The 144,179-nt window shown below is 38.1% G+C and overlaps 9 protein-coding genes across 9 annotated transcripts; 5 read left to right on the top strand and 4 right to left on the bottom strand.

Annotated features, from left to right (window-relative positions):
• Positions 1-28,141: 28,141 nt before the first annotated feature.
• On the bottom strand, positions 28,142-42,472 carry LOC131434059 (uncharacterized). Its single transcript, XM_058600711.1, has 3 exons — positions 40,740-42,472; positions 28,473-28,847; positions 28,142-28,408 (listed from the first exon to the last, which is right to left on the bottom strand). Exons 1-3 carry the CDS (start codon positions 42,254-42,256, stop codon positions 28,372-28,374), a joined length of 1,929 nt encoding a protein of 642 aa, XP_058456694.1. The 5' UTR covers positions 42,257-42,472; the 3' UTR covers positions 28,142-28,371.
• Positions 42,473-49,642: 7,170 nt separating this feature from the next.
• LOC131431084 (NPC intracellular cholesterol transporter 2-like) lies at positions 49,643-50,344 on the bottom strand. The gene is made up of 2 exons (XM_058596608.1): positions 50,234-50,344; positions 49,643-50,174 (listed from the first exon to the last, which is right to left on the bottom strand). The coding sequence occupies exons 1-2, from the start codon at positions 50,304-50,306 to the stop codon at positions 49,786-49,788; spliced, it is 462 nt and encodes a 153-aa protein (XP_058452591.1). The 5' UTR covers positions 50,307-50,344; the 3' UTR covers positions 49,643-49,785.
• Positions 50,345-77,484: 27,140 nt separating this feature from the next.
• On the bottom strand, positions 77,485-78,517 carry LOC131431027 (protein trunk). The gene has a single exon (XM_058596479.1). The coding sequence runs from the start codon at positions 78,423-78,425 to the stop codon at positions 77,667-77,669; it is 759 nt and encodes a 252-aa protein (XP_058452462.1). The 5' UTR covers positions 78,426-78,517; the 3' UTR covers positions 77,485-77,666.
• Positions 78,518-106,996: 28,479 nt separating this feature from the next.
• On the bottom strand, positions 106,997-107,629 carry LOC131430976 (uncharacterized). The gene is made up of 2 exons (XM_058596343.1): positions 107,516-107,629; positions 106,997-107,442 (listed from the first exon to the last, which is right to left on the bottom strand). Exons 1-2 carry the CDS (start codon positions 107,580-107,582, stop codon positions 107,042-107,044), a joined length of 468 nt encoding a protein of 155 aa, XP_058452326.1. The 5' UTR covers positions 107,583-107,629; the 3' UTR covers positions 106,997-107,041.
• Positions 107,630-108,005: 376 nt separating this feature from the next.
• Positions 108,006-108,686, top strand: LOC131430912 (uncharacterized). Its single transcript, XM_058596228.1, has 2 exons — positions 108,006-108,120; positions 108,181-108,686. Exons 1-2 carry the CDS (start codon positions 108,054-108,056, stop codon positions 108,558-108,560), a joined length of 447 nt encoding a protein of 148 aa, XP_058452211.1. The 5' UTR covers positions 108,006-108,053; the 3' UTR covers positions 108,561-108,686.
• A 7,014-nt stretch (positions 108,687-115,700) lies between these two features.
• LOC131430839 (uncharacterized) lies at positions 115,701-116,350 on the top strand. Its single transcript, XM_058596101.1, has 2 exons — positions 115,701-115,785; positions 115,853-116,350. Exons 1-2 carry the CDS (start codon positions 115,719-115,721, stop codon positions 116,227-116,229), a joined length of 444 nt encoding a protein of 147 aa, XP_058452084.1. The 5' UTR covers positions 115,701-115,718; the 3' UTR covers positions 116,230-116,350.
• An 8,265-nt stretch (positions 116,351-124,615) lies between these two features.
• LOC131434054 (NPC intracellular cholesterol transporter 2-like) lies at positions 124,616-125,261 on the top strand. Its single transcript, XM_058600705.1, has 2 exons — positions 124,616-124,748; positions 124,819-125,261. The coding sequence occupies exons 1-2, from the start codon at positions 124,679-124,681 to the stop codon at positions 125,202-125,204; spliced, it is 456 nt and encodes a 151-aa protein (XP_058456688.1). The 5' UTR covers positions 124,616-124,678; the 3' UTR covers positions 125,205-125,261.
• A 4,166-nt stretch (positions 125,262-129,427) lies between these two features.
• Positions 129,428-130,084, top strand: LOC131430752 (uncharacterized). The gene is made up of 2 exons (XM_058595988.1): positions 129,428-129,569; positions 129,639-130,084. Exons 1-2 carry the CDS (start codon positions 129,500-129,502, stop codon positions 130,022-130,024), a joined length of 456 nt encoding a protein of 151 aa, XP_058451971.1. The 5' UTR covers positions 129,428-129,499; the 3' UTR covers positions 130,025-130,084.
• A 7,951-nt stretch (positions 130,085-138,035) lies between these two features.
• Positions 138,036-138,683, top strand: LOC131430677 (NPC intracellular cholesterol transporter 2-like). Its single transcript, XM_058595865.1, has 2 exons — positions 138,036-138,169; positions 138,245-138,683. Exons 1-2 carry the CDS (start codon positions 138,097-138,099, stop codon positions 138,637-138,639), a joined length of 468 nt encoding a protein of 155 aa, XP_058451848.1. The 5' UTR covers positions 138,036-138,096; the 3' UTR covers positions 138,640-138,683.
• The last annotated feature ends 5,496 nt before the right edge of the window (positions 138,684-144,179 follow it).

Below are 144,179 nucleotides of genomic sequence, written 5' to 3'. Positions count from 1 at the left end.
TAAGGTTTGAGCAGGTCCCACAATTCATCATTATTCCGTTTGTTTATAAGCTAACATTGCAGATTACAGATTATAAATTTTCAATTATTTAACTATATAAGCCAATGTGATCCCTGCTTATCCATCGCCCAAGTAACAGATTTTGGTTGCGGTGACTTAATTGCAACAAACAAGATGTTTTTCAGTTGCAAGTTATTGTAACGAATTGGGACAAAAAGTGTTCGAATTCAAAAAGAAGCAGCACACTTTTGACAGCTACTACCGGTTTGAAATCTGGGAAGTGTCATTCGGAATAGCCATCAATCTTTGAGACCTGTAATCTATGAACAGTTGCCATTGCCATTTTGTTTTCGGCAAACACTGTTTGGCTTAAGCAATGTTACGTACTCATCAAACAATAACTGTGGAACCGGAGGCCGTATTCGGATAAATTTTAACAATATCTGATTCGGTACAATGAGACAGTTTTTTAATTCTAGATTGTATGACAGCTATCGAATTTGAAGATTATGGAAGATATAAAAACGTGTTTTATTCAACTAGCAGTCAATATTCGTTTCTCTCTCTCTCTCTCTCTCTCTCTCTCAAAATTTGAGTTTAGAAAGAATAACACATGGATCAATAAGTCCCGAGACTAACAATGGAAACAACATTTTTTTGCAAAATTTTTTTTTATTCATCAACCTTTTAACGTAAAACAATGGTTCCAACGTATTTCCAATTTTTCTATCCATGTTTATAAAAAAATTTATCTTTCGCTTCATAATAAGCTTCAGTTTCAGCGATGACCTCCTCATTTGAGCCAAATCTTTTTCCCTGGAGCATTTTTTTAAGATCAGCAAAGAGCCAGTAGTCACTGGGGGCTAAATCTGGGAGTATGGGGGGTGGGAAAGCAGATCAAAGCCCAATTCGTTCAATTTCGCCATTGTTTTCATCGACTTGTGACAGGCTGTTTTTGTTCCATCGAAAGCAATCGCAACACCCACTTGGAAAAAACCTTTTTCATGCTCAATTTTTCATGAAGGATAGTAAATACACTTCCATATGATATCTGTGTCATCTCAGCAATCTCACGGAGCTTCACTTTACGATCTTTCATAATAATTTTTGTCACTTCACTCACATTTTCCGGTGTAACGGCTTCCACAGGTCTACCCGAGCGTTCCGCGTCATTTGTGTCGGTACGACCACGTTTAAACTCGGCGAACCACCGACAAATCGTTGCTTTTGATGGACAAGAGTCCGGGTAACATTTTTCAATCCATTGTTCCGCTTGCACGGTGTTTTTACCCATTAAAAAACAATGTTTTATCAAAACACGAAACTCGTTTTTTTCCATTTTTTAAACAAACTACAAAACGACTTTGCTCCAACCTCGATAACTCAGCTGATTCTGGTCGGATCGACTTAAAATTTTGACCCGTTTCAAACAAAGGAGAGTACTCTAGAAAGACGTGGTTAGTGGTTTACTACGAGCGCCATCTCTGCTTTAGTCTCGGGACTTGTTGATCCATCCATTTATTTGATTGAATAAATTATCGTCAATTCAAAACCACACCAGAAACAGGACACCAAGCCGAAACAGTTGATCTCCATTTGAAGGATTCAAAATATGTTTTGCATTTCATAGGAGTTATTACATATAAACCAATTCGCACCCTCTCATTTTGCTTCTAACGCAGAATAGCCCCTTTCTATTGACCACACACGGGGAGGCATACGATAGGAACTTGTGAGTTCTGGTGTGAGTTATCTCACCTTTTGACGATCATTTTCATGTTAGAAAATTATGTTACCAAAAAGGAACCGTGCCAAAAACAAATTGAGCCAAAAGACCATGCTGAAGAGTATTGTTAAAAACACTTACTATTGGAATATGGCGGAAAAATCGTCTACACATAAATATAGTTGACCCGCAGGTTTCGCTGCTGAACATACCGTAGGCCATTCTCTCTTCCGGTATTCTTGCTACATGTCCAGCCAACTGTAGTCTGCCGTGTTTTACGAGCCTTCCAATGTCCGCATCTTTGTATACTTGGTACGGCTCATGATTCATGCGTCGGCACCATTCTCCATTCTCTTCTTTACCGCCGAGCGTAGGACTTTTCTCTCAAATAAAGGGTGATTTTTTAAGAGCTTGAGAACTTTTTTAAACAATAAAACGCATAAAATTTGCAAAATCTCATCGGTTCTTTATTTTAAACGTTAGATTGGTACATGACATTTACTTTTTGAAGATAATTTCATTTGCCACAACGTCGAATTTTCAGTGAATGGGCCCTAGAAAAGTTGGCAGAAAATCCGCTTTTTTATCGACAAATTTTGTTCAGCGATGAGGCTCATTTCTGGTTGAATGGCTACGTAAATAAGCAAAATTGCCGCATTTGGAGTGAAGAGCAACCAGAAGCCGTTCAAGAACTGCCCATGCATCCCGAAAAATGCACTGTTTGGTGTGGTTTGTACGCTGGTGGAATCATTGGACCGTATTTTTTCAAAGATGCTGTTGGACGCAACGTTACAGTGAATGGCGATCGCTATCGTTCGATGCTAACAAACTTTTTGTTGCCAAAAATGGAAGAACTGAACTTGGTTGACATGTGGTTTCAACAAGATGGCGCTACATGCCACACAGCTCGCGATTCTATGGCCATTTTGAGGGAAAACTTCGGAGAACAATTCATCTCAAGAAATGGACCGGTAAGTTGGCCACCAAGATCATGCGATTTGACGCCTTTAGACTATTTTTTGTGGGGCTACGTCAAGTCTAAAGTCTACAGAAATAAGCCAGTAACTATTCCAGCTTTGGAAGACAACATTTCCGAAGAAATTCGGGCTATTCCGGCCGAAATGCTCGAAAAAGTTGCCCAAAATTGGACTTTCCGAATGGACCACCTAAGACGCAGCCGCGGTCAACATTTAAATGAAATTATCTTCAAAAAGTAAATGTCATGTACCAATCTAACGTTTAAAATAAAGAACCGATGAGATTTTGCAAATTTTATGCGTTTTATTGTTTAAAAAAGTTCTCAAGCTCTTAAAAAATCACCCTTTATAATATCATTATCGCATGTCACTAGTGATCCAAGATATAGCACCCCAGCAATCTCCACATCAAGTCCTACACCGTTTGGGCTGCCTCGTTCTCCACCAACCACCATGTACTTAGTCTGGGTAGAGTTTACCTTCAATCCTATTCTCGCAGCTGCTTTCTTGAAGGGCACGCACAAAAACCTCTTCCACTGCTCTACGATCCACACCAATAATATCAGTGTCATCTGCAAATCCAACGATCCAATCGCCGAATCTTCGGATGACACCTTCGAACGCTACATTGAACAACAAATTTGAGAGCGCGTCGCCCTGCTTCAATCCATCTAACGTCACGAAAGCATCGGATGTCGTACCAGCTATCTTGACGCTTGATTCCGATCCATCGAGCGTCGCACGAATCAGTCTAATTAGATGAGGCAAGGTGAACATCAGGTCCGTCGTTGAACGTGGTTGCCTTTTAATTTGAGATTTGAATTTGTAAACAATGCCGGTAAATTAACAATTTCCCTGTTTTATGCAACTTCGCTCTGGGTACGGTTTTGAATTTTAAACCGAAAGTCGGATCCGAATAAGAATCAGTAGCAATCTAATGTGCCATATAAAGACATCTCGTTTGAATTACAGTTCGTGAAAATCGATTAAACCACCTACGAGAAAACTGAGTGCACATTTCTTCATTAATTTGCTCATATTAGTTTGTAACTCCGGAACCGGAAGTCGGACTATGGAACTTCAATATCGAATATATTCAATATTCGAATCTATGTTTGTGACAATCGGTTCTACCATCTCTGATTTGACTTCTGGTATTTGACAGTCAGATCAAATACCAAGTTCATTTCCAGCCGGAAGTTTTCTGCGTTGTGTATCATAACGTCCACAGTAGTTGGGTAGGCGGAGCGATTTTCGCCGGATTGGAGAAGGTTGCGGACGGATTTATAACTGTCTCCGGAAGCTTATGACCCCAGTTTTTGGATTTCATTATTTTCATTTTATCAGTCATAATTTCAGACCGTCTTTTTTTTTTTGGATAATGCAGAAAAGTTCTGAATTAAGCGTGTTTTCTTGCGGCGTATGTGGACAACACTATGATTTTTTTAAGAGGTAACTTTTCAAGTCGTTTCTAGTTCTGGTTTTACTTCTTGTGTGAGAGACAAAAACGGAAGAAGTTTATTTGAGGTCAAAAAGTTTATTTGCGACACCCAAGCGACGACTTTTCACAGGGGAAATTTCAACAAAAAAATAAGTTTTTGTAATAAAGATGTACATGACTGTGTTTATTACATTTGTTAGTATTTGGTTCTAGGATTATAATAATAACTAAGCGATATCTAGATCTGGATTATGTTCCTGAACACTGGATTAGAATATTGAACTATCGAACAAGGTTTCTGGATCAGAACACTGAAGAGATTCTTTATCCGAATAGGGATTCTTAACTTGAAGCAGAATTCAGTACTTACATTCGGAACGTGGATCTGGATTCTAGACCTGGAGTAAGATTGTGAATCCTGAACTCCTGACAGAGACCTTAACCTAAATTCTGAACCTGAATTTTGCGCCAGAATTCTGTTTTCTAAACTTCTGACATAGTTTCCGAAACTAAACTTTGAACCTAATTTGCACTTGAACTGTGAGCCGGAATTGGATACTGGGCCTGAGTTCTCTAGGATTCCTCAGTTCTTAACTTGAACATAATTATTGACAGAGATTCTAAACCTAGACCAGGATTTTGAACCACGACCCTGGAGTTGGATATCAAACAAGGTTTCTGGATCTAAATACTAAGTTTTTGAACCAGAATTCTGACAGAGATTCTGAGCCTGAGGCAGAAATCTACACTTGGATACTGAGCATGGATTTGGATTCTAGACCTGAATCTGATTTCTTGACTTGAACTCTCGATGAAGGTTTCGGGTCTTAATCTGGAGCAGGATTCTGAAGCTGGATTCAGGATTCCAAAAAAGATTTTTACTCAAAAAATTTGACAGGGATACTGAGAATGCACTAGAATCGTGAACCTGAAACTGTATTCAGAAGCATAACTCAGGACTTGGATTCTGGGCCAAAATTTTGAAGTATGATTAGGAACCTGATTTCTGAATCTGACTTCTGAACCTGCATTATGACCTTGGATCCTGATTCTGTATTCTGAAACTGACACAGAATGCTTTATTTGGATTCTGAATCTTGATCTGGATTCTGTACATGGATTCTGAGCCAAGATCTGAATTCCATTCCAGGATTCCGTTCTATAATTGGAACTCAGAACCTGGACCTGAATTGAGTAACTTGACCTAACCTCTAAACATGAATTTGTGATCTAAGTGCAATCCTGAACCTAAAATCTGGACTTCGAATTTCGACTGGAATTTTTAGTCTGGATACATTTTTGAATTTTACTGATTTGTTGATTCTTTTCGGTGAGAATTCTTGACTTTTCGGGTAATCTTGAGCTACTCCAGCATCCCGGAGCCGCGCGATGTTAAACTGCGACGTTCGGTTTCGACGTTTGGTAGCCACCGTCGAAAGTTTTGAGCGCATGCATACAGCAACAAAGTAGTGGTCCGAAACTATCTTCGCACTGCGGTGCAGGTGCGAACATTGTGGATGTCCAAGAAAAATTTTCCGTCGATCAAAACGTGGTCGATTTGGTTTTCGGTCTGTTGGTCAGATGAATATCTTTGCGGGGAAAGGTGCTTCTGACTACCATTTTTCGAGAGGCCGCAAAGTTGACACATCGTTGGCCGTTGTTATTCGATGCAGCATGCAGGCTGTTCGGCCCGAATACCGGTCGGTACATTGCCTCCCTTCCTACCTTGGTTTTCATGTCACCGATGACAAGTTTTACGTCTCTGCGTGGGCAGCCGTCATAGGCTTGTTCCAGCTGCACGTAGAACGCTTCTTTCTCGTCATCGGGTCTCCCTTTGTGTGGGCAGTGCACGTTAATGATGCTGTAATTAAAAAAACGGCCTTTAATTCTCAACTTACACATCCTAGCGTTGATCGGCTGCCACCCAATCACTCGCTGACGCATCTTGCCCAGCACTATAAAGCCAGTTCCCAGCTCGTTCGTTATGCCACAGCTTTGGTAGAAGATAGCCGCTCAATGTCCGCTTTTTAACACCTTCTGTCCCGTCCAATAAAGCTCCTGCAGCGCTACGACGTCGAAGTTGCGAAGATTTAGTTCGTCGTATATTATCCTGTCGCAGCCGGCGAAATCCAACGACTTGCAGTTCCATGTTCCCAATCGTAGTTCTTATTTCGTCGCGTGGGTCTATGCCGATTGTTCCGGGTCGTATTTCCTCCTGTATTATTTGTAATGATTATTTCACGGGCGGCTCATTAGGCCTACGCCAACCCCCTGTCTCGCCGGAGGATCATCGTGCTTGCTCTGTTTAACGTCCCAACTAGCACTAGGACGATCCCGTTGGTGGGGATGCCACCTTGGATTTGACTGGACGGGATGCAGCATTTCATACTCAGCCGCTGGATACCAGAACAGACGCCCACCGGGGTTAGCTACCCGATCTTTCCTATGGTTGCTCGTACCCCAGCCGGCATCGTGGGGAGGTAGGGTAGGGAGCCACACTGGGACCTGAATTACGCATTGTCTAGTCAAATACCAACCAGGATCAGCTCCTGGCAGAGTTTTAAAACCTGAAACTAGATCCTGAACCTTGACTCTTCACCGGAATTCTGGACCTTGTTTCAGAACATAGACCTGGCTTCTTGAGCGGAAATCGGGATCCGAATCTGCATTTTGGACTTAAGTTACAGACCTGAACTCCTGACAGGAATACACAGGTTTTCGTTTGGTTTGGACATAAGTTCTGAACCGAGACCTAGATTTTGGGTCTGAATTCGTCATTTTTGCTTCTGATAGATTGGAATGGAATTGTTTATCGCAATGATATATTACCCACATGTCTATATTAATTTGTCGTGAATACATTTTACTCTGGGCCTTCCTCAAAAAGTTATTTTGAGTATCGAAGCCTACTATTTGCGACTCATTGCCCACCTGTTAACAATTTTGGGTTTACTACCCACTGACAATGAGCTAATGCCCACTAGTGGGCTGCAGAGACCAGTTTGGAAATCACTGATTTAGAAACTTTCGTGACAGATTTGTATGACTTGATTTGAAGCGGTTTAATGGATTTGTCACGGTTAACTTGATTCGAAAACATTACTTCAAAAGATTACTTCTTTATATCCTTATATTACATTTTGGTGGGGAAAGGGTTCCAATCAGCTTTTTACAGCCCTGTCCAAAATGTATTGCCCTCCCCGTTAATTTGTATCAGGCCGAATTAGCGCATGCGCGCCATATAAACGCCTCTTTCAATATGAGGAAATTACATTGTTACCCAGCAGTTTCTATTATTTCTTCATGTTGGTTGTCTTACCTTTGTTCATAGTTTGTATTCTGTTTTCCCTTATTCCAGTGTTCTATTCAGCTGTGATTCGTGTCTTTTGTTGTCATTTTTCACTCCGTACTTTTGCTGGCATGTTATGTTGCTTCCAATATTCCTTTCTAATTCTTTCAGCATTTTCGTATTTCTTGTTCCTCATCCAGTCATCCGTTTCCAAAAAAAAAAAAAAAAAAAAAAAAAAGAAAAAAAATTAGTGTTTCATTGATCTTTGTAGGGCAGCTCATCATGGTTTGACGGATAAGAACTGAGGACATGCGTTTTTATTTAAATGATAATAACACTTGGGTTTAATAGTATTGCTACAGCATGTTCACATTTCGTTATCTTCGGTTGATTCTTGACAGTATATTACCATCCGCTCAGGCACTTTTGAACATCTGGTACACTGACTCGCAATCGAAATGTGTCATAACCAATTTGATACAACACACCCGAGGGAACGGTATAATGTATGTTGTACACACAAAAACACTTACATACACACAGGCACATACGCATACACACATGCATACATACCTACATGTATTCCACAAGCAAGCATCACAACATTGAGTTACTATTTCTATTCTAATAGATTCTAACTAAAATTTGTGTGCCAATAGTCATCTCATTAGTAGAGTCACCATGTTATTTTACCGATTACTCGACTTTCAATAAATTTATTGAGATAAAATCGAATGCAAAATCTTTGCCTCGTCTGTAAGAAGCAATGGAACATAAAAGTAGTTCAGAAATGATTCAATACTGCTGTTTTAACGAACAAAAAAAAAAAGGTCCAGATTTCATGTTATTCTTGAAATTAATCTATCAAACAGAGATAACAGATCTCACTCTAACTAATGGTTTTCGTACATGAAATGACTAATGGATTTGAGATGAATGGGGGTACCGTTACCCAATTTCTATCTCTTCTATTGGTCGATCGTTAGTCCTGAGCTGAAACGGTGGCCTTTATTACCGTTCTTGCATGCACTCACTCTTACATTTCATTCACACATCATCTCACCCATCAGGTCCCAAACGATACATCCTCACAATATAAACTGGATGAACATCGTTTGACAGCTATCAGTGGTTTGCTCATTGGTTCGGTCATTATTATTTTATTATATTCTACAATATTCTATTTCATTCCACAGTATTCCATGGTACACAAACCACCAATAAACGTCAAAGATGGATTCGATTTACCGTTCATTTATTGTCATCGTGTGAAACCCAATTGGGATACGTTTACTCTACTTAATTTTCACTTCACACTGGTAATAAGGGCCGGTAGTATGAAAATAAAACATAAAAAAGAGCTCAGTTAAGCCCTACCGGCCTCTCCAACCCCGGGTGTTGGAGCGTAATGCAATCAACATCTTATTCAAGTCGTTCCATATATTATTCATTTAATTCAATTATGAAACTAAAAACTGTAACGCATATCTTTATCAAATTGTAACGCTAATTGATTGTATGTGATGATGTTTGCAATACCGTCAAGCCCACCAACCAAAGGGAGGGATTACTTCAAAAGATTACGCTTCAAAATGACGACAGGATCATGCATACAAACAATTTGGTGGTTCGTAAATTGATTCAGTTCTAGAATGTGTTATAAAGTTCATGCTAGATACTTCTTTTTCATAAGCAACTAAAGGGTGATTTTTTAAGAGCTTGAGAACTTTTTTAAACAATAAAACGCATAAAATTTGCAAAATCTCATCGGTTCTTTATTTTAAACGTTAGATTGGTACATGACATTTACTTTTTGAAGATAATTTCATTTAAATGTTGACCGCGGCTGCGTCTTAGGTGGTCCATTCGGAAAGTCCAATTTTGGGCAACTTTTTCGAGCATTTCGGCCGGAATAGCCCGAATTTCTTCGGAAATGTTGTCTTCCAAAGCTGGAATAGTTACTGGCTTATTTCTGTAGACTTTAGACTTGACGTAGCCCCACAAAAAATAGTCTAAAGGCGTCAAATCGCATGATCTTGGTGGCCAACTTACCGGTCCATTTCTTGAGATGAATTGTTCTCCGAAGTTTTCCCTCAAAATGGCCATAGAATCGCGAGCTGTGTGGCATGTAGCGCCATCTTGTTGAAACCACATGTCTACCAAGTTCAGTTCTTCCATTTTTGGCAACAAAAAGTTTGTTAGCATCGAACGATAGCGATCGCCATTCACTGTAACGTTGCGTCCAACAGCATCTTTGAAAAAATACGGTCCAATGATTCCACCAGCGTACAAACCACACCAAACAGTGCATTTTTCGGGATGCATGGGCAGTTCTTGAACGGCTTCTGGTTGCTCTTCACTCCAAATGCGGCAATTTTGCTTATTTACGTAGCCATTCAACCAGAAATGAGCCTCATCGCTGAACAAAATTTGTCGATAAAAAAGCGGATTTTCCGAATGGACCACCTAAGACGCAGCCGCGGTCAACATTTAAATGAAATTATCTTCAAAAAGTAAATGTCATGTACCAATCTAACGTTTAAAATAAAGAACCGATGAGATTTTGCAAATTTTATGCGTTTTATTGTTTAAAAAAGTTCTCAAGCTCTTAAAAAATCACCCTTTATTATTAAACCAAAACATAATCATGTAACATAATGGAAATCTTTCTTTAAAGGTTCACATATAAGGAATCTAGAGGAAGTGTAATAAATACAATAAATCGTTATGCAGTACCAATTTGATCAAGTTATTCTCCTACCAGAAATAAAAAAAAGATTCTGTAAGTTATATTAAGGCGGTTTTCTATTCTTTCTACAATAAAAATCACGAATACGCTGTTTGTGTCTAGAATTGATGTTTCAAGTGTTTTAATTTCAAAGATATTTTCCAAAACTTTAGAATATAAAATTTTCTACAAAACCATAAAAATAGAATCAATTATGAAAGAATCTAACTGTCAATTTCACTCCTTCACAATCATTCTGAGCGCTTAATCCAGAATATATTTTTCAGAATTTGTATTAGACATCGCCCAAAAGTTCTGTAGTGATGCGTTTTGTTTTCTAATATATTATACAGAGAAACATGCTAACAAAGCGAAATTTCAATTTGCATCTTAGGCTTGAGATTTTTTGTTTAACTTTTCAGAAAAAAAATCAAAGGGCTTGGCAATCTACCGGTAATTTTTCTTTATCTTCTGTTGACCGGCTCGCATTTTTACGTCGTAGTAGGCTGTACTCACCTGTGAGCTCCCGTCACCGTCGCCTTCGTTTGCTGTCAAAACGAGCAAATTGGTGGAAGATGTCAAAATACCACAACGAAATTGACGAAATTGTTGTGCAATCGGAAACAAAAACAATCAAGCGATGACGATGATGATGATGCCGTTCGATTTGGTTTTTCCACCTTTCGCAACCTACGCACCATCTCTCTGTCTGTCCCAGCGGTGTCGAGTGTCTGTGATGATGGGATCGAAATGAATAGCAACCTCAAATGAATAATTTAACTCACCTTTAAACTTTTGATGGAATGCGTCATCATCGCTCATTATCATTGTGCTGTGTGCCAACGTCACCGTCATCGCCGAATGATTGATTCTCGGGAATGTCAGGAAAACCTAGCGAAAACAGACCGACCGACTGTTATCGTCATCCACCCGCACTGATCATCGAAGCGCTCACTAGCAAAAGTTATGAGTAACCCACAGGCACTCACACCGGGAATCGACCGGTTTTCGAAGAGTGCTTTTTCAAGGGCGCTCCGAGAAACTCTCAATCCTCTCCTACAGGATAGGCACAAATCTTCACCAGGTTTTAAGTGTGTGTGTGTGTGCGTGCGGGAGTGAGTGACTGGTTCCGGCTCTCAGGGAGAGTATCGAGATATGGGTAAAAACCAAATGGCGCATGCGCGGTTCCATTGCATCCCCAAAGATCCCACAGTTTCCTACCTTGCAGCTATAACCCAAATAAACATGTGCAAGTCAAGACCACTCTGACGGTGGAACGTGGTTTGCTCATTCGGGATATTTCGAGGAACCTCTTGGCAATGAGAAACAAAAACTTGCCACTCTCACTGCAATCGAAGATCCCCAACGAGTGAGTGCCCGAGAAAAGTGCACATCGCGAGGTTGTGGTGGAATTTGCCTTGTTTGTGTTGTTCGGTTGGTAGTGGTGACCTTGGCCTCTAGATTTTTGAGTCACGGTTTAGGAATCAACTGGAAGCACAAATAGATGGTTGCTTTTGTTGCCATACAAAACACCGACCGGAAATTTCTTCGGAACTCAAAATTTATTAAAAACGGAACATTAAAGGAAATGACAATTTGCTTGAAAGGAGATTACGTATTATTTCCCTTGACACGATTAATTTGATTACTGTGAAATGGTACACTCTTAATAGAAAATACGGACAGATTTGCCATTTAAGATCCGCTCCCGTTCGTCTCATGACGAACGTGTGTCGGCGGATGTGCGTCATGTGATGATGATCACGATAACGCAACTGCATCCACACAGCAGCAGCTATAATGCAATTATGACATCTCCAGTTGTCAGATTCAGCATGCGGTGAAGGTTGTTTTACTTAACCAGTTCGGAGCCGCCGACGATATAAGAGAAAAAAAGGAAAAAAAAAACGCTGCATACAAGGCCGCAGTACAGGTGCTATTTTCAGCTCAATTTCACAGTAAATGGATTGACGGGGAAGAATGGTTGCAAGAAAACCGGGGGAATCGCGCTTGCCGTGTACGTGTATGTAAGTATCTCTGCTGTGTCCTTCATCCTAGCCTACTGCAGTGACCTTGCCCACACTGTAAGGTAACGCCTTTGCTATTTTATTTCGGTTGGTTGCTTGGATCGATAAAAATTGTAATGCCATGCATATCAAGGGTAGTCAGTCGCAATGTAAACGACTACTAACAAATATATCAACAGTGCTGGGAAGTGCATCTTTTGAGATCTTCCAAGTGAACCAGAACTACTGTGGGGGTGTTCGGCACTCACTGTTTCTGGATGCTCATGAACCGGTGTTGGGAGAAATTGAGCTTTTTCGAATACGGAATGGATTTCGTATGACAGTTTCAGAGCTTACGCTGAGAAAAAGTTTACGTTTCAAACTTTAGTTAGTGGAATAAAATCACTTCACCAAGGCCATCTATGTCGAATCTTTAGTACTATTTGAAGCATAATTTGGGTTGTTCACTTTTTCATGTATAACGTAAATTTTCTGTTAGTTCAATCCAAAATGCATGTTCTATTAATTTAATTGTACATTTTGAGTCATCTTAAAACTAATTGAAGTTACCTAATTAGGTTGCTTTTGTTCGAGATTTTCGCCTCTTTCGGTACAACATGGACCCCTTTCGCTTTATACCATTCCAAGAGCGTCTTTGGCGTAGTGACAAGATGCCAAATCGGTCCAGAATAACGAAGAAGCGTCATGACTGCGCAGGAATGGTAACAATCGCTTCTTTAGGCATTCTTCACGGTATATTTCCTTGTTTACCGTTTCGGTAGTGATGTAGCTTTGGTTCGCTCGACCACAGTTGCATAATGCCTGCCAAACCAAATATTTTTTGGGAAAAACTTGGCAATTTTATTCGACCTGAAATGCTCATCCATGCCCTTCCATTGCATGGCAGGATAAAAATACATTCCGGGAGCTGCTTAAAGTCTAGTAAGTCAACTTTCATCGTCCATTATCAAGCGGGATAAATTCAAATTTTCAAATATTCGCGATACAACTCGAGAGCCTGGGTTTTAACCAGCACGTTCTGTTTATCATTACAAGGTGCATATGAGGATTTATATGATGATATTTTTAGATATTGTTCTACTAATAAATCATCCATTTCAAGCCATTGTTCATTGTGAAATACTTTGGATTCTGAAATGAAACGAAGGTTACCAGGTTACGAAGGCTCTCTGACTTTGACTCTGACACAGCTGGTAAATTTTACCACGAGCAAAATTTCGGACAAATCAATTGCCTTTTGTATGGTGAACGGTGCATAAAGTAGATCTGCCGCTTGCTTGTGTGCCCTTCGCTACAGCACTAAGTACCGCAGCGAGTGTAAATCGCGGTGCCCATACTGAAGTTGGACGTTGTGTGTAGTGATTGATCGATTGTATAAAATCAAATTAAAAATTATGAGAAAATCGAATAAACTCAGTGCGGATACTGAAGCAATTTTGGTGGAGGATTTTCTTTTTATGTGATTCCGTTTTGCGAACTGAGCAGTTCTAACAGCTACAAAAAAAATTAGCATGCAGAATTTTGACGTTAGTAAGTAATTTTCAGAATTGCATTTTCAGCAAAAGAAACTTAGGATTTGTCTTTTTCAGTGAAAGAAATTGTCATACTATGATTTGGGATCATTTATCGTTTTTAGAAATGCCTTAATTTAGAATTTTCTCTTAGAAAGAAGAAGACTGTTCGATGCATTTTTCTCGAACGCAAAGCAACTGAATGGTTGTCAGTTGCACTTAAAGAATAATTCTAATAGTACTTTGGGGAACGATTATAGCTCTTAGAAGGACCGAATAATTGATTTGTTTTCGTCGTTCAGCTTTCAGTGTATTATTCTCGAATGCGAACGACCAGCAGCTGAATGATGACGCAATCGCTCTTTGAAGCGAAACTCACACTGCGAACGTCCCACAGCAGAACTGCTCACAGTGCGGTTTGATTCAATACCGAAGCAATTTGTTGTGAAGGACTTTCTTTTTACGAGATTTCGTTTGCACATTTTGCAAAAAAACAAGATTTTTCGTTTGCACGTTTTGCAAAAAAAAAAATCAAAATGCTCTATGGGAATCATTTCTAGCTTCCAGTAGGGCAAAACGATATGAAACATCGCTCGAAACTTTTTTGTTGAATGCGAAGCAGTCAAATACTGACTTTATTCGCACTCGTTTGGCGCGAATTTTGCAAAAAGTGCACAAAACTAATCAAATTATTCTAGATTTGCATTATACTGATCGATTTTTAGCTCCGATTTGCAAAATCTGCTTTCTTTAGCTTTTCAGATAACATTTGGAGCCATTAGAAGGGCTGATTTAGTATGCTGTTCCCCATCGTTGTCCACTTTCCGGTGCATTTTGTTCCAATGCAAACAACCAGCAGCAGGATGACGCAATCGTTCTTCTTCGAAGAGAAACTGGCTCTGAGAACGTCTCACAAAATGATTCAATACTAAACTGAACTCATGATATTTAAACTAGAACTGAGCTCTGGACCTAAACCAAGTGGAATGATGCACTTGCTTTACTTCCTGGTAAGTGAACTTCGCAGACTAGAATGAACGAAATATATCAAGTGATTAACCTTTTATACAGGGTGATTTTTTAAGAGCTTGAGAACTTTTTTAAACAATAAAACGCATAAAATTTGCAAAATCTCATCGGTTCTTTATTTTAAACGTTAGATTGGTACATGACATTTACTTTTTGAAGATAATTTCATTTAAATGTTGACCGCGGCTGCGTCTTAGGTGGTCCATTCGGAAAATCCGCTTTTTTATCGACAAATTTTGTTCAGCGATGAGGCTCATTTCTGGTTGAATGGCTACGTAAATAAGCAAAATTGCCGCATTTGGAGTGAAGAGCAACCAGAAGCCGTTCAAGAACTGCCCATGCATCCCGAAAAATGCACTGTTTGGTGTGGTTTGTACGCTGGTGGAATCATTGGACCGTATTTTTTCAAAGATGCTGTTGGACGCAACGTTACAGTGAATGGCGATCGCTATCGTTCGATGCTAACAAACTTTTTGTTGCCAAAAATGGAAGAACTGAACTTGGTTGACATGTGGTTTCAACAAGATGGCGCTACATGCCACACAGCTCGCGATTCTATGGCCATTTTGAGGGAAAACTTCGGAGAACAATTCATCTCAAGAAATGGACCGGTAAGTTGGCCACCAAGATCATGCGATTTGACGCCTTTAGACTATTTTTTGTGGGGCTACGTCAAGTCTAAAGTCTACAGAAATAAGCCAGTAACTATTCCAGCTTTGGAAGACAACATTTCCGAAGAAATTCGGGCTATTCCGGCCGAAATGCTCGAAAAAGTTGCCCAAAATTGGACTTTCCGAATGGACCACCTAAGACGCAGCCGCGGTCAACATTTAAATGAAATTATCTTCAAAAAGTAAATGTCATGTACCAATCTAACGTTTAAAATAAAGAACCGATGAGATTTTGCAAATTTTATGCGTTTTATTGTTTAAAAAAGTTCTCAAGCTCTTAAAAAATCACCCTATACCAAAACAAGAGATATCACTGTCAGAAGAGAACTTTTCACAAACAAAATTGCTTCCGAATTTAGTCAATCCGCACTGTGAGCAGTTCGGTTACGGGACAATTTTAACAGTGACATCCAGTTTCTGATGCTTTGCACTTAAAATAAATGCACTGAACAAAACTGAAACGCCGGATATATAATATTACGACATGATTATTGATATAATAAATAGTTCTTGTCAGTAACTATCTCCTATCCGGGGAAATTGTTTTACCATTTAAACTACCCTGTATGTTTTTACTTTTCTTTACGTTTCGTCTTAGACTCGTCGGTGCAGAGCAGTTTAAATTGACCTGCTTAGTGCAAACTTAAAAAATTCAATTTGATCCGCCAAGCAGACGTAAAGTTAGTGCTATTTGCAAAACATTTTTTCAATTAGCACCGAAGTGCCATTTTTTCTGACGTGCCGAACGAAAACGTCTTTTTCGGCTAATACAGGCCGATTCAGGTATGGTCATTTAGGGGTTATCCTAAGTTTGTGCTTTGGGCACATACCCTGCATGTGAAAACCCTTGAAGAGACAGCACAATTCACAAGAAGAACCGAGCATGCTGCGCTTTACTTGGCCACCACAGCATTCAATTATGGTCCTGTCATCCAACAGAAACCACAACACACATCGCATCGCAAGTGTAACTTCACTCTCTACTTTGTTGTCTTACGCTGCTTTTGAGATTTTGTTTTAGTCTCGTTTCTGCTGCTTATGGGGGTACATCAGCGTCATCATCTAATTTAATGATTTGTATTAGTTTTAGTCTTAGTCGAGGATCTGTGACAGATAGTCACATTCGTTCAGGATCTTGGGTTTTTTCTTGACAAACAACTGAATTACAAGCAGCATCTTTCGTTAATTGTACTGTTGAAAAGACATAAAATCGAAACTCTGGAACTGAATTCTAATTCTGGAATCTGGAACCAAATTTTTGGAGCTGGTTTCTTGACTAGATTTCCGAACTGAATTTAGGTTCTTGATTTATGTTCGGAGTTCGAATCCAAAACTCTTGATTTAGGATTTCAGAATCAGAATACATGAACAAAATCCAGGATGTCAACTTAAGATCTGGATTATGAAACCAATTGTTAGATATGAAGTCCGAGTCTGAATTTTGGACTTTTAAACCCGAATTTCAAAAATCCAAGTCCAGAATTCACACTTGCAGCATGCTGGCATTAAATTCGGGACTTGAATTCTGAAACTAGAATTTGGAACTGAATTAAGTTTCTTTATTCAAGTTCAGAAAAGCAACTTCAGAAGTCAGTTCTAGAACTGAATTCGGAATCTGAAATTGGGATCGGTTTCAGAATTCTAAAACTAATTTCATGAATTGAATTCTTGTTTTGGATTCCGAAACTTAGTTCTCGACTTCTGTTCTAGCTCCTGAATCCTGTTCCACAATTAAGGTTTCGATGTAAACAAATAAGGAACGGCAGAAAATACTCAGCAGTTGTAAACATCGGATGAATACCGCAAATCGGTTCTTTTTAGACTGAATAAAATATTCCCAAAGGATTTATGATAGTTTTATTCGTATTCACGTCATCCAGTTATTTCTGTTACATTATCTACCATCTCTTTTACACTCACGGAATTGCGTTCAAGCATATGACTGATTGTAGAAAGCATCCAAAACATTCTACTATTTGAAACGACCTGTTTTGAATTCAGAATACTTCATTACGTAAAACGATGTTTAACTTCTACCTGCCACCAATTCTGAATGTTTTCCTGTGTCCTTATTCTACATACAGTCCAATTTAACCCTCCCCCAAACCGATGACATATTTATGAACAAAACGTGCAATTTCGCGCAGTTCTCAAAGTTCCATGAACTGACGACGACGACGACGACGACGACAACGATGATAACGCTCCTCCACTACTACACCCCGGAACTGTCACGGGCAAGTCCCTCACTGCAATTATCTTCAAATGAATGGTGAATTTTACGCTCATTGAACGACTGTTTGATTAAATTAGCCAACTTCAACGGTGGCCGAACAACGGCGCCAATGTTTCAAGCCAATTTACTGCGATGCAACATGCAACTCCTCATCGTCCGGACCAAAAAAGATTCGAAAGTGAGGTTATGCTGTTTAGCTTTCCCGGCTGGCTAAGGCACTGCCGGATGAATGAATGAAAAGTGAGGAAAAATTAAATTATAATGAACTTTTGTACTTCCACAGCGTCGGGGCTAAGATTTCCGACCAACTATTTGCCTTATGGGTGCTTGAAGACGACTTTATCGGATGAAGCAAAAACTAAAAACGAAAGGAGGAAAACAGTATCGAAGGTAATAGCACTTAATTAAATGTGATTTTAATAACAGCACTTCACAACTCTCCGAACCGCCCGCATACGAAATTGAGCTATATCCCGTAACTGACCTGTCCTTTAATTGTTTTGACGTTAGTTGTAATTATCTTATCCGCGTCAATCGAGTTCGAGTGCGTTTTTTTCGTCCCTATTGTGTTTGCTTTGTATAAAAAAATCGTCCTGCGGTTGGGAAAGTAATTCAAAGAAAAATAGAAATTGTTGATCAGAGTAAAAATTCGAACCCAAGTCGATTTTCAGTTCAATGTCGTTGAGTGACACAGCAAATAAACCGGTTTCCAGCGAAGTTTAGGGGTTGTGCACGACATAACTAGGAAATCATGGCCTACTACGGTATTCATTACAATAACAATAACAACCCTTTCTGATTATGTGTTGAAGTTAATCGGAGAAAAACTAACAAAAATGGCTCATTGTTTATTGATTTTGAACTGTTTCGTCAACCGGTTGTTGGTTATTGTTTTTCACTCACATGATTGACATTGTCGCAATGCCGTACCGTTCCCCGGTTAAAAAGGTGAAGCAGTCGCTGTCAAGTCGCCGCTGGGAATCGGATTCGCATTTGCCATTTGGTTGCGGTATTATGAATTGAATTATTTATGGGCGGAAATGTGATGGTCTGTTAAGGCTTTTGATATTTTTTTTTGTTTGTTCGTGTTTTCAGGGATTTTCAATTGCTAGAATCCTCGAGGGCGGGGTTGCGGCTGTCGTGTTTTACTCTAATGGCTCTATTCGTTCGATTCATAACGAACTATTAACGAGTTTGACCACGTAATACTAGTACAAGGGAAAGTTAGAGTACCAGCCGAAGCAAATGAGATATTCGAGTTGAATATCAGGGTGATTATGGGCCGCAACCCATTGTAAATCATAGAACCAGAACAGGTCAACTAGAATACACAAGATTTCATAACACGTAGGCTAACGTCTCCCTATTTCATCTGAGCTTCTATTTCCGTCTCATAACTTTGAACATGAATCATATCTTTCAACGTACCTGAACCAAACTGTGAAATGTTTTGAAATGTTTATTGACACTTTCCCATTGAAAAAAATAGTTTTAAATCCTTCAGCAATCTTTTTTTCCATCGAAAAATTAATTCACTTTCCAATTTAGGAAACATTTTCGTCTCAAGTTTTACAGTTCGTCATGATTCTGAATATTTACCGATTGATTCGTCTCCAAACTGGATCACTATTTCACATAATTACACCACTATTCAATGTTGGATGACTTCATAATTAGCTTCGCTTTGTTTTCATTTCATCTCGTATCACAAGGTTGCCAAGCTTTCACATAATTTTGAGAAAAACTTTTTTTGTGCTTTTAATTAACATCAACAAGTTTTTTTCGGTATCCATTAGTTTATTTATATAATAGATATTTTGAAAATTCAATAAAACTGTTTTTGGCTTCGAATATAACTAAAAAATGCTTGTTTAATACTAAGGAGAATCATTATGGCAAATCTGGTAGCAACGAATTCTGCGCCAAATCGTCCATAAATGGCAAAAATCTGGCACATTATTCGATTTGAATGATCGGTATGGCAAATAAAGTATTTTTCATTACACTAGACATTTTTTTTCACTGATGACTACTTTTTGAAAAGGGCGTATGTTAAGCAACGTTATTTTTGAACAATTTTAATACGAAACCTATAGCTTCTGAGAAAATTGAATTTCAAAAAATATACACTGAATAAAAATCATCCGATTTTTCAAAACATCAAAAATTAAATTATTTTTTCAAAAATCTTAGTTATTCCATCGTAAGATTTTGTTCATATCATGTCAGTATTACAAAAACATTAAAATTTTGCGATGAACAACCCATACTAAATTATAAAAAATGCGTATTCTCATGAAATATCTATTTTATAGATATTGTTTTTCATATATCTCAAAAATGGCTGCATTTAGGAAGTAGCTCTTTACCAACTTTTCCATTGAGTGGAGCTTGGAGAATAATGTTTGATTGATCGGACACATTTATTCATATATAAACATTGATTTCGAAGACCAACAAAAAGATTTGACATGAAAAAAAAAATCTTACTAAGAATTAAAAAAAATTTTTTTTTCATATTTTGAAAAATCGGTGAATTTTTTTCCGTGTAAATTTTGTCGAAAGTTCAACTGATTGCTTACAACTTTTTCTTAGACACAGTTTTTGTAGAAGCTATAGATTTCGAGTAATAATTGTTTAAAAATAATATTGCCTAAAACACATACGCCCTTTTCAAAAATTAGTCTTGTGAGTGAAAAAATGTCTAGACCATTGAAAAATACTTTATTAGTCATACCGATCACATACGCAAAGTTTCATGCAAATCGAAGAGGGTCGCGCCAAAAGCCAGCTGATTCCGCATGGAATTGCTCAAATATGTCAACATATTTTTATATTCATGAAAGGCCAAGAGGAAACAAAAACGACCCAATAATTTTTATAAGCCAAATTTTTTTTTTAATTTATTACGTCGGATTATAGATAGAAATAATTTGTTTAATTTTACTTTATTTACCTTGAAGTAAAAACCAGTCACTCAAACAGGAACATTAATTGCGTTCGTTTTCTTCATCTTCCTTTCGGATACCAGCCATTTATCGCATTTTAAACTATTTTCAAATGGGTAAGTTCACACCACGCTCTAATTTAATCCATTTAATCGGAATATGCTGAGAGATCATTCCTCATTGTTTCACTAACACTAGCACAGAACGCCTCAGCTCACTGCGATGGAAAAGCTCTTCTTCGATTTCATGGAATCATGAGTGAAACCGACGGCACTCAGATGCACTCTCTTCTTCGTCAACCGAACGAACGTGATTAAACATGTTGCGCGTACAAAATGGTGTTCCGCATTTTCCATGCAAGAACTTATTTTTGGCATTAAAAATGCCTTACTCTTCACTATATGGGGCCGGGTGTCAATTAAAAGTTTCAAAAATAGTCGCGTAACCTTTTTGTGTCATAATTTTGAACGTTAATAACTCGGTCATTTGTTGATGGATTGTAATAGTTTAACAACCAATCGATTCGGAAACTTTTAACTTAAACATATATGACAACGTCGTTTTAGTATTTCAATAGCATACTATTGAAAAAATGGTTAGAATCGAACTATGTTTTCATCTACCAATCCCAGTTGTACAAAATGACGTCAACTTCTTGTTCGGCATAGGAGGCTTTGCGTCATGCATAGAAAACACCGTATCGTTATGAGTAGTATTAAGAGAAATCTATAAATATATGCTGCACAATATTTCTTTGCCTAGTTGATGTTTGACTGCGAATGAAACAAGTAGCTCGTCCAGTGAGCTGATGACTGGATTGTATATGCGTTCACTTGCTGGATTGTCGCTTTTGCATTATGTGTTGGTGAAATTTTCTGTTGTCTGCTGTTCGCTTGAGTGTCTTATATATCATCTAGCTATTGAAGAACCGAATCAGTGTGGTTACCGATTCTCATGTATCTCATGTATTTAGCAAATTTTTGGTCGATTTTGCCATTAAAAATGCCTTACACTTCACTTCCCGAGGCTGGGTGTCAATTTAATACATGCAAAACTAATCGCGTAACATTTTTCTGTCATAATTTTGAACGCTTATAACTCAGTCATTTGTTGATGGATTTATATAATTCAACAAACAATCGATTCGGAATCATTTAACTTAAACTTATGAGACAACGTCATGTGAATATTTCAATTGCATACCATTGAAAAATTGGTTTGAATTGAGTATTTTATTTTGGTTCTCTGGTAACTATCGGGCCAATTTAAAATTATCGGCGATAGTTTTTTCGGATCTAATTTGCAGCGCTTGTTCCTATGATTTGTTAATGAATTTTCCTCATTTAAATGATTCCAAAGCTTCAATATTGTAAGCTTAAAAATGTTTTAATTTGTCAACCGATCGGTTTGCATACTTAAATCTCCATTCCCATACGAACAAAACTCTAGAAACGGTCCATTTTTAATGTTATTGTGCTCGGTCGTGTCTTGAATACAACCCTCAATTTTTTTCAAATAGAACACTTTATACACAGATATTTCACTTCTCTGGAATTATTTTCATGGACACTTTTGGTAGACTTTTTCTGCCTGTTACCAGAGGGCAATAAAACAGAACCATCGCTCTAGTGGAAGGAAGCTCAAATCACTTTTCAACCAGAGCGATTTTGCACAGGAGTTAATATTCCGGCTGTGATACACATTCTGCGGAATCATTTATGGAAAATGGTAACACAAAATCTAAGCCGAACCGAGTAGTTCTACACAACGGAAAAAAACAGCAAAAAATTAACTAAAAGGCCACACGCTTCTACATGAATTGAAACTAGAGATGGGCAATTCGCTCCTGAGCTGTTCCAATGAATCGAATCATAAAAGTGAGCTGACAGCTCACAGCTCTTTTTAAAAGAACCGCAGCTCACCAGCTCACTCATTTGCTACCCAGTTCGCCGCATTGTGAAGAGGGGAATAAGCTACGAGCTGAACAGATCTTCGGCTCTTGAAGAGCGAGCTCTTACCGAGAAAAAATGTTTGCACCAAGTTTCGCTATTTCTATCATGCCTGCATCTATCCTTCTTTAACGGATTGAATGAGACATTACCAGTAAGAAATCTTACCTCTCACGAAGCATGAACGGGTCACAAAATTAACCATCAGTTCAATCTAAATGAGCTGATGAGCTGATACATCGAATCGATTCATTTTGGTGAGCTGATCGGTTCGGAGCTGCTCACCAATATGAGCTGTTTCGCACATTTGAAACTGAAACTTACTGAAAATGAGTTCCTCGCAGATCCGCGCAGCAGTTCGCATGAAGCGCGAGAGCGAGAGCGAAGTGCGACATCCGATCGAGTGGTACACTGAACGAAAAGTTTGATAGATTTATTCCTAGCCCATGTGGTAAAACTCTCGGCAATCCGAATTGAGCAATTTTATAGTGGTTTTCAGCTGGACATAGAATACAGGATTATTCACACATATCCGGTCCGGTTGAGTGCCGGCACGACACCGTGTACGGATACTGATATTATTTCATTCGTTTTCTATGCGCGCATTCACACCTATCCGGCACCGTGCCGTTTCAGTGCAGCTCGCCGTCAGTGTAGCGTCCGTCCGGCAAACTCAAATTCGTCGTCACCGATATTTTTTATTTTCACTGAAGTCGCTATGTCATTGCATTGGCTGTGCCGGAACGGGAACAGCACGGAAACGGAACGGAAGGGTTCCGATAAAAAAGAACACTGACGGCGCACTGAAGGCACTTTCACTGAACCGTCACGGAACTGAAATGTGTGAATAGTCCTTACGACGGGATCGTCGCAGAATAGCGAAATAATGAGCGTCAGAACCACAGATGCCAGGTTTGCAGATTGCTATGCGCCAGGAACATTTTTCTTCTCTGCCTGAATATTGGACAGTTTTTTTAACCCCACGCTGTCTGTTGTATTGAAATTAACCACTGGTGGATTGAGGTCAATTGCAGTTTCAACTGGTAATATTCTTTAGCGACAAGTCTTATTTCATTGTTCATTGAAAGCATCAACAAATTCATATCTGTCAAAGACGACCAACTTTTTAGGCTGTGAACCATTCCGCGGTTAATTTTAACTTTTGGGTAAAATCTGACACTCGAGCGGTTAATTTGATGTTGTCAAAAACAACCTTGCTCGAAAACATGCGGTTATTTTTTAACAGATCGATGGTTATTTCCCGACACTGCAATGAAAGTTCTAATATTAATTCTATAATTGAAATTATTTCCAGTGGAAAATAAACCCAAATAACTTTCCTTCCGTCAAATTTTGAAATGGGCCGCAGTTTTAGTTTAATTTAAAATACTCGACACAAATTAACCACTCAAGTGTCAGATTTCAACCAAAAGTTAAAATTAACCGCGAAATGGTTCAGAACCTTAGAGCGGACGATTTAAAATTTTTATAATAGTTTATTTTTATGGGTCAAATTGACAATATTTCGAATAAAGCACGAAGTTTCGAGGACCAAGGCGTCGATTAATACAAAATTTGAACGAAAAGGAAACATACTAAGCACAAAATAACTAAAGGGTGATTTTTTAAGAGCTTGAGAACTTTTTTAAACAATAAAACGCATAAAATTTGCAAAATCTCATCGGTTCTTTATTTTAAACGTTAGATTGGTACATGACATTTACTTTTTGAAGATAATTTCATTTAAATGTTGACCGCGGCTGCGTCTTAGGTGGTCCATTCGGAAAGTCCAATTTTGGGCAACTTTTTCGAGCATTTCGGCCGGAATAGCCCGAATTTCTTCGGAAATGTTGTCTTCCAAAGCTGGAATAGTTACTGGCTTATTTCTGTAGATTTTAGACTTGACGTAGCCCCACAAAAAATAGTCTAAAGGCGTCAAATCGCATGATCTTGGTGGCCAACTTACCGGTCCATTTCTTGAGATGAATTGTTCTCCGAAGTTTTCCCTCAAAATGGCCATAGAATCGCGAGCTGTGTGGCATGTAGCGCCATCTTGTTGAAACCACATGTCTACCAAGTTCAGTTCTTCCATTTTTGGCAACAAAAAGTTTGTTAGCATCGAACGATAGCGATCGCCATTCACTGTAACGTTGCGTCCAATAGCATCTTTGAAAAAATACGGTCCAATGATTCCACCAGCGTACAAACCACACCAAACAGTGCATTTTTCGGGATGCATGGGCAGTTCTTGAACGGCTTCTGGTTGCTCTTCACTCCAAATGCGGCAATTTTGCTTATTTACGTAGCCATTCAACCAGAAATGAGCCTCATCGCTGAACAAAATTTGTCGATAAAAAAGCGGATTTTCCGAATGGACCACCTAAGACGCAGCCGCGGTCAACATTTAAATGAAATTATCTTCAAAAAGTAAATGTCATGTACCAATCTAACGTTTAAAATAAAGAACCGATGAGATTTTGCAAATTTTATGCGTTTTATTGTTTAAAAAAGTTCTCAAGCTCTTAAAAAATCACCCTTTATAATGTCAAATAAATAGCACACGATTTAAAAAATCCGTGCAAGTTGTAGCCGAGTAAGTTCACTTAATAGTTATTCTGCTAATAAAAAATTTATCATTGTAACGGTCAATTTAAAAAACTATTTTTTTCATCAAATGGAGAATGAATACTGAGTCAACGCCTGAGTAAAGGTACTATGGAAACTTTTTTGCTCGAATATAGATGTTTCAACCTTAAAGCCGTTCGCCTCTTTGGGCTAGAAAAACTTTCTGACCCTATGTGAGGGGTTGGGAATCGAACTCAGGCGGGTTGCGTGAAAATAGTCGACTTACCCCCGTAAAAAAATAAACCATTGATTTTACAGCATAAGCAATTGATTCACAATTAGATATATGAGTTGTATCTTGAGAAGAGTTTTTTCGTTGCCCACGATTCGATATATTGTTTCTACGATTCTACAAATGAATTTACTGTACACGTGGTTTTTTCAAACAATATGCAAACTGTACATTTGATTGTTTTCCAAGAAAAAATGCATGAGAAAATTTTATGATTTGAATGGTTACGATACTTAACAACCTATACAATTAATTGAATAGTGTATAACAATACATTAAAATATTTTTCAATGGTCAAAGCAAAACTGTGACAGGTTTTGTAACAGCAAATCGTATTGTATTTCTACAATTTTTTTATTCGGGCCATCACGCTATATCCGTCCCCAATATAGAAAAATGTTCTTTTTGACGAAGCGTTTCACTCGATATTATCGTCAGATGGGAAGCGTTACGTTGAACTAAAAAAGCTAGAAAGCGTTACGTACGATTTTTTTAAAATTGATAGTTACAAATCATGATTGTGGAAATTATGAATGTTGCAAACCGTTTTAAGGGTTAGATTCTTGCGGTAAACGAATTATGATGCGTTACTTTCTTGTAAGTATTATGTGTTACGGGGCGTTACACGCGTTACTTTTCTTGTAAGTTATAGGCGTTAGGAATCGTTACATGCCTTACTTTTTGTAAGTCATAGGCGTTACGAAGCGTAACATGCGTTAATTTTTAGTAAGCTATAAACGTTACGAAGCGTTACATACATTACTTTTTGGGAGTCATAGGCGTTACGAAGCGTTACATGCGTTACTTTTTTGTAAGTTATAGGCGTTACAAAACGTTATTTTTTAGTAAGTTACAAACATTACGAAACGTTACATGCGTTACTTTTTGTAAGTTATAGGCGTTATGAAGCGTTACATGCGTTACTTTTTTGTACGTTAAAGGCGTTACATGAATTATTTCTTAGTTAGTTTTAGGAGTTACGAAGCGTTATCTTTTGAAAGAGACAGGCGTTACGAAGCGTTACATTTTGTAATTAACAAGCGTTACGAAACGTTACATGTGTTACTCTGTAAAAGTTTTTGGCGTAATTAAGCGTTACAAGCGTTGGTTTTTTGTAAGTTAGAGGCGTTACAATCGTTACTTTAAATTAGGTGTCAATTTATATTACTTTTTAGTAAGTTATAGGCGTTACAAATCGTTACATGCGTAACTTTTTTGTAAGTTTTAGGTGTGGCAAAACCTTACATTTTTGAAAGGTACAAGCGTAACGAGGCGTCACATAAGTTTTGTGTGTTACGAAGCGTTATGTGCGTTACTTTTTTACTGTTATAGGTGCTAAAAAGAGTTACAATAGTTTTGGCTGTCCAATTTTAGCCTATTGAAGAGTCATGAAATCTACTGGAAATGTCAAAACTTATGAAGTGATTAAAAAATGATCCTACAACGACCCGGAATACACTGATCAAAATTAGCACGATGACATATCTTATCGAAACGAAAACTTGTATCTAATTTTGAAGGAAAATTAGCATAAATATTATTCGAGTGAATTATTTGTTTTATTCCATCCATGAAGGAATCATTAGTTCGTTCCTTGATATGAGAGTATTTAGTAAACTGAAATGTTATTTTACATCATTCAACGGTTTCAATATTTTAAATGTTCCAGAAATGAAAAAAAAAGTTTGAGAAATATTATGCTGCTGTTGAATTTGAAGAAATATTGAGTATTTTATAATGGAAAAGTCCGGAAAAGTGATTTAAATTTAAAACAATGACATTTGTTGGTTTTTTTTTTAAAGAAATAAACAAATGACAATAGGAATGGGCAATAAACGCAATTGAAACAGAAAAAAACAGCCTACTAATCGAGCGAACCTGCCATGAATTGAACTAACCTAACACCGTTCCAAACATTTTTTTTTCAATCTACGCAGAAATGTCACTCTCAGACATGACAAACAAAACCACAGTTCACTTCTAGCTTTTCAAGGAATCGCCCATCCACCCATTTAGTCATCATTATTGCATATTTGATAGATTTCCCTGACGAGTTTCGTGAAAGTATCCTTTACGGAACAGACAAAAAACGACAAATCAAAAGGACAACAGAAGAAAATCACGCCACATGCGGTCAGCCAGTCAGTTAGTTCGGAAACATTTGTTTGTTTTCCAATTTCCCTTCGGGGGAAAGAGACACGGTCCGGAAATTGACAACCCTCCTTTCTTTCGACACCCACTGCCACAGCGATTGGGCTACCTACCTGTTGACGGACGGCAAACCAACAGTCGGTCCTTCTGCAATAAGGGAGGGTGGTTCGAAGAAGTAAAACACAAGCCGGTCGTAAACTGATTATTATTATTATTTGCTACTATAATGCGCTATCAAAAGCCTGTTTATTGATGTTATATGATTCCTTCCGTTGAGGGGATAGATTGATATTTTTTTTCTCGGTTCTTGCTTTTTACGCTACACATTCTTCCGGGGATTCGATTTCGATAACAGTCCTAAGGGAAATTCCTATAACCGATCACACTTAACACGATTGACGGAACAAAACGGCACTAGTGCACGTCATCGTAGTCCGTAGTTTATATTTTTGACAGTTTGAGATGTGTTTGGATCTAGTCTGTTTCTGGTTTAGATATATTTTACATTAGGTTCACCTTCCAAGTGATTTATGATTACTGAACCATCGAAACTCAGTGCAAGTTTTGATAACTTTGGTGCACATGTTCTATTATTCGTGCGGCGGCTGTTGTCGGCTGATGATTGTGTGACGTTCCGCCGGCCGACAGATGGTGGAACGACGATTCCACGGCATTCATAGTAGGCTGCGACTGTCGCAATGTTTCTGCCGACGGACTGACAGTAGCGGTGACCGATGACGATGACGTCAGAGTACTCGTGGAGGTTGGTTGACCGTGTGGCCAAAGATTGGTTGGTGCTGCAAGGCGCGGAACTGGCCGCAGAACGTTTTGTCAGGTTTTGTCTCGTCCGAATTGGAAAGGTTGAAAGCTGCAATAGAACGCAAAGGTTTAGTGTGAATTATTAAAGTTGTGGACCATTTTTCAAAGCAAACCTTTTTAGATAATCCTCATACTGGTGATGACGAACGTACTGGAAGGCGGACAACCGTTCCCTCTGCTGGAGATACAATTCACTAAGCGACTGCCAGCGTCTTTTTTCGAACTCCGAATAGCTTCCAACGTCCTTCGGAAAGTGGCTCCCGTATGCAGCGAATGGAAACAGACCACCGACGGTAGTCGCACCCCGAGGAAACGCACCACTGACCGAGTGTGACTGGGGCTGAGCGCAGAACAGTGCTGCCGCCGCCGCTGCATTCTGGTGAGCCAGTGTTGCAGCGTTTATCATACCGGAAGCGGTACCATTCGGTCGTCCCGAAATGTCCAGTGTTGTCTGGTGAGACAGGAGATGTTTTTTCAGGTAACTTTGTCTAGAAAGAAAAAAGAAGATTTTGGTTAGCTTCACTATCCGTACTCTATTTCTCAATGGCGTTTTCGCTCGAAGGTTAATTCAATTTACTGTTTAGTTGGGATCGAACCTGAGTCAGTTTCAAGATTCAGTTGAACACTTTTGATTGAAAATTATAACTCAAACGAATTAATACATATAAATTACAATAGAATTCAATAATTTCTAGAATCGTCGCTTTTCATTGATGATTTGATTTGTGTTTCTTTAACAACAGCAGGTATCTAGCCAAATCATTGGCTTACTTTGTGTAGCCCTCTTACAAACGATTACGCTTGTAATCTGTCAACAAAAGGCAAAACGGTGAAGTCACAGATATAACTGGACGACGTGAATACGAATAAAACTGACATGCTGCAATTGATTCGTTTGAGCCGTGCTTTATGAGAAGGCATCTCAAAAGTCGTGAAAAAATATATGGATAGATTTCGCCACACCCACCGTATTCTCCTGACATTACTCCTTCTGATTACTGGTTGTTCCGACGGATGCAGCACGATCTAGCTAATCATCGGTTTACTTCTATCGCAGAAACCAAAAATTGGCTTCAAACTTGGTTCATCTCAAAAGACGAGACATGATGGACGATACCTTGATGAACCTTTAATTTTTTTTATATTGAAATAAATGCATTTTTGACACCAAAAAAAACTGTTTTCGTTTTGTTTTTTTTACTTTTATAGAAAATCAAACCGGATACTGATACGAACTAAACATTTTTCATCAAAATCGGGAATGACTATTCAAGCTGTTTTTCGAAGGAAGGCGAAATTTGGTTCCAATTCATATTCAGAAATTATCGTATATTCTCAGATCAATTTTTGATATGCGGATGAATTGTTGGTTTATCTTTAAGAGTTTTGTTGATTTTTTCGCTTCTCGCCCTGTTTCGATTTGTTCTTTGCTTCCTGTGTGAATAATGAAGCTACGCCCTCATGAATTTCATGTGAAATTGGCTGGTTTTCGCGATAAATACAAATCTGTGGGTAATTTTATCGTCTCAATTTATTATGTTCAGTAGTAAACAGTTCAGAAATCAATGATTTCATGTAATAGCAATTGAAGTATCGCCCTGTTTGTTGACATGAAACACGGAGAGCGAAACTTACAATAAAATGGAATTACAGTTTCGCCCTTTATTATTCTTTGTATTACTAAGATTGAGATTTTTACAGAATCGATAATTCTAGGCAAAATTGCAGGATATTCAAGCATTTATTCAAAGAAATTGACTTTTGATTGTTCGATGATTACGTCTTCGCGCATTTTTTTTTAAATTGGCTGGTTTTTACGATAGAGACAAATCTGCAGGTAATTTTATCATTAAATTTTTCCAGTATTGAAAAGTTCGGAAACCATTTAAAATGACGACAAGAAAATAGTTTCGCTCTTTCTTTCTAACAATTGAAGTCTGTTTGTTTGTTGGCATGAAACACGGAGGGCGAAACTTACGAAAACAAACGAAACAACAATTTCGCCCTTCCTATGTGATTACTAACATTAAGATTTTTATAAACTCTAAACTACTAGGCAAAAATTTGATGCGATTTTGAAGAATTTTTCCATAGGAAAGAGAAAATCTACTTGTTTACATAGGCAAGTCTCGCCCTTCTTTTGGAAAAACAGTTGATATGTTTGCTTTCATCAGGGCATACAGATTTCATACAGAGTACAGATTTTATAATGTTTTCTTAAATTCAATACAGCTTTATACAGTTTTAGACAGATTTCACAAAAATTGGTATGAACAAATTAAACTTCTTTGATAAAGCTCTTTTTGATAACAGTATCGAGAAACAAGATCCGTTATCAAAGGACGAATCACAAATTGATTGGAAAATCTGAAAATTGTGTACATGTTTGATGATAAGCACTGAATTGTAACGATATTTTTACTTGAAACTTAGACATCGCATTATGAAACATTATCGTCAGACTGCGGGTTGAATGAACTGATTGGAAATTGCACTTTAAGCACTAAAATTCCACGTCAACTTACAAAGTCATCAATTCGAAAGTATGAGGAATTTAAATTATGTTTTGTTGATGGATATACAAATATGTTATTCTGTTGTTCTGTATAACACCAAATTTCTCTTTTGGTGTTCGGTAATAATTTTTGCGATAATGATTTGTAACATATTATTTTTACTGAAAGACACGTAAAATTTACTCAGCTATCGGCAAATCCTATGTAAAAGTTACGATACATTTACTGACACGGTATGTGAACCGTCATTGTCATTTCTTTTGCCGAACTCAGTAAAGTTTTACCAATATTCAGTAAATTAATGAAAAATAATGCAGAATTTCAGTAATCGTCACTATTCATTCAGTAGAAATACAGATCTGTACGATAACATTATTTTCGGACGTAAAGATGTGAAAACTTCTAGATTTGAAGAGAAAAAGTAATGGTGCAAATTGATTACTGTGCGAAAAATAGATAATACTTATTCCTGGCGGTAAGCTTTCACTGGGATAATATATTCAAAAAGCCTTCTACAACTTTTTAAATTAGTACTCTAAAATTATGATGGGTGATCCCATATTCATATGATCATTTTATTTGTGTAAATTATTTCTGGAGAGTAAATGTAATTGCATTCATTCATCACAAGCAAATAAATTCATTATTCGGATGAAAATATACATCTCAAATAAAATTTAATAAAAAACAGTAATACTTCACGGGTCACCTATTACATATTTGAGGATTGTTTTGTAAATTTGGCCGAACGTCGGTATTGAATGATGAAGAAGTCAATAGAATTATGACAGATCGAAGTTAAGTGCAACTCTACCGATCATTCAGCAAATGAAACTTTTCCTGAACGGATTACTGAATGTTCAGTTGTTTGAAAGTCAGTAGAACTTTACCGAAATCCTTAAAAATAATTCGGTGTGTAGAGTGAGATATAACGCTCATTCAATTCTTCTTATTCTAAAACCATAAAATACTAAAATAACATCATTTCAACTTAAAAATTTCGTTTCTTTGTGAATAGTAAAAGTAACACAGATTTGTAATGAAAATGTCAGGAATCTCTGGTTTTCCTCACGAAATATCCTATGCGGTTTTGAACTCTAGGCATCTCATTAGTAGAGTCGCTATATTATTTTGCCGATTACTCGTTTTTCAACCAACGAATTGTGCTAAAATCGGAAAACAATACCTTTGCTCCGTCACTAAGAAGCAATACCGCAGAAAAAAAATAGGTCGGAAATTGTTCAATACTGTATTTATTCAATTTATCGAACCGAGAGCAGAAGATCTCACTCTAAATAATGATTTTCGTATATGAGATGACAACTGGAGCTGTTATCCTACATTGAATATGAAATTGAACAAAAAATGTAAATGTAAAGCTCATTTACATAGTAAGATTTAGAATGTTTTGTATGGGATATAAATATAATTGTTTTAGTTTATTACGTTTTATGATGTTATTTTTATCGAATATTCAGGTATCAAAATTCCGGTAGCAAAAGAAGTGAAATAGGTAAAATATTTTAAGTGTGTAGGACTGTGTTTCGAGTGAATTTTCTCTTGACTCAAAAGAGTAAGTTTTTTTTTTATTCGTCTTGTTAATCTCAAAACCAATGTTTTAAAAATACTTTCGGTTTCAGGTTCGCAAAAGCAATTTTTTCACTACCACTAAATGAATCTTCGCGTGAATCGTACATAATTTTGTGTCGAAAAATTAACTAAATGAACTAGTATTTCTTAATTGAATGTTTGTTTAGCCTTTTTCGACATTAGTTGTTTACCTAAGATTGTAAATTTCACAAAAGCCACCCACGGAAATTTCAGACAGCCGAGACTTTGAGTATTTCAAAATTAATATATTAAACTAATAATAAATTGATGTTTTTTCACGACCGAGTGATTCAATAAAAAATGGTTCAGGTTTTGGGAAAAAGATATTTTGTGTGTTTTTCAATGCATTCAGCGATTTTTTGTTTGTAATTTTGAGGCCATTCAAAGTTCCCAAAGTTGATCTAAATCTGACTTCCGGTTTCGGTATTTGTTAAAAAGAAAAAAACAATCACTTCCATCCCTAAAATATAGCTAAATCAAATTTTATAAGCCGAAATCCGAATGTAAAATCTCACGATCGTTTAACAGAATTTCATGTATTTTTAGAACCGGATGTCGGATCCGTGACTTCTGATTCCAAAAATGCAGGATGTTAGTGTTTTTTTTTCTATAAGTGACAAAGTAAAATTTTTCTCTAGTTTGCAGATGCTCAAAAACTCTAAAATTGAACCAATTTCCACTATTTTATTTTCAAGCCGACTTAGGATCCGATTTCTTGTTCCAAAGTGACGGAGTGATGAGTGCAATAATTCTATATTTGTATTCCTGTAAAAACTCGCACTTGTGGACAGTTGGACTTCTGGACTCTGGAATATTGGACATTTAGACTCTTGATTTCTTGAATTCTTGACTGAATTCCTGGACTGTTCGGCTCTTTGACGCTTGGACATCGGGACTGTTAGGTTTTTGAACTCTAGGACTTTCGGAAGCTTAGAATTTCGGACCCTTGTATTTCTGAACGTCTGGACTCTTGATTTCTTGAACTTTCGAGCTTCCGGACTAATAAACTGTTCGACTCTTGGGCGTTTGTACTCCGAACATTTGGACTTCTTAATTCTAGGACTTCCGAACACTTAGACCTTGGTCGCTTAGACTTCAACACGCTTGTCTTTCTGTACGTTTGGACATCTGGACTTCTGGACCCTTGAAGGTTGATGCACTTTTACTCGTATACTCTTGAACTCATGAAATATTGAGCTCTTGGACTCTTGAAGTAACGTACTATGGAATTATTAATCTTCTGTGTTTTCTGAACACATGGACTGTACTACTGGACTTCGATTTTCTGTACACGTGGGCTTCTAGACACATGAATTCCGAACTCTTGGACAGTTGGAAACTTGTACTCTTGAACTCGTAGAATTTCTGATATTTGTACTGTTGAACGCTGGGATTTTGGAGTGTTGAACTCGTGCACTCTAGTTCTCTGGTTCTCTAGGATTTTTTAAATCTTTATCTTTTGGATTATACAGGGTGATTTTTTAAGAGCTTGAGAACTTTTTTAAACAATAAAACGCATAAAATTTGCAAAATCTCATCGGTTCTTTATTTTAAACGTTAGATTGGTACATGACATTTACTTTTTGAAGATAATTTCATTTAAATGTTGACCGCGGCTGCGTCTTAGGTGGTCCATTCGGAAAATCCGCTTTTTTATCGACAAATTTTGTTCAGCGATGAGGCTCATTTCTGGTTGAATGGCTACGTAAATAAGCAAAATTGCCGCATTTGGAGTGAAGAGCAACCAGAAGCCGTTCAAGAACTGCCCATGCATCCCGAAAAATGCACTGTTTGGTGTGGTTTGTACGCTGGTGGAATCATTGGACCGTATTTTTTCAAAGATGCTGTTGGACGCAACGTTACAGTGAATGGCGATCGCTATCGTTCGATGCTAACAAACTTTTTGTTGCCAAAAATGGAAGAACTGAACTTGGTTGACATGTGGTTTCAACAAGATGGCGCTACATGCCACACAGCTCGCGATTCTATGGCCATTTTGAGGGAAAACTTCGGAGAACAATTCATCTCAAGAAATGGACCGGTAAGTTGGCCACCAAGATCATGCGATTTGACGCCTTTAGACTATTTTTTGTGGGGCTACGTCAAGTCTAAAGTCTACAGAAATAAGCCAGTAACTATTCCAGCTTTGGAAGACAACATTTCCGAAGAAATTCGGGCTATTCCGGCCGAAATGCTCGAAAAAGTTGCCCAAAATTGGACTTTCCGAATGGACCACCTAAGACGCAGCCGCGGTCAACATTTAAATGAAATTATCTTCAAAAAGTAAATGTCATGTACCAATCTAACGTTTAAAATAAAGAACCGATGAGATTTTGCAAATTTTATGCGTTTTATTGTTTAAAAAAGTTCTCAAGCTCTTAAAAAATCACCCTTTAGATCTATTGAACTCTTGAACTTTAGGATACTTGAATTTGTAAATTCTTGGATTCTTAGACATTCGGACTATTAGACTTGTTTGCTTCTGAACTTTTTGATGCATTTCTTGAACTCTTGGACCTTTGAACTCGGGAATTATTGAATTTTTGAGCCCTTGAATTCTTGAGCTTGCGGACTCTTGAAGTCTTAAACTCTTTAGCTCTTGAACTATGGAAACCTTGAGCTCATGGTCTTTTAAACTCTTGAACCGTTTAAGTCACTTCAGGACATCTGAACTTCTGGATTCATATATCTGGACACTGGGTCTTATGTACACTTGAATTTCTGGTCTCTCGGACATTCTAACAGTTGGACTCTTGAATTTTCGGACTGTTGCATTCTCGAAGTGTTGGACTCTTGTACTGTAGGATTTTTTACCTTTTGCGCTCTTGGACACATAGACTCTTGACCACGTAGACATACAAATTCTTGGACTCTAGAAATCTTGTACTCGTAGACTCTTGGACTTTGAGACTCTTGAATTTAAGGACTTTGGTACTCTAGGACTCTTGGGCTCATGGAGTATTGAACTCTTGCTTTGTAGATCTCTTGAGCACTTCAATTCTTGAACTCTTGGATTTATTTACTCCTGAAATTATAGGCTTTGACTATGAGACTTTTGGAACCCTGAACTTTTTCGACTCTGAAGGAATTACTGAATTTTTGAGCACTAGTGCTCTTGGACTCTGAATCTCATTCTAAGGCTTTTGGCATCAAACAAAAATTTTTCGAGAATCTCAATTTTTTTAGTCACAGAAAGTCGTTTAAAAAAAACCTCAAGTTGACACTACGTTTCGTGTTACTAAGTCTTTTGGCATAAAAAAATCGATTTCGAAAATTTTCAAATTATGAACGCCGATTTTCCGATTTAGATCAAATTTTGAATAGAAACTTTTTTGATGTGCTTAGACCTTTGAACACTACCGCTAAATGAAATTAGATATGATACTGAAATATTGGCACCCCAATGCAGGTTCTGAATTCTAAATGTAAAATCTGGAAGTAAAATTTGAACCTGAATGTAGAAGTTTAATTCTAAAACTGAGTTCAGAAATTAAGTTCTGATTCGGAAGTCAGTTTTAACTTCAGGTTTTAGATCCAGAATCCCGATCTAAAATTCACCTCTTGTGTTTTGTTCTAGAATTTTGAAGTTGGAGTCCTAAATAAGAATTCTGGATTCGAGTCCCGAACATAATTTAAGCAATTAAGTTCAGTTCTAAAATCTATTCGAACCAGTTTAAGAATCCAGAATTAGGACTCAGTTCCACTGTCTACAGTTTTTAACTCTGAACCTGTAATCTGGAGCTAAATTCTAAACCTGAAATTATGTTAAGAATTCAGGTAGACCAGAATCCAAGTTCTGAGCACAGGTTTAGAATTCAGTTTTAAAATCTAATCCAACATTCAGTTCCTTACTGGTTGAAAGCGACTGCCTGCCATGACGTTCGAAATTTCGTTGTTGCTGCTATTTGTGGAAGGTCCTCACTAAGACGTCCAGTTTTATTTAAAGCACAAGAAGAAATTCTCGATTTTAGACCATGGTTTGCCTGCAATACTCGTACAGATGAACATCGGCACTGATATGTACCTAAGTCTCTCAAAACTATCGTCCCGGGTACGAGAACGGTAAGTAAACGTGATGAGTTTTCCTCATTGTTTTCATCAATTTGAGAAAACGTTATTTTTGAGTTGTTTATGGGTATCTCCACATTGCTTTATCATAAATTGCTGATCATATTTTTGATATCATGGAGAAAGAATTATGTCGTTGTGTTAAGTACAACTCGAGATATTTACAATTAAGTTCCACCCAATCATCCGCAGGGTAGATTTTGAAAGGGGCCCCATAGTAAAGTAAGACGTATTCACGTCAAAAGAACCGAGGATATTTTTTCAAATTTATTACCATTTTTTAAGATAACATCAGATCTTGACGTTTCATGCAATTCTAAAAAATTCCATACCGGGAATTTTAGCAAATGCTTAAAAACTCCAAAATTTAACCGGTTTCCATTAACTTAGTTCCAGTTCCGATGTCTTAGAATGATGAGTGCAATAAATACATTTGTAAAATTGATGAAAAACCCCAAATTGTAGAAAAATTTCTCATGGAAAATAAACTAGTTCGGCAATTTGGAAACAGAACTGGTTAGAAATCAGCAAAGAGTTCATTATGAAGAACTCGTACTTTCTGATAATTTGTCTGGTTTTCCACAAGAGATTCTAAGTATTTAGAACCCCATTGAGAAAAACTAGATCTATATCTCATAGGTTCTACAAATCTCTTATCCTTCACGACGTTTGTGACGGATGCTATGTCCTGCGGTTTACAAACTGACGTTATCTACACAGACCTTTCCACTGTCTGACAAAATTATCCATGCCATTACAGTTGCTAGTTTGGCTTCGATCATAACTTAATAATTGCCGATTAGCAATCAAGATAACTGACTATATTCAAAGAGTTTATCTGGGATTACACGAGGCTAGGTCTTGGACCTCTGACCTTCCTCCTGTACTTCAACGATGTGAATCTTTTTTTAGGATGTACACACTTATTTTTCGCTGATGATCCCAAGCTATTCCAAATAGTTCGAAGCAACGAGGATGCCGTTTTTTTTTCGAAAATTTCGAAAAAAATCGTTAATCGGCGGTTAAAATCAATGACTGACTATCGCAGGAGTTCTTTGCTTTTTCCGGAATACCTCAAGGCAGTCATCTCGGCTCATTGATTTTTCTGCTATATTTCAACAATGTGAATTACTCGCTGGAAGGTTCACGACTATCTTTTGTTGTACCACCAGAACGATACGAAGGTGAAGCAAATGATGCCGAAGATACCAGATCTTTCGTTACGTACTGTGGCTAGAAAAATAAAAATATTTCGAACTTTCGTGCATACTTCCAAGTCCCGGCAAGGTATGAAGTCGTTCAAGGTGAAAACTGTACCGAAACAGAGTGCGACGGCTAAAACCTGGGTTTGCAAGTCCTATCAAGAATATTTGCTGAAGTTTTGACGTGAATACGTCTTACTTTACTATGGGGTGTTATTTTAAAATTTACCCTCTGGGAGAGTGATCAGTTTTTAATCGTGAATATCTCTTGTTTTATTCAACAAATCAACACAATTTTTTCCCGTCGTCATCGGAGATACGATCACCAATTTGTGGTAGAATTTCAGGTACTATGAGATAACCACAAATAACTCGAAATCGAACATTTATAAAACCTTTGATAAATAAGTAATTGTCTCGATCAGTTCAGGCCAGAATCCAATTCTAGTGTTCAGTACTGACATTCCGGTTTCATAATTCAAGACCAGATTTTTTTTCAATTTCCAAAATCCGAAAATCTAACCAAATCTAAAGCTCAGTTCCACGTCCAGAATCAAGTTCCGGAATTTTTGGCCTGAATTTTGGAACCAAAATCAGGATCTTGATTCTAGACTTCGGTCAGTTCTGAAATTCGGTTTAAGAATTCAAGACCAGATTTTTTTTTCATTTCCAAAATCTAAATCTAAAATTCAGTTTCTTGTCCCGGAACCAGGGCCAGAATCAAGTTCCAGAATGTCGAAACTAAAACCAAATTTCAGAACTTGATTCTAAGTCTGGATTTTCGAACCGAAACCTGAAACTGAGATCAGGATTGTTGGCTTGGACTCTGGAAATACATTTCGGACTTGGATCTGAATTTTTAAACAGAAATTTGGAACTGAAATTGAAATTCCGATCAGAATTATGTTCCAAAATTCCTATCCAGACTTAGAATTCTGATTTCAGAACGGAGTCTCAGAATTCGGTTCCCAAGTTTATCAGTTCAGAATTCAGTTCTGGCATCCGGCTCCAAAATTCGACCAAGACCAGATTTGTTTTTCATTTCCAAAACCCAAATCTAGCACCAGAATCAAGTTTCAAAACATTGATACTTATACCGAATTTGAGAATTTGATTCTAATCCTGGGTTTTAGACCCGAAATATGAAACTGAGATCAGGATCTTGATTCTAGACTTGGACTGTGGAAATACATTTTGGGTTTTTCTGAATTTTGAAACAGAATTCTGGAACTAAAATTGAGCTTCAGATCAGAATTATGTTCCAAAATTACTATCCAGACTTAGAATTCGGGTTTCAGAACGGAGTTTTAGAATTCAGTTCCCAAGTTCATCAATTCAGAATTCAGTTCTAGCATTCGGCTCTAAAAGACCAAATTTGTTCATTTCCAAAATCAAATTCTAGCACCAGAATCAAGTTCCAGAACATTTGTTCTTAAACTGAATTTGAGAACTTGATTCTAAATCTCGATTTTTGAATCGAAATCTGAAACTAAGATCAGGATTTTGATTATAGACTTGGACTGGAAATACATTTAGGAATTGAATATGAATTTTAAAACAGAATTCGGGAACTGAAATTTAGCTTCAGATCAGAATTATGTTCGAAAATTACTGTCCAGACCTATAATTCAGGTTTCGGAGCGCGGTTTCAGAAGTCAGTTCCCAAGTTCATCAGTTCGGAATTCAATTCCAGAATCTAGCATCAACATTAAGTTTCGGAGTTCAGGATCAGTTCTAGCATTCGGCTCCAGAATTCGGTTTCAGAATTCTAGGTCCAGAGCTCTGAATTTTTACAATAAAAAAATCTATTTTATTCGTATTCACATCATCCGGTTTAAGAATTAAAGACCAAAAATTTTTTCATTTCCAAATCTAAAATTCAAATCGTCCAGAATCCAGGGCTAGAACCAAGTTCCAGAACATTGGAGCTTAAGCCGAATTTGAGAACTTTATTCTAAGTGTGGATTTTTGGTACTGAAATCTTAAACTGAGATCAGGATCTTGATTTTAGGCTTGGACTGTGGAAATTCATTTAGGACTTGAACATGAATTTTGAAACAGAATTCTGGAACTAAAAATGGGGATTCAGACCAGAATTATGTTCCAAAATTCCTATCCAGAATTCAGTTCTGGAATGTAGTATCAAAATCAATCTCAGAATTCAGGTTCAGAATTCCGTTCTAGCATTCGGCTCCAGAATTCGGTTTCAGAATTCCAGGTCCGGAATTAAAATTCATTGCGAAATGAACATTCACGTCTTCCGGTTATGTCGCTGGTATTACCCACCCGCTTTTTTTCCTTTGTGTGTAAATGGAAAATAAAACTTCAGTTCTGGAAGACTTCAAGTAGCTAATCGGAATGTCTTTTTATAATGCCATGCAACGGAACGGTGTTAGAGGAGCATTTCAGAACGAAGAAAATTGCCAAGTTTCACCCAAACAATATTTGATTTGGCAGGCAATATGAAGCCAAATCACTTCCGGAACGGTGAACAACGAAATATACCGTGAAGAAGCGATTCCATACCTATTCTGGTTTGATTTGGCATCTTGTCACTACGCCAAAGATGTTTTGGGTTGGTATAAATCGAATGGAGTCCAGTTGTACCGAAAGAGACGAATCCATCTAACTGGTCGGAGTTGAGAACTCTTTAAATATAAAGAACAAGCTACAACTATGGGGAAGTTTCGAAAGTCTTGGACAAAGAAGAGAAGTCTGCACAGAAACTAATGACTAGATGGAGCTCACAACTTTCTAGTTTCTCCATGAAATTTAATTAAGTAACTGTAATTAATTTTAAGATGACTAATAATGCACAATTAAACGAACAAATAATGCTGTTTGGATAGAACTAACCAATTTTTTTTGAATCCAAATTTAATCTGTCCAGATTTTGTCGCGAACAGGCCTCAATTTGGAGGTTATTCTTGGCGCTGGTTAGTACAGGTAAATATGATATTTAAAAAAGAGGAGTAAAACCTACCTCCTGAAGCACTTCCCGCACTGGCCACACCGGAAGCTCTCCTCCGGAACATGAAAACCGGCCGGCTCGCCACGATCACCACCGTCAGTATCCACAATTTCCACACACTCATCATCCTTTCGTTCGCCACCGTCGGGACGAATTCCTCCTCCCACCGGGACACTTTTTCTTTTACCCTCATCCCCAACGTCACTAGCACCAACTGTGACCGGTGCCGGTCCTGCACCACCGGAACCGGATCCGGCACCCCGTGGCTTATGCCATCGCTTGTGCGAGGCCAAATTTGCCGGACAGTTGAACACTTTATCACACTCCGAACAACGATACTCGATGTGGACGATCCGCGAACAACGGTGCTGAGCCAACCCGAACGCGTCGTCGTACAACGCCCGGCACAGCTGACACAAGTACGATCCGATTTTGTTCTCAATCTTCGACAGAATCTCCTTCGCTTCGTCGGTGATCTCAACCACGTTGAAGGCCGGATCGATATCGCCTTTGCGTACCACCAGCTCTTCGCCGTCCTGTAACTTCCGGATGATGGTTCCCGACACCGGACTGGTGTTGTCTTCGTCGAGCAGTTGTTTCCGTGTTTTGATTCGCCGTCTCTCCGCTTTCGGACGTTGTGACGAGCTCTTCGGTGGCCGTTCCTTCGACTGAAGATGTTCATATCCGACAAAACTTCGCTCGAACAACCGGGCGAATCCTTCGATGGCTTGCAGGTGTAGCTTTTCGTTTTGAAAGTAACGCTGACCATCGACCAATACGGCGTCGCTATTCTCCTTCTCGCTATCGACAATGTTGATCGACTGTTGGCTATCGTCGTCGTCGTCGTCGTCGTAATCCACGTCGTCATCACCACCGGGATCCAGAGATTCCACGTCAATATTCGACGGTGATCTACAGGTAGCTTCTACGGAGTCTTCCTGTCCGGTGATGTCGATGAATTCATCGATTGGTCCATCCGGTGAATGGGCTGCTGTCAACGTGTCCGCAGGATTCGTGGTCACGATCGTCGTCGTCGTGTTGGGCGAAGTTGACTGCAGAGATTTGAAGGGTGGCAAACGAGCCGAATCATCGAAGTAACGGAAACGTGCGCTGGCCGTTGTCGTCGTCGACAGTGTAGTGTTCGCGTAGTATTTTTTATCGTCGATACAAACCGTATCGCAGAACTGGTTGGTCGTTGATCGCTGCTGGCCGTTGTTGTTGTTGATCGACTTCAACTTCCAGTCGTCGTCGTCGTTGTCCTCGCCGACGAACATTTTCGTTCGCTTCCGCGGCGGTGATGGAGTCGACGGTGGAGTCATTGGAACATTCCCTTGACGCAGGGATAAATCCAGCGGTATTTGGAAATCACTTGGCACGATTCCGGCCGGGTTCACCGAATAGAAAAACGACTCAAACGGAGCACCGTCCGACGGTTGTTGCTGGTGACTTTCCTCCAACTGTGGCTGTTGCTGCGATACACTGTATGGTAACATCATATGGCTATCCTGGAGTGCAATGGAACAACTCATTCTTGGAACTAGAACATCACCACTACAGCGCACAGTTCGGTTCGGGGTTCCGGTTTCTTCCGGCACGTTCGATATCCTTCGCGGTTCAGAAACTACTGCTGAAGTGCTTCTGTTCACTACCAGCAATCGAGTCCTGACCGGGGATTCAAACTACTATCAGCCAATCCTCGGTCTTCCCTTTCGCGGGAAACGCACTTCTGCGCAGGACAGTTACCGCCCATGAACCGGGTGCATATCAGAGATTCGTCTCCCTCTCTTGTACCAAACAACCGGAAGCAACAGGTGACATTACATCACTCGTCGTCCCCTTGTCCTCCGGAACGTTTGCAAATAGCTTCAGGGAAGAAAGCCTGACTGGACTTTTTTTTCTCTTAAACTTCCGCTACTCTCTCTATCACTCTCACTCTCTGTTTCTTTCTCATGTGAAGGACTTCCACCGAAGTCACGCCCTCTTTTGCATTGTTTATAAAGAAGTACGTTTTTTTTTGTTTATTCATCTAGCGAACTTCGGCAAATGGATGAAAAGATTCCATGCGATGGGGAAATAAATTGTCACAAAATATGGAGCAATGTGAAGCATTTCCTACGCTATGTTTAGTTGCCCCCTGGTCGATGAGTGTATGTGTGTGAGTAATCGTGAGAAACCACAGCAAGCGTCCAGCAGCAGCAGGCCATGACTTTTGCCGTAGGTATAGCAACCCGGCAGAGTGAAAATTCCCTGTATATGAATTCGCCTTTTTGTCCGGGTCCGGGACCGGGTCCGAGTTCGGTTGGCTTTGGGAATGCATTCGGATTGGAAACGGTGGAATCTCGTGACGGTGGGTGAGTGCCAGTGTGTATGTGCTCGATGGGGCAAAGGGAGACTGGGAAAATCGTTCCGTGTATGCTTTTTCGCACTTTGACATGGGTGTGAAGAATTGAACCAGCTCCGACCGAGTTAAGTGTGGAGATTTTTGCTGCTGGAAGCAATTTTGTGCTGCCATTTGCTTATGCATAGGTCTCCGGGTTGCAAACCTGAGCAAGGTGTTTTTTTTTGTTCTTAATCCTGTTTGTTTAGAATAGCATCGGGCTTTTTCCATGCGGTTTTGCTTGATTAATTCATTTATTATGAAATCACAACGATTATTTTGCCATTTTTTTGGCGCTGAATCTGTTGCAAAACTGTCCACCATTTGATCTATTTTCAACCGATACTAGGTTTTTATTATAATCGAGCGCTGTGGTTGACATCCATAAATAATTACGAATGAAAAAAAAAATCAAATGTTTTCCATAATACAAAGCACCATTCGAACAAAATTCCGCAATTTTTTCGTGGAGAAATATTGAGAAATAAGTCGGTGAAGAAGTATTTTCGGGGACGCGTTTCAGAAATCATGATTTACGGTGTCCACTGTATCTCGGCGCTAAATTATCAGAAGTCGAAAAATCTAAGTAACAGACTTGTAGTTGTTTTTATTTGATATTGCAATTTTTCTTTCTCAATTTTTGGTGGTTGTTTAGAGTCAAAACTGCGATAATCCGCCGTTTTGTAGCTGTAAAAACAAAAATCGAAAAGATAAACTGTTATTTTATACGTAGAAAGTGTGTGCAAAATTTGAAAATAATTGGTGAATTAGTTTTTCAAAGGGCGATGGACACGGACTTTTGAAACGAGCTTTATAGGGGGGCGGGTAGGGGCTAACATTTTCGAAAAATTATATTATTTCTTTGTATTTTTAGGAATGTTTTCAAGAATGTTTCGTTAAAATTTCAAGTCGATCGAAACAGAACTCTTGAGCCTGTGCGTTGAGCTCTTGCTTCTTCGCTATATAAGATAAGAAAAGATAAAGACCCAGTATTTCCAGAGGTTTGTTCCGATAGGCTTGAAAATTTGAAAATAATATTCTTGAAATAGTTTACTATAACAAAATGCAAACAAAAATTGAGTGATTGGTCAAAGGTGTTAGATCCTACCCGCCCCTTACGGATTGTTCGGGAGAAAATCTGAACAGATTAAATTTAGAATAAAACAAATTTGCGGATAGCTCAATCCAAGATGGATTTTTTATTCATTTAACTGTGCATTATTAGTCATTTTAAAACTAACTGCTTAATTAGACTTGATGAAGAAACTTGAAAGCTTTGAGTTTCACCCATAGTCATTAGTTTCTGTGCAGACTTCTTTGCAATGGATTTATCTGCTTTTCGAATTTTTTTATAGTTATAGCTTGTTGTTTATATTGATAGAGTTCTCAACTCCGGCCAGTTAGATGGATTCGCCTCTTTCGGTGCAAGATAGACTCCATTCGCTTTATACCACTCCAGAACATCTTTGGCGTAGTGAAAAGATGCCAAATCAGGCCGGAATAGCGAGGGAGACGCTTCTCTAGGTATTCTTCACGGTACGGCCTTGTTTTTTTGGTTTCTACGTAAAGTACATACAAAAAACCCTAAATGTTCACATTCTGCTGCGGCCAGTAGTCAGTCGTCACTCGTTTTCGTCCGAGACGTCAGATAGAACATGGCCCCTAAGGAGTGTATCGATAAGTAGTTAGCAACATTCAAACAGTTATTACTCTGAAATGGCTTAATTTTTTGCAGCGTATTTTGCGGCGACATGTTTGTTTGATTGATCCGGAAACGCGAAAGAAAATTCTGCACACTTGGTGTTCAGAAAGTGGTGTCACGTACAACGAAATTGCAAAACGAATGAAAGTGCACCACACCAGTGTCAAAAATATTATCGAAAAGTTCGGTAAGAAACAAACAGTTATTACTCCAAACTAACAGTTATTACTATTCCATGAAGGATTTGCCCCGATCCGGTAGGAAAACGGGTCCCAGCCAGCCCGGCCGGGACTTAAAAGTGGTTGAGTACATCAGGAAAAACCCATCGGCGTCAACGGGGGATTTGGTCAAGCAGTTCAACACCAGCATCGGGATGATTCAACGGATCAAAGTTCGGAACTCCCTGAAAACGTACAAGAAACAGAAGGTGCCGGAAAAGTCCCTGGTACAGCAAGTTCAGGCCAAAACAAGAGCGCGAAAACTGTATAACCGGGTTCTACAGAATAAATACGAATGCATCCTGATCGACGACGAAACCTACGCCAAGGAAGACTCTCGAGCGTAGCCCGCACCGCAATATTATACGAAATCGGTGTACCAGGACCTGGACGACGCTGACACCACGGTGGCGATAGAAAAGTTTGGGCAGAAGGTGTTGGTCTGGCAAGCAATTTGTACCTATGGTTGGCGGTCGTCGATTTTCTTCACGAAGGGCACAATTAACGCCAAGGTGTACGAGGAAGAATGTTTGAAGAAGAGAATGCTGCCACTGTACAGAAAGCATAAGGTTCCTCCTCTCTTCTGGCCGGATCTGGCTTCAGCCCACTACGCCAACTCCGTTCTACAGTGATTGTCAAAACAATAATGTACAATTCGTGGAAAAGGACATCACCTCCTCGAACTGCCCGGATCTTCGACCAATCGAAATGTATTGGGCAATTGTCAAGCGGCACTTTCGGAAGGAAGGTACAGTGTCCCAAAACATGCAGGAGTTCAAGAAAAAAAAACTGGACAGCTACCACCAGGAAAGTCACAAAAGTAACTGTGTAGAATTCAATGAAGAATGTCAAGTCCAAAGTGCGAGCGTTTCACAGAAACTAGGATTTTCTTCAATATAATCAGTGAAATACATAAAAATGTAATTTTTATACAATATATCGAAAACTGATGTCAAAACATGTTGTTTTTTTCGCTTTTTTATTCAATAATCAATGTTGCTAACTACTTTTCGATACACTCCTTACATGAACATTTCAAATTTTAGGTCTGACATGACTGTTAATAATTGGTTTTATGGTTTTCATCACAATCACAGCATGATAATTCATCTGAATTATTATTAATATCATTTATTTTACCCCGGCTTTAACCTTTTGGTCGTTCACCGGGGGGAAACGAGAATTGTAATTACATGTCATTTAAAAAAAAAAAAATTGTGTGTGTTTTTTTTCAGTTTAAACTAGGAAGCGAAAATTCGATGAAAAGAGTAACGGTACGGGCCGCGGATAGCGTCCTCGCGGGTCCAACCAGCCGGTGTTTTCGGTCCTTGGTTCTGGTGAGGTGTTAGACCGGATATTCCAGTGGATGACCCCTGGTTTTGATGTTCCTTCTGTTGTTATTGTTTGAGCTCTGCGTATGGTGCGCAGCGATGGTGTTTCTAGTTGATATTGGGCCGCGGAGAACATCCCTGGGGACCTACCCCAGCGGATGGCCCGCGGTGAAGATTCGGATCCGATGGCGATGGTGTCCAAGATTTCGTTGGGTCAAATGTCATCGGCCCCTCGGTTTGTTCGATGGTGAGATTTGAGAAAAGTTTAAAGGAGAAGAGCGTGAGAGAAATTTTTTGTTTTAATGGCGGTATATAGTGTTACTTTTACTGACAGACGAGGGTAGGGTAAAACTGGCAGAGGTGACCGTCGGGCCTAGAAAAGATCGAATTAGTTCTGCGGCTGAGGTGGCGAACCAATAAAGAGTGGGGAGACGAGCGGATGTTAAAGCCGAGTCTGGAGACAAAAGCAATATGTTTTTTTTCCGTTTTGTTTAAGCGACTGCCGAGATGAAGTGGCGGGCGAGCGGAACGTGGTGCTAGTGCGCAGGTGCTTGGATCACGATGATAAGCCGGGTGCATTGGGTGGCGTTTCTAGTGTAAGAGAGAGCTGATGTTTTCTGGTTCGAGCTAAGCGATATTCAAAATGTTTTTTTGGGTCTCAGGGTTATTAGGGATTGTAGGTGAGTCTGTATACCATGTAGTTTGATAGAAGGGAGAGGATCAGGGCAGGGTTTATAGAGTGTGGAAGAGGTTGGCGTCTTTTAAGAAGTTGATGAGGGTTATTTCGGCTACCGGGTCATTCGATAAGATGTTTCTTATAGAGTTTTTGATGTCATACTGTACACGGAGGTTGTGAAATTCCGGGCAGTTGACTAGTATGTGCTCCACTGTGAGCGGTGTGCTGCAAGTGGAGCACATAGGTGGTGGATGCCTCGAGATGTAATGCTGATGGGTGAGGCGTGTATGACCCGTGCGTAGCCGTGAGAGGACTCGTTGTTCCCGGCGGTCGGTGCGATCCGTCCATTTGGACAGATCCCCCTTAATCTTGGGCAGGAGGCCCCCGGATGATCGCCAGTGCCGTACGAAGTTATCCGTGAGCTTGGTAATTCATCTGAAGGTATCGTTCGTTCAATGAACGATACCTTCAGATGTGCTTGCAAGCGACATAATTTAAACAGCATATGTCCATATAGCAATTTATTGTACCATGGCCGAAGCCCTGGCAATGACGATATTATGTTAGATGTTAGAAGATGCTACAAGAACTCGCTGTCTCTCGATGCATGATGCATTTCTTCGCTCCTCTTCATTCTCTGAGTATTTCACAGCCCTTAACAAAATATATACAGTCCGGCAATGATCCAAGTGAGAATCGCAAGTTGATAATTATCGCAGATAATTCGACATGATGATTCTCATACTAGGTTACAATACACAATATTTCAAAACCCTGGTCTGGAGCATTCACAGACTTTTTCATAGATACCACTTACACAAAGGTTAATCTCACATAGTTAGAATAAGCGGCAATAGTAAAATGATTCTATCGCAATTATTCACTGCCCGTATAGAATCGGATCGCAAAACGAGAATAAACGACCGTTTGTTGTTTCAGAGAGAATCCCCACAGCAGCGTACTAACCTGTGATGCTCAGACAGGTCATCGGTGTCCATTCTATGTTATATGAACCATGACGGTGTTTTGTTGCTGAGATGATATCCGTCTCTCTTTAATGGTCATGATTGAATATTGTGAAGAGTTGGTAGAGAGCGTTCTTTGGTACGATATAAGCCACTTATACTTCCGGAAAGAGCGAAGAAAGCTCTGTACAAAATGATTTGAAGTTGCAAGCATAGATTGTTATTGTTTTTTTCGAGTGGCAAGCTTCCGTTTTTGGGATTGTTGTTCCTTATTGATTTATTTTCAATCATATGTATACCAAAAAATAATAAAAAGAGCCATGTGCACTCGGAAGAAATCGGTTACGTGTAACCAAAACCCCTCAATGACTTGGAAAAGGCTTTATGATTTTCTTATACGCACATGTTATAATTAATTTTTTTTTATTTATTCATCGAAATGCCTGAAAAGTAATTGAAACCTCAATTAGCGGGCCTATTACAATGATCTTTTTTGGACATGGGATATCTGTTTAAAGTTTAAATTAAAATTTAAAAAAAAAACTAAACATTTCAGCCTATTCCAAAAACCGAGAATTTTTATCTAAAAAAACCGGGAAAACCTGGGAAAAACCGAGAAATCACTTGCCACCCTGAAATAATAAATCTAACGTGTCTCAACCCGCAACTGTTGGAAAAGGATGGATCGGCGAAGGTATATATTTGTAAATTTAATTTGACTATACAGTTACACTGTAGCTTTCTATCATCTCCAGGGAAACTCAATGTCAGAGCAGTTCTACGGATTGGGGGAACGGTGTGTAGGTAAAAGTTTTGCCTGTGGAGTTTTCTTTTTCATCGAATGCTCAATGCTAGATCGCGTCGATGATGCTCTCTCCATTGCCATTGCCACATCGTTTGATTCGATATTCATACGGAGAGAGAGAGAGAAAGCGAGTGAGTGTACCGTTTCGGTTCTCCTTTCCGTTTGTTAACCATTGACTTGCTACCACCAACCCCGGAAGCATTTCTTCTGGAAACATTTGGCAAGGAAAACCACAAGCTCGTATTTTAAAAGCACTACCCGGTATTCAGGCAAAGCCCTCCGCATCGAATCCTTTACCGGTCGGTCGCGTGTTGAAGCGGAACAGCAAATATTTTAACGTATCAATTACACGGAAAATATTTCACCTTAAACAACTAATAATCGCATAATCGGCACTTTTCGCCATTATAGTGTCCGATTACCCTGGCGGTGGAAGTTTGGCCATGCTTGTTGCCTCCTGCCGGGAGGCAACATTTTCGCACGGCTTCGAATATTTCCTACGCATAGAAATGCATGCTGATGGATTCGGAAATCGGATACTGACTCGGTACTGACGGCGAGATGGCTGTGACTGGCGCTGTCGGTTTCTAATTTGACTGGCGGGCTTGGGACTACAAACGCAGTAGGCTTCGAATTTTTCTTACACACGCGAATGTGAGTGCGTCATGTAAAACGTTTTCGTTGAAAATCAAACGAATAATGAAAGGGAATTCTTTTCGTGGAAGTCTTATAAAATTTTTACTTAATTAGATGTGGCAAACCTGTTTTAATTAAGAAAATTATAAGGCGCTTCGACGGTGGAATGCACAAATGACTGTGATCGTATCTAAATGAGTGGTTCGCTGACGCGAATTAGTTCTAGTCTAGAGTGTGTAATTTTTTTTTCTCTAGAAATTTTCCGTGCTATGCAGAGTGAACCGGAATAATAACAATTTTCAAGTGTAAATCAGACGGTGCCAGTGCCGGTAATGTGAATCACTTTATTCATTCATTTACAATTGCTTTGAATCGTAGACAGGTCAACTCAACATCGCCGTCACCCGTCAGTCCTATCTCGACCTCAACCTCCACGCCTCGAGCCGGAACGTCCAGGTTGTTACTCTCTAGAGAATAGCTGAACGCCACATCGGCCGTCAGTGGACAACCACCGTCGATTCCGGTGCTGCAAGCATCTTCCAGTTCCGGTGAAATTTCAAATCCCGTATCCAAACCACCGACGAAGGAGGAAATATGGGCCTTGGCAGTGTTGCTATCGATCGGGCTATAGATTCCACTAACGATGGCACTAATTGGCTGTCCGGAAACCAGAATACATTCATCTGCCGTGCAGTCGTTGATCTTCAGCAAGATTGGCGTCGGTGCACCGTTCGGACCTGGTCAATCACTAGGCGAATTAGTATCGAACTACGAAGTCCATTGCTGGCACACTTACATTCGACAAAACTGACATCCGACAGTACCACTGCCGGTACCATGGCAACAAAGAACCAAAGAAGTCGGAACATGCCGGGAGCTTGGATCGGCTAGACTAATTATTATTTCGTTTAGGGGAAAAGTGTGGTTTACATGCACCAACAAAACGAATTTATACCGACCAGACGGGGGAAGTTGTTGAGATAAGACTAAAGATTACCTAACGCCACGCTCAATTATCGATTATTGTACGGGGGTTGTGGTAGTACAATGTATGAAATATCGCGTTAAAGTAAGAAGTAAACCAACATAGGTCACGTATTGAGACATGTAACGTATAAAATATGCATACACTGAAACCTCAAATTAAGCGCAAATTCAAGGGACGCGTAAATCAAACATCCTACAAAAAAGGCGGGTGGGTAATGTCAGAGACATAACTGGATATCGTCAATACGAAAACAACTGACATGTTCCTCAACACTTCCGAATATCAATTAGATGATCAATTGTATGAATTATGCAAGCATTGCCCTTTTTCACATTTTTCGCAAAAACAAAGAAGGCTTCACTTGATCTCGATTACTGTGAATTTCACACAGCGAAAAGTGCACAAATCTAATCAAACTGTTCTAGATTTGCACTAAACTGAGGATATTTACCTTCGATTTGCGAGCAAGAAATCCTAATAGTTCTTTAGAAAACTTTGACAGCCATTAGAACGGCTAATTTTGTGTGATGCTCTCCACCGTTGTCCTCTTTTCGTTGTTTTTTCACCAATGCAAACAACTGACAGCTGTGACGTAATCGCTCTTGCCGAAAGCGAAACTAGCTTTGCAAACGACACAAAATACATCTGCTAGCAGTAGCGATAGAATCCAAACTGATCCAATTTTTGTTAAGAGGTTTCTTTTTACGTGATTTCGTTTGTAGCTTTTTCACTAATAGGCGGTCCTAACGGCTATAAAAATAGCCGAATTCATAATTTTAATGTCGATTATTCCATTTTGAATTGGAATTTCATTGAAAGAAACTATCAGGATGCTGTACGGGATTCATCCCTGCCTTTCAGGAGGACCAAATTGTGGAACTCACTACGATATTAAGCACTGTTCGGAACATTTTGCTCGAAAGATTTGTTGTACAGCAGCACAGCAGATATTTTGCTCTCTTCTTCAGAACGCGTTCTGATTGGCTGGTGTTGGCATGGGTCAAATGAGACAGGTTTTTCAATAGTGTACTGTTGCTATACACGTTCAAGTTGAAACATTTCGATTGTATTGGTAGCTAGATTATCGCCCTTATTCTGAATAACGACGTATTGATTTTTCGATCGAATATGGTTCGATCGAATCATAGCTACCTTTGATTTTGCTAGCGTTATGGGGAATACAAATGAAATACGAGGTAAAAAACGATACGACGTTATTCAGAATAAGGGCGTATATAAATCCTTTCACAGGTCACTGAGCTATGAGCTTTAAAAATACGAGAAAGGCAAACGCGCCTTATGAATTATTCTCTTTGATACTCGTTCGAACCAAACATTTCAAAAAAGTTTAATTTTGAATTATTTGAGATTATGTCACACAACTGAAAATTTTATCATAAAATCGTGATCATATTTCCGATGGCATGTAGCAAAAAGTATGTTGATCCGTTAGATACAACAAGAGATATTCACGATCAAAAACTTATCACTCTCTCAGAGGGTAAATTTTGAAAAGGCACCCCATAGCAAAGTAAGTCGTATTCACGACAAAAAGTTAATACTACACTGAAAAAAAACGACTTCAAAAATGTAATGTCGATTTACAAATACATCACAGAGATTTCCGTAGATCTGACATCACTGTCACACTGCCTAACAAGCAGTTGACTATTTTTCATCGCCCATCCGCTCTGCATGAAGGCAGGCAGGCGTTGACTGAGCAGCAAAATGTGACTGAGCATATATTTATAGATACCGATTTGTGCGAAAGTTCGTACTGTGCGGTATTTTTTCATGCATAACACGAAGCCTTCGGACGCCGACCGGAGCAGAAATGCTACTGAATGAAATGCGAAATGTGAAGCAACGGAGATGACATCATTATGGCGTGCTGTGGATTGGCTCGCAAAAACATAGGTCAATTCAAACCGATTTTTCAATGGTGCATTGTTGAAATACGAAAATGACGGTGCAATACGTGTTTAAATTAAATGTTTCCGACTCGATTGGCAGAAAAAGGTAAGCGGCTAATTTTGAATTTTTTATTTGACATTCGGTCCCGTATAGTGAACAGTAAAGCATTTTTAATGTCAAAACATAATTTTTGATTCGGTTTAAATTTTTGTTCCAAGATAGGTAATTATGTTCCCTAACTACCGTCCAAAGTTCAAGTTAGACACCTTTAGTGGAAAAGTTATTCGAAAAAAACTTCGTTGTCCAAACTGATTTTTTTTCAGTGTGTTCTCGAAAACTGAACCAGTGAAAGTCATAATTATTTCAGAACTCAATGAAACGTAGTTTGTGCGACGATTTGTGTCAAAATTAGCCAGAGTATTTTTTTCTTAGAATATTCCATTCCAAAGAGTTTATTTCATTAAACGAATACTACATTATTACTTCTCTATATTTTTACATTTGTCTTTTTTGTGATTAAAAACCGATTGGTCATTCGGGTCCGTATAAAATTTGTCTTAAAGCTTTCTCCATGGCAGGTCCCTGTGATGCTATTCTATATATTCTGCCACAGTTTTGAACGCTTATAAGTCAATCATTTTTTGATGAATTTATATAATTTAACTGCCAATCAAGAAACATTAAACTTATACATGTATCTATGTCATCATCTTGATTCCTCCTCGGAATCTACACATATATGCTCTGTCACATTTGTCTGTTCAGTCAACGCCTGCCTTCATGCAGAGTGGATGGGAGATGAATAGTCCACTTGTCGTAAGTCGACAGATTCGGAGATTTTCAGCGGGTCTACGGATCAGGAGAAACATCTAGGGAAATAAAAAAATTTTCTATGGAAGCTATTTTGCAGATCATCGGCATTGGCATTGCTGATTATTATCGGAACGACATAAACTCGGTGAGTTGCGATAATGCCGTAAAGAAGGTTCCTTGTGCATTTTTAATGTCATCGTGTTCGGTTGTAAGCAATCCTGTGTTTTTTGTTAATATACTTTAAATTTAAATAGTGTCAGTGTAAATTGATGATTTTTGACTAATTTTGTAAAATCACTCATACAAAACTACAAGCCATTTGAAAGAAAAAAGTTTGACCCTTTTGAAAAGACAGTCCGTCCAACATTAATTGGATAAACAAAGTATGCGAAGTGGCTTTTTGTCCACTTTTTCTTATTTTCTAGAAGATGGCTGAGATAATTTACCCAAACTTAGGCTCATTTGAGAGTTACTATGAGTTTATTGATCAACTTTAAAGATGAAATGGCTGTCACTTTGGGCTTCGGAGATATAGAGGTACAATTGACGTAACCGACAACACGCATTTATTTTCTACGCGCAATTTTCTCGGAGCTAGCCAAAGTGATTTCAGCTAGCTTAGTTTCATGTGGAAGCTATTTTCGGTGTGTGAGTAAAATTTTAAGACCAAATGGCTTTCATTTCTGGTTCCGGAGAAAACCTGGTATAAGTCATTTAGGGGTTAGCCAAATTTTGTGCTAGGGCACATAACCGTTTTCATTATTTTTACGTTTCGTCTTTGACTCATCAGTGCAGAGCAGTTCAAATTGAACTGCTTAGTGCTAAACTCGGCAGTTAAATTTGAACCGCTAAGCAGACGTAAAGTTTCTGCTACTTACAGAACACTTTTAGTTTTGCAACGGAGTGCAATGTCTTTTCTGACGTGCCGAACGAAAACGTGTTTTCGACTATTTCTGGCCGATGCAGGTATGGTCATTTAGGGGTTAGCCAAATTTTGTGCTAGGGCACATTACCGTTTTCATTATTTTTACGTTTCGTCTTTGACTCATCAGTGCAGAGCAGTTAAAATTGAACTGCTTAGTGCTAAGCTAGTATAAGTGTCGTAACCGACAAATGGCACTTTTTTCCTCTGTTCAATTTTCACACAAAGACTCATTTGAAAGCTGTTTTTGTGTTGTGAATCAAGTTCGAAGATCAAATGGCTGTCAATTCTAATTTCGGAGATAATATGATATAAGTGACGTAACTTATAAAATGCATTTCTTCCTCTCGACTCAATTTTCTCGGCGAGGGCTGAACCGATTTCAACAGTTTTAGGTTCGTTCTAGACCAAAATTATTTTGTGAATTAAATTCGAAGGCTCGGAGGACAGATATTGCGTGATGGGAAGGTAAGATCTTTAACGCAGCCCATTTGGGTTTGTTTCCCAACCTCACCGATAGGGAAAGCAATTTTTTCTGGCTCAAAGAGGCGAGTGACCAAAAAGGTTAAAACCAAAAAAAAAATCAAAGGTCTTTTGGTCCGAACATATAATCGTATAAATGACGTAACCGACAAATTGCATTTTTTTTCTATTCGTTCAGTTTTGATCCAGTTCAAATGTCATTATTGTTGATATTTTCGATCCCGAGAATGTTATCGAATATGCAAAGTAAGCATTGAAGCACGCTTTCGTGGGCTACACGAATTTGAGTTAAAAATTAGCCCTTATTCGTGCCTAAAACTATCACAAACCGAACGAAACGTATAAAAAAATCGCAAAAATAAACGCTTGACTTTGAAAATTCGTCTAAAAAATCGTATAATTGTGGGGAATTTTCTTTTGTTGACAGATGTCTTAAAATCCATGCAACATCAAGATCTGGTGTTGTTTCGAAAAAAATCATCTTTCATTATCCTGTCTTTAATGAGCCGTATTGCTGTTTTCTTCAAAACGGCTGAAAACTCGGACCCATGTGTGTGCTCGGTGCCGATGGATTCGCTTGTGTTTTCAAAATCGAGCTTCGGTGTTGGTTTTAGTTTTCTTTATCGCATGTACGAAATCGTTCGTAGAGGCGGTGTTGTGTTTTCTTCTTCCGTGCCACCACATGTACTCACCGGTGCGCTTTATAAGACGGTTTGAAGTTTTGGACACTCAAGTCAGATGAAATTCAGGAGTTGTGTGTGGAATCATAACACCATAAGCCAATCGCTGAGAAAAGGGAATTCGTTCTATTTTAAAGTTTGTGAAATTATCGTTTGGCAGTCATTGACCTGCAAGTGTAAGTAGCTTAGGGTGAATTTGTGAATATTGTGCTGTTGACAAAATCATATATTATTTTATATTCGGTACCATCCGAGCTGTTTTCATCGAAAACATTTAGAATCTAAAAAATAATGGAATGCAGTTAATTCCTTCAATTTGACAGGTTGTACAGGGGTACGAGGTGCACATGAGGACGAGACGTCACTACTTTTATGTGAATCTAAGCTTATGAAAATTGGTTCAGCCATCTCCGAGAAAAGTTAGTGCAGTTCGCTTTCACATCTCATCCAAGTCAGTCGATAAACCAAAACCGCTTACGTTCGGCACAGAAGAAACCAAATACAGTATTGTGTAGTGAACAACAGAACGATCTCGAAATTAGTGAACCAAACGAACAAAAGCTACCGCCGGTACGAAAGAATACAATTATTATTGACTTCAGACAGTGCAAAATTCGACCTTCGATACGAGAACTTGAAGGTTTGCTTAAGGAGCAAATGCATCTTGACATTAAACGTGTGCATTTACTTCAATGCAATAAGACCAACAATGTTGTTTATATCCAGTTCTATAAAGAGTTGGATGCAATTCAATTCACTAAAGACAATAATAATGTGCACTACGTGGAGCACGAGAACATTAAGTACAACATTTCATATATATACGGAAGAAGTGCGTGTGCATGATTTTCCCTCAAGCGTCACCGATTCATATATTCGCTATAAAACTATGTCCCAATACGGATAGATTCTCTCTATCGAAAAAGAAAAGTGGAAGAATTTTTTTCCCCGGTATTCCCACTTGAAGAAGGCTATACCTTCTTATGTGATTTTCGGTCAAGATACAAGAATTCCGTGCAAATCACTTGTTACCTATGACAATCAAATCGTCACATGTCAATATTGCCAAAAAGCTGTTTACTACGGTAAGCCGTGTGATAAAGTGAACAAGGAGACAACTAAAATCAACGGACAACGGTGCTTCCTTCACACCAACCCCAAGCAACCCCAGTACACCTGTGACAGTCACCAACAACAGTGAAGCATCCTTTTCAACGAAACCACTAGTATCCCCTATAGAATAAAGTACACCAGCTGCAATTAACAACTTACCCTCCAACCAACATGCACAACAAGTTGCATCTACAGCAACTAGCAACGAAAAGAAGACGGAAATCGACAACAAAACCATCGATGCGGCAATGGAATACGAGACGAGCCACGAACGAAGTGCCCCTCAATCCTCGCAGAAGGAAAATGAAAGCTCCTCTCCTCCTAGAAAAAGGGTGACAACGAGATCCAACTCAAAAACAAACTATTTAAAAAATCGGCTCAATCGGCCAGCTTGTACGCAAATATGCCTGAATAAAAATATCTTTTGAATAAAAAAAAGGTTAGTGCAATAAAAACGTTACTTACACACACAAACATTTTGCGTACTTGACGAACTGAGTCGAATGGTATATGACAGCAAACTGCTTACTAAAACCGGATTCGGATTCCCTGATTGGATAATCAACTGTTCTTTGTTGTATCTCACTGATCGTTTTGCTACCGTACCAGTCGAAACGGTACTCTCTGAATCCTTCAACATTACATGTTGCACAAGGGAGCCATCTCGGACCACTCCATTTCGTTCTATTCGTTAATGATTCGTTAGAAAAAATATTTTTTCCAACTTCTAGTGTGAGAAGGCAGGTAATATGCGGTAATTCCAGGAATTTTACGTCGCCACACCGGAAATCACCTCTCCCAACATCATCTCTTCCAGTTACTGCATGTTTATCAATCCTTCAGTTTGACGTCAGTTTGTTGTAGGTCTTCCCCAAATCCTATCAACGTTTGCGACTGCAATAAAGCAAAATTATCGTCTAGCCGCCGATTGACAATACGATTCTGCACGAGCCTGCACTTGCACACGGACGGACGGACGGACGGACGGACGGCACTGAAAGCCTTTGGTGATGATGATTATTACTGTTTGACAAACCACGACACAAGTGCGGATTATCACCTAGGTGAGCGTTTTGCGAGCGCACGGTTGCTGCGATTGGTGCACTACTACGGAATCGGATTATTTTTGTCGTAGTCGGAAAAACCGACGGTCGGTGCTCAAGCGTTTGATATGCCAAATTACGACTATACTGTATTGTATGATTATATTGTTCTAAATGTCACCATTTCCAAACATTTTCAATTTCATTCGATGATGGACAAAAAGAACTCCCTCCCCGGGTTGCTTTAAGGTATCGCAAGATTAGTGTCAATCCGACTGGCACAAATCAAATTTCGCCATATCCAGATGACTGAACTGAAAAATTTCAACAGTCACATGTCTGTACATTAACGTCATTCCCCACAACTCTCAAGCCACTTCCCTCCCTTTCTCGTATGGCAAGAAAAAATTGATCTTTCAAAATGGGAACACTGATCGGATTATCTGGCTCAATCTTCAAGGAACCGACGCGACCTTCCTTTCCCGGAAGATGAAAGGAAACGTAATTTGTCACAAAGGATGAAACGAACCGAAACTGTATGGAAACGGTTTCCCAATAAAGGTTCCCCATCACCATCACAGCTTAGGTTTCATCAAACGTCACCATCACCGAGTTCAATTTTTATAATACTTCCTTCTAGTCTCACCGACGTGTGTGTGTGTGTGTGGACGGATTGGTATCTTATTAATGTCATCAAAGAGGTGTGTGCATTTATACGCCCGAGATTACTTCGGAAATAAAATTATGTTCACCGTTTTGCCTACCCTCCTCCTAGGTGACAGGGGAAAAATTTTCGCCCTGCCTGTCAATTGATGAACGAATGAGTGATAAATGCAATTTTCATGGCTAGCTGCGATTCGTACAAATTCGATTGCCACGCAAATGTCATCCGTTCGGCGTTTTCGGAAGATAATGTCAATTTTAACTATTCATGAAAGACAATTAATTCGACAGAATCCAGTGAATAACAGCCCTTAATTACACCCCCGCTGATTTTTCAGCACGTGCCACCTACTTTTACACTGCCAATGTTTTTATGCGTTATGAAATTTTGTCTCGAAAAATTTAATATCAATTAAGGGTTGCATTGTTTTCCAACTCGGGTGCTTGCCGGAAGAATTGGCTAGTCTGCGTAGCGTTACGGCGCTGGGTTGGTGGTGGGAGGCTGATCGAGCTGGAAAATTTTCACTTTGCTTGTCGTGTAAAATGTTGGGAACGCTAACTGAACGTTTAAATGACTACGGTAGGTATCAACTGATGTGAAATAAAATAGAAAGTATAGAATGGAAATGAAAATCAGTGTTGAATAAAATGTAAATGATAGTGAAGAATGAGTGTAAAACTAATAACATTCAATAAAAGTGATAAGAACGATAATGAAAACAAAAACAAGAACGAGAATGGCAACACGAACCAAAATGAGAATGGGTATAATGATAAAGCATAGTTAAACTATAAAAAAGTAAATGATTATCACAAATAAAGAAAATTAAATTGGAAAAAATGGAACGAAATGCGAAAATAGCAAAAATGATATCAATAACGGGAACCAAATTGATGAATAAATGGAAATCAGAAAGGGAAATAAGTAAGTGTTTTGTTTTATTCAGTTTTATATTTGTTTTGCTTGACTCTGATTTAAGTTGATTTTAAGTATTCTTCTTTTCATTTTCTTGTTTCCTTTTTCTAATTATTTCTTCAGTTTTCATTACTTCCGTTTTACTTACATCGTTCTTATTTATTTTTTGTTTTTTCTTTCGTTTCCCGTATTTCCCGTGGTTGTTCAATCGATCATCGTTTTCTCAGTTGAACGGTTTATATTTTATGATTCTAAGGCTCGTTTTCCCATTTTCTGCTTCATCCCAACTTCATTTCGGTTCTGTTATTGAAAAGGAAATGGGTTTGATAGTGGGAATGAGATTGGAAATGAGAACCAAAATGAGGATGGGAATAAAAATGAAAAAAAAAGATGCAAAAATGGGCATAGAAATGGAAATTTGAATGGAAATGGGAATATGAACGAGAACGGGAATGACATTGAGAATTATCTGGCGGACCTTTCGGATAGGATGTCGAACACGATACAAACACCCGAAACTCGACCATATCTAATGTGACTGAGCTTGGGACTAAGAGTGAGAATGAGAACAGAAAAGCAGAGAACGGTTGGGGTCAAGCAGAATTCTGAAATCGACAAATTGAAAACTGAAAAATGTCAAAATCTGATACACGGAACCAGGAAAATGATAAATGATACGAAAAATTTGAATATGATAAAATGAACATTTGGACCTAATCATGGATTACTTTCTGAAAAAAATGTGCCGATAAAAGAGAACGCGATTTAAAGACTGTCCCAGAAAGTATGGACACACTTTGATTTCGCTGTAAATAATTCACAAGTGTTAGATATTCAAATTTTATTCGATATACTGATAATATTAGACTACAACAACAGAATAATATTCTCAACATTTGCTACTTAGCCATTGTAGACTAGCTGACGCACCTTCTTGCGAACGTTCCTCATTGAATTCCGTACAGACTTCTTGGCGACAAGTTTTGACACTTTTTTCCAATCTTTTTCGAACTGTTGAATTGCCCAAAATTCCTCAATTGGTCGAAGTTGTGGGCAATTTGGTGGATTCATGTCTTTTGGGACGAAAATGACATTCTTGGTAGTATACCATTCTACCGTTGATTTCGAGTAGTGGCAAGAAGCAAGATCTGGCCAGAAGACAACAGGATCCTTGTGGCTTCCAATCATGGGTAGAAAACGTTTTTGTAAACATTTCTTGGTGTATATTTCGTTGTTCATTGAAGCAGTGATGATGAAGTGTTTCGAAATCTTGCCGTAGCTATAAATTGCTTGCCAGACCATAGCTTTCTTAAAAAAATTTTCGACTTCAATCGATGTCTCGGACTGGTTTAACACTTGCCCTTCTCGCACCGTATAATATTGTGGTTCCGGCAAGGTTTTGTAATCGAGTTTCACGTAGGTTTCGTCGTCCATGATTATGCAGTTCGAATTTCCGGCTAGAATCGTATTGTGCAGCTTTCGAACCCTCGGCCTGATCGATGCTTCTTGTTTCGGACTACGTTTTGATTGTTTCTGCTTCTTATAGGTTCGAAGATTCAAACGTTCTTTAGCACGAAGAACATTTGACGTCGAAGTGCCCACTTTTTGGCCACATCCCGAACTGAAACTTCCTTCTTTTGCTCGACCGCCTTCAGTATACGTTTATCCGACTGAGGTTTATACTCAAAGGTGTTATCCTTACCGAACTTCCTGATTGCATTTCGCACGGCTTTTTCACTTACTCTTTCCATTTTTGCTATCTTTCTCAATTACAGTCCGTGTTCTGTGCACCATTTGTACACAATTTTTCGACGTTGTTCTGCTCATAGTCCACGCATTTCGAAACAAACTAATGAAAACGAATAAACAACTGCACAAGTGGTGAGAGAAGAGTGTATACAACAGGACGCAGTCATAAGAATTGACAGATTCTGAACCATTGCGAAATGGCAGAGGTTTTTGGTTGCGTCCATACTTTCTGGGATAGTCTTTATCGGTTACGTCACTTATATGATTATTTCTCCGGTACCGTAGAGTATCTGCATTTTGATCTCTAAACTTGATGTATGAATCAATAGTGGCATTCAAACGTGCCGATGCAACCATATCTGAGCAAATTGAGCGGAGAGATAAAAAGTGCGGTTTTTCGGTTACGCCACTTATACCATTATATCTGTGAAACCAAAGGTGACAACCAACCATCTTCGAATTTTATTCTCATATCAACCAACTCCGGAAAATTTGGAGGAGAGAAAATATTACGATTTGTCGCTTATTTCGTCATATCTCCGGAACCAGCTATTCGATCTTTAAACGTGATTCACAATCCGACAGTAGCTTTCAAACGAACCTAAGCTTGTTAAAATCGGTTCAGTCATCTTCCAGAAAATTGAGCAAATCGAAATTAAATGCTTTTTGTCGGTTACGTCACTCATGGTTTTATATCTTCGGAACCGGAATGACCGTTTTCTCTGAGAAAATTGTGCAGAGTTTCGGTCATTCATACGATTATACATTCAGAACAGGAAATTTTCTGTCCTATGCAAACACTGTAGCTTTAAAATAAGCCCAAGAATGATAGTCCGGTATACCCAAAATCAACATATTTAGTCATAAACGAACCATACCTGCCTAATTGAAGAATTAAACGAATGAACTTGGGTTGATTTTTCCGTGTCATGTATAAAAATACGCTCCAAAAACAGTTTTTATACTTATCAGCCTGTGGTTCCGAAATCGGAAGTCGTATCCGGATGAAATTCGGTAGGATTATATGGGATTGTGAGACTCTGAGTCTCTGAGAAAATAGAGTGTTTTTTAAGTCATTTTGCACATTTTACTCCGTAACTCTGGAACCGAAAGTCGGATCCTTTCAAGGTCTTTAATTTGAATCAAATTTGAAGAAAATCGATAAACAAGATCACTGAAAAAACGCAAAATGGGAAAACGAATGGGGTGTTCATTTTAGGATTGTTCTCTAAGCTCGGTTGTAATTTTTGTTCTGAAGTCGACTCGTCAGGTCAGAAAAACTTTCTGATCCTTATGCGTGAGATTGGGAACCGAACCGAGGATGGCAGCATGAATGGCATCGGCTAACCTATCACGCTATAGCCGGATCCCTGGTTGCGTTATGTAAAAAAACAAATCCGTGAATTGCCGTCAGACGATATTCTCTCGGTCGGTTTGGTTGTTGGATTTTGGCAAAATCCTAAAACAAACGTGCTATTTTTTATCGAAATCCAGGAAATTTACTAAGAATTGCTGAAAAAAGTATTGTATTTGCTTGCTTTAAAAAATTATATCTCCTGCATAAAAAAGACTTGAGTGTACAGTAGTGTACTACATGAAATGAGAAGTCCCGGGCCTAACAAAGAAGTAGTCAATTTTTTACCGTGAAAAACTTTTCTTCAGTTTTATTTCCATCTAGAGCGATACACTTTTGACCCATCGGTCCTCCAACATTGTGATGCCCTTTGAATAATAAAAAAATATCAAGGCCTTAAAAATAGGCTTACGTTTCGGCAATGACGACCACAGCATTCGACTAAAATTTCTTCCCCTGGAGAAACCTTTTCAGGTTTGGAAATAGTAAATAGTCGCTGGGGGCCAGGTCTGAAGAATACGGGGGGATGGTGGACCAATCCGAACCGCAAATCATTCAAATTCACCGTTGCTTTTACGCTTGAATACGCTGGTGCGTCTTTTTCCATAGCTTGATGAAAACTAGAACTTCCAACACTAGTGATTAGATTGTCATGAAATTTTTTATGCTTAATGTTTCAGAAATGTATTGTGGTTTTTGTTTGAATAAATTTCAATTACGCTAGAGCCATTTTACATTTTCTTTAATATTTTTTTTCAATATTTGACAGTTAGAAAATTTTGCTAACTTGTGAACCCTCTGACGGATTGATTCACCTAACAATCGTCTTGTAGTACCAGAAATTAGCACACGCTCGCTACGTATGATAAGCATACAAAAGGGGCACAAACCGAGCAAAGGGTTGTTCGGTTATCCGACCGTGCTGGAAAGCAACAGTTTAGCCGGAACCGGTATGCGAAAAGAGGGGGAAAAGGAATCCCTTTGAACAACCCTTTCTACATTCTACGCTTCGATGCCGGCAGTCAAGTGGTTGACTGACACACTGACGGATGTTTATTTGCTTCGATTCACGAGTGATGTGCTGGTTTTTTTTTAAGTATAAAAATTTTAACTTCCGATAGTTGATTTTGAAACTTATTCGCGTCTACAGATGTCAAATCGTTCGAAAACAAAATAGTTACAGTTTAAATATCGACTAGCATCTTCATCTTCACTGGCCTACTGTGATCAAACAGTAATACCGAATCAAACAACTCTTTTAAAAAAACCCTCAGATAGTGATTCCCCTTCGGATCAATGCCTACTTGGTTGACTGGTGGCGCAAAGAATTTAGGGTGGGGGTTGCTCGGTTCATCCCACCAGCTCTCGGTAACAGTGTTTGTTCGGAGACGGGGTGTTTGTTTTGTTCCGAAGGGGTGTCGGGTCGATCTGTTTTAAAGTGATTTGGTATCTTTATTGAAATTTTCACGCTCAGTCGATGTCTGAACGTCTGGCCAATTTGCTCGGCAAATGGCAGTGAAAAATGTGGAAACTGCGAGGGGAAAAACTGTTTACCGCCACCGAGTTTATTGGCCGTGCACTGCCAGGAGTCTAATGATTCATGCTAATGAGGTGTCTCGTTAAGGTGCAGAAAATTGTCAACGCCAGATTGGTTTTGTTGATTACATTTGCTCTTTGGTTTTTTCGTGGGCTGCTGCGATCGTGGGAATGTTGTGGTATTTTACAACAGAACGTATTCTGTAGTGACGTTAAAAAATCAACAAACCAAAGAACTATTCAAAGCCTACTAGATAATATTTTGAGTTTAAGAATTATATTTCGTCTTCGACTCGTCGGCGCTCCAGCAGTTCAAATTGACCTGCTAGTGTAACCTTATCAGTTCAAACAATGTGCCGAACACGAAAAATAATTTCAGCTAATTTTCGATTCCCGACCCGGTGTGCAACGGTGTTTCGTCCAATCCTTTGTCCTGGTCGGGAGGCTCTTTGTGACGGACAAAAAGAATCATGGAAAATCGCCTTGTCGCCAATGACAAAGCCAAAAGGGGATTATATTTTCTTTCTTCTCATCTGCTACTGCTGCTGTGGTGCTGGCGGCAACGACAACGACTTCGTCGATCGTCGTAAGTGGCCCGGGTTATCGATTGCGGTGGGTGGGAATCCAACTAACGACATGTTCCGGGTCCATTGTTGCGGATTAGCTGGACGGAATTTAATCCGATGGACAATATTTTTCTTTGTCCAAGTTGCGATTTCATTTGGATTACTTTCGGCTGTCTGTGGAGGAAAGGCGGTGAAGCTCATCTGGAAATAGTTACAAAAAAAAACACTGGGTTTCCATAAGAATTGTCGATTTAGTCTAAGGGAAAAACGTTCCCCAGAACTGATTGGCACCGCATGAGTGCAATCTTGTTTATTTCAAGTTTTTTCAACCTTCCTGTGGGTCTTTCAAACAATCCCTTGATTATTCGAGTGTGTCCTTTTTAACAATGTGGTCAGTCGGTCCGCAACTCACAAACGAACGATGTCCAGTTCGGTTCTGTGCCGCAATTTTAGCGTGACACAACACCATCGTAAATAATTGTCTCTTGTTTCAAGCGATAGGAGCGAAGTTTGAATCTCCATTTCTTTTTTCCTTTCACTCCGTCAATTCATCCTAAGTTTAATTTGCACTGGGCGAGTTGAATGAGAAATTCTTCAATGGAAATTGTTACCGAAACTTCGCATCGCCTGTTGACCCGCCAGGTCGGGTGGAAATTTTGCTAATTACCCTCTTCTCAACTTCTTCTTGATCCGGCCAGAATGGCGATTACCGCGAAGGTGGCCAATTATTCACGCCCTGCCGCTATCCGGGAATTCTGCCGGAGCTGAAGAGCTCGAACATAATTAAACTTCTGGCGCGAACCGGATTCCTAATTTGCTTGGAATTTCCAATAAGCTTCGCTCGAACCCACCGAGTTTCCGAGGCCTACTGTGATGGGGTGTGCGAAAGTGCGTACGTGTGTGTGTGTGTGGATATTCAATATTATTGTTACGTCTCGAATCAGAGCATACGTCAAGAAGGGAGGGGCGCATGATTTGACATTCTTCCCTGCATTCCAGACATCGCACAATGCGGTGACAATTTAAGCTACAGACGTCTCTATTAACTTCCATGTTCATTGCTGGTCAAGGACTCTCAAAGCAGACCGTGGTATGTACCGCAAAATCAGTGCATTTTTGGATGGCGGGCGATTGTACCGGCAGGGATGCCAGTAATGCACTGCGAAATGTTGCAAAAGTAGAATCGAAATGTCAAATGAAAAGAAATAATTTTTCTATTGTAAAGGGATCAATGATTTGAAATTTTTGGTTAACGATGTATCAGTTTGAACATGGTAATACAGAAATATTACCCTGAATCCCACTTAACAGGCTATCTATTATAATTGTTCGTTGATTTGACCTCGGCTACAACACAGACTGGTACATGTTTATGTAAATAGTTATCAAAACATATCTAGATTATTATGGTTTATATAAATGTTATATATTGTTTATATTTAGTCAGCATGATTTTCTGGAAAAAAATACCACACCTCATACCTTTTCATGTCATATTTGAGAATGAACATGAATTTAACCGAAATAGGTGAATAATTTGTTGCTAATTAGTTACGGTAATTTTTAATTTCTTGCGCTTTTTTTCATTTTTTTTCGAGTACTTCGCTAAGTTCATATGAAGTCCCTTCCAAATAAGCTTGAAAACAAATCGAAACCCAGTGGATAGTTTGTTGCTAATTAGTTGCAAATAAGTTACGGTGATTTTGAATTTGTTGCTGAATTTATTTTTTTTGTTTTGGAGTACTTCACTAAGTTTATATGAAGTTAGCTAAACACCTCTCCTAAATAAGCGTGAAAGCAAATCGAAACCCAATGGGCAATTTACCGTTCATTAGTTGCCAATTGATTACGATGGTTTTGGATATGCAGCTAATAAGCTTGGAAACTAATTGAAATCCAGTGGATAACTTGTTGCTTATTAGTTGCTAATTAGTTACGGTTACGGTACGTTGTGTCGAGTGTCGAGTACTTCGTTATCTTCATATCAGTTAATATGCAAAGTACTCAAACTATTCATTGTGTTTCGATTTGCTTTCAAGTTTATTTAGGAGGGTGCTTCGTTACTTTTATATGAACTAGGCTTAAAAAAATTAAGAAAAAATGAGCATCAAATTACAATAACTAATTAGCAACATATTATCCACTGGGTTTCGATTGTTTTTCAATTTTAATTAGGGGAGGGGTGTGCTTCGTTATCTTCATATAAACTTAGCGAAGCACTCAAAAAAAAATTAAAAAATTGAGCTGCAAATTCAAAACTACCGTAGTTATTAGCAACTAATTAGCAACAGATTATTCACCTATTTGCGTTATCATCGACGAGAGGTGCCTCGCTAAGTTAATGTTCATTATCCTCTCATATTTCCAGATCCTCTCATATTTCGAGACCTACCGCCGGACATTATATTACAAAGAAGGTCATTAATGTCGTTTTCGCTTGATACCAAACCTAACCCAGTTTCCGTCCTAACTGCTGTCAAACCGTTTGTTTGAAGTTAGTTTCGAACCTAGTTTCAACGAGTTTTGAACTGGAAATCAAATCGGTTTCAAACCTGTTTTTTATATCAGATTTGCTCAAACTACCCCCGTTGCTAGGTGCGAAGCCAACACAGTGAAAAGAGTTTGTTTGATGAAACTACCCTGGGGCAGTTTTAAGTTTTCTCAAGCGAAAAAGACATACAATATAAATACGCCTGAATTTATATCCATCAATGTGAGGTGCGTTACGAGGGGCCTGGGGTCCACTAGGAGATTGATAGTACCTATTATCTTTCTCCGGACAGGACCAGCCTTGAGGCCGTGTGTAAACCAATGTAGCCAACAGTAGATCCACTGGATTCCTGCTTCCATGTCGTAAAAGGCCACAATTGCAGGAGTTTCTGCTTTCCTATTTTCTACACTTGTTTGTTCTTATTTCTTCTATATTACTTTTCGTTAGAGCTTTTTAGAATACACAGGTCTTATATTACGGGGGGAATACATACAGCGTAAGAAAAACCCCGTAACTTTGGAAATCAGCTCTGAAATTAGCACAAAAAATCTCAAAACTATAGGAAAATTTTGTTGTAGTCAAATGACTTTGAAAATTTATGGAGCATCGAGATCTAGTGTTATCTCGACAAACAACTTTTTGAGAAACATTTATTTTTTTAACTCATGAAACGTCGAGATCTGAAGTAATCTAGAAAAATACTTTTTTGACAAAAATCGAAAAATTTCTATGAGTGCTCTTATAGATAACTTTAAATCTAGATAAAATCTAGATAACGTGAATTTCTAAGGCAACGTAACAGGAAAACCGCATATATTTGAATATTCGCATAAAAAAACACGCGTGACTTCGGAGTTCCGCGCATAAAAAAGACCTCCGTGTAGTTATGGTGAGCTCAATTAGCACGCGTTCCTTGTCGCTTATTCGCTTATTAGTAGTTTTCTTCATTTTACATGTTTCTTTTACTAACCTAAATATTGCATGTATTTTTCCAGTCTTTCAGTCTTTTTTCCTTAGTTTTCGAGTTTTGCAGTCTTCTAGTTCTCTAATCTTCTAGACTTCTAGTATTCCAGTCTTCTACTCTTCTAGTTTTCTGGTTCTCGAGTCTCCTAGTCTCCTAGCCTTCTAGTGTTCTAATCATCCGATCATCTAGTTTTCTTTTCTTTCAGCTTTCTAGAATGCAGTCTTCCAGTCCTCTAGTATTCCAGTCTTCTAGCCTCCTAGTCTTCTGGTCTTCTAGACTTCAAGTCTTCCAGCTGTCTACTCTTTTAGTCTTCTAGTCTGCTATTCTTCTAGTTAGCTAATTCTTCTAATTTTCTGGTTTTCCAGTCTTTTAGTCTTCTCTTCCATAGTTTTTTAGTCTTCAAGTTATCTAGTCTTCTAGACTTCTAGTATTCCAGTCTTCTACTCTTCTAGTTTTTTGGTTCTCGAGTCTCCTAGTCTCCTAGCTTTCTAGTGTTCTAATCATCCGATCTTCTAGCTTTTTAGAATGCAGTCTTCCAGTCTTCTAGCCCCCTAGTCTTTTGGTCTTCTAGTTTTCTAGTCCTTTAGAGTTCAAGTTTTCCAGCTGTCTAGTCTTTTAGTCTTCTAGTCTGCTATTCTTCTAGTTATCTAATTCTTCTACTCTTCTGGTTTTCCAGTCTTTTAGTATTCTTTTTCTTAGTTTTCTAGTTTTTCAGTCGTCTAGTTCTCTAGTCCTCTAGACTTCTAGTTTTCCAGTCTTCTACTCTTCTAGTTTTCTGGTCCTCGAATCTCCTAGTCTCCTCGCCTTCTAATCTTCTAATCATCCGATCTTCTAGTTTTCTAGTTTTCTTTTCTTTCAGCTTGCTAGAATGCAGTCTTCTAGTCTTCTAGTATTCCAGTCTTCTAGCCTCCTAGTCTTCTACTCTTCTAGTTTTCTGGTCCTCGAATCTCCTAGTCCCGTAGCCTTCTAGTCTTCTAATCATCCGATCTTCTAGTGTTCTTTTCTTTCAGCTTTCTAGAATGCAGTCTTCCTTTCTTTTAGTATTCCAGTCTTCTAGCCTCCTAGTCTTCTGGTCTTCCAGTTTTCTAGTCCTCTAGACTTCAAGTCTTCCAGCTGTCTAGTCTTTTAGTCTTCTAGTCTGTTATTCTTCTAGTTATCTAATTCTTCTAATCTTCTGGTTTTCCAGTCTTTTAGTCTTCTCTTTCATAGTTTATTAGTCTTCTAGTTATCTAGTCTTCTAGACTTCTAGTATTCCAGTCTTTTACTCTTCTAGTTTTCTGGTTCTCGAGTCTCCTAGTCTCCTAGCCTTCTAGTGTTCTAATCATCCGATCTTCTAGCTTTCTAGAATGCAGTCGTCCAGTCTTCTAGCCTCCTAGTCTTTTGGTCTTCTAGTTTTCTAGTTCTTTAGACTTCAAGTCTTCCAGCTGTCTAGTCTTTTAGTCTTTTAGTCTGCCATTCTTCTAGTTATCTAATTCTTCTAATCTTCTGGTTTTTCAGTCTTTTAGTCTTCTCTTCCTTAGTTTTCTTGTTTTTAAGTGTTCTAGGTTTCTAGTGCTCTAGACTTCTAGTTTTCCAGTCTTCTACTCTTCCAGTTTTCTGGTTCTCCTAGTCTCCTAGCCTTCTAGTTTTCTAATCATCCGATCTTCTAGTTTCTGGTTTTCTTTTCACCCAGCCTTCTAGAATGCAGTCTCCCAGTCTTCTGGTCTTCTAGTTTTCTAGTCGTCTAGACTTCAAGTCTTACAGCTGTCTAGTCTTTTGGTCTTTTAGTCTGCTATTCTTCTAGTTATCTAATTAATCTAATCTTCTTGTTTTCCAGTCTTTTAGTCTTCTCTTCCTTGGTTTGCTAGTTTTTTAGTCTTCTAGTTCTTTAGTCCTCTAGACTTCTAGTTTTCCAGTCTTCTATTTTTTTAGTTTTCTTGTCCTCGATGTCTCTTTAGATGGTGGTGAGCACAATTTGTCCGCGTCCCTTGTCTCTGTTTCGAATGTGGCGATGCGTCAGCAATCAAATTGTTCCACTAGAACAATACGCGAACAATTTTATTGATCTAGCACACATATTTCCTAACTAAATGAGCTGATTTATTAGCTTTAGTGTTTGTATGACCAACTAGGAATTTGTCCTGGAGAAATACGATACATATAGTCCGAGTAGGTCTCGGTTCCTTCGACTGGCAGGGTTTAAAGTGTTTTAGGTTGTTTTAGATAGTTTTAGTTGAATTGGTTGAACTTTCCACTATGATAGCCAGATATAAGATAGGAGATCAGAACAATTTCATGATTTGTCTTAGAACTGTAAGTATGAAAGTAGCTACAGAGTATAATAAAATACGAAAATAATCAAGTATAAATTCGAATAAATTTTCTATCATCTTGTTTTTTCATTATCATAGCTCCTCAGTTCAGAACTAATTGACCTTCAATTAAATTAACTGCATATTTATTTCGCTCTCGGTAGCTGGCTGCCTAGAGCCTGGGGAGCAAACCAATTCGTTATAGATTAACCGATGTATTTCGGCTATTATAAACCAGAAGACTATTATGAATAAATTGTCATTTTCATTTTTCTGTAATCGTGGTCGGTATATGCGAAATGTAGTTTATTAGAAGCTCGTCACTTCAATTTTCTTCGCGGGTATAGGTTTGAACATTCCGAATCAAATGAGGATGAGATAGGTTGTGTAACAGATGAACGGAAAGGGAAAGCAGAGATATTTGAAAACAAGTACAACTCAAATTGTTGACTTGACTCTGAGATATAGTTATTCAATAATAATTTCCAATTTTAATTGAGGTTTCTTTTATTAGCCGACTGGCAGAAAATTGATATCTTAAGGGATCACGAACGGACTAAGCTTTTAATGTGGAAAGCATCAAAGATATTATTTTTTATAAACTCATCTGTATGTATTCTTAAATGCTTAATTTTGATGTTAGAATAATATTCCAAGAGCGGGCGTGATTTCGCCGAAAGCCATTTCGCTGAATGGGCCACTTCGTCGAATGCCATGTTGCCGAATTGATTTAAAATAAAGACAAATGAAAGATGATAGCGTTATCGCCCGTTTTGTTGAGCCGCGCAAAAACAACCTCGTAACGTCAGAAATCCGCGTAAAAAAATAAAAAAAATAATTTTATATGCCGAATGTCTTAGAAATGCATGAAATGTCCAGATCTGATGTAAAAAATTTTTGTTTTTTTGAAAAAAGTCGACTTAAGAATTTTAAGATTTCCGAAATCGTGAAACGTTGAGACCTGGTGTAATTTCAAGAAACAAATTCGGCTAAATCGACTGGAACTTTAGGGACCGCGATACTCATCCGCATACAAAAAAAAAACCGCAAGACTAAAGAAATAGTCAGAGTCACAGTGGCATGTAACTTCGGAAGTCCGCGTAAAAAAAAGCCGCACAAAAAAAGACCTTAGTGTACTATACACCGAAATGATTCAGAATGATTTAATTCTAATCATTCATTAGTACAAAGATGTATTCAATATTTTGTTATTCGAAGCCATTTGAAACATTAGTTAAAATTGTAAATTCGAAAAATCTTCTATCTTTACATCTGCTTAGCGGTTTACATTGAATTGCAGAGTCTGGTTAGTAGTTCAATATGAACTGCAAACGCACTGATGAGTCGTAGACGAAATGTGATAAGTAAATAGCGTATTTCAGGGAAAGTTCGTTATTTTATCGAAACCAAAGGGGTACTTTACACTAGTTTATTTGGGACTATCGTAGGAGTTCCATTGTTCTTTTCTCAAGTAATGGGCAGGTTTCTGTCTATATCTGATTGTCGTAGGTAACCAGCGATTTACACGAACAGTTTGTGTGCCAACCGAAGGCCACATAAGACAGAACCGGACCATTCAAGCACATCCACATTACACTTCTCTTGCTATGGAGAGAATTTTCCGGTACTGCAACTTTCCACTTTGAACGAAATCGTCGGCAACGCCTGTAGTATTTTTTTATTGTCTCCAACTATAGAACTATATGCTGTCAATATCATTTTACTCTAAAACGCTTGGGACGAAGCTTAGAGGGAATAAATTTCCCTCTGTAGTACTGTAACTGATTTTGTTTCGGGGTTCGTAGCGAGAAACACGAAAAACACGAACCCATTGCGCTCGAGTGCCGGCCCGCGGCGAGCGAAAAACATTCCCGGAGTGGCTCTCAACACTAAACAGCTAATTTCTATGCATATTTATTTTCCGCACCGTGTACCAATCAATCTGCTGTCGATTATAGTTATTAAGTCATTAGAATGTGGTCCTTGACGCGGGTGACAACAGGCGACCGGCAGTGTGAGCAAAGAAATAAAAAAAACACTTCAGCCAACACCACTTTATCCCAAATTATTAGCCTTATAAATATGCAAAGGGTCTTCCGATAGAGGGTGTCGCTTGTGCGGAAAATTGTTTCAATATTTATGCAAATCGACGAAAAAACAACAACAATAACATGATCGCAGTGTTTTTCCAAGAGGGACTCCGAAATTGAAATTCTAGAAGTTACCTCAGTGCGATGTTTTTTTCTTTGCGAAAGGGGAAAAAGTCAGTTGCAGAAGTGTGTCACCCCCTTGATGGCTACCTTAAACATGGTGCACGTAGGAAAATGTTAGTAAGCAATTTTTGGAGTACATCAGCGTCATCATCATCATCGCAAACGAAGCATGCTTGGTTCTTCTAGTCGATTTGGTTGTCTCTTGATGTGTTTTCATATGCAGAATAGTTTAATTGGTAAAACAATTTCTCAGGGAAGAAGCGTGCTACGGGTTCGAGTCCCGTCTCTGCGGTAATTTTTGCGGTTTTCATTACATAGTTGTATTTGCATGTCATTTTTTCAATATGTTTTTCTAGTTTAAACCTAGTTCAAGATGGATCTACGTCTTAACTAGACTAAGAAAACAAATCATTAATAGTTATAATGGCAATAAAACAAAAAAAAAGCATGTTATGCAACTGATCAAAAAATATTACCCAATTCAGCTTAAACATCGTACGCAGAAGTAACGCGAACGCAGGTTATCGCTATAGCATTTCAAATGCGCCATTCAAACGCTACACTTGCTGTGTGCTCGAGACATTCAAAATTCTGCGCTCCGGTTACTTCTATAAATCATATTTACGCGAAATAGTGTTTTATTGGGTTTATTCTAAACTATGCAGTGCTGGAAATAAAACAGCCTTTCGTCGCTACAATCACTGCTTTGAATATGGGAAAAAAATATTGTTGTTAATATTGATCACCATAGGTGCATCGAAAACATCGCAGTCATTATTTCTTAGTTGCGATTTTTCCAGCAAAGATTTTTTATTGATGAAATTCTAATAATGAAAAATTTCACGATTAGTCACTGAAGCGTAGTCGGAAACTCTTCTCCCTTTCCATTATCTCTTTAGCGAACTTTTTCTGTTCGAAGCATATGTTTCTACCGATTTCTATCCGGACTTCCGATTCCTAAACTGTAGAGTAAAGTGTAATTGAAAGTTAAATTTTTTTCTGGTCAAAATAAACTGTTTTTTTTTTCACTCAAGAGTCAATTGAAAATTATTTTGAAGAACCCTTCAGTACTATTTCTGCGAGTATGAATAATATGAGAAGGGCATCATTACACCACTAGGTGGTTTTGAATAGTTTTTTGTTTTTAATAAGCGCGATGATAAATTTTAAATTTGATCAGTATCAAACGGGGAAAACAGATTGAAAAAATGACCTGCGAATACAACTATGTAATGAAAACAGCTTAAAAAAGTTACTGCAGAGACGGGAATCGAAGCCGTAGCTATCTTCCATCCGAGCAAATTGTTTTGGCAACTAAACAGCCGATTCGACTACAAGAACCAAGCACGCTTCGCTGTGCATATTTTAGAAATTTCACTTACTAAAAAGGTTGTCGGGCGAAATAATCGAAAAAATAATGCAAAAAGTATCAATATCTCAAAAATCGCAAAAAAAAAACGCAAAACTTCCAACGTAAAAAACTTGGAGTTGGTAATATCAGAGACATAGCCACTAGATTGACGTAGGACTGCATTCGAGATGTGTATAAATATGAACTGATATTGATACCGTCTGACCGTTTAAGATTTTGTAATTTTGAAAAGCACCATTCGGTTTCGGAAGATTGCGTTTATAATCTAGGAAATAGACCTACAGTTGAGGACTGTTTTCTAAATAAGTGCTTTCCGTTACTTTCGGGGTTCTGAAAGGAAAGGAAAAGGACTATTTGGTTACGGAGATTGCGTTTGTATTCCAGGAAATAGGGCGCCATTTTCAAGTCATTTGTAAGTTTGAGTAATACTCCTAACACTAGTCGTACAATTGCTCATACATTTCAATATTTCATACATCTAAATGTTCGAATGAAAAAAACTATCGAAATGCTGTACGGGATTAATTTCCGGCTTGCAGATGGGCCGAATTGTGGAATTCTCTACAATATATTAAATACTGTTCGGAACATTTTTCTCGAACGCGAAGCAGCCAAATGCTAGCGTTATTTGCGCAGGTTTGGTGCGAATTTTGCACAGCGCAAAGTGCACAAAACTAACCAAATCTAATTCACAATTTGGCCCATCTGAAAGTCGGAAAAAAAATTTCGTACAGCATTTTGATAGTTTCTTTCACTCAAATGTTAATGCAATGTATGAAATATTGGAATATATGAGCGATTGTACGACCTGTGTTACGATTATATTTATGTAATGATTTCTTCTAGATCAAGGCTTAAACTTACAAATGACTGACTGGCGTTTTCACTTTTACCTTTTTATTTTTTCCAATGCAAACGACCAGCAGCTTGATGACGCAATCGCACGAACTGTTCACAGAGCCTTTGGATATAATACAAACCAATTTTGATTAAGAGATTTCTGCGTGATTTGCTTTGTAGCTTTTCCACAAATGGGCGGTCCCAACGGCCACAGAAAATAGCATTTTGATGTCGATTATTTCATTTCGGATTTGCTTATTTCATTGAAAGAAACTATCAAAATGCTGTACCAGATTCATTTCTGGCATTCAGAAGGCCCAAATTGTGGAATTCTCTTCGATATTAAACACTGTTCGGATCATTTGTCTCGAACGCCGATGCAGTCAAATGTTAGCTTTATTTGCTCTCGTTTGGTGCGAATTTCGAACAGATAATCAAATTATTGTAGATTTGCGCTAAACTAATTATTCCCACCGATTTTCCAAGAAGTAATCTTAATAGTCTTTTAGATAACATTTAGAGGCATTAGAACGGCTGATTTTGTATAACGTTCCCCATGATTGTGAACACTTTTCGTTTTCTTTTTCTCCAATGCAAACGATTAGCAGCTGGATGACGCAATCGCTCCGATTTGAAACGAAACTCAAAGCAGATATGTTCACAGAAGAACTAGTTGTTGTTTTTTCTGCGTCTAGGCTTGAGGAATGGAATCTCATATTCGTCTCATTGACTGAATGCTTTGGTATTACATTCCTGTAGTGGAATTTGACCTTCTGTTTCAACAGACTTCGCAGCCGATTCAGAGTGTACAGAACCATTGCATGGCTAGTGCAACGATTCTACTGACACTACAAATCCTTCCAGGTCGGGGCTCGAATATACGACAACTGGTTTGTAAGACCAGCGCCCTATGCACTGAACCGCCAACCCGAGACTGAAGCACTAGTTGAATAATGCCGGGTGTAGTTTCTTTGTCTTTACGTAGATGGCAGCCTACGCACTCGATGTGTCTTGGATTGTCATAGACTGAAGCTAGCAAAAGTCCCAACAGTGTTTATTTTAAGATTCGGTATATTTTTATGTAATAAACGGGGTATCAACAAGAATCCTATCTTGAACTTCTTTCATTCGTTTCGTGAAAGAGTTCGAGAAAATACTTAAACAGGGAAAAAGTTATTAGGAAATCAAATGTGGAGTAATTTCGCTACACCTTTCGTGTTGTGAAATTTTGAACCCAGGTGAGCATAGTAAAGAAAGACGTAGTCCTACGTCAAAACGCAAAACTAAAGAACTTTTTTTTGTTGCCAAATGTCTCCAAAAGTTCATGAAACATCGAGATCTGGTCTTATTTTGACAACAAATTGCTTGAAAAAATCGATTTTTTTTTCATGCCAAATGTCTTAGAAATGCATGAAACGTCAAGATTTGCTGTAATCTAAGACAAAATGCGAAAATAGCATAATTTTGATAACGCGCATAAAAAAAACCGCGAAACTTCGAAAATCCGTGTGAACAAAAAATTCGGTCTATGATCCGGAGAACACAATTAGAAAAAATGACATCGGAAAAAATTATGAATTTTACAGGTAACATAATTCTACAAACGATACAATTCATAACTACGTAACTTTTCAAATGACGCAATATTCCACTCGTACAGAATTTTACATGCGCCGAATGTGCTACCAACTGCCGCTGTATGGATTTCTATGTACCAATTATGCACCAAACAGATATGGACTTCTGTGGTTCAGTCGATTAACTGACGTGCTTTTTGATCAAATGTTTCTCGGTTCAAGCCGCGCTGTTGCTATCGATCTTTTGTTTTTTTTTTTGTTTTTAAGCGATGTAATTTTCAAATCACACAATTTCACATGTTCTTGAATACAGATTTGTGTGAAACAAGGTGCTCAATTTATGTACATCTAGTAAGATGTAAAATCACATGGTTTTTTTTCGAACTGTGTAGTAGTCAAAACTTAAACACATTCAAATTTCGTTTTTTTTGCCGATTACTCGACTGTCAATCAACGAATTGTGTTGAAATCGGATACAATATCTTTACTCCGGAAATAAGAAGGGATACCGTAGAAAAAAAAAATGAGTGGGTAATGTCAGTGACATAACTGAATGACGTGAATACGAATAAAACTAACACATTTATTCACACTTCTGAGAATCCAAAATCGTTCCAGAACTGTCCAGAATCCAGACACTGAAGTAGGAGGAATTCACGACACACTTATTCTAAAACACAAAAATAATAAGACAAGGCAAAAGAGAGTAAAAAATTGTGCGCCTGCAGAAGTACATACGGTACGAATTACAATAATTGTAATGGAAGAAAACCATCGTCCGAGCACGAGAAAGACAAGTAAAAGTTGTTTTTTCTTTTTCGTACTCGATGATGCCAAACATTTCAGAAAACTACAATTTTGATCATATTTTCGATAGCATGGAGCAAAAATTATGTTATTTCGTTTAGTGCAACTCGGAGTATTTACAATTAAAATCTACCCATTCTTCCAAAGGGTAAATTTTGCAAAGGCGCCCCATAGTAAAGTAAGTCGTATTCACGACAAAATAGTTAGAAAATTGTGCAAAATTGTTGAAGTGACGCGAACACTCGAAGCGGATGCATCTAATTTCATCTTACTCTTAAATCGAAGCCAATCTGTGAACAGATTTGTATATTTGAACAACGGATAAAAAAGATTCAATGCAAAACCCGGACTTGGATTTTGTAATGTAAAAGTCGTTTAAAAACATATTTAACACTTTGAATGCAAAAATCGGTTAAGAACAAAGCTGGTTTTTTTTTCGAAGCAAAACATTTTATCCGGTTTTGGAATTGAATGTTTTTCGACGAAAACGGGTTTGTTACTGCAATGATTTAAATAACTTCCAGTGTGTCGTATTTTTAAATATTAAATACATATTGAAAAGTGGAATATGCAAAGAATACCTCTTGGAAGACTGTTATGGATTTCAGTCCTTTGTTTTCTATAGACTTTCCCGATAAGAAAATTTTAGGAAACAATGCCAACTTCGATCAACTAGATCAAAATAAAATATATACAAACAATTTCTTTTTCATAAATTCAAAAGTGTTTTCTTTTATTTACATAGCATACAAACAATCTAACATAGGACTAGAACGATAAACAGACGCCACTATTTACAACCTGCACGGCGAGAAGAAAACTATTTACAATTAAAACATCAGTAGCCTGCTCCGACGGTTTGGTTTTTTTTTCTCTTTGGATTGCTGAAGTACCCCCAGCCTACTACTATTCCTAGTACTATTCACTAGTGTTTCTACTGGGCAGCACAGTCACAGCAAAAATTAACCGCCCGTTCTTCCCAGACCCACAGTTCACGGAGTTCACCGGGCAGACCCTCGACTCCGATGTTACGGAGCTGGCCACTCGGTACACATTCGCCCGTTCGGCGGCGCAGAATTTTCACGGTGAACGATCGCGGAACACACTGATAGTGACCGTACCAACAGCGCGTCTTGGCACACTCCACCGTACGGAGATAGCGCGGGAAGTACTCCGCCCCTAGGTCAAGCCAACGGATTTTGCCTTCGCACTCCCACGGACGGGCGTTGAGCTGATTTTTCTGCACCCCTCGGCCACGATGTGATCGTGCCGATCGACTTTCGTGGCTCATGTCGTTCAGCAGCGAGTTGAACAGCTGCCGTTTGGATCGAGGTGGTTTCATCACCGGATTCGCCGTATCTCGGGCATGGTTAACGTCCCAAGCCGGAACGTGGCCAACCTCCTCGACGTGATCTTCTTCGACGTAGAACGACGGATACAGGCCCCGTGAAATGCCGCGTTTTCCACTTGCTCCGTCGCTGCCATCCACGGCTTCATCGTCCAGAACCGGGGGCTTGTCGATACTCATGTAGCGAGAATTGAACGCAGGTCCCAGAATGTCGGACAGTATCGGTTCCGGCAGTTGGGCGCAATCCTTGAGCGTTTTGTTTGTCAGATAGTCCAGCGAGCGTTCCTCGGAAGTGTCGACACCGACCGTGATCAAAATTACCACCACCACCAGTAGGCCTTGCATTTTTGTTTGGGCGATCTTCGGACACTTTCACTAATTCTAATTTACCACAACCGGACTGTTCCAGGTTTGTCAGTCAACTAACCGGTCGTGTTTAGTGCGGTGCAGGAGGAATTCTTACCGCCACTTGTTGTTGTTGTTTGCAACTTCATTAGCCGTTAGATAATGATGCCCTTACCAGAGTGCGACAGGTTTATATGATGCCATCTCTGTCTACCTTGGCCGTGATCGGTCGGTCACAGTGCGCACAATTACCTGTGTTTCTTGAATTCTTTTATTTTTCTTGTTTCCATCTCCCTCTGCCGTTTGTTTGCTACCCCACCGGACGAAAGTCGAAAAACAAACAAGGGGCGGTATCGATTAGTTTGGGGTTTACCTGCGAAGGCTGCCAGTAGTAGGCCGGGGCGATCGTATTGGATCGTTCCCTGGCTGTTGTCAAATTGTTTTGTCCGATAATGGGATCGAGGTAGCAGATTTATCACTTGCAGTGGACAATAGCGTTTTGTGGCCGTTTGTTTGTTTGTTTGTTTTGTCGTGATCCTTATTGCACGTGAAGTTAGTGGCCGTGTCATAACGGATAATGAGTTGTTTGTTTTTTTTTTGTGTTTTTCTGCTGCTCTATTTTGTTTCCCAAGAATATACCTATACAAAGCGACTGGAGCTAAAAATTCTACCTATAAAACTAAACACAAACATATTCCATCGATATGATTTTAAACCCCCGAAGCATTTCCATTTCAGCTTCTTTCTATTTGCACTACAAAAACGCTTCAATTAGACCAACAAAGGTGAAAATATGTCATTGAAATCTCAAGATCGGACACAGCTCCTTCACCCTCATCCCAAACATTGGATCCATCCGTGTCCAATCGAAGCGCATATTAACTTCTGTCACGAATTGGTTTTCGACGACTGAATTGTAACGACAAAACACGACACGCTCTGGCACATTGTCACTCGAATCGCTTCACTACCGGGGTGAATGAAGTCCTTGCCTTGGATCCCCGGGAACAACCGAGATGAAAAAGAATTCTACATCACAGGATTGTGTTTCTTCCGACAGTGTAATCCTCTTACCGCGTAGCATTGTGGTGATGACGGTGGGTGACAGCAGCAGCCGCAGCAGCAAACGGCATCATTGTAGGCGAGCGATTCGGTGGTGAGATTTACCACCGGGAATAGTACATTTGTCATATGTCAACATTCGGCAGAAGGCTTCTTCCGCCGTTCGCTGACCGGTTCCATATTGAAAGCAATTACAGTGCCGAGTGCGACAGTTGGATAATTTGGATTGTTGCACGATGATTTTCTTTTTATTGTCCTTCAAGGAAGTGTTGCCGAAAAGCTGAAGTAAAGCAGTACATAGGAAGAATCAAATTCGATATAGAAAATTGCTACCCGGTATGTGACCAATTATAACAGCATTTAACCGAAACAATTAGAAAACAGGTAATAAACCAACACAACACAAAAAGCATCAAATTTGTCCGTTGATATCTACCTACAAACTATTTTCAGGTAAATCAACAAGCCAAGTGTCAGATATCAAATATCATGTGTACGCAAAGAAAAATATTGCAGATGTAACTAAACGAGAATTTCACGCAACGATTTATTTCATTGAAATACTGTCCACAGGACAATTTGATTTAAAATAGCAAATATTTGTTGCTTACAAACAACAAATCTAGATGTTTGACTAAATATTTTGATAAAACTAACAAACATTTTACCTGTGCGTCAATTTCTTGACAAACAATTTCATAGTAAATCCAACTTGCAAAATCAGTTTAAAATTAACTTACTTTAGATATAGATACTATTTTAAAATAAATGATTAGGGGAATGTCGTCTAGGTTGAACTACTTTTTGAATTTGCCCTGTATCTTTTGTACATATAGGAATATTCTCAATATTGATGTGTAGTTTAACAGTTTGGACCACCATAAGAAACTTCCAATCAGGGTGAATTGCTGCGCATTTTACAAAAAAAAAGTTATTAACAAAACGAAAAAATAAAAAAGTAGACTGGGCCACTATTGATTCTGAACGAAATAAATTAAAATGTTCAACCATGGAACTGCTTATTGTTATTTTAATGGTTTCAATTAGTTTTAATAGACTATCAATAAGAATTTTAAGGTCACTGTAGAAAAAAAGAAACTGCGTGTCGTCGATTTGCTACAATTTTCAAAATGGAATTGAATTTATAACAACGAGTTTGAATTAAATTATGCGATAAAAACGATTTCAATCGTGCGACGACATTACAAATGTTGGAAGAGTGTTTCGGCAACGATGCTCTAAAGAAAATAATCTTTTATCAATGGCACGAGAGTTTCAGAAGTGGCCGAGAGTCAGTGAATGATGGTGAGAGAAGCGGTAGCCAATCGACTTCGAACACCGAAGATAACATCAATAAAATCAAAGAATGGATGACCGTAAATAGCAAATTGGCTATTAGGAGTATTTTCTGGGCTTTGGTTTTAGGAGTGTATCGAAAATAAGCTATCCACATGCATTTGTGTTGTACGCATGTATTTGTGATGGTTTTCTATGCTCGAATCACAGCATGCTGTGCGTTTGGCTGTCAGCTTTCGTTTGTTTATCTGTTTGTGCGGTTAAAATTCTGCACTTTCAAAATGTCGCGTATTGAAAAGGAAGTGAAAATTTAGGTTCTGAACACATGACTAAGTGATAAGGGTATTATTATGCGAAAATTAGCGAAACGTCATGCCGGTGTTAAACCCATCATTAATAAGTTTGGGGAACACTATTATTTGGATGAGCTACCAAGAAGAGGCAGAAAACCTGGTTCTTTCAACCCGAAACTGGACCAGAAAGTGGTATCTCTAATCATGAAGAACAAATCAATGTCAATACCTGATTTGGCCAAAAAAGCAGGAACGAGTGTCGGAGTGATCCAGCGTATCAAGAGGCGGAATCATCTGAAGACCTACCAGAAGCAGAAAATCTCGAAACAGTGTGTAAAACAGAAGAAGCGAGCAGCAACAAGGGCTCGAAAATTGTATTCGCGTCTTTTGCAGTGCCCGAATGCATGCGTTTAGATGGACGATGAGACTTATGTAAAGGAGGACTCGAAAACCCTTCCAGGTCCACAATACTTTACTGTCGTCGTTGGGGAGGATGTGGGCGATGCGGACAGGTCGATTCAAGTGGAGAAATTCGGTCGAAAGGTAGTGGTATGGCAAGCAATATGTTCCTGTGGTTTGAAGTCAACCATTTTTTACACTACCGGAACTATAAATGCAGAAATCTATCGATTTGAGTGTCTCCAGAAGAGATTGTTGTCTTTATATAAGAAGCATACACCTCAACTCTAGTGTTTTGTTCGGTTAAGCGTCGGCTCACTATGCCAAAACCACTCTCAATTGGCTTGCGGAAAAGGGTATAAATTTCGTTGAAAAAAATATCAATCCACCAAATGGCCCTCAGCTTCGACCCATCGAACGTTACTGGATAATCGTGAAGAGGGTCTTCAAGAAGACTGGTACGGCAGTTGGGAACATGCAGGGGTTCGAAAAAAAAATTGAGCTCAAGCGTCCAAAAAAATGCGATGCAACACTTGTCCGGAACTTGACGAGGAGCGTTCGATCAAAAGTTCGAAGATTCGTGAAGAAATAACTTAAATTTCATCCGGTTTTCATTATGCTCAAGTCTACCCTCGTACAATAAAGGATCGATTTTTAGTTTGAATAAAATATCGTTTTTTATCATAATATGAAAGAAAAATTTGTGGATAGCTTATTTTCGATACACTCTTTATAAGAAATAAAACTGATACGGTCTATTTGAACAATAAACTTTGTTCCATCATTACATATAAACATCCTAACCTAAAGGTAAAGAAAAGTTGAACCAACATAGATATTGCCAATGCAATCAACTCTACTTTTGTTGATACTCAATAAATAGGTGATTAATTTCAATGAGCTGGAACAATTATTTTTTTTCCGTTTGGCAAGACCAAAATTGTTATTCACATTAAACAGTTGATGCTGAAGATAGAAAATGGTTGGAAACAATCATATTCTAGCTTGAAATTAACATGAATCAGATTTTAAAATCACCTTACTGATTTGTTATTTTAAACAAGCTCCATTTCTCTGCGTGTGGAAGTGCAATTTCAGTTTTCTTAGTGTACACTCTTATCAGCCGCTACCTAATTTTGAGGCAAAACCTACCCAAAATCAATTAAAGTGCATCACTCCCATTTTAGGTAGCCAGTGATGACCTCAAACTTTAGGTAAATGTAAGCTTACCCAAAGTGTTATGCCATAACAAAGCACGCTACCCATTTTTACCGATCAACTCAAAGTTTGAGTAGATAACGACCTATTTTTGGGTAGCTTATATGAGAGCTAGACAATGAGTGATTTCTTCTCAAAAAAATAGGTAAAAATGATTTTCAGTGTATGTGACTAGAAGTTCTCCATATTGTTATTCAAAACCAGATTAATGGTAAGTTTTTTAATGGTTTCTACCCGTGGAAATCGGATTCATTACTTCAAACAGCTGAACTGAAAGATATACTGTAAGTGTAAAACTCAGAATAAGACTTTTCAACGGAAAAGTTGTTTCAAGTACTTCGAAATATACTGTAAAAATATTCCACAGAAACGAAAAAACATACTAAAAAAAAAAATTAAAAAAAGATAGTTTATCGATTTATGCAATTTTCGATTTTGTATGCAAAGTTCTTCACGGGAATATATTTCATACAGATTTCACAATCTCAGCTTGAATTTTCAGTCCACGTTTTTATTGCTATGTTTTTAGGAGATTAGTATTACAATTTTACTCCGGTCAGAACTAGCCGACACAGAGGTTGTGCGGTATCCGGCGGCTAAATTTAAAGAGGATTAGTATATTCGAACAAGTTGTGTAGTTTTTAATAATGAATTACCTTGTATAACACGAGAAACTCATATAAATTCAAAATACATAAGTTTTCTTACAAAAACTAGTTCTAGTAGACCCTTTTTCTGAAAGTACTTTATATCATAAATTCTGCTTGAGTTACGGGAATCAGTGCCTTTTGCAGTTTTGTTTGAAATGACTTTCTGCACACTTTTGTCGAAGTTACTTAGGCCAGAACTAAAATAGGATTTTTTCTCTCACTTTTAGGGAGAAGATACTGTGCTTTTGAGCGATTAGCTCCTGTGAAATACCATGAAAACAATACAAGTTAGAAAGAATACAAACATATGTTTACATTCAGCACATAATGATTTCTTGCTTCAATTGACTTTAATGCTTCGTGCGATGAGACAATAACAAACTAAATAAATTAGAATAAGTTTACCTTTCTTATTGTAGGAATCACTGAAAGTTTAACTTTCTTATTGTAGGAATCACTGAATAAGCAGCAAAGTTGCTCAATATGGTTCATACTGACGTAACCGACAAATCCCAGTGATTTCCAACATCACTCTGTTCGTAGTGGACAATCCGGTTCATTCAGAATTGACATCTGACTTGAACAAGTTTTTAATATCGTATTTTGACTGGTAAATTACCAATTATTTTTTTCTTAAATTGAATATCTAGAGAGCCGGCTGCCAAGAAATTAACATTTGATAATTTATTTATTTTCCGCTCGTACCATTCCGTACGAATAACTTTGGCATTTCGGAAAAGACCAGATTTAGAGTTTTTCTTTTGTCTCTAAGCAAAACCTTCTCATCCGAAAAGTTTCGACGCAAATTTTGAGCTTGTCTTGAATTGATCTCCTATTACATACTCATCAAACACGGTAATCGTCCAGGCAAATTAGATTTTCAAACCTAATATATAACACAACCAAAGGGATACGCCTCGATTAAAGATTCAGTCTTTCGCGGGTTTCGGAATCCGCTCAGACAGTATAATGCGCATTTCACTCGCATGTTGTTTTCCTTGTCGGACAGAAGATTTTTATTTATTTCCGTCCGGTGCCCACATCCCGAGTCCCCGGTATTTCTCAGTTCACATGCTACTATAAAACTAATCGGTGATAGCTTTCAACATCTTCTATATTCCGAGTTTTCCGAGCATTTTTTGTTTCGACAGTTGCGAAATTTATTTTGGAGCTAAGGCAAAATTGCATCAACAGTGTTTCTTGCCATCCTAACAAAAAAGAACAAAAAAAAAGGTTTTTTTTTAGATTCGTTATTTGAAACGTGGCTTTTCATGTATGCAGGGCATTTTTCGAAAACAGTAGATCGAAACCGAAGCTCATTAGAATGCAACGATAACGGCACTCTTACGACAAGCCCAGTCCGACGCAGTCGACCAACAATTGCGACGTGTATTGTTACAACACAACACAAAACATCTCTACGTTCAGAAGGGAAACTTACCTACGAAAAACATTACGGCATGTACTGTACTGTACCGTAATCAAAATCTCATCGAATTTCATCCGAGCAAGCTATTACCAAAAATATGCGATTACCTCGTTACCTTCGCTTTGTCCTGCTTTTTTCTTTTGTACTCCGCCTGCCTCCCCCATTCCAGTCCGCAGACGGAGCTGCTTTGACTAAGCTCACATTCAGATTTTCATGCGAAAAGAATTTCGCAAACAGCAAACCGGTAGCTTTTCCTAGCCCATCGAAGAAGGGGACCGAGAATCGATAATGCATTTTCTTCCCGTCCCCAGGCCAGGGTATAATCCGAAATGTGGCAAATTGTGACGAAACGGATTTATTATCTATGCGAAATTCCTATCGCTTCTATGCTCTGAACCAACCGAACGAAAGGAATCTGCGCCGTTTTCGTGTCTACACTTCTTCGGAAAGGAAATGGGAGGGGAATGGATGGAAATTGAATTTTCACACAAAATATGCATCTACTGTGTGACGGTGAATAGAGAGAGAGTATTTTATAAAAGCGGCACAAAAGCGCATCACCCCATCCAACTCGTCGCAAATAGTAGTAGGCTATGGCTGTGCGCCGCGGCCTCAAACATCGCTGTAATGTGATGGATGTGTGAACGATTGCTCCAGAGTGGGATTTTTGACAGTTATGGACTGTGATTTGAAACAATTTTTACAGTACAATACAGTGTTGTAGAATGAACTAGCATTCAATGATTTCAAATTTTGGACTATGAAAATTTGTAAGTGCACGGTAGAAATTTCGATTCTAGAAATGAGCAAAACGAGCCATGATTTGAGGAAAACAGTATAAAGTTCTCGGATCATGATCTATTTGGACTGATTTCACTGAAATTCAAGCGTAACGCACTTGACGTTGATGGGCATAACTTCAGGCGTGTTTCTAATACGATAGATTTCGCAACATCAAAATAGGCGTTATGTTTTAATATATGAATATTTTGAATATGAATTAAATGGAATGGTGTGATGAATGATTTTTTAACGCGATTTTCACTAATGCCTCGAATAATATGCATTTGAATAGTAAAACAGTTAAAAGTACGGCGAATTTGTTTCAATCTGAATCATTAATAATTAAAATATGTTTCTGAAGAACGACGACGCCTAAAGTAACAAACTCTATGTGGAATTCAAATGGATGTAGATGCAAATACGTCTTATTTAAAATATTTAGGTGGTTGATCAATACAGCTTGTGTTGTTATATCTATGAAATAAATTAAACAAAATGATTGAACAAGGAAAATTTTCTAATTTTCGTAGAAAGTGCTCCAAATTTACAGTCGTACACAGAGTAAAAATTAGTTCCGTCCGTTTTCAAAAGATGGCTCTGGCTGTTATTAATATTGAACAGTACCAGCAGATGTCGATGGTTTCAAAAGGTTAGACATCTGTCATTAATATTCAGTTCATATTGCTTCGAGTTTTTGTTAACTAAGCAGCATTTGCAGGACGTGTTAACAGTTCGGCTGAAAAGTTCGTATCGTTTAATAGAAACACACATTTTTTTGCCAAAATTCGTTTTTATTATTCAACATAATTGCCATCAGAGGCGATACAGCGATTATAGCGATCTTCTAACTTTTCGATACCATTTTTGTAGTACGATTTGTCCTTTGCCTCAAAATAGGCCTCAGTTTCAGCGATTACCTCTTCATTGCTTCTAAATTTTTTACCAGCGAGCATTCTCTTGAGGTGTGAGAACAGGAAAAAGTCACTGGGGGCCAAATATGGAGAATACGGTGGATGAGGGAGCAATTCGAAGCCCAATTCGTTCAATTTCAGCATGGTTTTCATCGACTTGTGACACGGTGCATTGTCTTGATGAAACAAAACTTGTTTCTTCTTCAAATGAGTCCGTTTTTTTGAAATTTCGTCCTTCAAACGCTCTAATAACGCTATATAATAGTCACTGTTGATGGTTTTTCCCCTTTTCAAGGTAGTCGATGAAAATTATACCATGCGAATCCCAAAATACAGACGCCATAACCTTACCCGCCGGTTGTTGAGTCTTTCCACGCTTTGGGTTCGGTTCATCGCGTGCAGTCCACTCAGCTGACTGTCGATTGGACTCCGGAGTGAAGTGATGGAGCCATGTTTCGTCCATTGTTATATATCGACGAAAAAAATCGGTTTTATTTCGATATAACAGCTCCAAATACTGCTCAGAATCATCAATTCGTTGTTGTTTTTGATCGATTGTGAGCTCACGCGGCATCCATTTTGCACAAAGCTTTCTCATATCCAAATATTCGTGAAAATAAAGTCCAACACGTTCCTTTGATATCTTTATGGTGTCAGCTATCTCGATCAACTTCACTTTACGGTCATTTTGTGGATTTTTTTCACGTTTTCATCGGTAACAGCCTCTTTTGGACGTCGATTGCGTTCATCGTCTTCGGTGCTCATATGACCAGTACGAAATTTTGCAAACCACTTACGAATTGTTGCTTCGCCCGGTGCAGAGTCTGGATAACACTCATCAAGCCAATTTTTGGTATCGGCGGCACTTTTTTTCATCAAAAAGTAGTGTTTCATCAACACACGAAATTCCTTTTTTCCATTTTTTTCACAATAACAAAAGTAGCTTCACTCAAAATGCAAGATCTCACAAACTAATAATCAGACAGCTGTCAAATTTATACACGTATCTTTTGAAGGTTGTTACTAACTGAAAATGGTATGGATTTAATTCTAGCTGAAACTGATATGGATTCTTTTCAGCCAATCTGTTAGTATTCTGTTTTGATTGGAATAAAAGTACAGCTGAAGCGCATCAAATGCTTGTGGATGTTTATGGTAATAATACTCCAAATGATATGTCATGCTGGGAATGGTTTCAACGTTTCAAGAGTGGAGATTTCAGCGTTGAAGACAGGTCTCCTTGCGGACAACGAAAAAAAAATTCGAAACAAACAGTTGGAGGCATTATTACTACATGAAGATCCGAGTCAAACGCAATAGGAGCTTGCGGAGAGCTCAACAACCAGTTTCTGCACGATTAAAATCCATGGAAATGATTCAAAAGCAAGCCAGTTGGGTGCCTCACGAACTGAAACCAACAGACTTTGCAAGGTGTTTTGCCTTTCTCTGTAGAAAGGTATTAGAATTGCTAAAAAAAACCGACTTTCGAACGGAGCCTCGGAGATCCATAGTGTTATATACCATTCGACTCAGTTCGGCGAGATCGGAAAATGTATGTGTGCACTTTTGGAAGATATTTTTACCGCTCAATTTTCTCAGAGATGGCTGAACCGATTTTCAACAAACTTAGGCTCGTTTGAAAGCTACTGTTGGGTCATTTATCAAGTTCGAAGATCGAATGGCTGTGACTTCTGGTTCCGGAGATATAATGGTATAAGTGGCGTAACCAAACAAAACACGTTGATTTTTACCGGTCTTATATATATAAGGGTGCCAATATTTCGGGATTACCTCTAATGATAATGCTAAGACATTTGGCATCAATTTTTTTTTGATTTCTAAAATTTCATTTCACCTCACCCCCCCATGAGACTGTTATGAAAGAAGAGAAAGGCATTAACACACCACTAGGTGGATTAAGAAGGGTTTTTTTCACATCGAATTGTTACTGGGGATGAAAAACGGATTTTCTATGTTAACCCCTAGAAAAAATACTACGCTATGCTAGATCGATTGTTTCCATCGATTTCAACATCAACACCAAAGCCGAATATTCGTGGTTCGAAGGTCATGTTGTGCATCTGGTGGGACCAAACCGGTGCTGCAATTGATGCGTTTGAGCCGTGCATTACGAGAAGAATGGTCGGAATACAAGCAGAGACAGGATAAAGTTGTTCTCCAGCATGACGACGATCGTTCTCATGTCGCAAAAGCTGCGAAAAAAATATTCGGAAACGCTCAAGTGGGACATTTTGCTGCACCCGCTGCATTCTCCTGATATTGTTCTCTCTGATTACTGGTTATTCCGCAGGAAGCATACCGTTCTAGCAGGTCACCTTCAAAATTTTTTCGAGATGGAATTTGCAAATTGCCTAAGAGGTGAAAAAAGAAGTAACCAGCGATTAACGATACTTTGATTAACTTTTACAACATTTACCATATTGCGCTTTTCAACGTCGCATCCAAAAAAATCTTAAACTCAACCCTAAACACTTTTGGAACTACGTGAACGAACAGAGGAAAGAATCGGGATTACCGACCTCAATGAGACTCGACGGCATTGAAGCATCTACCACGCTTGGAATTTGCGATTTGTTTCGCAAACATTTTAGTAGTGTTTTCTCTGAAGAACATCTAACTGATCAAGGAATATCTCTTGCGGTGAATAATGTCCCTCTTCGTTCTCCAATTGGATGTCATCCTATTATCTCAACTGCTACTGTGAGCTCAGCATGTGCCAAGTTAAAACGGTCATCTAGTGCTGGACCCGATGGAATCCCATCTGTGGTAATAAAAAACTGCTCTGGCAGCCTATTAGTTCCACTATCCATTATATTCAACTGCTCCTTATGTTCAGGAACTTTTCCTGAAATATGGAAGACATCCTATGTGTTTCCTGTTTATAAAAAAGGAAACAAGTGTACAGTATCCAACTACCGCGGAATAGCAGCTTTGTGCGCCGTATCTAAGCTGCTTGAAATTATAGCTCTGGATTTTATAACACATAATTGCTCTAACTACATATCTGAGACTCAACATGGTTTCATGCCGAATCGTTCGACGTCTACAAATCTAGTATCCTATACTTCCTTTATCATACGTTCGTTACAATCACGACTACAGGTAGATTCTATCTACACCGATTTCTCCGCTGCGTTCGACAAGATTAACCATCAAATAACAATCTCAAAGTTAAAAAGACTAGGATTTAACGGGTCATTTCTGAATTGGCTCCACTCATATCTTACGGGTCGCGAAATGATAGTGAAAATAGGAGACTGTACAACCTTACCATTCGCCGTTACCTCTGGAGTTTCTCAAGGAAGTCACCTTGGACCGTTTATATTTTTACTTTATCTCAACGACCTAAATTTTTCGATCAAGTGCATGAAACTATCGTTCGCCGATGACTTCAAATTAGTTCATGTCATCAAATCCACAGCTGACGCAGAGTTCTTACAAGAGCAGTTGAATAATTTGACTAACTGGTGTAATATCAACAGAATGGTTTTGAACGCCTCCAAATGCTCCGTCATCTCATTTAGTCGCAAACAGTCTATAGTCAGTTTCGACTATAATATTTCACAAATTGTTCTGGAACGTACATCGTCTGTGAAGGACCTTGGTGTCCTCCTGGACTCTAAGCTAAATTTCAAGGAGCACATTGAGTTTACTATCTCCAAAGCGTCCAAGCTGCTAGGATTCATTTTCCGCGTTACTAAAGAATTCGATGATGTACATTGCTTGAAAGCATTATATTGTGCCTTAGTTCGCTCTACGCTCGAATACGCCTCGGTTGTCTGGTCACCGTACTACCAAAACGATATCCAACGCATTGAAACAATTCAACGGAAATTTGTTCGATTTGCTCTGCGTCGGCTTCCTTGGAGAAACCCTTGGAACCTCCCAAGTTACAATGCCAGATGCAAACTGATTGACCTCGATTTGTTATCTGTCCGTCGCGACGTTAGCAAGGCTACTTTTGTGGCTGATCTCCTCCAATCAAGAATAGACTGCTCCGAGCTCTTACAGCTTTTACAAATAGATATCCATCGCCGTAATCTTAGAAACTATTCTTTTCTTAGGACCTCCTATGCTAGAACTAATTATGGGTATAACGAGCCTTTTGCCAGCATGTGCCGAATATTCAACCACTGTTCCAATTCATTCGACTTTAATCTATCACGAAACGTTATCAAGAAATTGTTCCTAGAGTTACTATCTAATTAGTTTTAGTTAGTTTAGAAATGCTATATTTAAGTGAAATGTATCATTTGGATGATTGTAATCTGTTGATGCTAAAGATGAGGAGGAGGAGATGAGGCCTGTTGGAGAGCAAGTTTTACAGAAACTAACTCCACCGGGCTTTTCCCTGCTCCAAATAAACAAATAAACAAATTTTTAGTTTTCAAATAAATCCTTTTTTGATGTCAAAAAAAAAAACGAACCGAATTATTGTTTTAGCCAATATTGAACTGCGAAATAGAGATGATCAGGTAAGTAATTTCTTAAACCCGAATATGACCCGTACCCGACTGAAAATAATAAAAATTTACCAAAGATACAACTTATTAAATGAATTGGGGTAAAACGGTATAACGTGACTCGTGTAGTCATTAAATCTATTTGTACTTTTTAAGACTTTCTATGTATTATCAGTCGATTTTTATCAACCATAATCAGCCTCCTTTCGTGATGCGATGAAAAGTTCAACCAACGATACGATTCATGAAATAAATTGGGGTAAAACGGGTTAAAAGGGCTAGTACTGCCATTCCCATTGTATGTACTTGGATTGTTGAAGTTTTCTACTTAATATGAACCAATATTCAATTTCAATTGGGTATTATAACAATACCAAAAAATGTGGTAAAACTGTACAACGAGTTTTCTGCTGTCGTTAAATTCATATGTAAACTTCGGTTCTATGTTATATAGTTAAACTTGAATACACTTGATAGACCCTGCTAAATAGTCCTCAGTGCGTCTCTGCACCCACCGCACGTACCACCTGAGCGAGAAGATTTTTGCGTATAAGGAGATTATCTTATTATTGTTATTATCATACGCGCGGAAGGATCTCACAGGGGTTCGGGGTTTGGCGGTAGGAACCTAAAGCTACCTAATGCTTCTGAACAGCGTTTTGGGTTTTCGAGTGCCTATTACAGTCCGAATCTGACAGATCAGAAGCAAGCAGGACGTGGAGTCAGACAGGCCGACAGACGAAATCAAACATAATTTATTCACCTACATAGGCTTATGTTGGTTGGGTCCCTTCGCCCAGGGGTTTACAGATAAGACACGAAAGGGACGAAGCAGAGACACGGTGCCATCGGCCGGGAGATTACACTCCGATTACAACAATTTGGTTTTGAGATGGTCGAACTCCATTACGGGAGGGGTCACCGGGCAAAGAAAAACCAACCAACCCCCGCTTTCAATAATTTACTTGCGGTGGCGGCAAGATTCGATTCGCTGGTCGGAAGTCGATTTGGAAAGTCGCTCCCATGACTAATCGGATGTCGGAACCGCTTGCCGGTCGGATGTTTCCGAACAGATGTCGGTTAATTTGTAATGGACTGTGGATTTCGGGATGCAAGCTCGATTTACCATATCTCTAGGGCAGGCAGTAGGCGTTTGCAAATTAATTTTTCTACGAACGAGAAAAAACGCCGCTCGTTTGAATATCGTAAGCTGATAAAGCGGACTCGCAGTAGGCTTCTGGCAAAAAGTTGAATTTTCGCTCAATGTGAGAAAATGTGACGACAGTTTGAACGAAGCATTCATTGTCACTGTCATTCTAAAGTAAATGTCTTAGATAATTTCCGAATGGGCTATTCATTAGCTAGTCAACGAAGGAAGGTTTGGATACATGTTTATGTTTGAGAAAAGTGCAATCTCCGGTCACGATCCTGTGCTCTCACCTTATGTGTTTGAGTTAATGATTCTGACAAATTTGTTGTATGTCAAACTCCAATACTGGTTAGTAGTTGTCAAAACTAGCCGAAGCATGGTTTACCTTTCTTGGTCTTTTCTTTCGCACCAATTTCGTCAAATAGATTACGTGACCGTTGGATTGTGCTGTGTCATGCCTACAACAAAGCAGATAAGAAAAAAAAACGCCAAGAAATGTTGATAATGTTCAAGCAGTTCAAATTGTCAGATTATGATGGAGCCTGGCGTCTAGTAGTATATTAATGCAGAGGAAACCGTTTTTGTTGAGAGTAATCTAGAAGCGTCCGAGAAAAAAAAAACATATTCATTTCACATGTGGTAATATCTGATTTGGGGTTATAAAGATCGTTTTAGGAGCATCATGTGTTTGAGATCATTGCGATTCTCTCGGTTAACGTATCTGAACCCTCACGTCATAGAAGTGTAAAATGTTTCATCCCGCACACCAATCTTGATTGTTTAGAGTTTAAATACTTCAAATCTAAATTTTTTGTTCGTCAAAGCTTAGAGCTTCAAAGTGTACTGGAAGATTAGTTACAGAATGATATTCCTGGTACCGACACATCTAATAAAATTTGACGAGTCATCGTCTTTATCTCAAGTAAGTTAACATAAACATCTCTTTCTGTTTTGTATATTTTAAAACATTCATTTGATTCGGGAAAGCTATCCTCAGCATGCCGCTATGCCGCTCTCAGATTTTATTGTCCATGTGGCACCGGCTGACTTTAGTGGTAGCTTGCCAAATCTTTCCAGGTTTTGATTTGATCAAGCGTTAATTGAAAGTAGATTTGAATTACCCGATTCTTTTGTGCTTTTTTCATTCTATAAAATGTCCATCGCTCTGCAGGATCTAGAATACCTTAGCTGGCAGTCCACAGTCGAACATTTCTTGCCAGATCGGAAGTTTCCAGATGAACTGATTGGCAAAATTAAGCTTGAATTTTTAGGAAACATTATAGGAACGGACAATTTAAAGCAAAGCAAAGTCCTGGCATTACATTACATTTCTGTTTCCACAGACTTCGCAGCCGATTCTTAGTGTACAGAATCATTGCATGGCTAGTACTATGGATCCTACTGACACTAAGAATCCTTCCAGGTCGGGGCTCGAACATACGACAACTGGTTTGTAAGACCAGCGTCCTATGCATTGAACCGCCAAACCGGGACAACGGACAATTTAAACGGTTGCGTATTATCCCTAGCTACGAATTCACTCAAAATCTAGAAGCACTGCTTATTTCGACGTTAACATTTTCAATGTGGTAAATGGAGAAATAATAAAAAATCGTCTTTTCTAAGCACCTAAAATCGATCCGAAAGAATTGTTCTATATAATCTTTCATTAAAATGCTGGTAACAGTATAAACGTAATGTAGTTTGCTGCTTTGGTAACAGAAATATTTTTTTGCTTTCGGCAGTCCCGCCTTATTGACTGTAAAAGTGTAATGACACAGGAATTTAAAGAAAGAAGTTTCAAATTTAAATCCAAATCCAAAAATCTTAAATACATTTTTTTTCAAAACTCTTAGTTGTTGCACAGTGCCATTTTTTTCATTTTATAACACCAAAAAACGTCAGGTAAACAAAAAATTTACAGTTGGAGAGATGATCAGTTGGAGAAATGATTAAATGAAAAAGTTTATAGAGAGCTACTTCCTGAATGCAGTCATTTTCAAAATATGTGAAAAAAAAATCGAGAAAGTGGATATTTCATGAGAATACGCCCTTTTTATAACCTATTCTGGGTTCTCGATAGCTATTTTTTTAATTCTAATGAAATTTTGAATAAATTAGTTAAACATCAAAACGATGCCGGCAGTTGTTTTCAAGATATTTTGAAAACAAAATCGAAGAAAAATGGTTTATAAAAATCATAGGTTTAACAAGGGAGTAACCGCCATATTGAAAAAAATACCTAAAGACTGTCCAAGAAAGTATGGACGAACTTTGATTTCGCTGTAAATAATTCACAAGTGTTAGATATTCAAATTTTATTCGATATGCTGATAATATTAGACTACAACAACAGAATATTATTCTCAACATTTGCTATTTAGCCATTGTAGAGTAGCTGGCACACCTTCTTGCGAACGTTCCTCATTAAATTCCGTACAGACTTCTTGGCGACAAGTTTTTACACTTTTTTACAATCTTTTTCGAACTGTTGAATGATTTCGGCTGACGAGACGTGTTTCCTAACATGTGCCTTCGTTAATACCCAAAATTCCTCAATTGGTCGAAGTTGTGGACAATTTGGTGAATTCAAATCTTTTGGGACAAAAGTGACATTTTTGGTAGTATACCATTCTACCGATGATTTCGAGTAGTGGCAAGAAGCAAGATCTGGCCAGAAGACAACAGGATCCTGGTGGCTTCGAATCATGGGTAGAAGTCGTTTTTGTAAACATTACTTGATGTATATTTCGCTTATTTCGCTGTTCATTGAAGCAGTGGTGATGAAGGGTTTCGAAATCTTACCGCAGCTACAAATTGCTTGCCAGACCATAGCTTTCTTACCAAATTTTTCGACTTCAATCGATGTCTCGGACTGGTTTAACACTTGCCCTTCTCGCACCGTATAGTATTGTGGTCCCGGCAAGGTTTTGTAATCGAGTTTCACGTAGGTTTCGTCGTCCATGATTATGCAGTTCAAATTTCCAGCAAGAATCGTATTGTACAGTTTTCGAACCCTCGGACTGATCGATGCTTCTTGTTTCGGACTACGTTTTGGTTGTTTCTGCTTCTTAGAGGTTCGAAGATTCATACGTTCTTTAGCACGAAGAACATTTGACTTCGAAGTGCCCACTTTTTTGGCCACATCCCGAACTGAAACCTGCTTCTTTTGCTCGAACGCCTTCAGTATACGTTTATCCAACTGGGGGTTAGCAGGATCTTTTTTTCGACCCGTTTTCGGTTTATCCTCAAAGGTGTTATCCTCACCGAACTTCCTGATTGCATTTCGCACGGCTTTTTCATTTACTCCTTCCATTTTTCGACGTTGTTCTGCTGAAAGTCCACGCATTTCGAAACAAACTAATGAAAACGAATAAACAACTGCACAAGTGGTTAGAGAAGAGTGTAAACACAAGGATGCAGCCATAAAAATTGACAGATTCTGAACCATTGCGAAATGGCAGCGGTTTTTGGTTGCGTCCATACTTTCTGGGACAGTCTTTATTTCAGGTAACCCGGCCACGTAAAAATTAGGTTATCGCGGTCTTTTTGTTTTCGTCTAGTATAAAGATTACCTATGGTATAAAGGATTACCTAATCCCAACCATAAAAGCGAATTTTTGAAATACGAAGCGTCAGTGTGAAAACTACCATCAAAACCATACTATTCTGTGAGTGTGATTTAATGATGGGAAAACGTCATTATTGTAGAACTATTCGTGCTAACGGAGAACCTTGTTCGTCTGAGCGTCGTTAAGTAAAAGACAGTACGATTGAGTACTTTGCTTCCAAGCAGTGCGCAATTACTGTGAATAATAAAAAAGCATACTAGAGACTTATGTCGTTTATAAAGGATGATTTTTTAAGAGCTTGAGAACTTTTTTAAACAATAAAACGCATAAAATTTGCAAAATCTCATCGGTTCTTTATTTTAAACGTTAGATTGGTACATGACATTTACTTTTTGAAGATAATTTCATTTAAATGTTGACCGCGGCTGCGTCTTAGGTGGTCCATTCGGAAAGTCCAATTTTGGGCAACTTTTTCGAGCATTTCGGCCGGAATAGCCCGAATTTCTTCGGAAATGTTGTCTTCCAAAGCTGGAATAGTTACTGGCTTATTTCTGTAGACTTTAGACTTGACGTAGCCCCACAAAAAATAGTCTAAAGGCGTCAAATCGCATGATCTTGGTGGCCAACTTACCGGTCCATTTCTTGAGATGAATTGTTCTCCGAAGTTTTCCCTCAAAATGGCCATAGAATCGCGAGCTGTGTGGCATGTAGCGCCATCTTGTTGAAACCACATGTCAACCAAGTTCAGTTCTTCCATTTTTGGCAACAAAAAGTTTGTTAGCATCGAACGATAGCGATCGCCATTCACTGTAACGTTGCGTCCAACAGCATCTTTGAAAAAATACGGTCCAATGATTCCACCAGCGTACAAACCACACCAAACAGTGCATTTTTCGGGATGCATGGGCAGTTCTTGAACGGCTTCTGGTTGCTCTTCACTCCAAATGCGGCAATTTTGCTTATTTACGTAGCCATTCAACCAGAAATGAGCCTCATGGCTGAACAAAATTTGTCGATAAAAAAGCGGATTTTCCGAATGGACCACCTAAGACGCAGCCGCGGTCAACATTTAAATGAAATTATCTTCAAAAAGTAAATGTCATGTACCAATCTAACGTTTAAAATAAAGAACCGATGAGATTTTGCAAATTTTATGCGTTTTATTGTTTAAAAAAGTTCTCAAGCTCTTAAAAAATCACCCTTTATTTGTATATATTCTATTGAAAGTGCACAGAAACTACCTCCCAGTGCCAACTAGATGCCAAACTATACTACAGGAAACAATTCAAAAGAACTACCGCTAGCTACATCGGGATATGATTTAGAAGAAATACCATCAGCGGCTTTACTCGTCTGAGCATCTTCCCGAACACAGTGATCTGATGGATGATTTGAGGAATCAAAATGATGAAGCGTTTATTGGGAGTTCAAAGTCATCATTGGAACAGTGATCAAGCAATAATTCTTCCATTTGTAATATAATGAAAGAAGATAAAAAGATTTTGAGCATAAAACAAAAATAAATTCAGGGTACACCAAAATATCATTGCTTCATTCCAATAACAGAAAAAAAGATAGCGGCGGAATTCTTTTCAACCGACACAGAAATGAGCTTTCATATTATAAACAAATCTGCGAAAACTGAAGCTTAAACTTTAACTAATTAAAGTTATATAATTACTAGGATATATCAATGAATATGAAAATATACAACTGTAATGAGTATTGGTGCCAATAAAAACTAATAAGATTGATTTGCAAAACAATTGACTTATTTTTTTTTTGCAAATTATTTCATCAATATACAGTGAGTGCTCATCTTCCGAGCTGAACAGACGTCTTTGTCAACGCGGAAGTTACAAACGAGGCGAGCTATACAGCGTAAACTGTTAAAATTTTTCTTATGCTCATCGTCTAGCCGTTTAGTGTCGCTGCGCGTCCAAACGAATCCACGATGGTGCGTCGGGAAAACACTTTTAGAATTGACTTCTCTAATGTTCCGAAGAAACCGGACATCACGCGCGTGCACGGCTTTTGTGCAACCATCCTGGGTCTGAAGAAAGGTGAAGTACTTCGGATACAGAACAGCAGAGCTCTCGGTGTTTCGTTCGTGAAGGTCACTGACCTAGCCATCGCACAACGAATTTGCGAGGAACACGATAACAAACATGAGATTGCAGTAGACGGTAAAAAATACCCGTTGCGAATAACTCTAGAGGAGGGAGCAGTTGAAGTGCGGCTCTTCGATTTGTCGGAGGACGTTTCTGATCTAAAAATTTGCGAATTCCTTGAGAGATACGGAGAGGTCATCGACATACGAGAGCAGAAAACCGGAGCCGACTGCGATTTTCCTGGCATCTCGACCGGTATTCGCATCGTGAAAATGTTAGTGAAACGAAACATTGATTCGTGGGTCACGATCGATGGCGAAGTGACACAAGTGTCGTATTTTGGACAACTTCAAACGTGCCGGCACTGCCGTGAACACATACACATCGGAGCTACTTGTGTGCAAAACAAAAAACTGCTTGTCCAGAAGTCGTACGCCGATGCCGCCAAGCAGACAAATTCTCCCCACGCTATCACGAACACGAGCCCCCCGGCCGCCAGTGTGAGACAGGCAGCCTCTAACTCGGCTAAGTCGGCAAGCATGCCGCCGCCGAAAAAAATTCTCCCACGTCAGCAAAAGCAGATTTTGCCTCCACCGGCTAAGACCGAACAAAACTTCCCTGCGCTATCGTCCGGCCCATCTGAAACTCATTACCCCGACGGTGAAGCGTCAGCCGAAATCATCGAACCCGATCATAACCTATCAGCCACCAACACAGTGGCTCGCAAAAACACGCTTAGCAAGTCTGACGGAAACGAGACAGACTCGTCGGTTGGTTCGTCTAACTCGAGAAGGCAACTTCGTCATCGCCCAACGGGGAAAAAACCTCGGGTGGACAACGAGAATGACAAGCGAGAAGAAGGCGATCTACCGTTGTAATGGCTGAATACTTCAGTTACAACCTCGGTACTATAAATATAAACAATATCACGAACGCCACGAAGCTAGAGTCACTTCGGACATTTGTCCGAATGCTGCAGCTTGATATCGTATTTCTCCAAGAAGTAGAGAATGAGCAGCTCTCGCTTCCTGGTTTCAACATCATTTGTAACGTGGACCATGCGAGAAGGGGAACGGCAATCGCGCTCAGACACCACATACAGTTCTCTCACGTAGAGAAGAGTCTGGATGGTCGTCTAATTACAGTAAGGGTGCAGGATACAACCCTCTGCAACATTTATGCGCCCTCAGGATCATCGGTTCGAGTGGAAAGAGAACGTTTCTTCAACGAAACATTGGCCTACTACTTGCGTCACAACACCCAGCATGTCATCCTCGCTGGTGACTTTAATTGTGTCATACGTCCTAGCGACGCCACAGGAGCCAATTCGAGTCCGGCACTCCAGACTACTGTTCAACAGTTACAGCTACATGACCTGTGGTTAAAACTCCATCCGTCAACACCTGCACCCACATACATTACACACAATTCGGCATCTAGACTCGATCGTATCTATGTAAGCAGGGGGTTATGCGAGCACTTGCGAAGCGCCGCTACGCACGTTTGCTCTTTTACCGACCATAAAGCGCTGACTGCGCGCATTTGCCTACCCCACCTAGGTCACGAACCAGGAAGAGGGTACTGGTCGCTACGACCGCATCTGCTAACCATCGATAACCTAGAGGAATTTCGGTGTCGGTGGCAGTATTGGACACGTCAACGACCAAACTTTCCTAGTTGGATGGAATGGTGGACAAAATGCGCGAAGAAAAATATTATCAAATTTTTTCGTTGGAAAACTAACGAAGCCTTACGCATTTTTAACGCCGACTACCAACGACTCTACACTCAACTACGCGCCGCGTATGATGGGTACTACCATAATCCTTCTATGTTAGCTACTATCAACCATCTCAAAGCACAAATGCTATCAATGCAAAGAGAACACGCACGAAATTTTAGTCGTATCAACCAGACTTTCGTAGGCGGAGAATGTTTATCTATCTTCCAGCTGGGAGAAAGACGGCGTAAGAAAACAATCATCACCGAGCTGCAGAGTGAGCAAGGCGATAACATGCATGACCCCCGAGAGATCGAACAGCACGTGCTTCAATACTTCCAGGACCTTTATACACTGGAAGCCGCGGGGCAGGTTGAGGGAGAGGAATTCGTATGCGAGAGAACGATACCTCCAGGAGACGAACACAATGCTGCTCTAACTACCGAGATCACAGTAGAGGAAATCAAAAATGCCATCCGCACATCCCCGAAACGAAAGGCCTCAGGGTTTGATGGTCTACCCATCGAATTTTACCAGAGAGCGTTCGATGTGATATACCGAGAGCTGTTCTTCGTAATAAACGAAGCATTAACTGGTGATCTACCACCGACATTTACCGAAGGGGTAATAGTTTTAGTGAAAAAGAGAGGTAGCGATGAGACAGTGAGAGGCTATCGCCCGATCAGCCTACTAAATGTGGACTATAAAATATTGAGTCGTGTGATGAAAACACGATTAGAGTTCGTTCTCCGAAATCATCGGGTTTTGAGTGACGCACAAAAATGCTCAAACGGTAGCAAAACCATCTTCCAGGCAACTCTTTCGCTAAAAGATCGGTTAGCGCAGCTGATCACGAGAAAGCAAATAGGAAAACTAATTTCGTTCGATCTCGATCATGCTTTCGATCGTGTCTCTCATTCGTTTCTGTGTCGCACTCTACTCTCTATGGGAATCAATCCGAGATTCGCTAGTTGGCTCTCTCGAGTGCAAACCACGTCTACGTCCCGACTTCTCGTGAATGGACGTCTATCACAACCATTCCAAATCGAACGATCTGTGCGACAAGGAGACCCGATGTCGATGCTTCTCTTCGTTATCTACCTCAACCCCCTCGTAGAACGACTGGAACGCGTCTGTGGAGAAGATATATGTGTAGGATATGCAGACGATATCACCGTGTTGGTCACAACAACAGAAACGATCGAACGATGTTTTCAACTGTTCAACTGCTTCGAAACGGTATCTGGAGCAAAATTGAATCGTCAAAAAACAGTTGGTATGGATGTCGGTATCATTAATGGAAACGCGATGTCGGTGCCGGGACTGCAAACTGCCGAGACGGTAAAGGTACTCGGTGTTATTTTCGCTAACTCGGTGCGGGAGATGGTGAAGCGAAACTGGGATCCTTTAGTTATCAAAGTGATACAAATGATGTGGATGCACAACACGCGCACTCTAAATCTTCAACAGAAAGTGATACTATTGAATACCTTCATCACGGCGAGGGTATGGTATCTATCGTCAATTATCCCACCACAAAACATGCACTCCGCACGAATAATATCAGCAATGGGGTCGTTCCTATTTCGTGGAACACCAGGACGTATTCCAATGCACCAGTTAGTCCGAGACAAAACGCAAGGTGGACTAAAGCTACAGCTGCCGTCCTTCAAGAGCAACGCGCTTCTTATAAATCGCCATCTGAAGGAAATGGATTTCCTTCCTTTCTATCGCTTCCTTCTAAACCAAAACATCCCGATTTCCGCCGACTTTCCTTGTCTCAAAATCTTGCATCAGAAAATTCCTGTGCTTCCCCGTCAAATCGTTCAAAACTCCACCAGCGGTGAAATTCATTGTTTTTACCTGGAACAAACGGAACTTCCAAGGGTAGAACGTAACCATCCAGAATTGAACTGGAGGAATATTTGGAAAAACATTTCTACGAGACAACTATCGTCGAACCAACGCAGCGATCTGTATCTCTTGGTTAATGAGAAAACAGCGCATCGCAAACTCTTGCATGTGATCGGAAGAGCGGATAACCCAAACTGTTTGCACTGTACAGGAAGCATCGAAACGCTTACACACAAATTCTGTGAGTGTCCGCGTGTGACTGCAGCTTGGTCATATCTGCAGCGAAGAATAACTACAATCCTGGGTGGCTGGCGAAGGTTAACTTTCACTGATCTGCTGCGGCCTACACTAAATAACACGCAAACCATAATGAAATACGAAATATTCAAATTAGTTACAAAATACGTCAACTTCATTCTAAACCAAATGAATGATATCGACCTAACAGAGCTAGAGTTCGTTTTGAATCTAGAAGAATGAAAATTATGAGTTTGATCAAAGATGAGTTGTAAATAGTTATCCTAAGCAAAATAAACGATATTTTACAAAAAAAAAAAAAAAAATATATTGTGTTTTGCAGTACATTGAATACAGTACGCTTTTGGAGAACCGCCTCTAATTTATGAAAACAGTGTATTTTTATAAATCAGTGATTTTTCTTCGATTTTTCCTTCTATCTCGAAAACAACTGCTCGCATCGTCTTGATATCGAAGACTAATTTATTCCAAACTTTCTTCAGGATTAAAAAAATAATCGATTTGACTATCGAGAACCCAAAATAACTTAGAAAAAGGGCGTATTCTCATGAAATATCTATTCTCTAGATTTTGTTTCTCATATATCTCGAAAATGACTGCATTTAGGTAGTAACTCTCTATGAGCTTTTTCATTGAGCGTAGCTTGCAAAATAATATTTGATGACTCGAGCATATTTATACCTATAAAACTTCATTTTTCGAAAATCAACAGAAAGTTATTCTTTGGGACACTTTTTTATAGATCACCTTTAACTGTCTTCAAGATTCATTACTTTTCTTGTAACTCGACATTTTTCGCTGTATGAAATAAAAAAAGGTTTGTGGGTAATGTCAGAGACATAACTGGATGACGTGAATACGAATAAAAATGGATTTGACGTTAAAGAATCTGAATTCTGGAACTCAATTTTGATGCTAGAATTGAATTCTGAAACTCAATTTTGATGCTAGATTCGGAAATTAAATTCTGAACCTGAACTGGGTAACTGAATTCTGAATTGTTGAATTCGGACATGTTAGACTGATCACTGAACCTGTGTTGTGGAACAACTGAATTCGAGACCAGGATTTTTTTCCGGCTCTGAATTTCGAATCTGAATCCTAGCGCTGAGCTCAAACACCAGGATTTTGATTGGCAGCTGACTTTTAGTTACAGAATTGCTATCCAGGATTCTGTTTTCATATTCGGATTAAAAGTTAAAAAAAAACTCTTGAAGCGTTTCGTAGCCCACTGCACTCAACAACTGAAAATATCCCGCATTTTTTGTGGATTTTTCACGAAACACTTTGTACGATTGTTCGTTCAATTCATGCGTCTGAAAATTTGGAACGGCTTATTTTGACACTGAATTTCATCTTAATGCTCGTTCATATCAAACATTGTAGAAAACTTAAATTTTTCGTTTCACCGAAAGCCATTTCGTCGAAAGGGTCATTTCGCCGAAAGGGTAATTTCGCCGAATCCTGAAATCGTCCTAAAATCGTAATTGGAATTGATTGTAAATAAAGACAAATGAAAGATGATAGCGTTAACGCCCGTTATGTTGACCTACAATTGTACTTCTTGAATAAAGATTGATTCTTGAACCACAGAAAGAAGCTCCCAAGAAAACTTGTTGACTATTAGCTACTAAGCATCAAACAATTGTATAGGTATATCTACCAGGCAAATGTATGTGGTATTTTCCGTTTATTATGTGGAAATGAAAAAATATCTAATGCGGCTACGCCACATTGTTTTTGTTCATGTGCTGTCCGACCTCGCTACCGCTCGTTCGGACCTCAGTAAAGCAAAGAAACCTAGCTTTGAGTAGACCGGGCAAACGAGGCGGTTACAGGTTTGTACAGGCGGATCGACTTTCGGCGAAATGGCATTTGGCAAATCGACTTTCGGTGAAACAATCCGCTCCCACCTCATACTACTTTAAATTCATTCATAAATTGCTGATCATATTTCTGATTATGTTGGGAAAAAAATATGTTGCTGCGTTGAACACAACAAGAGATATTCACGATTAAATTCTAACAGATCGGCTGAAAAGTTCGTATCGTTTCTATGAGAGGGCGCCACTAGAATTAAATCCATACCATTTTCAGTTAGTACCAACCTTCAAAAGATACGTGTATAAATTTGACAGCTGTCTGATTATTAGTTTGTGAGATATTGCGTTTTGAGTGAAGCTACTTTTGTTATTGTGAAAAAAATGGAAAAAAAGGAATTTCGTGTGTTGATGAAACACTACTTTTTGATGAAAAAAAGTGCCGCCGATACCAAAAAATGGCTCATGAGTGTTGTCCAGACTCTGCACCGGGCGAAGCAACAATTCGTAAGTGGTTTGCAAAATTTCGTACTGGTCATATGAGCACCGAAGACGATGAACGCAGTGGACGTCCAAAAGAGGCTGTTACCGATGAAAACGTGAAAAACATCCACAAAATGATTTTCAATGACCGTAAAGTGAAGTTGATCGAGATAGCTGACACCCTAAAGATGTCAAAGGAACGTGTTGGACATATTATTCACGAATATTTGGATATGAGAAAGCTTTGTGCAAAATGGGTGCCACGTGAGCTCACAATCGATCAAAAACAACAACGAATTGATGATTCTGAGCAGTGTTTGGAGCTGTTTTATCGAAATAAAACCGATTTTTTTTCGTCGATATATAACAATGGACGAAACATGGCTCCATCACTTCACTCCGGAGTCCAATCGACAGTCAGCTGAGTGGACTGCACGCGATGAACCGAACCCAAAGCGTGGAAAGACTCAACAATCGGCCGGTAAGGTTATGGCGTCTGTATTTTGGGATTTGCATGGTATAATTTTCATCGACTACCATCAACCATCAACAGTGACTATTATATTGCGTTATTACAGCGTTTGAAGGACGAAATTTTAAAAAAAACGGCCTCATTTGAAGAAGAAAAAAGTTTTGTTTTATCAAGACAATGCAGCGTGTCACAAGTCGATGAAAACCATGCTGAAATTGAACGAATTGGGCTTCGAATTGCTCCCTCATCCACCGTATTCTCAAGATTTGGCCCCCAGTGACTTTTTACTGTTCTCAGACCTCAAGAGAATGCTCGCTGGTAAAAAAATTAGAAGCAATGAAGAGGTAATCGCTGAAACTGAGGCCTATTTTGAGGCAAAGGACAAATCGTACTACAAAAATGGTATCGAAAAGTTGGAAGATCGCTTTAATCGCTGTATCGCCTCTGATGGCAATTATGTTGAATAATAAAAACGAATTTTGGCAAATTACCACAATCTGTACGGCCAGTAAGCCGAAACTTGTTTCGTTCGAGACGTCAGTTTAGACGTTACACTTCTTGTGTAATAAAAAAGTGTCTTGCAAATAGCATTAACTTTACGTCTGCTCAGCGGATTATGTTGATCCGGGGGCTTGCGTCAGCATAATCTGCTGACGCACTGATGAGTCGAAGACGAAACGTAAACTTAAGAAAATGGTTATGTGCACCTAGCATAAATTTGGGGGTAAAAGCAAGCTTTTTCCCCTTCAAATTACCAAAAAATGTGTGTTTCTATTAAACGATACGAACTTTTCAGCCGAACTGTTACTCATTCTTGTACAGGGCAAATTTTGAAAAGCCACTCCATAGTAAAGTAAATCGTATTCATGACAAAAATCTCACGATGGAATAACTAAGAATTTTGGAAATATAATTTTATTGTTGATTTTTTGAAAAATCAGAAGTTATTTTTTCACTGTGTATTTATTTTTGAAAGTTCAACTTCTTCTTAGGCAAAATTTTCAAAGAGGCGATAGATTTCGAGTTGTAATTGTTTAAAAACAATGTGGCTTAAAACACTTACGCCCATTTAAAAAATTAGTCTAGAGTGAAAAAAATCTCTAGACCAGTGAAAAATACTTAATTTGCTATACCTATCACACATGTCATATCTCATGCATATCCAAAGGGAGTCGGGCGAAGAATTTTGCCATTTCTGGACGATTAGGCGTGGAATTGCTCTATGAAAAGCTCTGCTCAAAGTGGGTGTCGCGTTTGCTCACTGTTGACCAAAAAAGGAGAACGTGTTGTGATGATTCTGAGCAGTGTTTGGCCATGTTTAAATGTAACAAACCGGATCTTTTGCTTCGATATGTGACAATGGATGAAACATGGATCCATCACTTCACTCCGGAATCTTCGTCCAAAGCGCCCGAAAGCACAACAATCGACTGGAAATGTTATGGCCCCGGAATTTCGGGATGTGCGTGGTGTAATATTTATCGACTATCTTGAGAATGGAAATACCATTAATAGTGAATATTATGTAGCGTTATTGGAGCGTTTGAAGGTCGAAATTGCAAAAAAAAACGACGGCGAAGAAAAAAAATTGTTTCCTCAAGTCAACGCATCGTATCACAAGTCAATCATAACAATGGTACAACTACATGAATTGAACTTCGTATTGCTTCCACATCCACCGTATTCACCAGATTTGGCTCCCAGCAACTACGGGCCTATTTTGAGGCAAAAGATAAATCCTTCCACAAAAGTGGTATCGAATTGTTAGAGCGGCACTAGAATGATTGCGTTGCTCTTGATGGAGATTACGTTGATTGATGGAAGAAGTTAATCTTGAACCAGAAAAAAATTGCGTTCTCTTTGTTAGACCATTTTTAAAAACAAATCAATATTGAGTCCAATCGATCCAGAATTGCTTGACGAAGCACTTCTTGCTTGGAAGCCATCTTGTTAGTCACAACATTTTGCATTTTGCACACGTAGACAATTACACTTTCAGCTAGTTTTACCCAAAAATCAATCAATTTTTACCCATGCAAAAATAAGTTGTGATGGATTTTTGTTGGGTACAGTCTTTAAATTATACCTTCTTTGGCGATTATTCATTCTATCTGGTAGTTTTCAACAGGGAGGTAATAGAAATTATAGCATAAAACGATCCAATTGTCCTGTAAGTTGAAAAACCCAGCTCAGTATAAAATAAACTAGCTTCGCACCGAAATGTTCAATCGAAAAACATAGCTCGAATCGCACAAACCCCTTCCGTAAAATATCTCCAATAACCGGTAGGACTATTTCCATTAGGCTACCTGGGATTATGTATGAATAATTAATGCCGGAATAATAATGCTGCAAAAGCAACCTTTTCCATTTGTCGTACACGCTTAAATTGGATTGTCGATTTTCGTGGCAATTCTAAGTAAAAATACCGGCACAGCAGACAGAAATATTTCGGTAGATTTTGTGTTGAAAAAAAAAATGACGGAGAATGAAATCAGTACCGTACAGTAAATTGAGTGTGTAGAACATTTCAGACAGGATTTCGGATTCGATTTCCCGTTGCCACCCGGCAACCGTAAACTTTTCTACGGATAACACTTGTGCTTTATGCCTACTTAACTTTTGTAGTTCAAAGTGCTGAAACAGTCAGCTCACACAACGGTAGCCTGTGAACGGTAGCAAAACACCGCCTGGTCCTGATCGTCGGTCAGCATCAGTTCCATATCGACGGTAACGTTGGCGAACGGAGCGGACACTTTCGTTATCAGATTGTAAGTAATCGGATTGCCGACGTCCGACAGCGGACAAGAAACCCCTCCCAGCAGATCCGGACAGGCGTTTTGCTGTTCCTCCGGTAGACTCCACGGCACTCGGAAATTACCCAGGAATATGTCCAGCGAAGCGATCAGTGTTGCCGTGGAGCGCTCCAGCACAAAGTCGATCTCGCTGTTCACTTTGGATCCCATATCAACGATACAGGGCTCCTGGGGATCCGTTGGTGGACAATCGACGACCCGAACACTCACCGGTAGCGGGCCGCTATTGAAAGTGCCTGCCGGAAATGGAAGCTCTAGTTGAGGATGAATGCTTTTCTTCATGGGTGTGTGTGTGTGATTGTAACTTACATGGTGCCGGATTCAAGGCAAATACTACAAACGGTATCACTGCGAAGAGAAAGAAAAATCTGTACATTTCAGCGGATTTTTACTGACTGGCTTAAGTTGTACTACCGAATCCACTTTATAATGCATTTTTTCAGATTACATCTCTTATTTTTATAAACTTTGCATCTATTCAAATCCTCCTATCGGACTGCTGATACCTTTCTCCGAAACAATATTTGTTTGCGTCATTTTATAGCCAACCGCACTTATGTGCAATTTACTCCGGAACCGATAAACCGATCCGAATAAATTTCACAATGATCGCATGGATTTTCTCCGTGTGACAAGAAAAGTACGTGTCAATCAGCTGATTTTCCTGAAAAGGGAAAATTTTCCTGCACCTGTGGGCAGTTAAAGTACGATAAACCTATCAGATGCAGCTTACAAAGTTGCTGCTGATAAGATAAGAACGGCGGTGCTGATATGATAGAGGAAAAAAAACTCAACATAACAGCTTCTAATGAATTCAGTTCCGAAATCATCACCGCCCAAGTAAGCAATGTTCCGATTTGTGGCATTATCCATCGTTTTGCCAGCGCTTGTCGTTGGTCTGGCCGTTCGAACATGTAAGAACTGTCAACTGTACGAATACCGCGGGCGCTAATTTTCCTCTACTCGAATGACAGGTCCGAACAATGCCGATCTTCCGCTGGAGGTTCGTGTCGTCGATTGCTACGAAGAGCCGTGTGTGATTGCGATGGGCGACATGGTCGATATGGATCTTGACTTCTTGGTGAATCGCAACAGCGCCACGGTGAATGCCACCTTGGACATCTATCTGGGAAATTTCCGAGTACCGTACGATCTACCAGAGGACCAACGGAATGCGTGTAACTTCTTCAAGGACCGTGGCTGTCCGATCCAGGAGGGCGAGCAAATCAACTATCACCTCCAAACACCGGCTTCGGCTCCGTTTGCCAATGTGACCGTCGATCTGGAACTGCAACTGACGGCTGATTCCGGCGATCCGCTGTTCTGTTTCCGTTCGTCCGCCCGGATCGTGTAGGTTGACAAAAGTTTTGTAGAAAAAAATTTGAGTTACCAAGTTTTGACAATCTTATTGTATTTCGCCCGATTTCACTACTTTCTTTGGAGCTAATCGTGCCGAACAATAAAGATATTCCTTCTAAAACTCGTTTTAACAACCGAAAAGAAGTCAAAATCAGTATCGATTTATTCTGATTCGGATGAAATTTTCCACAGGTCGTAAGTATGCAAACCATTAATTTTGCATGGATGGAACGATTCAGCTTATCATTGATTATTGATTTTGAAAAGACGATAATATTTCTCCATGCCCTTTCTTATAACCGTCGTCTCTCGGAATCTATTAATTGTTCAAAAATTAAGTTTATTACACTGAATGCTGTTCGTGCGACTTTTTATACAAATGTTCAAAGTTCTGTGGTTTTTATGTGAGTGATGAGGTTTTGCTTAATGCGAATTGAAAGCTTTGTGGTTTTTATGCGAATTGTATCATAAAAACTTCTGGAAAGTTACTCGAAAATAACCACTTCAAAAATTGCTCAAAAAAACTGCTTGGAAACAACTACGCCATAAAACTGCTCGAAAAAACTACTCGAAATCTAGTCCAAAAATGTGATCGAAAAAACTACTCCATAAATCTGCTCAAAAATAAAACTAATCGAAAAAACAAGCTCAAAAATCTCGAAACCGCTGCTCAAAAACTGCTCGAGAAAACTGCTCTGAAATTACGGCTCCGAAAATTGCTCAAAAATATCTGCTGAGAAAAAACTGCTTTAAAAAACACTACTAAAGAAATCTGACGTAAAAATCGGATCGAAAAATCTACTTCATAAAACTGCCCAAAAATAACTACTCGAAAAACCTCAAAAAATAATCGATCGATAAAAACCTGCTCAAAAAATCTCGAAAACTACTACTCAAAAAATACTCGAAAAAACCTACTATAAAAAACAGCTCTACAATTACGGCTCCGGAAATTACTCAAAAATATTTACTCGAAAAAAAAACTGCTTGAAAATAACTACTCGAAAATAACTTCTAAAAAAATTGTTCGAAGAAAATCTGCTTTAATAAAATCCATAAATCTGCTCGAAAATAGCTACTCGATAAAACGGCTCTACAATAACGGCTCTGAAAATTGCTCAAAAATATCTGCCCGGAAAAACTGCTTGAAAATAACTACTTGAAAAAAAAAACTGCTGGAAAAGAGCTACTTGAAACTAACTTCTCAAAAAATTGGTCGAAGAAAACCTGCTTGAAAGAAAAACTACTAAAATGGTGTAAAAATCGGATCGAAAAATCTACTTTATAAACCTGTTTAAAAATAACTACTCGAAAAACCCTACTCAAAAATAACTGATCGAAAAAACATCTGCTCAAAAAATCTCGAAAAATACTACTTAAAAACTACTCGAAACAACTGCTTTACAATCGCTCTCTTTGCTCGAAATTAACTGCTCAAATAAAATCTACAAAAAAAACTACTCAAAAATCTGCACGAATAAAAATACCTACTCGAAAAAAACTTGCTCAAAAAATCTCGAAAATCACTACTAAAAATATACCCGAAAAAACTGCTCTGCAATTACGGCTCCGGAAATGCTCGAAAATATCTCTCGAAAAACTGCCCGAAACATAAAAACTCGAAACAACTCAATATTTTCTGCTCGATAAAACTGCTTTAAAACAAACTATTCAAAAATGCTGCTCAAAAATAAATACCCAAAAATTGTTGAAAAAAAATTACTCCAAAAAATTTACTCTCAAAAACAATTTTTTAAAACTTAGATTCCTAAAATTTGTTCTAAAATTACTCTTCCGAAAATTGCTCAAATAATATCTGCTTGAAAAAAAACTGCTTGAAACAACTTCTAGAAAAAAAAACTGCTTTAATACGAACTACTCAAGAATGTTGCTCGAAAAAACTACTAAAAAGAAAACGATTCCAAAAAACTGCCGGAAAATATCTGCTCGAAATAAACTGCTCGAAAAAGCTGCTCACAAAATCTCAGAAATGACTGTTCAAAACACTACTCGAAAAATCTGTTCTAGAATTACACAAATTGCTCAACACAAACTACTAGAAAACTGACTATTCGAAAAAAAATCTGCTTGAAAAAATAATACACGGAAGGTTTTCTATGTGACTTTTCACACAAATTTCCAGTTTTGCGATTTTTGCTCGATGTATCTTCGAAAAAAAAAACAACTACTCGAACATAACTACTCAAAAATGGTTCGAAAAACAATTACTCAAAAAACTACTCGAAAAAATTGCATGCAAACAACTATTCGAATAATAATAATGATCTAAAAAACTAATCAACAAAACTGCTCGAAAATAACTACTCAAAAATTGTTTTGAAAAAACTACTTGAAAAAACTGCTGGAAAATATCTGCTCAAAAAATCTCAAAAACTACTCGTAAATTTCCGAAAATTGCTCAAAACATATCTGCTCGAAAAAAATAATACTTGAAACTGCCACTAGAAAAAAATTCGAAAAATAATGCACTGAAAGGTTTCTATGTGACCTTTTTGTATGAATTTTCAGTTTCGCAGTTTTTGCTCAGTAAAATATCTTCGAAAAAAACTGCTTGGAATAGTACTCAAAAAAACTGCTCGAAAATAATTATGAAATTGTTCGAAAAATACTACTCGAAAAAACTGTTCTAAAATATTTGCTCGCAAAAACTTCCTGAAAACAATTACTGGAAAAAGCAACTCTAGTTGTACTAAAAAAACCGCTCGAAAATAACTACTCATAATTTGTTCGGAAAAAACTCGAAAATTTGCTGAAAAATATCTGCTCGGACTGTAAACTGTTCGAAAAAAACCTGCTCACAAAATCTAAAAAACAATTGTTTAAAACTTACTCGAAAAATCTATTCTAAAATTACACTTCCGAATATTGCTCCAAAAATATCTACTCGAGAAAAACTGCTTGAAAAAACCTATTCGATAAAACGGCTCCATAACAAAAACTACTCGAAAAGAACTTTTGTTCGAAGAAAATCTCCTTGAAAATACTCATATTATAAGGGTTTTTAAAGAGTAATAATAAACCGGAAGTCGATCATCTTGGATGTTGAAACCACCCAAACATTATTTTCTTGGACTACTTTTCACATCCGTTTCGGAAATATTGATATGATATTGATTGATATTTATTATACAAAACTTTTTAGGCGAAGTAATTTTTTTTTCCATTTATCGCCCTAGAATTCAGAAACCGAAGCATTTTCAAGCAGATTTTCTTTTAATAATTTTTCGAGTAGTTGTTTTAAAGCAGTTTATTTCTGAGTAGATATTTTTTGAGCCATTTTCGGAGCAGTAATTTTGAAGTAGTTTTTTCGAGTAGTTTCTCAGCACATCTATGGAGTAGATTTTTCGATCAAACTTTCTTCGAACAATTTTTTGATAAGTTATTTTCGAGTAGTTTTCTCGAGCTGTTTTTTCGAGTAGTTGTTTTCAAGCACTTTTTTTTCTAGCAGATATTTTTTGACCAATTCTCGGATCAGTAATTTTAGAGCAGTTTTTTCGAGTAGTTTTAGAGGAGTTTTTTGATTAGATTTTAACAGTAGTTTTTCTACAAGTAGATTTCCTTCGAACAATTTTTTGAAAAGTTTTTTTCGAGTAGTTGTTTTCAATAAGTTTTTTTTGAGCAGACATTTTTTGAACAATTTTCGGAGCAGTAATTTTGACGTAGTTTTTTTTAGTAGTTTTTCAGTAGATTCAGGGAGTAGTTTTTTCGATCAGATTTTTCAAGTAGTTTGTCTTCAGGCAAATTTTCTTCGAACAATTTTTCGAAAAGTTATTTTCGAGTAGTTTTTATCGAGTAGTTTTTTTGAGTAGTTGTTTTTAAGCACTTTTTTTCTAGCAGATATTTTTTGACCAATTCTCGGATCAGTAATTTTAAAGCAGTTTTTTTAGTAGTTTCTGAGGAGTTTTTTGACTAAATTTTTACAGTAGTTTTTCTTCAAGTAGATTTTTTTCGAACAATTTTTTCGAGTAGTTGTTTTCAATTAGTCTTTTTTTCGAGCAGATATTTTTTGAACAATTTTCGGAGCAGTTTTTTTAAGTAGTTTTTTCGAGTAGTTTTTCAGCAGATTTATGTAGTAGTTTTTTCGATCAGATTTTTCAAGTAGTTTGTCTTCAGGCAGATTTTCTTCGAATATTTTTTCGAGCAGTTTTTTCGAGTAGTTGTTTTCAATAAGTTTTTTTTTTCGAGTAAATATTTGAACAATTTTCGAAGTAGTTTTTCGAGTAGTTTTTTAGCACATTTATGGAGTAGTTTTTTCGATCAGATTTTTTAACCAGATTGTTTAAGTAATTTGTCATCACGCAGATTTTCTTCGAACATTTTTTTTGAGAAGTTATTTTCGAGTAGCTTTTCTCGAGCAGTTATTTCGGGTAGTTGTTTTCAAGTAGTTATTTTCGAGCAGATACTTTTCGACCAATTTTCGGATCTGTAATTTTAGAGTAGTTTTTTCGAGTAGTTTTTGAATAGGAGGAGTTTTGTTGATAGGATTTTTACAGTAGTTTTTTCTTCAAGTAGTTTTTTTCTGAATAGTTGTTTTCAATAAGTTTTTTTCGAGTCGATATTTTTTTACCAATTCTCGGATCAGTAAAATTAGAGCAGTTTTCCGAGTAGTTTTTGAATAGGAGTTTTTTTGATAAGATTTACAGTAGTTTTTTTTTCAAGTAGATTTTCTTCAAACAATTTTTTGATAAGTTTTTTTCGAGTAGTTTTTCTCGAGCAGTTTTTTTCAAGTAGTTGTTTTCAAGCAGGTTTTTTTCGAGCAGATATTTTTGAAAAATTTTCGGAGCAGTAATTTTTAAGTAGTTTTTTCGAGTAGTTTTCCAGCAGATTTATCAAGTAGTTTTCCGATCAGATTTCTCAAGTAGTTTGTCTTCAGGCAGATTTTTTTCGAACAATTTTTTGAGAAGTTATTTTCGAGTTGTTTTTTACCGAGCAGTTTTATCGAGTAGTTGTTCTCAAGCAGTTATTTTTTCGAGCAGATATTTTCTTACCAATTCTTGGATCAGCAATTTTTCGAGTAGTTTTTGAGTAGCGTATATGGAGGAATTTTTTGACCAGATTTTTCGGTAGTTTTTCTTCAAGTAGATTTTCTTCGAACAATTTTTCGATCAGTTTTTCCAAGTAGTTTTCAATAAGTTTTTTTCGAGTAGATGTTTGCACAATTTTCGGAGTAATATTAGAGTAGTTTTTTCGAGTAGTTTTTTAGCACATTTATGAAGTAGTTTTTTCGATCAGATTTTTCAACCAGATTGTTTAAGTAATTTGTCTTCAGGCAGATTTTCTTCGAACAATTTTTTGAGAAATTATTTTCGAATAGCTTTTCTCGAGCAGTTTTTTCGGGTAGTTGTTTTTAAGTAGTTTTTTTTTCGAGCAGATATTTTTCGATTAATTTTTGGATATGTAATTATGAAGCAGTTTTTCCGAGTAGTTTATGAGTAGAGGGGGAGTTTTTTGATAAAATTTATACAGTAGGTAGTAGATTTTCTTCGAACAATTTTTTGAGAAATTATTTTCGAGTAGCTTTTCTCGAGCAGTTTTTTCGGGTAGTTGTTTTCAAGTAGTTTTTTTTTCGAGCAGATATTTTTCGACCAATTCTCGGATCAGTAATTTAGGAGTAATTTTATAGTAGTTTTTTCGAGTAGTTCTTCAGCACATTTATGGAGTAGTTTTTTCGATCAGATTTTTCAAGGAGATTGTCTTCAGGTAGATTTTCTTCGAACAGTTTTTGAGAAGTAATTTTCGAGTTGTTTTTTTACCGAGGAATTTTTTCGAATAGTTTTCAAGCAGTTTTTTTCGAGTAGATATTTTTTGGTATTTTTTCTTTAATCAGTAGTTTGAGAGCAGTTTTTTCGAGTTGTTTTTGAGTACATATATGGAGTTTTTTTAATCAAAATTTTACAGTAGTTTTTCTTCAGGCAGATGTTCTTCGAACAATTCGAGTAGTTGTTTTCAAGCAGTTTTTTTCGAGCAGATATTTTTTGAACAATTTTCGGAGTTGTTATTTTAGAGCAGTTTTTTTAGTAGTTTTTGAGCCGATTTATGGAGTAGTTTTTTCGATCAGATTTTTCCAGTAGTTTTTATTCAAGCAGATTTTCTTCGAATAATTTATTGAGATGTTATTTTTGAGTAGTTTTTTTTCGATCAGTTCTCGAGCAGTTTTTTCAAGTAGTTGTTTTCAAGCAGTTTTATTTTCAAGCAGATATTTTTTTCGAGCAATTTTGGAAGTGGTTTTTTTCTAGTAGCTTTTCAGCAATTTTGCTGATCGCATAGAAAAACTCGTATAAAAACTTATTTTAATTAATCTAGTGGTGTAATGAAGCTTTCTAGTATCAATCATACTATCATATATAATTCTGTGGTATTCTTCAACATAATTTTCTTCGATTCTTGCAAGAATAACCGTCTACTGATAATGACTACCAATTGGAGTAGTTTTGAGGTCGATTTAGAAATTTTTCTACATTTTTGGTCCGTCCCTTGGAGTGATTATATAAAAATTTCATCACACTTTACCCTATAACTTCGGAACCGGAAGTCAGATCCAAAAAATATGCAGGAATTTTGTATGGGACCACAAGACGGACCTTTCATTTGAATCTAAGTTTATGGAGATGATCGGTTCAGTGTTCTTTGAGAAAATTTGTCTCACCCAGACATTTTGCGATCTCGACGAGCTATCAGGAGTCAAACCAAATTGGCTCGAGCGGCACGTTCTCCTGGTAATTTGGAAATTTGTGCCATAATAGCAATATTGAGAACTCGATATTTTTAATTTGTTTTGATAAGTCTAAGGTCAGAAATTCTTAACCGGGTTTAAATATAAAAGTATATGAAACACGCTTCCAAACCCATGCTCTAAGTTGACGGTCTATACACTGAACAAAAAACTACAATTCACTTAACTTGGAAACATGGACTTGAAATTGGTTCTGCTAATCCAATCTTAATTATTTTGCGGTGTACTTTCATCGATACCCAAACACTTATTTATTGGTTAGATTGGCCAAAATTTCCGTAGCGAAAATTGGCTTTTGTGTGAGATAGGCCGGATTTATCTAATCTAGCCATTCGGCTACTATAAATAATGTAACAATCGTTTCTGTCGGTTGCAGTTTATCACGTTCCCTCAACAAATATGAAAGTGATACTGTGCCTGCTGGTCATTGCAGTGACGACGGCTCAGGCCATCGATGTCCATCAATGTAAGTTTTTTGTCGAACGATCGATCGAATCTTCACAATCATCCCTTTGTCCTCTTGGTTGTTCAAGGTGGTGGAGAGTTTCAGAGTCCCATCAGGGTCACCATCCCGGGTTGTGATGTGATGCCGTGTGAAATCCCGAACCAGACGGATATGTCATTTGAGGTGTTGTTCGCTCCTTCGTTTCCGACCAGCACCCTAGCCGTTAATGTGACGGCCACACTCGGTGATTTTAATCTCCCGTACGAAACTCCGGATCATCTGCGGAACGGTTGCGACAACATAGATGCCAGTTGCCCACTGGTCACCGGGCAGGAAGTAACCCTGAAGGGAACAGCTCCGGTGGAGGCACCCCTGACGAATGTTACCGTTCGGATGCGATTCGAAATCGATGGCGACGATGATCGAAGTGTGATTTGTTTCGCGGCTGACGTAAGGCTGGTATGAACCACTAGTGACAGTTACAAGTTTGTGGATTAAAATTTTCTATCACATTTTACATCGATCCGAATTGATCGTTCTGAACTCTAATTGACATTTTTATTGACAAATGATTCATATAAACGGACAGGTACTGAATATTTTATTCCAAATGATGACCGATAAATGCCTCAATACATAACCACTTAACTTTTCAAATGATGCACTATTCCACTCGTACAGAATTTTACAGGCTTCTGTGGTTCAGTCGATTAACTGACGTGCTTTGTGATCTAATGTTTCTCGGTTCAAGTCGCACTGTTGCTATCGAATTTTTGTGTTTTATTTCATTCGATTTCCAGTTAGGTACTTTCAGATAACACAATTTTACATGTTCTGGAATATAAATTCACTCCATTTATGTGCATCTAATGAGTTGTAGAATCACAAGATTTATTCGAATTGTGTACGTGAAAAAAAGCGAAATCAGAACGAAGATAAATTTTTAAACTGACAACAACCAGCAGCTGGCAAGCGTTTGAATTACACTCAAAGAAAAATTCACGTTCGATTTACTTGAAAATTATTCGAACATTCAATAAAATGAATAGAAATATCACATAAAGTAAAGTTTACGTGAATTGACCAACCGTCAAACAGTTGATGTGCGTTTCCGGTTTGAAAATTCGATTTGCGAAAATTTTTTTTTCAATTGCTAATTTTAATTATTTATTAAAAAATCAATATGAATTATGAGTTTGATTTTAATTAATTATTAAGCTATACCGGTTTTGTCAGCTTTACAAACCCACTCGCACGATGTTATCGGTTGTCTGTGTTTTTTTTTCAGTCATTGAACTTCTATGCTATTTACATGGTAAGAAACCTATTGATTTGCATGAAAATCTGAGAAAATCTCCTTGTGACTTCTACCAATATTTAGAATAACAATTCCCTGATCATATGAACTGGAAGGTAAATGTGATTTTATATTTGTAACACGTGATTCATACTGAATTAAGGAGTGTATCGAAAAAAAGCTACCCACAAATTTTTCTTTCAAATTATGATAAAAAACAATATTTTATTCAAACTGAAAATTGAACCCTTATTGTACGAGGTTAAACTTGAGAAAATTCACGAATTTTCGAACGCTCCTCATCAAGTTCCGGACAAGTGTTGCATCGCATGTTTTGGGCACTCCTGCATGTTCCCAGTTACCTAACCAGTCTTCTTGAAGACCCTCTTCACGATTGCCCAGTAACGTTCGATGGGTCGAAGCTGAGGGCAATTTAGTGCATTGATATTTTTCTCAGCGATATTTCGTAAGCCCTTTTTCGTAAGCCAATTGAGAGTGGTTTTGGCATAGTGAGCCGAGGCTAAATCCGGCCAAAACAGTGGAGGTGTACTATGCTTCTTATAAAAAGGCAGCAATCTCTTCTGGAGACACTCAGATCTATAGATTTCTGCATTTATAGTTCAGGTAGTGTGAAAAATGATTGACTTCAAACCACAGGTACATATCGCTTGCCATACCAGTACCTGTCGGCTGAATTTCTCTACTTGAATCGACCTGTCCGCATCGCTCACATCCTTCCCAACGACGACAGGGGTTTTGAGTTCTCCTTTACATAAGTCTCATCGTCCATCAAATCTGGCTGCTGCTCGCTTCTTCTGTTCTACAGTTTTTTTTCGAGATTTTCTGCTTCTTGTAGGTCTTCAGGTAATTTCGCCTCTTGATACGCTGGATCATTCCGATTTTTTGACCAAATCACGTATTGACATTGATATGTTCCTCATGATTAGAGATACAACTTTCTGGTCCAGTTTCAGCTTGGAAGAACCGAACCGTTTTCTGCCTCTTCCTGGTAGCTCATCCAAAGAATTGTGCTCCCCAAACTTATTAATGATGGTTTTAACACTGGCATGGTGAATTCCAAACCGTTTCGCCAATTTTCGCACAGTAATATCCTTCTCACTTAGCCATGTGTCCAGAACCCTAATTTTCACTTCCTTTTCAATACGCAACGTTTTGAAAACGCAGAATTCAACCGCACAAACAAGTAACCAAACGAAAGCTGACAGCCAAACGCACAGCATGCTGTGATCTGCGCATAAAAAACCATCACAAATACATGCGTACAACACAATTGTATGTGGATAGCTTATTTTCGATACTCTCCTTATGCATTAAACAACTTCTATATGCCAGTCCATTAAAAACTACGTGAAAAGTGAGGTGGAAAATATTCACATAGCTTTTCGCGTAACTATGATGTGACTATTTTTTGGAGTGTATGCTGGGTGTATAAATTGCACAATGCAGAAATGTCAACAGATTGTAATTTTTGTCACAAAAAAAACCGTAAGATGTGGCGATTTACCGAGCACAAAGTTCTATGTATGCATTCTATGCATCGATCCCAGTCTCCATGCTTAATTCCGTGAGAAAATTACCAACACAATCCACAAACGGTCTTCTCTCGTCACCTGTGCATTTCTACATCGTGGCGTGATGATGTCAGTATAGTATATATTCTGGCAGCTGTGCTACATTACTATTGCACTGGACAGAGATGCCAGATTTGTCTGTAAATCTGCAGATTTCGGACGGTTTTGTATGTAACAAAAGTAGTCTTATAACAGGCGTCACTTTTACGCAATTTTATGGCCGCTTCGAAGTGTTGCACACAATTTCAGTTGAACCGTCGGTGATTAAATTCAAAATTCGTAAGCTTTGAACCAAAAGCACCCATCGATTCCGAGGCTATTAAATTGAAAATCATAATGAATTCAAGTTCAAAGTCCGGAACGGATTGACTTAAATACCGACGGAATTTTCTTTCAACCCTTCGAACCCATAAGTAAGATAACCATGTGCGTGGTATAAGATTTATCGACTATCTTGAGTAAGGCCATTAACAGTGATTATTATATAGTATTGTTGGAGCATTTTAAGGCTAGAATTGCAAAGAAACGACCGCAAATGGCAAAGAAAAACATTTTGTTTTAATCAAGATCACGCACCGTGTCACAAGTCAATCAAAACAATGACAAAACTACATGAATTGAACATCGAGTTGCTCCCACGTCCACCGTATTCACCAGATTTGGCTCCCAGCGACTACTGACTGTTCGCAGACCGGAGGAAAAAACTCACCGGTAACAAATTTTGAGCGAATGAAGAGGTTATCGCTGAAAAAAAAGTGGTATTGAAATGTTAAAGCGGCGCTGGAACGATTGCGTTGCTTTTGATGGAGATAACGTTGACGAATGAACCTAATTATGAACCAACGAAATTGTGTTCGCTTTGTTAGGCCAGGGACTTTTCAGCTCATGTGTTACATTTCCGACATCGCCTCAAAGTTCCGTGTCATTTAGTGAAAGTTGTATGCGAAGTCTAGAAGTAGGACGACTGTAATCACGTATTGACATTGATATGTTCCTCATGATTAGAGATACAACTTTCTGGTCCAGTTTCAGCTTGGAAGAACCGAACCGTTTTCTGCCTCTTCCTGGTAGCTCATCCAAAGAATTGTGCTCCCCAAACTTATTAATGATGGTTTTAACACTGGCATGGTGAATTCCAAACCGTTTCGCCAATTTTCGCACAGTAATATCCTTCTCACTTAGCCATGTGTCCAGAACCCTAATTTTCACTTCCTTTTCAATACGCAACGTTTTGAAAACGCAGAATTCAACCGCACAAACAAGTAACCAAACGAAAGCTGACAGCCAAACGCACAGCATGCTGTGATCTGCGCATAAAAAACCATCACAAATACATGCGTACAACACAATTGTATGTGGATAGCTTATTTTCGATACTCTCCTTATGCATTAAACAACTTCTATATGCCAGTCCATTAAAAACTACGTGAAAAGTGAGGTGGAAAATATTCACATAGCTTTTCGCGTAACTATGATGTGACTATTTTTTGGAGTGTATGCTGGGTGTATAAATTGCACAATGCAGAAATGTCAACAGATTGTAATTTTTGTCACAAAAAAAAACCGTAAGATGTGGCGATTTACCGAGCACAAAGTTCTATGTATGCATTCTATGCATCGATCCCAGTCTCCATGCTTAATTCCGTGAGAAAATTACCAACACAATCCACAAACGGTCTTCTCTCGTCACCTGTGCATTTCTACATCGTGGCGTGATGATGTCAGTATAGTATATATTCTGGCAGCTGTGCTACATTACTATTGCACTGGACAGAGATGCCAGATTTGTCTGTAAATCTGCAGATTTCGGACGGTTTTGTATGTAACAAAAGTAGTCTTATAACAGGCGTCACTTTTACGCAATTTTATGGCCGCTTCGAAGTGTTGCACACAATTTCAGTTGAACCGTCGGTGATTAAATTCAAAATTCGTAAGCTTTGAACCAAAAGCACCCATCGATTCCGAGGCTATTAAATTGAAAATCATAATGAATTCAAGTTCAAAGTCCGGAACGGATTGACTTAAATACCGACGGAATTTTCTTTCAACCCTTCGAACCCATAAGTAAGATAACCATGTGCGTGGTATAAGATTTATCGACTATCTTGAGTAAGGCCATTAACAGTGATTATTATATAGTATTGTTGGAGCATTTCAAGGCTAGAATTGCAAAGAAACGACCGCAAATGGCAAAGAAAAACATTTTGTTTTAATCAAGATCACGCACCGTGTCACAAGTCAATCAAAACAATGACAAAACTACATGAATTGAACATCGAGTTGCTCCCACGTCCACCGTATTCACCAGATTTGGCTCCCAGCGACTACTGACTGTTCGCAGACCGGAGGAAAAAACTCACCGGTAACAAATTTTGAGCGAATGAAGAGGTTATCGCTGAAAAAAAAGTGGTATTGAAATGTTAAAGCGGCGCTGGAACGATTGCGTTGCTTTTGATGGAGATAACGTTGACGAATGAACCTAATTATGAACCAACGAAATTGTGTTCGCTTTGTTAGGCCAGGGACTTTTCAGCTCATGTGTTACATTTCCGACATCGCCTCAAAGTTCCGTGTCATTTAGTGAAAGTTGTATGCGAAGTCTAGAAGTAGGACGACTGTCCTGATGGTTTAAACGGTTCACAGATAATGGTTTTGATGTGTGGAAAGAAGAACGTGGAAGACCTCAAAAAAAAGGTTGAAGTCGCCAAAATGCAAGCAATATTGGATAAAGATGATAGTTCTAGTCGAAAACACAAAGCAGCAATGTTAAATGTATATCTCAACAAACAATTTCTGATCGTTTCATATCTAATGGGACAATTCCAAAAGTGTGTAAAATGGATGCCACATAAATTGAATGATAGACAGATGGAAAACCGACCATTTTTATTTATACATATGGAACATTTAGTTTGATTGTAGTTTGATATTTGAGAACGTTTGAAAGAGAAATAATCTTTGCAGAATTCTTTGACGTTGGAGTGCTGTGAGATATATTTTAAATTTTCCATATAAAATGTATGACGCAAATATCATGTTTTGTATTTAGGGTTTCAAGTGGGTAGGAAATGGCTAGAACTGTTCACTAGTAACTGGTTTTGTAGCATTTTTTCTCTACTTTTCAAAATTCGTGTGCCACTTGGCGCATTTCTAGGCCTTAAAGACTGTCCCAGAAAGTATGAACGCAATCAAAAACCGCTGCCATTTCTCATTGGTTCAGAATCTGTCAATTTTTATGGCTGCGTCCTGTTGTGTACACTCTTCTCTAACCACATGTGTAGTGATTCATTCGTTTTCATTAGTTTGTTTCGAAATGCGTGGACTTTCAGCAGAACAACGTCGAAAAATTGTGTACAAATGGTGCACAGAACGCGAACTGTCACTGAGAAAGATAGCAAAAATGGAAGGAGTAAATGAAAAAGCCGTGCTAAATGCAATCAGGAAGTTCGGTGAGGATAACACCTTTGAGGATAAACCGAAAACGGGTCGAAAAATATGTCCTGCTGGATAAACGTGTACTGAAGAACCAAAAGAAGGACGTTTCAGTTCGGGATGTGGCCAAAAAAGTGGCCACTTTGAAATCAAATGTTCTTCGTGCTAAAGAACGTTTGAATCTTCGAACCTATAAGAAGCAGAAACAACCAAAACGTAGTCCGAAACAAGATTCTTATTTCGAATACGATTCTTACTGGAAATTTGAACTGCATAATCATGGACGACGAAACCTACGTAAACCTCGATTACAAATCCTTGCCGGGACCACAATATTATACGGTGCGAGAAGGGCAAGTGTTAAATCAGTCCGAGACATCGATTGAAGCCGAAAAATTTGGTAAGAAAATTATGGTCTGGCAAGCAATTTGTAGCTGCGGTAAGATTTCGAAACCCTTCATCACCACTGCTTCAATGGACAGCGAAATATTCATGAAAGAAACTTCTTCTACCCATGATTCGAAGCCACAAGGATCCTGTTGTCTTCTGACCAGATCTTGCTTCTTGCCACTACTCGAAATCAACGGTAGAATGGTATACTACCAAAAATGTCACTTTCGTCCCAAAAGACATGAATCCACCAAATTGCCCACAACTTCGACCAATTGAGGAATTTTGGGCATTAACGAAGGCACATCTTAGGAAACATGTCTCGGCAGCCGAAACCATTCAACAGTTCGAAAAAGATTGAAAAAAAGTGTTAAATCTTGTCGCCAAGAAGTCTGTACGGAATTTAATGAGGAACGTTCACAAGAAGGTGCGCCAGCTAGTCTACAATGGCTAAGTAGCAAATGGTGAGAATAATATTCTGTTGTTGTAGTCTAATATTATCAGTATATCAAATAAAATTTGAATATCCAACACTTGTGAATTATTCACAGCGAAATCAAAGTGCGTCCATTCTTTCTGGGACAGTCTTTACAAATTTTTCTCAATTGTTCGTAAGGTCTAAAGTTTCAACAATTTTGAACGAATAGCTTTAGTTTGAAATAGATTGTTTATTCGATATCATTTCACGATATTGAGTCATAACTTCATGATTGCATTGCATGATTTTCATAAATGTTTCGAACGGGGTTTTCTTTTCGTATTTATTTGCATTTACATAATAAAATATTGACATTGATGTTAGAAATGTTTCTCATCAGAAATTCAAGGAAGAGTACTTATTTTTGGGTTGCATATTCATTTCAAGTTTCAATTTGACGCTATCACCAAAATATTCAAACGATGATGCCGAAGCTTTATGCCAATCCACAGTTCAACATTTTATGCTACCATACCCCACTTGACGAACAAAATTCTGGATCGATCTACCCAGAAGATGGTGAAATAAACAAACGATAATAACTCAAAGTTGATATTTGATAAATAAAAGGAATTGACCGAAAAATCATATTTATATGAAAATATGTTAGAAAGTCATTTTTCTCACTTTAGGTGAATCGATGTTTGTTTTATATAATATCAAGCTGGAAATATATTAGGTGATCTAACTATATCGATGGGTAATCGAATATATAGGGTTTTTGTCAACTTTTCTATGGGGAGGTATCATTGTGGATAGTTTCAGGATACAATCAAGCACATGACTGGGAGCTGCTACTCTACCCCATCCGCCGTATTCACCAGATTTGGCTTCTTCCAACTGACTACCATTTTTTTTCATCGAAGCTTTTCGATTCCGATTTGACAAGCCGGAAAGTTAAATGAATAATTCTCATCCAACTCAGGATCTTCTTTCCTCAAATAAAATTGCGGTGACCTGCGAGGTGATAACCGTACCAATTCCTAATCACTTCTTTGGTGTTCCAATTCCGATGTTCTTATGTAACACTTGACAGCAAACAAATGCACTGTCAACAGAAACAAGTCATGAAGTACCCTAATTAACTCAATACGAAAGTTTTAACATTTTCGTATAATTTTTCAAACATGGAATAAATTATATTAAAACTCATATATTATTGACTGTTTTTTTCCGATTCGAGGTCGAGAGAAGTGAAAGTTCAAGTAAACGCTGACTTTGAAACCTTTCCTGGTTCTTTCTATACCAAATGAAGTGCATTTTACGGTTCTATTAGACGCACGAAATACAAAATTGTTCGACTCAAACTGTGATCCGAACTCGAACGGATAATCTGTGTTGATTAACATATGACTAAGACTGTCACCTGCAATGGAACTACGTACTCCTCCTATTGGTTTGAATGTTTCCAGCTAATTCGCGAGATTTGATACTGATAAGAGTTGAAGAAACCCATTTCACCTAATATCTGCAAAGACTTTAGACCTCTTGTGCAGCAAGTTGCGCAATTTATTGTCCTTTATTGTAGCACATTGATACGCTCCATGGACGTCGGTCGTAATTATAAAGATTATGCTGACGTACAGATAGATCTAATCACCATCATGCGGATAAGCCATTTTGGTCGAATGTCATTGCTTCGATCTGTATAAATACGATTTGCACAGACAGCAGAATCACATTTCACTTTTCGACGACTCAGAAAACCGATCCAAGTAGGCCAAGATGTTCAAGTTTCTCCTCGTAGCAGCTCTGGTACCGGCCATGGCTCTGGCCGCCGTTGACTTCACCTCGTGTAAGTATTACCGCATTTACCGTTTCGTTCCTTCTGTTCGCAAATAACTATTCCTATTATATTTTGACAGGTGGAGCTGGTATTCCGGTGCCAGACACCTTGACTGTCAACGATTGTTCCGGTTCGGTATGTACGCTGACTGCCGGAGAACCTGTGACAGCGGTTGCCAGTGGAATCGTGAGTCCTGTCGGTAGTGCCACGGCCGAAGCCTACATCATTGTACGTGTCGGTGGCTTGGACGTGGGCTTCGAGTTGCCAGAAGAGTTAAAAGATGCCTGCGTCACAGGAATCGAAGGAGGCTGCCCGGTCGTTGCTGGAACGCCGTTCACCTACACTCTGGATGATGACAGTTTGGATGTCCCGGCCCGTGGTACTACCGTGGAAATTGAAGTCGGTCTGACCGGTGACGGTGATGCCGCTTTGGGTTGCGTGAGATTCGATGCTATCATCAACTAAACACAGCAATATGGAATGCACTTTGGAAATAAATCTTTTTTCGTTATTGCATAGAAATACGGTGGTTTTTAAAAGCACCCTTAGAATTCGAGAGCTTAATTTGTTCTACGGAGGAGTTCTGTTGATAGGATTTGTTCGGTTTCGGACACCGATTCGTTTTGTATATATTGTTTCTTGCTCACAAATTTGATCAATTGAAAATTTTCTAAAACGAGTCTGTCTTGATGGTAATTATTAAAACATGTGTGCGATGCTTCTCGGCGGATTGCACACAGCTCATCATGTGTTTGTGATTCCTTATGGCAACTGACTAACCCGCTTTACAAAAAGACGACGACTCATCAGACTTTCCTAAAAAAAACCAGACGCTTCGTTCATTTCTGAGACAAAACAAGAAAACATTAGAACTTCAAAAATTCGCATGAAAACCATTAAGTTATCCTCATCATCCTTGGTTATTATAGTGCAACCTAATGTTAACTTTCTTTTCTGTCAATTCGCTACAACAGAGCTGTGGGACCCTGGACCCGTGTTCTAGATCTGGGTTCAAGAACTGAGTTCTGAACCTGAGTTCAGAACCCAAATTTTGAACCTGCATCTAGTTTCTGGACTTGGATCTGAATTCTGATCCTTGACCAGGAACTGCATTCTGGAATTGAATTCTGAATCGTAATCTGTATCCAGGACCTACACTTGAGTTCTGAACCTGAATCCATGGATTTCGGATATTGACCCCGATATGGCACATTGCATTTTGAACTCGGAGTTTCGAACTGAATATTAAGGACCAGTACTTATATTCTGAAACTAAACTCCGTACCTAGATTCTGGATATGGACTTGAATTTCTGAAAAAAAATCGGGAATTGTACTCTGCACTTGAAATCTTGGCCTGGATCCGGGTATAATTTCTGTGTCAAGGTCATAATTCTGGACCTGATTCTGAATTCTGAAACAGAATTATTGGCTTGAACTCTGGACTTCGAGTCAAGACTGAAAAATTGAATTCAGGTTCTTCTTCTAAAATGAGTCTTTCGTGATGGTGATCTAATGTTCGAAATGGTTTTGAATCGTGGATCCGATTTCTAGATCTGAATTCTGGAATTGAGTTCTGAAACTGAGTTCAGAATCCGAATTCTGAACCTGCATCTAGATTCTGGACTAGGATCTAACTTCTGAACCTTGATCAGGAACTGCATTCTGGAATTGGTATAATTTCTGTATCAGGATCGTAATTCTGGACCTGATTCTGAATTCTGGAACAGAATTATTCGTTTGAACTGTGGATTTCAAGTCAAGACTGAAGAATTGAAACGAGTCTATCTGTGGTAATCCAATGTTCCAAATGGTTCTGAATTCTGGATCCGACTTCTAGATCTGGGTTCAGGAAGTGAGTTCTGAACCTTAATCCTGGACCCAAGTTCTAAATCTGAACCTATATTCTTGATCTGGACCTGATTTCATGACCTGCTGTTGAACCCGAATATCTGATTTAGAGTTCAGGTTCTGAATCTGGAAATGAAGTCTGGACCTAAAGCTGAGTTTTGAACCTGAATCCTTGGATTCTTGATCTTAACCCGAGCTTCGCCCATGGATCTGGATGCAGGAATTGCATTTTGAATCCAAAGTTTCAATCTGAATTTTTTCGGAAGCCAGGTTCAGGGCCAGAATTCAGTGACGAACTGCGGTGTACAAATTAGGTTCAGGGTTCAGAACCTAATTTGTACACCGCAGTTCGTAACTGAATTCTGGACCTGAACCTGGCTTGTGAACCTGAACTCAGGATCTAAATTGTGGAACAAAATTCTGGACATCGACCAGAATCTTGACCTTGATTCTCCTGGATTTAGGATTTAAATCTCTATCTGAATTCTGGATCAGGGTTGGGGATTTTATTCCTAACCAGAATGCTGGACCTGAACCTGGATTCTGGACCTACATTCTGAACCCAGATTTTTTATCTGAACTCAAGGCCAGGATCTGTATTCTGAAATTGAATTCTGAACCTGAACACGAACTCTGTACGAGAATTCTAGTCCAAGACCTGGATACTGAACTTGAGTACTCGGTGTTAGTTCTAGAACCGACTTCGGGACCCGGACCTGGCTTGTTGACCTGAACTCTGACTCTAAATTGTTGAACGGAATTCTGGACAACGACCAGAATCTGGGCATTGATTCTCCTGGATTTTGGACTTGAATTCTGGATCTCGATCTCAAACCTGGACCTGGATTCTGTAACTGGAATTCTAAACAAAAAACCTTGATGATGCAAAAGAACTTTGGCCTTGATCGTGGATTACAGACCGGACTTGATCTTGATTCGACCCTGGTCGAAACTCTCGATCTTGATCTTCATTCGGATTGTGGTTCTGTATTCTGGAATTGGATCCTGGAGCTCGACCTTGACGCTGGACACGGATTCTGGATTTAGTCTTGGATTCCAGTCCCGAACTCTGGACCTGTATTATGGACATGGATTCTAGTTTTGGGCCTCGATTCTGCCTTCGTCGAAGTTGTGGGCAATTTGGTGGATTCATGTCTTTTGGAACGAAAGTGACATTTTTGGTAGTATACCATTCTACCGTTGATTTCGAGTAGTGGCAAGAAGCAAGATCTCGCCAGAAGACAACAGGATCCTTGTGGCTTCGAATCATGGGTAGAAGTCGTTTTTGTAAACATTACTTGATGTATATTTCGCTGTTCATTGAAGCAGTTGTGATGAAGGGTTTCGAAATCTTACCACAGTTACAAATCGCTTGCCAGACCATAGCTTTTTTACCAAATTTTTCGACTTCAATCGATGTCTCGGACTGGTTTAACACTTGCCCTTCTCGCACCGTATAATATTGTGGTCCCGGCAAGGATTTGTAATCGAATTTCACGTAGGTTTCGTCGTCCATGATTATGCAGTTCAAATTTCTAGCAAGAATCGTATTGTACAGCTTTCGATCCCTCGGCCTGATCGATGCTTCTTGTTTCGGACTACGTTTGGGTTATTTCTGCTTCTTATTGGTTCGAAGATTCATACGTTCTTTAGCACGAAGAACATTTGACTTTGAAGTGCCCACTTTTTTGGCCACATCCCGAACTTAAACCTCCTTCTTTTGCTCGAACGCCTTCAGTATACGTTTATCCAACTGAGGGTTAGCAGGACCTTCGGTTTTCGGTTTATCCTGAAAGACATTTCGCATGGCTTTTTCACTTACTCCTTCCATTTTTGCTACCTTTCTCAGTGACAGTCCGCCTTCTGTGCACCATTTGTACACAATTTTTCGACGTTGTTCTGCTGAAAGTCCACGCATTTCGAAACAAACTAATGAAAACGAATAAACAACTGCACAAGTGGTTAGAGAAGAGTGTAAACAACAGGACGCAGCCATAAAAACTGACAGAACCATTGCGAAATGGCAGCGGTTTTTAGTCTTTAGTGTTCCAAGATACAAGATGACTACCTCGTATCGTATGTCATCAGTTTCCATCTCAGATCCAACACCGTTGAGGTTGCATGGCTCTCGACCAGACACCATATTCTTTGTTTTGGTGGTATTTATGGCCAACCCTATTCTTGCAGCTTCTCTCTTGAAAGGTGCAGAAACCTCTTCCACAGCTCTTCGATCAACGCCAAATAATATCAATGTCGTTCGCAAAACCGAAAAGCATGCGAGACTTATTGGTGATGGTTATGTTTCTCTGCACTACTGAACATTTTATCATAGATTGATAAACAATTCCATATTTTTACAAATGAAAGTTATGTTATTGCTTTTTACAGTTACACATTTTGCACCGAAAATTCCCAAGTTCGATTTCTTTGGAGACTCGAAAACGAAACGTAAAACTATGAAACCCCTTAATGACTATCCAGTGAATGTTCAACCTTTGAACGGGAACTTATAGCCGCTCAGACTTTGGACAGATAATCTGAATCGAATGACTAAAATTTTCCGTTGCCAGGAGAATACTGCAATGGTCAACTAGCTCATTCATACTGATAAAGGTAGAAGGTCAATTTCGATAATCGCTAGGTAGGCCTCCATGAAAGCTTTATGCAACCTGTACATCCTGGTATACACCCCACAAAATTCGACCATTTATTGGCATTAATTTGCAATGGGCTGATAATGTAGTCCATATGATAAGATTAGGCTCCATTTTAATCTATTACTAATCACCAGTCAGTTGGGTTTGCGTGTTCTAAAATTAAAAAATTGCATTGTATAAAAAGGATGCGTTGAGTTGTAAGAAGTACGTTTCACATTTCGACGAGTCAGAAAACCGATCCAAGTAGGCAAAGATGTTCAAGTTTCTCCTCGTAGCAGCTCTGGTACCGGCCATGGCTCTGGCCGCCGTTGACTTCACCCCGTGTAAGTATTACCGCATTTACCGTTCCGTTCTTTCGGTTCCCTAATAAATAATATTGTGTTGTTTGACAGGTGGAGATGGTATTCCGGTGCCAGACACCCTGACCGTCAACGACTGTGCCGGTTCGGAGTGTCAGCTGACTGCCGGAGAACCCCTGAGAGCGGTTGCCAGTGGAATCGTGAGTCCAGTCGGTAGTGCCACGGCCGAAGCCTACATCATTGTTCGTGTCGGTGGTTTGGACGTTGGTTACGAGATGCCACCGGAGTATCAAGATGCCTGCACCACTGGCATCGAGGGAGGCTGTCCGATCGTGGCAGGAACGGCTTTCAACTATATTTACGACGATGATGGTCTCGATGTGCCGGCCCGTGGAACTACCATCGAAATTGAAGTCGGCCTGACCGGCGACAACGATGTCGCTTTGGGTTGTGCGAAATTCAACGCCGTCATTAACTGATCAGATGATCAAACTGATTGCATCTTGGAAATAAACTCTATTTTGTTATGCTTCAAATAACGGTGGAATTAATGCTTGCTCAGATCTACAATCCGAAATTGATGATCAGTAAGAGTAACTCGAAAAACATAAAGTGAAACTAGTAAAACAAAATCCACTAACAAATCAACGCACTAACTAATTTGTGAGCTTCAATTAAAGATAGTATATCTGTGGTGGTGCTGGTGAGTTCACTTCGTCCGCGTTCCTTATCGCCATGTAGAATAGCGATTCGTTAGCAATGCTTGCATTGAAAATGTTTCACGTTTTTTTGAGTTAATATCTTAGTGCAATTTGCTTGTTCATTCTGTTTTCAAATTTTAAGTTAAGTCGTCCTTTTTAATTTGGAATAGGAACTTAAACCTTCTATCGTTACTTAAAATCAACGGGTGAATTCGGGAGGTCAGGTCTTCTAATCTTTTACTATATAAATCTTCAAATTCCTCCCTCGCCGATTTAAACTTACAAATCAATCAATCTTCAAGTCTTGTAGTCTTCTCATCTTCAAATCTACAAATCTTTAAAATTTAAAATTTTCTAATCTTCTACTCTTTTCATCATCAAATCTTACAATCAATCAACACTTATCATCTTCTAATCTTATCAGCTTCAAATCACAAAATTCAATTTTAAAATTTTCTTCTTCTATTTTTTCGTTCTTTTATTTCTTTATTCTTTTATTCATTTATTTTTCTAATCTTCTATTCTTTTATTCTATTATTTGTTTGATTTTTTATTCTTTTATACTTTTACTCTGTTATTTTTTATTCTTTTATTCTTCTATTCCTTTATTTTTTTATTCTTTTCTTTAATTCTTTTATTCTTCTATTCTTTTATTCTTTTTTTTCCTTAAATTCTGTTATTTGTTTATTTTTTACTCTATTATTATTTTATTCTTTTATTATTTTATTCTTTTATTATTTTAATCTTTTGTTCTTTTATTCTTTTATTCTGTTATTTTTTATTCTTTTATTCTTCTATTCCTTTATTTTAGTTCTCTTGTTTTATTCTCTTATTCTTCTATTCTTTTATCTTTTTTTTTCCTTTGATTCTGTTATACGTTTATTGTTTATTCTTTTATTATTTTATTCTTTTATTCTTATATTCTTATATTCTTATGTTCAGTTATGACCGGAAGGGTGTCTCAAAGAAGAAAAACAAGTTGGGTTATTCTGAAATGGAACTGAGTGTAGTAACCAGCAGAAGTTTGACAGTTGACCCATTTTACATTTAGAACCCTATCGCTAACAGTTTAGATGATAAAATACATAACTTGAGGAGATTGATTGATAGTACATATTATCTTTCTCCGGACAAGACCAGCCTAGATGCCGTGTGAAATCCGATGGATAAAAAACTTAACCAATAATAGAGATCCACTGGGTTCCTGCTTCCATGTTGTAATAGGCGACAATAGGCAGGAGTTTCTTTTTTCCTTCAGTTAAAAATATTTTCTCATCATTTTTCGATAATATGATCTCTAATCAGTTTCCGACTAGCTTCTGAGAAAACGTTTTATTTGGTATTATGAATTAGGTGAAAACTATTGCGAAGATCCATTGATCTTACAATGTTAATACCAGAGATAACATAGATCGGTATATTTAATAACTAGTAGGAAAACACTTGACTTTGACAAATTTATAATGTTTTCTCGGCAGCCTGCTGCCCAGATCAACCAGTATAACCAATCAATCATTTTTAGCGGTAAATAATGAAGTGGAAATAAATAACAGTTTCAAAAAAAAGAAAGGTTCCTTTTAGATTAGACTTAGGCGCTGATATTGAACTGCTAGGTGGCATAACAGTTCACCATAAACTGTTATGCACTGACGAGTCGAAAACGAAACGTAAAGCTAATAGAATAGGTTATGTGTTCTAGCATAAAAAAGGAATATATACATTCTTGCAGCTGTAAAAGTGAAATTTTTTGGCAACCGGAGGAGTACAGAGCAAATTCAGGGTAGTAATTATGTTTTCCCCTTATCAATATTTTTCTTTGACCCTAGAAAGAAAACAAAAACGTTTACTTGAAATTTGAAAATTTTCAATTCCTTCTGTAATTTCTGATCTGAAAGTCGGATGTGGATAGAATTCAAGTGCAGCCTTTCCTTCAAATCTCTATTTGTGAAAATCGGTTAAGCCGTCTCTTAAAAGAATGAGTGAGTTCGACCACTTCTTTCGGTACTCCCAGAGCTTCAGCCGAAGCCGGTTTATTTGTTCATTCGGGAGCAACTTGCTCCCACTGAAGCTTGCTCTCCAGCAGGCATAAAACCTCTTCATTTTTTGTATCAACAATATCCTATCATTCAAATGAATGAATGAAAAACATTACATGAAAGATGAAACAGTGATTGGGAGGAAGCGGGTCGTTTCGCCGAATGCCGTTTCGCTGAAAGTCGTTTCGCCGAAAGGTTAATTTCAAATACATTACATTAATAATTGGAAAACTATAGAATCCAGCTACTCAGCAATAATATTTAGTCAGAAGCGGTGGCCTCTCGTTTAAAAAACTATAACCGCCACGTTTGCCCCTCAAAGCTAGGTTTCTTCGGCTCAGTTAGGTCAGAACGAGAGGAAGCGAGGTCGGTCAGCACAGTCGCATAAGATATTTTTTCATTTGCATTCAGTTCACAGAAAATACATTTACCTAGCAGATGCTTTGCTGCTTAGTGGCTAATAAAGTCAACAAGTTTGATAACATGAAATAGTTTGAAATCATTAGCGAAGGATAGTTTCATACACTTAATCGTTAAGATCGTTGAGAAAAAGTAAAAATACGAACGGTCCAAGATGACTTCCTTGAGAACGGCTCCGGAAGGCAACAGCAAAATGGTGAAGTAGTACAGCCTCCTATTTTTATTTCGTCAACCAGGTAGATATGATTAAAGCCAATTCAAGAGTGACCCACTGAATCCCAGTCTACTCAAGGATGTCTTTGCAGACTATCAAAGTATCATGTTTTTATACGGTATAGCATCTCTAGTGAATGGAGAAGTTTTGCAAGTTGAATTCTTCTAAAGAAAAAAATTTCCTATTTATTATTTTGACTATAGTGTAAATTTTATGTAAAAATATCGAGTTGTTTCTGAGATATGGTTGCTCAAAGTGGAACGAACTGTCAAATTGGTTCTAACACGATTTGAAAAACCCGGGTCATATTAATGTGCATATTTTGTATCTTGGAAAATCCCACAATTTATTCTGTTAATCTTTCCACCAACTTGTGCCTGGATTGGTGTACAATCGAATTTAAACAACGGAAATTACCCGTGAATATGTGGTTCCATGCAACCTTTCCTTTCATTGCCCAATAAATTATTGCACTGTAGGAAACCCCCACCACTAATGCTGATCTAGAAATAAAGTTTCTTGGTTTACCAATGCTTCCGAATTTGCAAAAAAAAAAAAACAAATCGGCGTTTATCGGCGATAAGCTTCTGTATTGCACCTATCGCTATACGATGTGATCATTTTTTTGTTTATAGTCGTGCACCGGTCTGCGCTTCGATATCTGTAATCACCTGACCAAAACACGTTACCAGAAAAATAGTACATTTTGAGTATTTTTCAACCAACATTCCTACGCTTCTCTAACTTCTCGATTCTGTTCTTGTAGAAGGATTTGTCTTTTGCTTCAAAATAAACTTAACATTCAGCAATTCCTTTTTCATTTGAGTTGAATTTCTAACCAGTTAGCCTTTTTCTCGAGATCAGTAAGTAGCTAGTAGTCACTGAGGGCCAAATCCGGACTGTACGGTGGATGAGGACGCAGTTCGAAGTGTAATTCTGTATCAAACTGCTGATAGTAATAACTAAGCGCATTCCGCGTTCCGAATTGCATTGCACCTACCATTTTGTTTACTTTTGATTTTCCAATCTTTCAAGTTTCCACTCCGGTCTGTCTCTCCGCTATTTTTTTCCTAATCCAATCGTTCCAATCTTAAAGGTTTTCGATTTTTTAATCTTCTCACTGTAGATTCTTCCAATCTTTTATCTTTGAAATCTTTCAGTCGTTCACTCTGCCAATCTACTAATTTTCCTATTTAATCGTCCAATTGAACGTCTAAATGTCTAATTGTCCAATCTTCTAATGGTGAAAACTTCGAGTATATAAATCTTCAAAACTTCCCATCTTCTTATATTCAAATCCACAAATCTTCAAACCTTATAATCTTTTAAACGACTTTTAAATTTTCTAATCTAATTATCTTCTCATTTTCCCACTTTCTCAGCTTCTAATCTTCTAGTCTTCTGGTTTTCTAATTTTCTAACGTTCTCATCTCCTAATCTTCTGATTGATTCCCTTCTAATTTTTTCTCCTTCTTCAAATCTTCTGGTCTTTTAATTTTCTCACCTTGTAATCTTCTAATTTTCTCACCTTCTCGTCTTCTAATCTTCTGGTTTTCTAATCCTCTAATTTTATTCCTTCTCATTTTCTAGATTTCTAATTTTCTAATCTTCTATTCTATTTTTTTCGGTTTTTTAACGATATCAAACTAACTAGAGATTATAAGAGGAAAAAGAATATGAAATCATAGAGCCATAGTACTCAAGGAAGAGCAAGGATGTGAAGAATAAAGTGCGGAAAAGTGAGACGTGACAAGGGTCATTTAAGTAAGCAGAAGGCTTCTCGTATCTAAACTTTTACCTTCTACCAGAGGAGTCGAACTTAGGCATCTTAGCGATACGAGTTATCCGAGTCTCTGATATGTCAGAAAGTAAAGGCAAAGGTCGTTTGCCATTTACTGTCCGAATCTATTCTATAAATATTCAAATTCCTTCTTCGGCGAAAGATCACTTTTTTAAAGACGAGGTTTAAAAACTATCAATCAATCTTTCAATCTTCTCATCTTCAAATTTTCAAATCTTCCAATTCTCAAATTTTCTAATCTCTCAATATGCTACTCTTCTGCTAATGCTTGAAGCTTTTTTCACCTTCTCATCTCTCAATCTTCTGATCTTCTGGTTCTCTAATGATCTAATTTTGTCATCTTCTAGTTTTCTAAATTTCTTATCTTCTGGTCTTCTAAAACTCTCTCTGAATCTAAATCTAGAAGAACTTTTGAGCTTTAATGTTATAAATCTTCTAGTATTCTAACATTCCAATCTTCTATTCTTTGATTTTTTTTCTTCTATTTTTTCATTCTTTTATTCCTTTATTCTTTTTTTTTATTTTGTTAATTCTTCTAATCTTCTATTCTTTTATTTTTCTATTCTTCTATTTTTTCATTCTTTTATCCTTTTATTTTTTTATTCTTTTATTATTCTATTCATCAGTTCTTTTATTTCTTTATTCTTTTATTTTTCTATTCTTTCATCCTTTTATTTATTTATTTATTTTGTTCTCTTATTCTTTTGTTCTTTTATTCTTTTATTCTCTTATTCTTTCATTCTTTCATTCTTTTAATGTTTTATTGTTTTATTCTTATTCTTTTATTCCTTTATTCTCTTATTCTTTTATTCTTTTATTCGTTTATTCTTTTGTTCTCATATTCTTTTATTCATTTATTCTTTTATTTTTTCATTCTTTCATTAATTTATTCTTTTAATCTTTTATTCTATTTTTCTTTCATTCTATTCTTCCATTCTTTTATTCTTCTATTCTTCCATTATTTTACTCGTCTATTCTTCTGTTATTTCATTCTTATATTCTTCTATTATCCTATTATTCCATTCATATATTCTTATATTTTTCTATTCCTCTATTCTATTCTTCTATCATTCTATTCTATTCTTCCATTCTTTTAATCTTCTATTTCTCTATTCTTCTATTCTTCTACTCTTCAGTTTTTCTATTCTTCTATTTTTTTATTCTTCTATTCTACTATTCTTCGATTTTCTTTTTTTCTATTTTTCAATTCTTATATTCTTCTATTTTATTATTTATGCAATTCTACTGTTCTTTTTTCTATTTTTCTATTCTTCTGCTCATCTATTCTTCCTTTCCTATATAATTCTATTCCATTCTTCTAGTCTTGTTTTTCTGTTCTTTTATTCTATTTTCTCATCTTCTAATCTTTTAGTCTTCTTATATACTACGCTGTAAATATTCAAATCTCTCCCTCGACATAAGACCACATGGTTGAAGTCGAAGTTAACTTACAATCAATCAATCTTCTAATCATTCTCATCTTAAAATTTTCAAATGATCTAATTTTCAAATTTCCTAATCTCTAAATCTTCTCATATTCTATTCTTCTAATCTTTTAATTTTCTCATCTCCTCGTCTCCAAATCCTCTGGTCTTCTAATTTTCTTACCTTTCAATCTTCTAATTTTCTCATTTTCTCAGCTTTTAATCTTCTAATTTCTTTATCTTATCTTCTTATCTTCTGGTTTTATAATCTTCTTATTTTCTTACATTTTCAGTTTCTATATTGCTATTCATCTAGTCTTATAATATTCTATTCTATAAATCTTCGAATCCCTTACTTGTCGAAAGACAACATGGTTTAAATCGAGATTGTATAAACTTACAATCGATCAATCTTCAAATCTTCTAATTTTCTCATCTTCACATTTCCAAATCTAATAATGTTTTAATCTTCGAATTTTTTATAATTTTATTCTTCTGGTTTTCTATTCTTCTAATTTTCTAATTCTAATTTTTTAATTTCTAATTTTCTCACCTTGTCATTTTCTTAACTTCTTTGTATCTTTTAATTTTAAAATTTTCTTATCCCTAAATCTTCTAATCTTCTAAATAGTCTGATTTTTAATCTTCTAATTTTCAAATTTTCTGATTTTCTAATCTTATTTCCTCGCCTTCTAATCTTTTAATTTTCTCAGTTTCTATACTTCTGGTTTTTTTATTCTTCTAATTTTTTCACCTTACCATTTTCTAAATTTCTAATCTTCTCCTTATAAATCTTAAAATCTCTCCCCCGGCGAAAGACCACATGGTTAAAGTCCAGGTTAGAAAAACTTACAATCAATCAATCTTTAAGTCTTCTAATCTTCAAATCTCTTAATCTTCTAATACTCTACTCTTTTAATCTTCAATTCTTCTGATTATTTAATCTTCTAATTTTTGCACGTTCTCATCTTCTTATCTTCTAATCTTCTGGTCTTCTAATCTTCTAATGTTTTCTCCTCCTCATTTTCTAATCTTCCGGTCTATTAATTTTATAATTTTCTTATATTCTGTTCTCATAATTTTCTAATCTTCTGGTTTGCTAATTATCTAACTCTCTCATTTTCCAATTTTCTTATCTTCTAGTCTTCTACTCTATAAATATTAAAATTCTTTCTTAGGCGAAAGACCCGATGGTTAAAGTCGAGGTTTAAAAAAATTATGCAATCAATCTTTAAATCTTCTGATTTTCAAATATTCCAGTCTCTAAAACTGGTACTCTTCTACTTTTTTAATCCTCAGTTCTTTAAATATTCTAACATTCCATTCATCTATTTTTCTAATCTTTTGATCTTCTAATCTTCTGGTCTTTTAATCATCTAATTTTCTTACCTCATTTTCTAAATTTCTTATCTTCTGGTTCTTCTAATTTAAAAATTTTCCAATCTTCTACTCTTTTCATCATCAAACCTTCTAATCTTCTAATCTGACATTCGGATCTTCGAATCTTCAGACCTTTGAATATTTGAGACTTCAAATGTTCGAATCTTTGACCTTGCCAAACTTTTACAACAATGGGTAAGATTAAAGCAAACTCAAATTGAAGTAAAACGAAATCAATTTATAAGTACTTTTTTTAATTTTATGTTGCATTCGATCGGATATATGTACCCTACGAATACTCGGATTTAATTCTAATGTTTTCTAACAGATGGCGCCTTTTCCTAAACGATGTACGTTCACATGAACCTAACAAATTCATGCCGAGAGAGGGAGATTAAACTGGTATCTAATCTCAGGTTTTAATTAGGTATTCAAGATTCTATCTTGTTGATGACTTTGCAAAGCAACCTGAAAAAAGCTTAAGATAAAGTCTAATCGCTAGGGGTCTCGTATATAAATACCAAGCCTTTTCGGAAGCACTTCAATTTCGAAAAAACAACAAGTGTGACCTAACGATGTTCAAGTTTCTGTTGATATCGGCGTTGGTGCCGGCTCTTCTGCTCGCCCAGACTACTTTCCCCCGCGCATGTAAGTATTGATTGTGATTGGTCCAAAAATTGATACCACTTCTCATCCGACCAAAAAACGTCTCGTGATCGTTAGGCCCCAATGGAGCTCCCATGCCGGCATACGGAGAGGTCAACGGTTGTACCGCCTCACCGTGCACCATCCCCGTCGGGGCTCCGATAGTCGCCTTTGCCAATGGCATCGTTAGTGAGCAAAATACCGACACGTTGACGGCCCACATCTCCATCCGTGCTGCCGGTCTCGAGATACCGTTCCCGATACCGGACGACCTGAAGGATGCGTGTGAAACTGGAACAGCCCCCGGCACTTGTCCGGTTTCGATCGGTCAGGAGTTCGATTACACCCTGGATTACGAGGGCGATCCGGTTCCGATTTCGAACGTCACCGTGCAGATCGAGGTCGGCCTAGCCGGTGACAGCGGAGAGGATGTAACGTGCATTGCCTTCGAAGTTTTCATTTCACCGGAATAGAGTGTACTATGTGATAAATGGAAAGAACAGTATCGAAATCTAAATTGCAAAGCGTGTTTTCATTATTTGAACTTCAAATTAGTCCCCCTTGAACAGTGTATCTTGTGGATGAGAAGTCAATTGGGTGCAACTAATAAACTGCAACACATGTAGATGCTGGAGATGGGTCTGTAGTTCTCGATCGTAATATTCGTTAATATTCGAAGGAATAATAAGCTCAGATTTTTCATTCATTGTTTTGATAGTTGACAACATACTCATTATAGTTTTTCGACGGCAAAACCTTTAGTTTCGTTCGGCTGTTGTAATTGTATGGACATTGAACTACTAGTTTTGTTTAGTTGTGTTTTGAGCACAGTTTTGAACCGCGATGCATTAGCTCTTCTAGTAAAACTTCAATCTCTTTTACTGTACGACGGATGCAGTAAAAAGGTAGCTGGCCTTGATCATAGAAGGTCCCCAACGCCGATGATTTCTGTCGATCTGATTCGCTAATCTTAACAATGGTTTGTTGTTCGAAGCAACTGTTATTAGGGTTTACAAATCTAGTAAATTCGCCGGTCACATATTTTTATCAATTCCAAAACATGTAAAAAACGCGACCACATGTTTACTAAAAATAATACAAATCAATGTAATGCAATGAAGCTGGTGGTGGTGTGTTCGATTCGTCCGTGTCCGTGAGAATTTTATGTCCGTCTGCAATGCAAATGGTATTGAAAATGTTATTGTGTTCTAGTATGTGAGGTTCGCCCGATTTCTTAGATTTCTTTTGTTAGCTTTTTAAGTCCTAGAGTAAATCGTTGATACTCTTGTGAGAAAAAACGAGTGTAAAAGCGATTTTTTAGGTTTTGTTTGACTTGGAGATTGGTCCAGTAAGGAGCTTATTGTGCGGGGAAATACGCATTATTGTGTCTGTGTAGATCTGAAGAAAGTCAGGTTTTCCAAAAATTCTAATATCTGTCTATAGAGAAATGCAAAAACAATTCAGCATCGAAACTTTGAATATAATCCTGTTTTAATCCACCTAGAGGTATAATGATGCATTTTTCAGTTCCAAAACCGGCAGTCGAACTGAGATGAAATTCAGCACTTTTGATTGGGGTAATAAGTCCTGTTAATTTGAGTATGAGTATGAGTTTATGAAAACCGGGTTTGCCGTCTCAGAAGAAGTGAAATGTATTCCATTTTGGAGTTTTTACCGCTATTTTCGGATACTAATTGAAAGTGTCTGATCACCAGGTTTTTGGTACTGCCGGCACCGAAAACCGGATACTAGATACTAGTAAAACTGAAATGAGTTTATTTATCGTGATCTGAAAACTAGAGATATTTCGCACCTATTTTGTATGGAGCTCGCCAGTCCTCACATGATTGATTATGAAAATAACACACTTGAATTTGAAGTGACATACGTCAGATACAGTTCAAATTCTTGAAACCAATCGAATTACCAATCGTACATCGAAGTGTGATATCAAAGACAATTATTTTTAAGAACAATTTACACAAGTGGAAATGACAGCTCATTTATAATAGGCGTCCAATTCTCGAAATGCATTGGTAGATTACTAACTAAATGTTAGTTTTAAAAGCTTATAGATTTTGTTTCCCAATCTCTAGGCAGCCGGTCACCGAGAGAGAAATATGCAAAGCAAAGCAAAGCAAAGTCCTGGCATTACATTCCTTTTGTGGAATTTGGCCTTTCTGTTTCAACAGACTTCGCAGCCGATTCTTAGTGTACAGAATCATTGCATGGCTAGTACTATGGATCCTACTGACACTAAGAATCCTTCCAGGTCGGGGCTCGAACATACGACAACTGGCTTGTAAGACCAGCGTCCTATGCATTGAACCGTCAACCCGGGAAATATGCAGTTATGTTAATTTAACGTCAATTAGTTAACGATAATGATACAATACGACAATAGTTAGCTTATTTCAATTAATATTTGATTATTTTTGCAATAAATCGTGCTCTGAAGCTACTCCCATCCTAACAGTTCCACGACAAATTTTGAACTTGTCTTGTCCTAATCTTCTATCTCATATCTGGTTATCAAAGGTCTAGATACCTTGACAGCTCAACTATTTTCAATCAAAAATATCTAAGACAACCAAGACCTCTGAAGAAGAATTCAAACTTGGCCATTCGAAGGGTCCGTGACCTACTTTGACCATATAATTCGTATTTCTCCCGGATCATAGAAACACTAAACAAAAAATTGAAACAAAATATTTAATAAGAAGACTAATAAGCACTGACTAAACTACCCATACAGCATCAATCATAGTAACCCATTAGCCAGCAGACAAAATTTGACAGCTCTATCAGTCGAACCGTAACCGTGATGGAACAAATAGTGTGAAACAACTCCGTTCAGAAGTGTGTACGTTTAATGAAAACGAAAACTTCGTGTGGAACTTTGTGGACGCCGGATTCGCTTGTCCCGGATATCTTGGCACTATTAGACAATATTAGACGACCCTGAGCGACAAGAAGAGGCCCAAATAAAAGCTGCAGAGGAAGACCGAGGGTGCAACCGGCTAAACAGTAAAAAATATGAACATACATGTCCGGAAGCGGAAGGGTATGTCAAAGCCGCTCTTTGCTTCGCTACGAACTGTTTGTGGATGAGGAAATTTATAGTACGAAATACCCGTTCTTCAAGAAACACCATAAGGGCGAAGATGCGGGTGTTTTGGCCGGATCTGGCGTCGGCCCACTACTCGAAGCGATCGGAGATGGAGCGGCTAAATCTTCGATGTGGTACCCAAGTCGGCTACATTCCATTGAGAATTTCTGGGTTAACCTGAAGCGAAAGATATAAGTTCCAGCAATTTTGTCACGAAAACTGAGAAGGAATTCATACATAAAACGAAGAAAGAACTCAAAAACATGCATGCTTTTGTCCGCCATGGCGAATGTTTGAATTGTTTTATGTTAAATATCGTTAGTTACCTTCCTTATCAAAAGCAATCATCTGACCTCGCTTTTTTTTATCACCATCCGGCAAAAGTCAATTTTTTTTAATGCAAACGTTAAAATAAGCATGTGAAAAGATGAAAACTACAAACAACTGCGCGGAACACTTTCAAGGAAAGTTTCGTTAACGAATCACCACATTCGAATAAGCGATCGGGAACGTGTATGAATTGAGCTCACCACAATTTAAAGCTTGCTTCAGATAGAATTGGAACAAAGACAATAGCCTGTATTTCAGTTATTTATTTTTGGAATTCAAGATCTTTTTTATGCAAATGTAGCGTTTTCTTCATACTTTTATAAAAAAACACGGATAAAATTATTCGTCACGGTTTCGAAGGAATTCGCGAATTTTTCCTGTAACACGGCTCATTAGGCGGCGCACACCTTCTTCGTCCATCGTTTTAGCTATCTTATTCCACCAGGTCGTCATCTGATTGATGTCTTTGACAACCTTTCCCTTTGCCTTGAGTCTCCTCTTCGTGATTGCCCAGTATTTCTCAATAGGGCGGAACTGGGGGCAGTTGGATGGGTTAAGGTTTTTCGGAACAAACTGGACCCCTTTCTCTGCATACCATTCGTGAACGACTTTGCTTTAATGACAGCTTGCCAAATCTTGCCAACATTACGGGATGGTCGTGGGATCGAATGAAAGCAAAAATCGTTCTTGTAGACACTCTTTTTGGTATAGTTCCGATGTCACTGTCTTGTTTGTAACGAAAACTTTCGTTTTTATTTGCCACAGCTGCAAATGCCCTGCCAAATCATAAATTTTTCACTACTTCTTCCAGATTTTAGACTGTTCTACAGAAGAAATATAAGCCCTCTGTTGAATCAAGTGATCTGATAACTGAAAGTAGGAAAATTGAAACTCCTGCAATTGTGGCCGTTTTACGACAGGGAAGCAGAAACCCAGTGGATCTACTTTTGGCTACATTTTTTTGCCGCCGGATTTCACACGGCCTCTAGGCTGGTCCTGTCGAATTTCAATTTAAAAGTAAAGTAAAAAAAGTAAAGAAGTTTTGAACGTGATTTACAACTCCAAGCATAATTTGATCAGATGTTATTAACAAACGTATCTGAATTTTATATAAATTTACTATAAATAGTTTGTGGAATATCAAGATTTTGTAACAAACATATTGAAATGGATTTTTATATTTAGTTGCTTTAAATTTGTGTGTCGTTAATTGCATGAAATTTTCAAAATTGAATTTTTTTTGAGTCTTAGAATTGTCTGAAACGTCGAAATCTAATGTCCACACGAAATTTTGTTTGATAAAAAAATTTTCTTGAAAAAGTCGAATTTTGAGATTTCCGAAGTCGAAACAAAAAATTTGATGCCAAATGTCTTAGAATTACATGAAACGTCCAGCTTTTGTGATATCTTGTTTTGGATTTTTTTTCCGGTAAATCGATATTCCGTGGAAAACCCTGATGCTATACGATTATTTTCGGAACAGATTTGATGAGTAGATACAAGAAAACGATGTTAGAGATAGCTTCAGAATTCCCACGCGGGTATTTTCGGATCGAGTTTGATGAGTAGAAGACAATGTTCGAGAGCATTTTAAAAATTCAAGATTGATGAGTGATTGCTAGAAAACGATTTTTAGGGTCCTTTCGAAATCCAAGATGGCCACTTCCGGTTAGTTGATATTCTTTGAAAACTTACATTATTCACATTCTGGGATCAGATTGGATTATGAGATGCCAAAAATCGATGTTTGAGGTCGCTTCGAAACTCAAGATGGCGACTTCCGAATTGTACGATATTCTAAAATGCATACAATATGACTATTTTCTATTTTCTGAGCGGATTCGGTGAGTGATTGCCGTAAAACGATGTAGAAGCTCGTTTTCAAAATCCAAGATGGAGACTTCCGGTTTTACGGTATTCTTTGAAATTCGAAACGAACTTGATAGGTACATTCCGGAAAACAATATTAGAGGTAGTTTAAAATTCCAAGATGGTGACTTCCGGTTGATCGATATTGCTGGAAAATCGAAAAAATGTGGGTAGATACAAGAATAATTTTATAGTCCAAGATGGCGGCGGCTTCCGGTTCTACGATATTCTCTAAATAATCTAAAACATATTCCTTAAAATATGAGCATTTTCGAAACAAAAATTATGAGAATGATGAAAATTTGGTTACCGAAATATGCTGTTTGAGATAATTTAAAAATCGACTTCCGGTCGATTTTGTATTCCTTGAAAACTCACAATATTTACATTCTGGGATCAGATTGGATTACGAGTTGTCAGAAAACGATGTTTGAGGTCATTTCAAAATCCAAGATGGCGACTTCCGGTTAATCGATTTTAAAATCCAAGAAGGCGACTTCCGGTTGACCGATGTTCTAGAACCCTTACAATATGACTATTTTCTGAGCGGATTTGGTGAGTGATTGCCGTAAAACGATGCAGAAGCTCATTTTAAAATACAAGATGGCGACTTCCGGTTGACCAATATATCTTGAAAACTTACAATATGAGAATTTTGGGAACAAAATTGATGAGTAATTGTTAGAAAACGATTATGAGGTAAAA

The sequence above is a fragment of the Malaya genurostris genome, chromosome 1 (assembly GCF_030247185.1).
Source record: "Malaya genurostris strain Urasoe2022 chromosome 1, Malgen_1.1, whole genome shotgun sequence".
In the NCBI taxonomy this organism is placed as follows: Eukaryota; Metazoa; Arthropoda; class Insecta; order Diptera; family Culicidae; genus Malaya; species Malaya genurostris.
The sequence above is the reverse complement of the archived record's forward strand: the minus strand, read 5'-3'. Positions and strand labels throughout refer to the sequence as shown.

Excerpts from the sequence above, each read along its gene's own strand:
- LOC131434059 (XM_058600711.1), bottom strand. The coding sequence starts at position 42,256 with ATGAGTTGTTCCATTGCACTCCAGGATAGCCATATGATGTTACCATAC. Across the intron at positions 28,848-40,739 it reads TGCGGGAAGTGCTTCAGGAG|ACAAAGTTACCTGAAAAAAC; the intron begins GTAGGTTTTACT and ends TTTTCTTTCTAG. Across the intron at positions 28,409-28,472 it reads TATGAGGATTATCTAAAAAG|CTTTCAACCTTTCCAATTCG; the intron begins GTTTGCTTTGAA and ends GTTCTATTGCAG.
- LOC131431084 (XM_058596608.1), bottom strand. The coding sequence starts at position 50,306 with ATGTTCCGACTTCTTTGGTTCTTTGTTGCCATGGTACCGGCAGTGGTA. Across the intron at positions 50,175-50,233 it reads GGATGTCAGTTTTGTCGAAT|GTCCGAACGGTGCACCGACG; the intron begins GTAAGTGTGCCA and ends GTGATTGACCAG.
- LOC131431027 (XM_058596479.1), bottom strand. The coding sequence starts at position 78,425 with ATGCAAGGCCTACTGGTGGTGGTGGTAATTTTGATCACGGTCGGTGTC.
- LOC131430976 (XM_058596343.1), bottom strand. The coding sequence starts at position 107,582 with ATGTACAGATTTTTCTTTCTCTTCGCAGTGATACCGTTTGTAGTATTT. Across the intron at positions 107,443-107,515 it reads TGCCTTGAATCCGGCACCAT|GCACTTTCAATAGCGGCCCG; the intron begins GTAAGTTACAAT and ends CATTTCCGGCAG.
- LOC131430912 (XM_058596228.1), top strand. The coding sequence starts at position 108,054 with ATGTTCCGATTTGTGGCATTATCCATCGTTTTGCCAGCGCTTGTCGTT. Across the intron at positions 108,121-108,180 it reads TGGTCTGGCCGTTCGAACAT|GTCCGAACAATGCCGATCTT; the intron begins GTAAGAACTGTC and ends CTCGAATGACAG.
- LOC131430839 (XM_058596101.1), top strand. The coding sequence starts at position 115,719 with ATGAAAGTGATACTGTGCCTGCTGGTCATTGCAGTGACGACGGCTCAG. Across the intron at positions 115,786-115,852 it reads GGCCATCGATGTCCATCAAT|GTGGTGGAGAGTTTCAGAGT; the intron begins GTAAGTTTTTTG and ends TGGTTGTTCAAG.
- LOC131434054 (XM_058600705.1), top strand. The coding sequence starts at position 124,679 with ATGTTCAAGTTTCTCCTCGTAGCAGCTCTGGTACCGGCCATGGCTCTG. Across the intron at positions 124,749-124,818 it reads CGCCGTTGACTTCACCTCGT|GTGGAGCTGGTATTCCGGTG; the intron begins GTAAGTATTACC and ends ATATTTTGACAG.
- LOC131430752 (XM_058595988.1), top strand. The coding sequence starts at position 129,500 with ATGTTCAAGTTTCTCCTCGTAGCAGCTCTGGTACCGGCCATGGCTCTG. Across the intron at positions 129,570-129,638 it reads CGCCGTTGACTTCACCCCGT|GTGGAGATGGTATTCCGGTG; the intron begins GTAAGTATTACC and ends GTTGTTTGACAG.
- LOC131430677 (XM_058595865.1), top strand. The coding sequence starts at position 138,097 with ATGTTCAAGTTTCTGTTGATATCGGCGTTGGTGCCGGCTCTTCTGCTC. Across the intron at positions 138,170-138,244 it reads GACTACTTTCCCCCGCGCAT|GCCCCAATGGAGCTCCCATG; the intron begins GTAAGTATTGAT and ends CGTGATCGTTAG.